The sequence below is a fragment of the Eublepharis macularius genome, chromosome 7, assembly GCF_028583425.1.
Source record: "Eublepharis macularius isolate TG4126 chromosome 7, MPM_Emac_v1.0, whole genome shotgun sequence".
NCBI classification, from domain to species: domain Eukaryota; kingdom Metazoa; phylum Chordata; class Lepidosauria; order Squamata; family Eublepharidae; genus Eublepharis; species Eublepharis macularius.
In genome coordinates, this window is record NC_072796.1 from 85,644,295 (window position 1) to 85,788,473 (window position 144,179).

The 144,179-nt window shown below is 41.8% G+C and overlaps 1 protein-coding gene and 1 long non-coding RNA gene across 3 annotated transcripts; one reads left to right on the forward strand and one right to left on the reverse strand.

Annotated features, from left to right (window-relative positions):
* The first annotated feature begins 10,730 nt into the window (after window positions 1–10,730).
* Window positions 10,731–24,161, forward strand: LOC129334051 (uncharacterized). Its single transcript, XR_008597466.1, has 4 exons — window positions 10,731–10,863; window positions 12,154–12,260; window positions 18,439–18,583; window positions 23,753–24,161. It is a non-coding gene; the product is annotated as an uncharacterized LOC129334051 (long non-coding RNA).
* ST18 (ST18 C2H2C-type zinc finger transcription factor) lies at window positions 14,967–115,925 on the reverse strand. 2 transcript variants are annotated; one of them, XM_054985980.1, is made up of 19 exons: window positions 115,748–115,925; window positions 114,087–114,102; window positions 110,377–111,170; window positions 106,702–106,836; window positions 104,753–104,843; window positions 103,984–104,088; window positions 99,662–99,867; window positions 97,426–97,637; window positions 68,128–68,373; window positions 50,264–50,379; window positions 37,371–37,433; window positions 32,581–32,649; window positions 26,238–26,300; window positions 26,063–26,143; window positions 23,660–23,881; window positions 22,806–22,894; window positions 21,739–21,842; window positions 16,909–17,052; window positions 14,967–15,340 (listed from the first exon to the last, which is right to left on the reverse strand). In XM_054985980.1, exons 1-19 carry the CDS (start codon window positions 115,908–115,910, stop codon window positions 15,200–15,202), a joined length of 3,060 nt encoding a protein of 1,019 aa, XP_054841955.1. In that variant the 5' UTR covers window positions 115,911–115,925; the 3' UTR covers window positions 14,967–15,199. The 2 variants fall into 2 exon arrangements, with proteins under 2 accessions (XP_054841955.1, XP_054841954.1); XM_054985979.1 differs by lacking the exon at window positions 114,087–114,102 and having other exon boundaries at window positions 110,377–111,168.
* Between the last annotated feature and the right edge of the window lie 28,254 nt (window positions 115,926–144,179).

Sequence of the window (144,179 nt, forward strand, 5' to 3'; positions counted from 1 at the left end):
AGGGGAAATGAGCATTGCCTCCTGATCTGCACCTGTCTACAACTGGGTGAAGGGCAGGCATTGCCGCCTGCTCTGAGCCTAATCCCAGCTGGGTGAAAGGGGTGGGCATTGCCACCTGCTCCACTTTTAATACCATAGATATAACAAGCAGGGAAATTACGGTTAAGTACTCAAGTTAAAAAAACACACTATGTTCCTGTAATAATACAATAGTCTCAGGTACAAATTTCCCAATATGTATTCACTGCTAGTAAACCATATAAAGTGCAAGTGCTATACAATCATAATAATACATATCATCCCCATGGGAGTTCCTATAAGAGAATAATACATATACACCAATAAATTCAATTCATAGGTTAAAAATAAATCCTTTCACAATATTCAGTAAATACAATGATGAGCAGCAGTTTTCATAAATAGTACAATAGTCCAAAAATATCACAGTCTGTATGGTAGCTTCTCAACCCAATGGTACAAAGGAAAGTAGAGTGTATAATAAGATGAATAATTATTCTTCTCCTGTATAACTGTATTAAATAGTCCCTGTGAAGGTAAGGTAAATATCTTTCAATCTTTCAATCTTTTCTCAGTGAGACACAACCCAAGTGGCCTTCCAATGTTCGTAAGATCTTCAACAAATAAAGTTGCCACAGGGGACCCAGATGGAGATAAGGATACATCAAACAATCCCAACAGGATGCTAGCTACTCTCCTGTTTCATCTTATAACAACTTGCTCATGGGAGATTTTCTTTGGTATTTCACCAAGTCTTTCCTCTGGTCCAATAGCTGGTGTATATGTATTATTCTCTTATAGGAAGTCCCATGGGGACGATATGTATCATTATGATTGTATAGCACTTGCACTTTATATGGTTTACTAGCAGTGAATACATATTGGGATATTTGTACCTGAGACTGCTGTATTATTAATTTTAATACCAGCTTGGTTAAGGCTGGGGGAGGGTATTGCCACCTGCTCCGCTCCTAATACCCGCTGGGTAAAGGCAGGGAGAGGGCATTGCCACCTGTTCCGCACCTGATCCCAGCTCGCTGAAAGGGGGCGCATTGCCACCTGCTTCTCTCCTGATACCAACTGGGTTAAGGTGGGGGGGGCGGGCATTGTCACCTGCTCCACTACTGATCCCACCTGGCTGAAGGGGGGAGGGCATTGCCCCCTGCTTCACTCCTGATACCAGCTGGGTTAAGGCGAGGGGTGGGCATTGCCACCTGCTCCGCTCCTAATATCAGCTGGGTTAAGATGGGGTGGGTGAGCATTGCCACCTGCTCCACTCCTAATACCAATTGGCTGTAGGGGAGGCAGGCATTGCCACCTGCTCCACTCCTGATCCAAGCTGGCTGAAGTGGGGGAGCAGGCATTGCCACCTTCTCCGCTCCTAATACCAGCTGGGTTAAGGTGGGTAGAGGGCATTGCCACCTTCTCTGTTCCTGATACTAGCTGGGTTAAGGCAGGGGGTGTGCATTGCCACCTGCTCTGCTCCTAATATCAGCTGTGTTAAGGAGGTGGGCATTGCCACCTGCTGCGCTTCTAATACCAGCTGGGATAAGGCAGGGAAGGTCATTGCCACTTGCTCTGCTCCTAATACTAGCTGGGTTAAGGCAGGGGGTGGGCATTGCCACCTGCTCCACTCCTAATACCAGCTGGGTTAAGGTGGGGAGAGGGCATTGCCACCTGTTCCACTTCTAATAACAGATGGGTTAAGGTGGGGGTGGGCATTGCCACCTTCTCTGCTGCTGATCCTAGTTGGCTGAAAGGGGGATGGGCATTGCCACCTGTTCTGTTCCTCATACCAGCTGGATTAAGGTGGGGAGAGGGCATTGCCATCTGCTCCACTCCTAATACCAGCTGGGTTAAGGTGAGGGCAGGCATTGCCATCTGCTTCACTCCTAATACCAGCTGGGTTAAGCCACGAGGGGGGGCATTGCCACCTGTTCTGCTCCTAATACCAGATGGGTCAAGGCAGGGGGGCATTGCCATCTTCTCTGCTCCTAATACCAGCTGGGTTAAGGCAGAGGGTGGGCATTGCCCCCTGCTCCACTCTTAATGCCCTAAATCCACAAAAATCTCTGGAGGTAAGAATCACTCAGACTCCAAACCTACAAGTCTTAACTACTAATATGACAATTTTTTAAAGATTGTTTATATATTATCAAAGTGCAAAGTGCTAATAATGTGCAATAATTGTGAATATATTGACAGAAGTAGTAAGTCACTCTAAAGCTAGTATAAATAGTACAATCAATAAATAGTTATAAATAATTTCTATAAAAGTCCAACAGGTGAGAAGTTCATGAATCAATAAATATTCCTTTGTTCATTAATAGGTGATGTTTTCAGTTATGCGAAATTCCTGAGAGTGACCACCACTCACGTTAAAAAGAACTGGAGCTGAACGTTTCTTCAAACGATCAGCTGACGGGTTTTTGCCAGCATATTTTCAATTCCTGTTTCATATTGTTACTTCCTCATAGGCATTATTTTTATAAATGGTCACCGATAATGCTATAGCTCATCACCAAGTCGGTTAGTGTAGACGGGACAATGCCATCTAATACTAGCTAATTCAGATTCAGATTTAATTCGGTATATAACCAGCACAAGTCTCTACAGTAAAACCAGAGTAACAATAAATAAAGACACTAAAATTCAAGCTATAAAAATTCATTAAAGCCTATCTACAAGATTTACTTTAAAATTCTCCACCTTCTCTATACAGATTAAAATCAAAGCAAAAAGATACTTATTCTCGTAAGTCCCCAACCTCCCAGCTACATTAGGCTTTGTCTTTACGAATCTTGTGGGCTACAGCTAAAAATTTGGCAGAATTCAATATGTATTGGGGATTAGGATCAAAAAGTAGCTTTTGGCATATTCTCTCATCTGTAAACCCATAAAGCCTCTTTAATAAGGGGTAGATAAAGCTTTACTCTGCTGTCCTCATAGAACCTACAGTGCAATAATACGTCATCAATCAATTCTATGTTCCCTGACCCACACGGGCAGAGCCGCTCTATCAATGGTACTTTTTTGTACTGGCCTTCTGTTACCGCTGATGGAAAGATGTTACATCTGGCCATTGAGTGGGCCCTGGAGTGTGTTGGGATCTCTACCAGTGATAAATACACCTCTGGGGCTACTACATATTTTACTTCCTGTGGGGCTCAGTAGCTAGGAACCCTTACAATATCATTCTGCCTTTCTATGTCATATTCTTTGTTTAACTATCACCATAGCTTTTCCAAGTGGCATTATCTGCAATGACTTGAAAGAGAAACCCAGTAGGGATATCTTGTGGTACACAGCCTTAAGCCAAGATGAGTGCTGGTTTTCTTTGAGAATTAGAGCAGTAATATCAGAGGGATTATTACATAGTCCCAGCCAAACATTTATGGCAGCTAGAGTTATCCTGGCCTCTAATCTAATCAGACCTGTTTCTAAGTGTAGGCTGGCATTGGAGGCACTGGTTGGAAAGCAGAATATTGCTCTTAGAAATTTTGATTGGATCTTTTCCGAAGGAACGAAGCTCCAGGAAGGGGAACCCAATGTGACACCATACATTAATTGTGGGATTATTTTAGATTAATATAATTTGAGGCTGGCAGGAATGAAGCCCCTCCCTTTAGTCATGATAAATTTGACTATACTAAGTGTGGATTTACGGACTTAATTAGCATTGTGTTCATGATGGTTCTTTTTCGCCCCTGAGCATTGGAATATAACTCCAAGATATTTATAATTCAGTCCTTGCTCTAGTCTATGGCCCTTAATGGACTAGGACCCTATTTTGAGCCTCTTGCCAAAGACCATAACCTTGGTTTTTTGGTAATTGATCTCCAGAGAATTCAAGTCAGAATACTGGCCCAGTTTGTTTAGTGCCCTTTTAAGTCCAACTGTTGTCCTGGACAGCAGGACCATGTCATCGGCATAGAGTAAAGCAACTATCGGGCAGTTAGCTAGAATGGGGGGATGTGTCTCAATCATCTTAATATTGCTAATCAAGTCATTTATATAAAGGGCAAAGAGGTAGGATGCCAGGATGCAGCCCTGCTTGACTCCTTTCTCTACTAAGATGGCGTTTGTTAGATGCCCTTGTTTATTGCATCTAATCCTGATGGTTGTATCTGTATATAGAGCTTTTATCAGGAATAGGAGCCTCTTATCGATTGTTGTACTGCTCAACTTATCCCAGAGTCTCGCCCTGGAGATGGAGTCAAAAGCAGATTTTAGGACTACGAAGGCTGCATATAAAGGAACTCTACTATTTGATACATATTTATATATTAAATGAGTAAGGATCATAACATGTCCTAAGGTGGAATGCCCTTCCCTAAATCCTGCCTGTTCATCAATTAGGAGCTTCTCACTGTCTAGCCAGTCTCTAAGCCTCTCAAGGAGGTGGCTTGCATATAACTTCCCTAGGATGCTCAATAGGCTGATGGGTCTGTAATTCATCCGGTTGTTTCTCCTCCCTGCTTTGAAAAAGGGGACAATCACTGAATTTCTCCATGTCTCTGGTGTATCTCCAGTTGAGTCGACATATGTGAAGAGTGTGGCCAAAAGAGGGGCCTACCAGTCCATATTCTCCTTCAATAATTCCGGTGGTATGAAGTTGGGGCCTGAAGCCTTGCGCTTCTTGAATTTTCCTATTAGTGACTTAATCTCCTGTACTGACACTGGTGGCCAGGATGGTAACTCATCTTGTTTTAGGATTAACGGTAGCGGATGTCTTGCAGAGAAATGTTTACTAAAGAATATCTCCCATCTCTCTGCTGTAATATGAGAGTCGATGGGGGAATCACCATTGTTTGAATGTATCAAGATTAGTCTCCAAAATTCCTTGGCAATCTTCTCTTTAGAAGAAGATATTATTTCTTTCTGCACTTTCTTCAGGTCTTCTTGCTTCTTCTTGGCTATAATATTTTTATACGACTTCTTGAGGGACAGCAAATGGTTTGCGGGGTCTGTAGGCTTTAGTCCCACTGACTTCTTATCCGTATGGTATGCCTCATTTAGTTCTTTTTTTGCTGTTATACAGTCTTTGTTGAAACACTCTTTATTAGAGTTCTTACATGTCTGCTTTTGAATACAGGTATCCGGAGTCAATATCGGTTTCAATAATTGTAATAGGTTATGAAGAAGTAGCAAGGGGTTTTGTTCCTCTGAGCAGGACATAATTGCAACCCTCCGCTGGCACCTCTTTTCATCCTCTAGACATTCCTTAACTTTAGCAGCTGGTTTTTCTGTCCATTTGGCATGGCATCCCTTGTGGTGTGCTGATTCCAGACATGGTCCTGGGTTGATATTATAATGTGATTGAGGAGCAAGAGGAGCCAAGTCAAGCTGGAGGGGGGGGATGATCACTCTCCAGTTCTGGAAGAACCCGAAGGTTCTGAACTTTAGATAATGGATTGGAGCTCACTATAAAATAATCAAGAGTGCTGCATCTGGAGCCTGCAAAGTATGTGAATTCACCGGGATGGTCCCCGGGAGTGGAACCATTTAAGATGAAGAATTCATGCCTTTTTACCATTTGGATCAGTTGGGGACCAGCAGCATTGACTTAGTTGTCCTTGGAGAGTCAAGGGATATGGGGAAAATCCCTGTTTTTATCATTTTCTAAGAGTGTGAACTTAGACCCATCTGAGGTAGCCCTATCATTTGCTCCTATCCTTGCATTGAAATCTCCTCCCAGTAGTACTGAGTCAGTCAGATTATCAGTCATGAAATCTTCTATGTATGATTCCAATTTGTTCCAGGATTTCCTGATATCTTGTTTTCTTTGTTGGGGGGGGGCAAGTACACGTTAATAACAAGGAGTCTTTCTTTGCCAAAGTATAAACAGACTGCCATGGCAAGTTCTTTTAGCAGATTTAATTGAATGCATTTTTTCCTCAAGGAGGTGGCAATTAGAATTCCCAAACCCCCTTTTAAACAGCCTGGGCCATTTCCAGAGGTTGATGCATTTGTGAAAGAGTGATATCCATCGATTAGGATTTCGCCTGCAGTCCAGGTCTCCTGCAAGAGTAGGATATCATATCTCTTTTGTAAGAGGGAGCACCCCAGACTTCTTATGCGAGTCCAACCAGCGATGTTCCAGGAAATAATTTCAAGCTGGTCTCCCCCTTTGGACTTGTGCTGGGCTGTCTGTCATGCATTAGTTTCTTCCACTGCCATCAGATCTTCTGTGATCTTGCAGAGGGCTGGGTCATCTGGCGGGACAACTACGTTACTGTACAGGGTTCCTTTCCGTATCATTATAATGGGTTCCAGTGGACAGAGGCCCAGGGATTTTGGTGCTGGCAGCTCAGCAAATTTTCCAGTGGGGCCTGCGGAGTTAGGAGGTCCCTTTGGAGGCCATCTTTGTTCTTTCAGGGTGCGAATTAAAACTTCTAAGTGACCCAGTATGGAATCCTGATCTTCAGTGGGCAGGGACATGAATGAGGCAAGAAGATTTGCCTCCACTTCTTCTTCCATCCACTCAGGCTCCTTACACCCAACCACTGGCTTGCCTCTAGTGTTTTGTGCTGGTGAATTCTTTGCATCAGGATGTGCAGTTAAAGCCTCTTTTTTTTGCACTTTCAAAGGAAAGGGTAGATTAGAAGTGATAGCTGTGTCCAGGAGTGGTTGAGGATTTAATATTTCTCTTGATGGTCTGGTTTTTGAAAACTTAGGGATAGTTCCAGCCCCAGGAGTTCTTCCACATCTGTCTTGCCCCCCCCTTGGCTCCCAATTCTCATATCTGTAAGTAGATCTTGTCTTATTATGTTTATATAATGTCTTTGAAGCTTAATACCCAGTGTCAGTAGTCTAGTAGTTTGGGCGAAAAGATAGGAGGGTATTCTCCCAGAGCAAAAATGCAAAAGATAACGATCAAACCTTATATAGTTCCCTAAACACTCTATCCTTGCAAAATCTATGATTTCTGTAAAGAATCCAGTGATCTCGACCAAGTGACCTATTGTTTTCCTTTTCTGGCTCCAATCTGTAGTTCTCCGCGCCCCCCCCCCCCCCCCCGGAAATACATTTAGGATTACTGAGTTTGGGTTGTATATTAGTGAAACTTCTTTCTTATTCACCTCTGGGTGGCCAGTGTCTGAGGCTGTCCTCTTTAACACCATAGGGGACTTGCAATTGTCTGCAGCACATTTGGAATTAATTGAAGTAATAATGTCAGCCTGTTCATTGAGTAGGGTTAGCATCCCCTCCTGTTGTGCAAATATTTTCCTGAGGGATTCTGCTATCAAGAATGTTTTCTGTGCTAGAATTTCAGTTATCTCCCAATTAATTGAGCTTTGCTTATGCCGAGGCGATTTTTCACAGCATGGAGCTTGGTCCTTTGCTCCAATTGTTGGCTCAGCAATTGCAGGTTGTTCCTCAATGATTTCCAGAGGCTCAAACCTGTTAAGTAGTGGAACTGTAGAATAAAAGTCTTCCATTTTAGTTTGTTTAGAGAGGGGAGGAGAGCCCTCCTTGTGAAAGGGAAATGGCCTGGTCTTCCCCATGATACCAGCAACTTGGATCAATCAGAAGCAGGTATGCGTAAACAGACTCTTTTGTCTCTCCTCCAGGGACCGTCTCAACTGGTAGGTAACCTTGTTGAAATATAATTTAATTTACCCAAAGAGCTTGTAAGGCTTAATTAGGCTTATGAAATCTTTGTAGGAGCTTCCCCCAGTTTGCAGAGCTCTTATCTCTTGCAGCTCTCAACAAGTTGTTTAATCTTTACAGGTCATCCTGTCCAAGTTGGATTAGTGCCTGGCTATTTACTATTTGGCCCGCCTTTTAGGTATCTTGTTAAAAAAATTAGAAACCCCAAAGATTAAAATAATCTGAGGAGCTGTACCTTAATGCTCTTGCTAGGCGTAACCGGAACCAGAACTCCCTAATACCAGCTGGCTGAAGGCGAGAGGCGGGCTTTGCCACCTACTCCCACCCTTCTCCCAGCTTGGGCTTCCTGCTACGGCATGTTTTCTGGAGGGACATGGTGCCTTGCCTAGGCTTCCCTCCGCAGCAGCTCCCTCTGATGGTGCACCAGGGTAGAAAGGGAGTTGTTTTGAATATGCTTACTCAATTATATAGTAAGATGTCTTTGAAATGGTAATGCCTTACATCTGTGTTGCTGCATGGCATGCTTAATGTAGGTTTTGTTTGCTACAAAATTTTCCTTTAAAATCCTTAGCAAATGTGTATAAACAGATAAGAGCAAAATTTCTAGTCTATGCATTTCTTATTTTAAGAAGTGATTTATTTATTTTAAGAAATGATAGCAAAGGAACAGAAAGATTATTTCAGGGGTTATTCCTGAATGTATCTTTAATTGTAACGACTTATGTAGAAAACAAATATTTTAGCACAGGTTTGACAAAGTATATCCTCCTGCAAGTAACTCACAATCTGTTAATAGGGGGGGGGGAATTAAGCTGTTTAATTCAGAAACTGCCCTGTCTTCTGCTCATTATTGTATACTCAAAAGAATTCACCAAAGGCAGTATAAATAGCCATGAAAACAGCTACAGAACTGCTAACATGCCTAGTGTAGCACTATGTGAAGTCATACCCAAGCATTTGAAGAACAACCTGAGCAGCTATTTTCCTTTTGCTCACAGCTCTTTGGATCCAACCCTCAACTTGGAGATATATTTGTACACATGCACACACCCTTCTCCATATCCCAAAGCAACTTGTTTTCCTTGCTTAGATGTAATTAAAAACACTTCGTCATTTTGTCAAGAATTCCATTCAACATATAATGGTCCTGGCACTAAATAGAGGAGAAAGCATATGCTGCTTGCATGCCTCTATGTTTCTGCCTCCTCTGAAACACATGCTGTGATTATCATTATGAAGAATTTTTTGAATCTATTCTAATCTTCACAGGTGGTTGTGAGTGAAACAAAATTGTTGCAGCAATGTTCAGATTCTCCTCTTTTTGAGTACATCTGTATCAATATGATGCAGCCAGTTGTAACTCACTACTGTGCAAATGTTTAATCTATGTCTGGCTTCATTCATTCTGATTCAGCAGGGACAATTTTCATGCAAAGACTAGCTTATGGCTGCCACTTTGGATACAATGCTATATGCACAAGTGTCTACATGGGAACAAGTGCTGGGAGCTCCTAAAGCTGCGTGCAAAAAATGGTTGAAACTGCTTGTTTCAGGAAGGGGAACAAATTTAAGACACCCACTTACTCTTATTTCCTGATTCATACATTGGCTGATTCTGCACATGTTGGATAATGCACTTCCAATCCTCTTTAGAGATCATTTGGAACTGAATTTTTCGTGCATGAAACAAAAAATCCACTTCTAAACAATTGCTAAAGTGCATTGAAAGTGCATTATCCAACGTGCACGGAATCAGCCATTGTTAGAGTTGTGTAGTTGCAGCTTTCCTGAAACTGGATCTCAACTGGTTCCATTAGGTGGAAAGCATCAAATGGGATAGACAACTTACTGATTTTCTTTTTTTTTCCAATATAATTTTTATTATTGAATGAACAGAAAAGCATATATTGCAACTTGTAGAAAAAGAATATAAATAGATAAAAGAAGAAAGATATACAGCTAAAAAAGGAAAAAGAAACAAAAGAAGGATATTATTTAACAATTCTAATTCCATAGCTTTCAAAATTCAACCAATATTTCAAATCTTCTAAATAAAAAATGTCAATAAATTAAAGTCTTATTATTGCTCCATTTACATTAAGTTATACAACTTCTGCTGTTCATTTTGCTGCAAATATCACTCTGACTGCCGTTATTATGCAATTAAAAACTTCTTTCAAATTTTTTAGGATTTTTTTTTGTCAGAATACCCAAGAACATAGTCTTTGGATCTAGAAAAAAAATTATTTGTAAGATACATTGCATTTATGTCATGAATTTCTTTCCAGGTTTTTAAAGTTATTTTACAGATCCAACACCTATGGTAAAAGGTACTGTCATGTTCTTTATATTTCCAACATTTCCCCTTATAATTCTTATTAATTTTTTCTATATCTTTCTGTTTAACATATCGTTGGAAAAACATTTCAGAGAAACTCACCGTTTTTCCATAGAATGTCAGTATATCTATTTAGTATTTGTTCTTTAGGTGATTGATAAATATTGATATTTTTATTTTTATTTACATGATTTATAGCCTGTCTTTTCCAATGGGACTCAAGGTGGATCACACCGTGCAAATAAAACAGAAGACAGAGGACAGGGCATCCAAGGAACAAAGCAATAAAGTTGGTACTGCAGAAATCTGAAAGCAGATAGATCCAGTAGGAGCAAAAGTGAATCATGGTCTTTGTTTATATTCAAAGAGAAGTCATCATCTAAAGCCACTAGGGTTGTATGTCCCGTAGCCCAGCCTAAACCAGACTAAAAAAGGTCCAGCTTTGTTAGCATGAAACATGAAGCTGCACTTAACACAAATCATCTCATTAATATACTGCTTTTTTGAAATTCAATCTTGAACTAGGAGCCTGGAAGCCTGGGAAAAAAACTAGCACAAATACAAAAATACCACACTTTCCTTCAGACAAAACTGCAACAAGAGATTGTTTACATTTGCTTCATATCCAGCTCCAAACTGAAGTATTGTTTAACAGTCTGGTTAATTTTTAATTGAAAATGACAGATGTATTTTGAACTTTAGACTAGAAACTATCAGTTGTATCCAAGAAGTTTTCCTCTAGTGGAGGCTTACTCTAAGATAAATGTGCAGAGGATTGCATCCTGAAAGGAGTAGGTAGAGCAATGGAGAGAAAAGCGGAGAAAAAGCGGAGAAAAAGGATCTATGCTGAGGTCAATGTAATTTAACTTATTCAGAGCAGTTTGGAATCATGGGTAAGCGAGTGAGATGATTAAGAGTGTGAATAACACCTATTTTCTCTGGACAGGGAAAACCCAAGCAGACAGTAAAGAGCTTCAAGAGGATCTCTCCAAATTGAGTAAATGCAAACAAAATGGCAAATGAGGATTGGTATAGGTTAAAATGGTGTACTTTGGAACACAACTCCTAATTTTGCATACATGTTGATGGGGTTTGAACTGGTAGTAAGTAAATGAGAAAGAAGTTTTGAAGTTGTAGTAAATAGCTCAATGAAAACATTGTCCTGTCATGTGAACACAGTATAAAAAGTAAATTCTCTATCAGGGACCTGAAAATAACATGACTATTAGGTAATGCCCTTATATAACTCAGTGGTCCAGCCATGTTTAGAAAACTGTATGTTGTGCTCTTATACTTGATGGTGAACATTACAGCCTCAACTATTTTTCTGGCTGTGTGTGTTATGTGCCGTCAAGTTGCCTCCAACCTATGGCGACCCTATGAATGAAGAACCTACAAAACGTCCTATCATTAACAGACCTGCTCAGCTCTTGCAAACTGGAGGATGTTGCTTCTTTTATTGAGTCAAGCCATCTCATTTTAAGTTTTCCTCTTTTCCTACTGCTTTCTACTTTTCCTAACGTTATTGACTTTTCCAGAGAAAAGCTTGGAAAAGTTTGACCAAAGTACGATAGTCTCAGTTTTGTCATTTTAGCTTCAAGGGAGAATTCAGGCTTGATTTGATCTAGTACCCACTTATTTGTTCTTTTGACTGTCCATGGTATCTGCAGAACTCTCCTCCAGCACTACATTTCAAATGAATCAATTTTCTTCCTGTCAGCTTTCTTCACTGCCCAATTTTCACATCCATACATCATAATAGGGAATACCATTGTTTGGATTACCTTGAACTTGGTTCCCAGAGAGATGTCTTTATCTTTAAGGATCTTATCTAGCTCCCTCACAGTTGCTTTTCCACGTCTCAATCTCCTTCTCATTTCCTCATTGCAGTCTCCCTGTTGGTTAGGCCAAGAAATAGAAAATCTTGGACAATTTCAATTTCCTCATTGTCAACTTTAAAATTGTGTAACTCCCTACAGCATTATATACCCAAGCAAAAGAAGAACTCCCCTCCCTCCTCCTCTCCCCCACACTCCACACTCCTTAAATTGTCCCTAAATATAGTAAAACAAGCAGTGTAAATTCTGGTAATTATGTAATAATTATATTGTTTCTGATTTATATTTTAATGTGATTCTGAACATTATTGCTTTTTAAATAAAAGAAAACCTTTATCTTTGCAGCATCTCACTGTTGTAATTCTCCTCAGAAAACTGCTCCAAAACGAAGAGTTCCTAACTGCTGGAAACTCTGGCTTTTCTATTTCAATATCATTAAGCAGCTGCTAATGGTCAGTGCAAATCCTTTCTTGTTCTGGTATAGACAGTCTACCTCTGCCAAGAAGTGAAAGCCTGATGCTTAAGCAATGGGAGCAGTAGTGGGGTTCTTGATTGCATTCCCTGTATAGCTTCTGAAGTAGTTCATGTTTCTTTCTTATCTGACAAAGTAATACATAATCAAAGGATTTGTTATAGAAGCCACTTTACATATGATGATTTAACTGGAATAACACTTTTCCTACACAAAACATGCAAATCAATTCACATAGTTATCATTTCTCAGGTATAGTAAAAATGTGTGTGTGTCATGTGTCAACTGAAGACACCAAAGAACTTACAGAACCGGTTTCAGTATCAATTTTATTTCCTACCATACACCAAATGTACAGCACAGAACACAATTTTTGTTGCTTTGATGTAAGAAATATTAATTGTATGAAGGAACAGTATACAAACTACTCCAAAATTAAAAAAAAATGCATACATCATTGCTCTTTACAAAAGGTCTAATTTACAGGACAGCTTGTCAATGCAAATTAATCTAAGTAAGGAAAGGAAAATAAAGGGGAAAGGGAGGGAATCACAGTACACATTACAAAACTTCAAATACAAAGGAGGCAAATAAATAAAAAGATACATCCTGAGCAAATAATCCAAACACAGATAAATTAACTTGAGGTCATAGGAAATTATAGTAATAAATAGGCCAGTAAGAGATTCTTTAATTTAAATTAAATAAAATATATAACAAATTTCTTAAAATATTTAGTAAATTAACTTTTAGTCTCTATCATGAGTGAACTCATTTTTGTTTGCATTAAACAAGTATAGCAAATGTATTTTTAGAACAAGTACAATAATTTAATAGCAAATTTGGTGTTGTACTTTATATCAGCACATACTGTAGCTTCTGTCAAAATGTTTCTTTTAAAAAATAAACACAGCTTCTAAGAACATACATCTCTCCTGTCTAAACTAAGGTCTGAGGGCCAAATCAATCCCTCCCCCCACATGGACAGCAAGCCCCACCTAATGCAGAACAGCAACCACAGCATAAGAAAGTTGAATGAGTTCCAAGACGTACCTTCAGATTGGGACACAATAATAGAATTGCATGAGTCAAGCCTGTTAATGCTGTCATGTCCAGTTGAGATATAAAGTAGACAAATAAAATAAGCACTTCCATTGTAGCACAGAAAAATTAAATGCACGCTAGATTCATGTATACATTTTACACTGAGGCACATATGCTCATGAGGCGTGTGTGCATACAAAAAAAGGCAGTTTAGCTGGTTGTCAATACTTGCTTTAAAAACAAACAAAATTAAAATTCTGGAAAAATGTTTACTAGTTATAATCCCTGAAATAGACATTGGGCTTCCGTTTGTAGCTTTGTACAGTTTTGTATACCTCTGTTTATGTACCAAAAAGACAATCTGGGACACGAGTGTATGCATTTCTGCCTAAGGGCTGTAGCAGTTGGAATCCTGCTCATAAGGAATGCCAGTCAACTGAAACTAAGGCAGCTCCAAATGCAAGCAACACCCTAGTCCAAAGCTCCACAGTACATCTCCAAGAGATGTATGCACATCTCTTCTGTAAGCCATGTCTCCCTTCCATGTCTGAGATAACTCTGTTCATATCATAGGGAACTACAAATGAGTTGCTACAGTGGTGCTAATTCTTGGATGTTAAGCCCTTTCAAATCTGAATAGACCTTGCTTCAAAATGTATGTGTTTGGATTCATAACGTCAGTGTGTAATGTAGATAAAACCTATAAATGCATTGCCACGGGTCATGGGGGCAACCATCACACATTGTTGCTCTGCAGTCTCGGTTCACTTTAGTGGAGCTTGACTCTGCCATGTCAGAACGCAAAAGCAACTGCAGGCTTCTCAGATTCTCTCATTCTACCAAAAATAATAAATGCCATTTCAGGGAAGGTCTTATTGGCTTAGTTACATGTACAAAATCATCAGTTTGGGATGCTTTTTTCCAATATGAAATTATATAGATATTGGTCAACTGACCAATGTTTTTATAAGATTCTGTACCAAAAGGCATCAGGTCATTTCAAAGCCTATCATATTTATGGGGATAAAAATGTATTTTTCATGAATAAACATGAAAAAGAAAAATGGATCCTTAAAATCAATCCTGGTCTTCACTGGAATGGTTTAAAATAATCATTCTATGTAAGCTAAAACACGCAGCCACATCCAATGCTTTGCTGATTGCTATATTTCATTATTGCTAACAAATTCTTGAACTCTCCCAGCATGCTGTGCTTGAAGAGCTTATGTTCCTCCAGCAGAGGGAGCCATTCTCCTTTGCATCCTAGGTTATTTACCTCTCATGCTACTGCAAACAACAAATCCATTTCTTATTTCATTAAAAAAAGCAATTATAAAAAGCAGGATGTGGTGAAAATAAAACTAGATCACAGTTCTGTTATTTGTTTCTTTCATAGCTTTTTTCTTTTTCCTGTACAAACCCAGCAAATTATTCAATTTACACTATAACTTTCAGTCTATTTAAAATCCTATTGCAAAATAAATTAACAAACACATTTGTAAAAATATGGCAGGCTGCAAGAAATGTTGTCAAAATATTAAAAAAAAATCCCAACTCTTTGATTGAAAATAAATTTAAAAATGTAAAAAAATAGGTACACACACTTTTTACATTCACTTTTCAAAATGAAAAGAGTGCAAAACAACGACAACAAAAAGGAATTGTATTGAAATAAATATATTCTATGATCAGAATCATTGCTGTTAATACAATAGTCTGTTATGTTTTCTGTCCTTTTATGTCAGCTGGAAAAAAATAGTGCAATGTTGTAGTTGTAAATGCAGCACAGCAACCGATGCTCCAGAGCAGTCTGGGGACTCTTGACAGGATCCTGTTGCTGCTAAGTAACTCCTGTTGCCCAGCAGCCTCCCCATTCTACACGTGAATACCCTTCACTGCCTGTTTGATACTTTCCAGCAGAGCCTTGCAGTCTGGGGAATAGTCCCGCTCCAGATTGCCGTACATGTCGGTGAGTGTATTTACATACGCTTCAAAATTCTGCTCGCTGATTGGGCCCTGAGTAAAGAGAAGACATATTACACCAAAACACAGGCTACTATGGAGACTAGATGCAAACTGTCACCTGGACAGAAGCAGCCACAGATATGGATCTGGTAGAAATGGGCTTTGCAAAACATTGTTTTGTCCACAGGACTTTAGGCTAGTGCCTAGATTATAGCCTTTTGCTAGAGTTGACTACTGATCTGAGGAAAAGTGCTTTGGTTATTTGTTGTCAGACCAGTTGTAAAAAAAAAAGAAAAAGGCAAGGGACAAGGGTGTGGACTCTCCCCCTCTTTTCCCCAGCTACAGACTTAAGTTAAATAAATTGTGTACCGGGTTTTACCCAAGACCCATCAAAATAATGGGGTTCTGCTGCTGGACCCATTTAAAACCCATTGGGTTCCACTTACAGACCTTGCTCTACAAATGCTGAGCTAGTACCAATTCTCTGCCAAGTGGATGGTTGATCCAGAAAGGGTGGGGAACCCACTCCTTCATACATATAGTTTTCTTTTAAATAAATTAGTAGATTGGTAAAGGGAGCTTAGAAAACATACCCTCAAATGCTCATAAGTTTCCTTGGGCAGTCAAAGATTACACTAAGCTTCATTCACTGTCCAGAAAGTAAAGAGCTAATTAAGGGTCTGAGTATCCCTAAAGTGTTTTTTGTTACCTTTTGCAAAACAGACCTCCATGCCACATCACAGACACTCTTTGCAATGGCCCTCAGCTTCCAAAAAGGGTTTGTCAGACACCATGCAAGAAATTCAAGTCCAAAGCTCTCTTGGCCATAAAAAGCTGACTCTGTGTATCCAGGCCACTCTAACACAATGGCTATGCAATTCTGGGCCTTGATGTGATCCTTACTCTTCCCTCTTCAAACTTAAAAAAAGTGAAATTTATTCATGCTGTGAAAAAGGCCACAATGCAAGAAGTGAGCAACTTTTAACAGATCTAAAGAGACTTTGGACTTGGGGTTTTTTGTGTGGCAGCTCAAATTGCTGCAGAACAAACAGCCTTTGAAGTTGAGAAAAAGTAGTGTATGATATGGCTTGAAGTTCTGCTGTTCAAAGAAAAAAGAAAAAAAACCCACTGGACACACCCACCCTTCAGGTATGCTTTAAGTTTGAATCACAGCTAGCATGTGTATAACCTAATATAGATTAAGTCCTAGATTCCTACTCCGCTGAGTTTTTCCTTTTACAAAAATATGGGGTTGTATCCTACAGGTGTGTGAGTAGAAGGAGCTTGCACATGAGGGCCACCTTATCACCCTGTTTCCTCTAGCATCCCCTCCCTTATGTACACCCAAAACACTCTGCTAAGGGTTTGGGGACCCTCATGAACAAAGTGCCACACCATGGGAGGCTGCAGTGAAGGGGCAAATCGGGCAAAATTGCTTCCCTTTACTGTTGAACAAGAACAGACCATTTGCTCTTTTAAAAAGCTGTATCTAGAATTTTTGACACGGACATTTCCATGGTAGATTGTGTGGAATGATTTTAACTGTTAAAGTCTCTCTCTGACAGGTCTGCAGTGTGGGTTCCCAGAGCAACCTGCCAGCATTGTAGTCACAGACATACCATTTGTGGAAGCTGAATGTCTGCAAGACTGGAGATGAGGGCTTGGCTTAGGCCAGCCAACTCCTTTAGCAGGCTCTCGTTGTTCTGCTCTATAAGTTTGTTCTCTTCTTCTATTGTTTTCAGATTGCTTTCCATAGATGTTATCTGAAACCACGAAGCAAAATGACAGTGTGGAAAGTGGGCTCTTGTCCTCAAACACAACTGCCCACAATTCCTTGCTCAGAAGAGTCAGGACAAGATGTATGTGCAGAACTGATCCTCAGATACTTTCAGTTGCATGTACATCAATGCCACAAGACACTCCTAATTAGGGCAAGTCCTATTATTTTCAAACCAGTGGCTTCAGCTGTTGTTTCACAAAAGAAACATGTTTAAATGAAGCTATAGACTGTGACCCTGTTGGATAAAAAGATCATTGTTTGTGGAGAGTGAGATCACAAATGGATGAAAGACAGAAAGACTCAAGCTGACAAAATGGGAGAAAGGTTAGTGGATGGTTATAAATGAAGAGCTCTGCCCTGAGGCATTGAGTAAAGAAGCAAGCAAGCTACAGTTTACATGGCTCCCTTTTTCTTACAGCATCTATGCTGTCTCATTATGATAGCAGAAACCCTGGTATTAGGTCTTGAGCTATTTTCCTGGGCGAAGTTATGTGATAGAATGAGCTCAGATTAGAACAGAACGGAGTGGAAATACTAAAATTAAAAGAAATAGGATAGAAAATGAAAGGGGTTGATAAAGTAGCTAATTCAGGGCCTGTTTCAGATCTGGCAGGCCAAGAGACTGCTTGAGAGATGAGAATACTGCTGGAATTCCCAAAACAGAATTAAAAGTCTGGTAATACTTGAAAGACTGAAGGTATACATTTTCTGGGTTGAAAGGACACTCCTGATTCAGGATCAGAGAAAGGATGTTTACAAGAAGGCATGGAAATCTCTGAAGCTAAAGGGATTTTGGATGAAGGGCCTGAAGGTTCGGGAAAAGAGACATTTTGCTTGTTGTCAGTGCTGTTCAAATAAGCCAGGAGAGGACTGTAGTAGAACACCCTTTTCTGAAACACTTGGTATAGGAAGATTAAGTCACCTGAAAAGGAAATTAAAATATCCATTTGGCTGAGCAGGATGGATAGCTGAGGGAAATCATAGGCAATCTTGATCTCTGTGTAGATATTCAATCCAGGTTCAAATAAACATGCAGAAATGGAATAGGGAGAGAAATGGGATCGAGTCTATTGGACCATCCCCAACCTTCCCATGTTCATCCAAATGTGTGCACATCCAATGTAGCCTCTGAATGTGTTACCTGTAGAGATGGGCACGGACAGGGGGAAAAAACTAACACGATGTTTGTTGTTCGTTGCCATCCATGAACAGGGATTCGCGAACATCGATGGACATGACATGTTCACGAACATACTTGTAGTTGGAAGTTCGTGGGAGCCAAAATGGCCCCCTTGGGACTTAGCTGAACTTGAAATGGGGAAAGGAGAGTCCACGGGTCTCCCCCTTTCATGTCATTTTCTCTTCACAGTGGCAAAACCTGGAATGTCTGCTGGAAGCTAATTGAGGAGTTACAAACTGACCTTCCCAATGTCCAATACCCATCAAATTTGCAGGGGGCATAGTCCTCACTGTCCTCTGAAGACCCTCCAAGTTTCAGAGAGATTGCACCCTGGGTAAGGCATGATCCATGGGTCTCCCCCATTCATGTTCTGTTTACAGTGGCAAAAACTGGACTGTCTACTGGAAGCTACTTTGAGGGGTTACAAACTGGCCTTCCCAATGTCCAACTCCCACCAAATTTGCAGGGAACATAGTCCTCACTGTCCTTTGAAGACCCCCCCCCCCAAATTTCAGAGAGTTTGGACCCTGGGAAAGCCATGATCCATGGGTCCCTCCCTTTCCTGTCATTTTCTTTTCACAGTGGAAAAAACTGGACTGTCTGCTGGAAGCTACTTTGAGGGGTTACAAGCCAAAAGGAAAGCCAGAAGGAGTTCAGACAGAGTTCAGACAGTACATGGCTATGTTGCCAGGGGAATTGATTGAAAGGCGCCAGACTGTCTGGCTTTACAAATGGCTGACAAATGCCATGAAGAGGGCTTGGAACGAACACACGTTTGCCAGGAACAGGGCCTCATGAACAGCTTGCTCACGAACAGCGGATTGGGCTGTTCGTGGCTTTTTTTTTGTTCGTATTGCTGTTCATGCCCATCTCTAGTTACCTGTAATCTCCAAAAATAGTGGATACAGATTACATGTTCAGATCCAGTACTTCTTGGAGTATACAAGCTCATAGGGTTTTACAGAGAAGTTTGGATGAATGCATACTCCAGCATGGTCATGCTGTGATTAGGCTGTTGGAATAGGACTTAAGAGATCTGTGTTCAAATCCCTAAACTGCCATGACACTTACCTTGGGCCAGTTTCTCTATCATAGCCTAACATGCCTCACAGAGTTGTTGTGAGGATAAAATGGAAGGGGAGGAGAACCATATATGATGTTGTGCTCCCTGGAGGAAGAGCATAGTAAAAATATGATATAGGTTGAGGGCAGGACCAGCAGGTGTGAACCCATTCCCCTCTACATTCATTCATATTCTTCCTGAACTATTGTTCAACCTACAGTATTACATGAACCAAGGCCCATTCTTGGGATCTGTAAACCTGGTAAGACCAAGTTTTCCTGGACAAAATGTACCTAGTTTATAGGAAGCACTTGCCATGTTATTGGGGACTGTTAAATTATGTGACTCCAACTCTGTGGTTATGTTAACTGTTCATATGAACTGATCATGTCTGTTTTAATGTAAGGCAAGAATAGATAACTATAAGCAAGTAACTATTATGTTCAGTATAATTACACATTTGCTCCAGAAAACACCCAGCCCATGAAGCACAATCTCCCCTCACTACTTCCTTGTTGCTTTCAGAACAACTATATAAAGTCTTCTTTAAAGATTACACAAACTGGAATTTGGTTTGGGGAAACCCCATCTCAAATTGTGTTTAACATGTGACTGGAAGTTGACCTTTAAAACTGTGTGTGTGGGGGGGAGTGCAAATCATCACCTGTGTGTGTGCAGAGAAAGGAAGTGCCTCTCCATCTCCTCCTTTCAACCCTGCACTCTTTAACTAGCAGTGGGGGGAGGGCTATTTGTCTTACAGTTCCGTACGTCTTCCAGGGATCTTCCCATATCATCTATTATGCCTAATCAGACACATGAAACCAGGAAGTAAGGCAAATAGCCTTCCACTATTGCCTTTATCTGCTTAAAGTGCACAAGGTGGAAAGGAGGGGATGGCACTACTCCTGCCTCTGCTTGCACACAGGAGATGGGCACAAACAGAAAAAAAACCCCGAACATGATGTCCGTTGTTCGTTGCATCCACGAATAGGGACTCACAAACAACCACGAACATAGCCCTGTTCATGAACATGTTCGTGGTTGGCTGTTCATGGGGGCCAGCAGGCTCTCCTCCAGCCATCATCCAAGTCAAGATCCCTACCGCACCACTCCCAGAAATCTGACCTGAGCAGGTACCAGGAAAAGTACCAATAATAAATAATAGCTTGGCCCAGAGCCTGGTGGAACTTGAAGGGGCAGATCCCTATCCCACCACAGACAAAGAAAATTCAAGCTCCAATGCACTCTATCAAAATGCCAACAACAACTCTCTCCCTCTCCACTGTCTGCAAACTAAGCCAGAGCTGGGAGCCCCCCTCCCCCCTGCTCTTTGCTCCCTTGTAACAAATTTGGAGCTCTACACATGAAATGAAGACCTGCCTATCAAGCCAAATTGGGCTGAGAGTGGGGTTTCCAGGGCAACAGCAGGAGTTCAGACAGAGTTCAGACAACCCCTGCCTAAACAGCCAAGGGAATTGATTGCAGGTGCCAGACTGTCTGGCTTGACGAACAGCAACAAACAGCAATGAATGAGGCTTGCAACGTCCACCTGTTCGTTTAGAATGGGGCCTCATGAACAGCTTGTTCTCGAACAGCAGATTGGGCTGTTCATGGCTTTTTTGTGTGTGTATTGCTGTTTGTGCCCATCTCTAATTTGCACCCTCTACCCCAGTTTTAAAGGTAAGTTTCCAGTCACACATTAAACATAAAATGGGTTGGGGTTTCCCCCAAAGCAAACTTGAGTTTCTATAATGTGTAAAGAGGCCCTAAAAGAGTTACCTCATTTTTTACATTGCTGCTTGTGCCAGGAGAAAGAACCAAGTGAGGTAAGAAGGACTATTTACCCTTGTGTCTGAAGAAGTGAGCTGTGGCTCATGAAAGCTCACACCCTACCACAAATTTTGTTAGTCTTATAGGTGCTACTGGACTCTTGCTCTTTTCTATATACACTTACGCATTTAATATCAACTAAAAACATGAATCACAAAATATAGAGAGAGCCCCCCAATGGTAGAGTTCACACTTTGTATGCAGAAGTTGTCATGTTCAAGTCCTATTTTCCTCAGGCCAAAGGAACTTAGAGCAGAAACATGAAAGACCTTTGCCTAAGAGTTTGTTGCCAGTCAGAGTAGATAGTTCTGGCCAATGGTCAGACTCAATAGAAGGCAGCTTCATACAATCATGTTAATTTTATTTCAGAGTGTATAGGGAGGCAGATGAAGCCAAACCCTTGATAAATCAGCCTGTTTTGTTTATTCTGCTCACCCACTCTACATCCTGCCACAATACCAGACTTGCAAGAGTAATTGTGGAGAAAATAAAGCAGATGTTCTGTGTGCCACATAGAGTAGAATTCACCATTCTTGGATCAGTCTAAGACAGGTAGACCTTATTGCTGGGTTTCAGTGAAATGCTTTCTTTCTTACCTGTGTCTGAAGTTTCATCATGTCAGCTTCAATTTTAAGGTTAGATTCATTCAGCTCTTTTATTTCTTCATCCAAATGTCTAATTTCTTCTTCATTTTCTAAACCTGCACAAAATTTAATGTAAAATAAAACCTGTCTGAAAGGGTGGACAAACACTAATTCCTCTGCTAATGGAACTGTATATATTGTACCTTGGCTGCTTAGTTTTCAACTAACCAGAATGGGAGCCAAAGGCTCCCATTACATTATTTTAGGGCCAGAGAAGGAGCCACGAAGCACAAAAAGTCTTTCAGCAATATAGAATTGGTGGAGGGGTACTCAGATAGTGAGAAAAGAGTGCCCCTATTTTCTTCAGAGCAATGCTGGAGGGCATATTATAATTATTCCTTACATTTGTGGAGCTCAATAGACCTTAACATAGCTCAGAATAATATCTTTGTGGCATGACTGGATAGCTGCATCAGAGTCAGCCAACTGCCTGTACCACATGCCACAAAACTTGCTGCTGTTACTCAGGATTCTCTCCTGTGCTACCCTCACTCCATTTCCAACCTGAAGCAATTGCCATGATGAAATAGTACTTTATACATTGATGTCAACTGTTCATATCTGAAAAGTAAAGGATTAAGCAGAGCTAAAGAAAGAATCTCAATCTTTTTCTGGAAGTGCCAAATCGGGATGAAGGGGACTTCTTCAAACTACTCTTAAGATATGTGAAAAGAATATCCACACATGGCGATAATAGAATTAGGTACCTTTTCATATTATTAACCATTCTTCAAAATATAACAAGATTAATGTAAAATAGAGGAGAACAAATGAAGGTGCTGGTAAGGTGGGGCAAATGTCTGTATACTAGAGAACACAATCCTTGTAATATCTATTCTTATTCTGTATTCATGAGAGAGAAGGATAAAAATCAGCCGGAGGTCACCCATATTCTATTCAAGGAACAATGTGATGATGCAGTACTTCAAAAACACTTCTAAGGTTCCATTTAATTGCCAAAGAAAGTAATTTTAAAAATATATATCTATATCATTTAACTCAGTTTTAAATTTTCTCACCGCCACTTGCTTTCAACTTGATGGTCATTAGTTCTTCAGATATTTTGCCCTTCTTTAAGGCTTGTGCATTTAGAGGACATCCTGACAAACTGAAAAGGGTAGAAAAGGAGACCTATTTGAAAGTTGAAAACCATTTTTGATTGGTACATCTCACTTTCCAAAGTCTTATCAGTATAAATCTTTTTTTTTCTTTACAGCTTTCTGTAATCTATAATCTAATTATAAGCATGCAACTATTATGTAATCTGGTACATAAGACTGCCATCAGCTTATCTAACTATGCAATTATTGAAACAACTAGGATGACAAGTTATCTCTACCCTTGTTTCTGCCATGCTCCTTTTCTCCACCCAGCTGCTGAGCTGTGTACTGGATTTGATAGTAGATAAGATATTAAATAATACTATTCCATAGCAATGCAGTCTCTTTTGATCCAGCTAGTGTTAGGAACAGTGACCTTGTCCTAATGAAGCCCTCAAACCCGAGCCCTTACTTATAAAGCATTACAGCAGCTCAAAGTGCCAACTAGAAAAAGGTCCACAAAAACATACCAGTATTTTAGTAGTGATATGAATATTTGGCCCCTTTAAATGGATATATCAGAAATATTGGTGGATTTCCCATTACTAATTTGGATTTGTGATTGGTTGGGCACTTAATAATACCAATGAAATTTTGAAAGGCCCTTCTTTTAAAACTATCATCCAGAAAGTAGGCTGGGATTAATTTAGAACTCATGCAAAATGCTCATCCCCCATTATTTCACAACCAGTTTAATAGCTTCATTTGTTAAACCATTGGATTGCAGATATGAGTTAAGAGGGAAAAAAAGAAGTAAAGACACAAAGTGATACCTTCTGTGGGTGACAAAAACGTTATTAACATGACCCAGCCCGTTGCAGCCTGGCAAAGGACAGTGTGGCAGCTCTTGCTTGTTCATTTTCCAGGGCAGTGAAGACCCATTGAGAGGACTTTCCTTCTGTCTCTTGGCAGCCAAAGGACAACCCGAAGCAGTGCGATGAGAAGTGTATTTACCTGATATGTGACCTTGGCCATCACAGCCTACCACCGGACATCTACAAAAGCACAGTAAAACTGATATTATTATTATTATTACTTTCACACAAATGGAACAAATAAGAATAAACATAAATAAAAGTATCTGTTTGATTAATACACTAATATAGTAATATTAAGGTAGAGATCTATTGCATTAACATAATCATAAGAACATAAGTAAAGCCTACTGGATCAGCCCAGTGGTCCTTCTGCTCCAGCATCCTGTTTCACACAGTGGCTAACCAATTGCCCTGGTGGGGCATAGAAGCCAAGGCCTTTCCCTGATGTCTCCTAGCACTGGTGCTCAAAGGTTTGCTGCCTCTGCATATGGAGGCGTCCTTCAGTCACCATGGCGATTAGTCATCCTATCCTCTATGAGAATATCGTACATTTATTTGAAGCAAGTAGGATAGTTGAGGATTATTTCAAAGAGATAAATAAAAAGTGTGTGTGTGTGTGTCTGTTGAGCTGTTTGTTGGTCTTCTGAATTCAACTGTACACAATGTCTTCTCTGTTCCCTCACATGTCTACACTGCAGCCAAAGGCCATTGGAAGCCATTCTAGACTCCACAAGAAGCAATCCGAAGAGTCAGTATGGGGAATCTGAGTATCTGATTTAAGGGCCAATTTACAAATTTTGTCTGCCACCAACCTTAAGTTATTCCATATGGTAGTTGTTACATGTGACTCTTCATGCATACTGGGTAATTTTGACCAGCACCAAATGACAACACATGAAATGACATCATGTTACATCCTAAGATGTAAATCCTAAGAGGATTTCCCAGTTATTTTATTTACTTTATTTATACCTCTTTTCTCCCCATAGGGGACCCAATGCAGCTTACATCATACTCCTGTCTTCCATTTTATTTTCACAACAATCCTGTGAGAAGGTGTAACTGGCCCAAGGTCACCCAGCAAGCTTCTATGGCAGAGTGAAGATTAGAACCTGGGTCTCCCAGATCCTGGTCCGACACTTTAACCACTACATCACATTGTAGTTAGGGCCTCAGGCACAGCAAACTGCATCTTGCACTAAAATGCGTGTGTGCGTGCGCTGAGCAAAATTTTGATTTTGATTTTTTTATGTCAGAAAGTGCATGTTGAGTTTAGGGGAATCTTTCACTGAACAGTTAAACATATCTCATGAAAATTAAAAGCTATGCAGTTAGGCCACATTCTAGATACCAGTCATGATTTAGCAAAAGTTCCCATAGAATCAGCAAATCCTTGAAGCATTTGGAACAAGGAAACAATCCAGTCCAGGTATCTGCCCCAAAATTGTGGTTTTAACATGTTTTAATGGTTTTATGATTGTGGAATTCTGTAGATTTTTTTTGTTATAATTGTTTTGAAAGATAGAAAAGTAGTTAACAACATAGTGAATAAAAATAATCTATCTGCATCTCTGAATGAGTTCTGAAAAGCTTCCTAACTTGAGTTAGATCTGAGCATCCCAGAGTATGATTTGAGGGAACATCATAGAGAAACCTTGCTAGAGCCAAGTAGATCTAGATCTAATCAGCGCCTGAATGCAAAACCTCCTTGGATTCTCTGGTGGAAGACAGGCAGGATGTAAAAGTAGTTGCAGCTGTACTGCCATGTGTGAGGCTGGTGTTGCGGGCAAATAACTCACTTCCACAAGAAGGCTTGTGTGAAAACCAGCCACAACTTTCTCGATTACAGTCACTGGAGCTTTGGAATGGCATAGGGCATGGATCCCTGGCATCAACTGACTCACCTGCCATTCAATGAAATGCCCGTCAGCCCATCTGCCTGGGCACTGAACGTGGGATGGTGGGAGATGGAACACCTGCCCCAGGCACCTCCCTGATGATAGCTTGTACCCTTCAATTTCCTCTTGAATCCTTTAAGGGGAATCCAAAGGGGATGAGTTGCCCAGCTGGTGTAAAGTCACCCTAATGTAACTGGCCCAGTGCCCCAGGGATAACTTACAGTGAGTTGATAAAGAGAGTGTTTAAGCTTTAGCACAGTTTGGTTGTGAAACTTTTCTAATACAGTTTGATTAGATGACTGTGGCGGATACAGTGTTTCTTTGCTCCAAGGCTAAGAAATTCGCAGCTCTGTAGGTGGCTTTATTTAGTTTCATTGTCAGGATAGACTAATATAACATGTAGTATATACCAAATTAAACTTTTTTCTTTGTTGTAACAAACCTTTCCCATCCAACTTACTTAAGTTCAGGGTCTTCTTTTTCTTCCTTAGTAGGAGTCACTTTGAGACCACCTTTTCTTGCCCGAGGACAACCAGACAAGCTTAAAGAAATGGGCACAAGAGAAGCAATTTATTTCCACTGGTCTCTGCTGTCCTTCCCCATTCTTTTGCTGCTGAATAAGAAAGGATTCTTACCTTCTATGTGATGCATAGTTTCCAGTCACATGACCAGAGCCATCACATCCAGGCGTAGGACACCTAAGATATTCAGAAAAAAGCTGAACCTTTAGTGCTAGTTACACATCGTAAAAGAAGTTTGCACAGCAGTATCTCATACTTTGACTCAATGCCTAAAGCCAAACATGAAGAGATACTGAGCAATCCATGACTGGATCTTTCTAGTACTTTTTCAAGATAAACTGCAAATTTGAACAGGTCTCTTGGAACTAGAAGAGAAAAGGATTATTACTTTATTACTATTATTACTATTACTACTACTACTACTATGGCAATGCTTCTATTACTGCTACTACTACTACTACTATTATTATTATTAGATAAAATTGCAGGCAAAGAGAGAATCCCTGATTACTGCCCCTCCCCATTTTTCAGATTATGGTGCAGTTTTGACTTACAAAACTACACAGGGGAAGAGTTAAAGCCCTTCTTTCACAGTCCCACACTCCCAATGGCTTAACATTTTCATATGCATTGGGGTGACCTGACTAAGGATCTTCTTGCATGTTGGCTAATTTGGCCCTTAGTGTGCAACTGGAAATACAGGTAGTGGGACCTGAAGAAGCAAATGTTCCATAGTGGTTTTATAAATAGGGATTCTGCCGCTGTCACAAACTTTATTATTTTCCTGGTCTGTTCTTTAAACTACTATAAATCTTTAAATCTTCACAGACTTTAAATCTTTAAAGATTTTCAGGGTATAATCTTTCCAGAGTCAAAGTTTTCTGAAGAAAGGAGCTTTGACTCTTGAAAACTTATACCCTGAAAAGGTTGGTCACTAACAAGCTAGTAGACACAAATCCAGCAGGACTAACACAGTTGCTGCAGCGATGATGGGTACCAAGTACATTGAATTTACATATTGAAAAAGAATATATCTGTTTGCCCTGAAAAACTACACTGAAATATTCCCTGAACAAAGAAATCTATTCCTTTCAGGCCCATTACCAAATAAGACGGGGCCACCAGGATTTTGCATTTTTTTTTAAAAAAGCAAAAATATTGCTCTAACACTATCATGTTGTAACTACAGGTGTAGCAGGTTCTCTGAATCCCAAGCTTTCACTTAAAAAGTAAGTCTCTAGCCCCTTCTATTGAAGAGAGATAAGGAAAAAGGTATATCTCTGTAATGGAAGGGACAAGAAACTTATTTTTCAAAATGAAATCTCAGAATTCAGAGAATCTGCTACACTTATTGTTACAACATGATAGTGCTATAGCTACAGACATTTCGAACAGTACTCCACAGTGAATGGGAAGGTAATGAAAACTTGAAAATAAGTAAAACAGTTTTCTTTTTTTAAAAAAAGGCTCAACACTGCATTGCGAACAGGACACAAGTGGCTTTGTCTGAAAGGGTTAAAATCCATTAGCAACTGACCGAAAGACCAGATGTGACTGAAATTGTACTTTGTTTTTATTTTCAGATATGGAGTAATGGAATGAGAACTTTGGAGTAGACATGGGCATGAATTGAAATACGAAGCAAATTTCATCACGAAATGGGTCGTTTCGTGTGTCGTGAAACCACATTTTGTGGGGCTGCAGTTATCACAAAATTCACGACTTTTAGGCCTGTTTCATTCACTTCATGAGTGATTCATAATTTCAGACAGGTTGGTGCTGATCCATTGATTCCCTAGGCAACAATGGGCACAGACCTTTTGTTGCCATTGGAAATCCCAGTCATAGCCCACTTACCCTTGATTGGCAGCTCTCCTAGCCATCTGGAGAGCCTCCATTCTGCCCTATACAGCCAGGAGCAGGGGGTTAATCCTCTAGGCAACCAAGGAGGTGAGCCTTCTGTAGCCATAGGCATACCAATCTCACCCTCCAAACCCTGTTAGGCAGGTCTGTCAGCCAACCCCAGACCTCCTGTTCTGCTCTATGTCAGCGTTTTTTTATAAAAGGCACTTCTCTCTGCCTCGTGTTTCAGTCCCAGTAGACCAAGGCCGAAGGAAGAACTTGTTGCTGGGGAGATTGCAACATATGCAATCTTGGCCAAACTGAAGGGTGGGTGGAGGAGAACCTGCTGAAGTCTCCCTGTAAGTTTGGCATCTCTCTGGGTGAAAGGGACCATTGAAATGCCCCTGGTTTTGACGAATCACAAAACTAATGAATCGTTTCATGAAACGGGTCAATTTTGTGAAAATTCGTGGTTCACGATTTGTGAAACATGATGAAACATGAATCTCTCATTGTGGTTTTTTCCATTTCATGCCCATGTCTACTTTGGAGTAGAGGTTTAGGCATTTGGATGGGACAGGAAGTAATAGCCTGTGCTGAGCCACACTGAATCTAGGATGGGCCTTGATGAACTACGTGAGGGGGGAGTTGGAGATTTGACACAAGAAACAGGAATCAGCAAAATTACCCGCTCCCTGTCTTGTGTGGGTAGAAATGATTAGTGGGATCTAATCCTTTCTTTACCACTTCTGAGCACATAAGCGTCACTGGTATAGAGCAGGAATGCAGCATTTGACTACCTTCACAAAGAAATAGAATAATCACATTTTGCATAATTAGCAAAATGGTGCAGTTTGGGGGGAGGTAGGCTTTAAAACTAGCAACTACACAAACAATATCCATGTACGGTTGCCAGCTTTCACAAGAGGGCTGGAGATCTCCCGTAATTAAAACTGATCTCCAGAATACATAGATCAGTTTCCCTGGAGAAAATTGCTGCCTTGGAGATTGGACTCTATAGAATTACACACTGCTGATGTCCCTCCCCTCCCCTCAGCAGGTTTTACCCCTGAATCTCCTGGAATTTCCCAAACTGAATAGAACAGCATAGTATTCAATACTGGAATTAATATACTATTGGAGAAAAAATTACATTTTCCCAATGACAACATGTGTAATTTGAATTCTGGGGGAAAGTGACTGGCTTTTTAAGAGAAGTACTGCCCTCAGGAATTCTGTCTCTATTTCTTACAATTAATTAGTAATGATTCTGTTCTGGTTGCACTTTTTAGGCTACATTACGTAAACCTAGAATTCTGTTAAACATATCTGGAAGCCTTGATCATATTTTATCCAAGCATCTTCATTAGCCAAAACGTTCCGAATGATAACTGGATGATTGCCTGCCAATCATCTTTATTTCATGGCCAGATGCACAGAGCACTGAGACTTCCTTAAACCCTAAATATCCACCCTTTTCCTTGTGACTTCTCTGTGCGATATATAGCTTCATCTGATTTAATGCTTGCTTTAGTTGCATTCAGATGGTGTGTATCCAGTGGTGAAGGATAAAAAGGGAAGATTTGTTGGCTGAGTTTTGGATGAACACTCATATTTGAAAGCTTAGCTCAAGTGCTTTGAACTTGAAATCAAACTGGGTATTTTGTGCGATCCTGCTTTCTTGCACAACTTGATATTTCCAGCTGGCTTAAACAAATCAGAATGGTTTCTTTCTCAAGATCTGCTTCAGGAGCTGGCTAACAATGTGACACAATCCTTGATGAGATAACATTGCTCCCAATCTTCCCCCTGCCCCCACAGTGGCAGAGCACAGTGTTCCACCATCATAAATATTTTATACAAAATCAACAGCAGGCAACACACAATCAATAGCAGGCACTTGCTAGAGTAACTCTTACATTTGTGAAAATCCAAGAGTGCTAGGGAGAAAAGTTGTATGGAGTCGGGCATAGGGTGGGAGGAGGGATGGAAATGAAAAACAAAAAAAAATTGGCTGTTTCAGTATGACAGTTTAACATTTTTTAAAGGAAATGAGTTGTTCGCTTGATGCCTGTAGTGACCCATTCACCAGTATAATGTAATACTTGCAAAGAGTCAGCATTAAAAAAATACCTGTTGGAGTGAACTACTTGTTGCCTATGAATTTGCCCATTCTTTGTGGCAGCTCAACAAGTTATCAGTGAGTAATGGTGATCCATAGATAACTTTCTCCAACTTCTCCCTCTCTGTACACTACCTTCTTAATTACTGTTTTCATAACCAAAGTCATAAACAGCGAGCCCTGACCTATAAAAGGGAAACCTTTTATAGAATTACTACCCACAGAGTTACTTCTTTAACCATGCTACCGATGCCACCCAACTCCATGGCTCCTTTCTATCAAGTTCTACAGAGACTTTGGAGGTTTTGGTCTAATGCCTCAGATCACTGATTAGTAGTCTAAGGACAAACAAACTAAATAAAGCCAGATGGAAATACCATTGGTTGTAAATATGGCTGATCCAGGGACAAATTTATAGTGGCACCCTCCCCTCCCCCTTAAAACTCAGTCGTATATGATGGGGTTGTTGTTGGAACCAGTGCTATATCTTAGAGATCAGGTGGCACTGTGACCAGAAGTGACCACTGTGATTCCCCACTCCTGCACTTGAAGCCAGCTGGGTGACCTTGGGTCAGTCACAGCGTCTTGGAGCTTGCTCAGCCCCACTCTCCTCACAGGGTGATTGTCATGAGGATAATAATAACACACTTTGTAAACCACTCTGAGTGGGTGTTAAGTTGTCCTGAATGGCAGTATATAAATCAAATGTTGTTGTTATTGTTATTGTTGTTATCATTATCACTATTAAGAACATTGAACCAGCTTAGGCTGGTTTATTAGCTTGGTTTGATTTTAATGATGTGTTTCTGTTTAGTTTTAATGGTTTTTAAGACATGTTTTTATTATATGTTTTTAATTTGTTAGCTGCCTTGGTGGTCTTGATAAGGGCAGAAAGGCAGAGCATAAATATTATAACTAAATAAATTATTTTCAATGTTTGTTTTCATTTGTATTGTGAGGGGTTTTTTGCTATCCATTTTAAAGATTTATAACTTAAACAATGGATATAAATATTTTAACAATCAAATAAATAAGATTCTGACTGAATCAGTGTCCAATCATTTCAAACTAGAAGTAAGACATCATCATTTCCTATTAAGGGAACACAAGTCATAAAAAGTACAGCTTGAGGGTCACAAATTTTAAATAGTAACAAGATTTATTCCAGCATAGTAACAAAATTTATTCTTTTTGCAAGTTAGAGTTTGCTTAATCAAATACTGAACTAAAATGTTATAGTTTTTAAAGTACTACTGGACTCCTGTTTTATATTTCTGCTACAGGTTAACATGGCTACCAACCCATGGGGAATTATTAATAAATGAGTGGTGACTGATTTGTCATTGAGTGCTATTGGCTGTTCACCACATCTATGCTTCTATGTTACAACATGAGCCATATCCCACCCTCTCAACTTCTAATAGACATGCACTGGTAAAGATGCAGGGTCCCCTCCTTCCCATTAATCTGCTTGAGAGGTGGGCGGTATATAAGCATAATAAACTGAACTGAATAAACTGAACTTATAGTGGTGATGAATGAGCGCTCATGTTAGTAATTCACTAATGGGGAATTTGTCAAAAGGGCACTTTGTTCAAAAACCAGTATCTAAGGAAAAAGACAAATATAGGAAGGACACATGGAAAGCACTGTTCTCAGAATCCTTCCAGGTCCACTGTTTCTGGGCTTCAGATAGAAACCAATTTGGTGCAGAGGTTAAGACCAGCAGGACTCTAATTTGGAGAACCAGTTTTGATTCCCCACTCCTCCACTTGAAGCCAATTGGGTGACCTTGGGTCAGTCACAGCTAGGATTGCCAGGTCTCTTGACTCCTCCAGCGACAAATTGGGAGCCTGACACCGTGCCATGTCCTTGGATTCTTTCTTCACATGTGCACAGTGTGCATGCACTCCCGACTTGCGTGATGACATCACTTCCAAGAAGTGACATCATCATGTGGGTCAAAGGGTGGCCCCGCAGGTCAAAGGGCACTCCCACACTCACCGACAGGCACAATTTGACCTGAAATGGGCCCATTGCGGGGCACTGTGAGGTACAATTTGGGCTGCTGTGGGCATAGGAACATGCCACGCCACCCAGGGGTGCACCATGCCACCTGGGGGGGTGCTCTCAGAAGCGCTCCCCTCCACCAGCCAAGTAAGTGGGCACAGGGGGAAGGTTGGGAACAGGGGATTCCCCACCCCAGGTGGGGGAATGGCACCCCTAGTCACAGCTCCCTCAGAGCTCTCTCAGCCCCACCCACTTCACAGGGTGATTGTCATGAGGATAATAATAACATACTTTGTAAACTGCTTGGAGTGTGGCATTAAGTTGTCCTGAAGAGTGATATATAAACCAAATGTTATTATCAAACACCCACCATGAACCACATTTCCACTGCTACACTGATAACAAACATACAAAGTTAGTTTTAAAACAAGCATATGTAAAAAGAAGTGCAATCCCATTTCCCTCTTTTGTGCTAATACTCACTTAAGCTCTTGAGAGTTGGCAGCCATCAAGGATTTTAGTGTCTTGTCAGCTAATGGGCAGCCAGAAACACTAAGAAAGAGAAATGGAAAATAAGCTTCCTTGAATATGCGAGAGCAGAAAAAGAGATTGTGTTCAAAAATATTTAACCTTTAAATAAAAACCAAGGCAAAGAGCAGTTCCTGTAATAAATTAGAACCAGATCATCCGTGGCTACCCTAAGAACAGGTTGCTTACCTGAGCCTGATGTTCTTCAGGGCTTTGTTTCTGCACCTTAGGTAAAGGTAAAGGTAGTCCCCTGTGCAAGCACTGAGTCATTACTGACCCATGGGGGGACGTTGCACCACGACGTTTTCTGGCAGACTTTTTACGGGGTGGTTTGCCATTGCCTTCCCCAGTCATCCTGCACCTTAGCCATAGGGTTACAGCTGTGACTAGACTGTGTTATGATTTTGCATGCAAACTGTTTCCTACTAGGATACAGCCCACTTAGAGCAGAGGCTACATCTACAGCCTTCAGCAAGGGCTTACATACAGAGCAACTACCTGGTTTCAGTCTTTGACATTTGTCACACATTATGCCTTCGAAGTGAAGGTCAGAGCAGATGAAGTATTTGGAACAGCAGTGCTTAACATTATCTTCTCATGATCTCATCTGCTTTCCAATTTTAGGTAAGGTTACTTGCTCATGTCTTGCCATAGTGTGCATATAGATAGGCCACAAAGAAGATGGCATATACACCATTCTTCAGAAATCATCTGTGTATTCACACAACCTGCCTTTTCTCACAGGTATGTTTGGCCAGCTGTGTCATTTGTGGGGGAAATTGAACTGACACTCTCTGCACCCAAAAAGTTAGCTCTGGAAAGTTAAAAAATCATTCTCTAGAAAGTTCAAAAATCATCCTCAGTGCAACCACAAAACCATAGTGTGACTTTGCAGAGGTCACAAAAAGGTACAATAGTTACTTAGAAGAACCTGCTTTTGCTGACTCACATACAAAATTTAGCTGAGAAAAACTGCTCTCTTCCACTATTGTGTGTGCTCACTGATCACTCTCTCCCAGATAAGATATAGCTACTTTCCAACCAACTCCACTTTGGGGGACAGACATTCCCAAACATGGCCATTTATTGGATGAAGAATGTATTTTATATTCTAGTCCTGAAGTTCAGGAACCATTGTAGCAAGAGACAGCAGTGCAGTGGGAAGGTAATGGATGAAAGGTGCATTACAATAGTCAAGGTCTGGATATTACTGTGGTGGTGATGGTGGAGAGGATCAGTAGGTCTGGGAAAGGGTTAAGCACTCTTCCTGCCTACTAACCCCGTCATGCAAATGCTCCATCTACACACTGGTGTACACAGAAGGTTCTGAACCCTGCCTTGCCTTATCTCAGGTGCTTCCATTCTAAGCTGTGAACTCAGTGAATAATTGTAGGCAAGTCAATATTTCTCAGTCTCAGCTCTACAACTGAAATACGAGGACAGCAATAACAGATTTCTGTAAATGGTGTATCATAAAGATTATTGAGATAACTTATGTGAACAGTCTTAAAAACTCCTGAAAAACACAGTATGTACTGAAACACAATCACAACATGCACACTACCTATTTAAGTTATGTTAAGTATCACTGTTACTTTTAATAGTCACTTTGATTCTCCAGCAAAGGTTGAAACCATCTCCAGCATTTCTATTCAGCATTCTAAGAAAGAGGGTTTCCCTTCTGAACATCTGTTTGGGTTTGGGTGAACCCTCTTGGACTTGAATCAGACAGAACTTGGCTTTTTATAAGTGACAGTGCAAACTTCAGGGGAAGCACACACACCCTGTTGTCATACTACTTGTAAACAGCTTGTTCATCCAAGGTTTTCCTCAGCCAGGTTGCTGAAATGCAGGCAGAGAGCTTCTTTTGCCCTCTTCCCTTTTACTTGGCACTTCAATACTGAAGCTCTACACCAAGATATATATAGGAAATGTAGTCCTTGGCAAATGACATCTTTATAACAAGTACACTGTGGGCCACATTTTCTAGGTGCGCCTTGGTGCCAGCTGCCTTTGTGCTACTTATCGGCCAGCTAGCTGCTGACCCAGCTAGTGCCACAGCTTCTAGTATGACCCAGCAGCACCATAAGTGAGGTTAGGAATGGAGCACCTTCTCTGGCTTAGATGCAGAATTAATTTTATGAAGAAACTGGGCTGTAGCTCTCATCTTGAGATTTGAAGTGAGAATTATAATATGCTGAAGTTTACGTTTCTGAGTGTAATTATGTTTGTTTTGTAACATCTCTTTTCCCATTGCCTTTATCTCTTGCTTTATTAACCATGTTTATCTCATGTACTTCAGCCTATAACCACTATGAGGCAATTAGCAGCACACATACCAAACAGTAGTACATCAGACCATTTAATTGGCATGCAGGGTTGATTCTCTGCCCTAGCAACTGAGGCGAGTCCCTGAAGTTTTGGCAGAATCATTGCTGCTGGAAACATAGGAGAAGAGACAGGCATGGTTTATGCCTGTCCTGGCCTCCTAGACCTATGTAGCCACCAGCCATGGACAAGGCATGCCCCTGGCTTCCATATTAATCACATCAGAAATATACACAACAGGTGTTCCAAGCTATGTGATGGTCATGATGGGTGTGATTCAGTGACACTCACATAGGTTCACAGGAGCTAGTAAGACTGTTAGTGAAAAGAGTTGTTGTTTTTTAAGCATCATTAAGGTACCTTAAAAGACCAACATTATTGTGGCAGAGGTTTTTGTGGACGACAGCCTGTTTCATTGGAATGAATTATTTATTAAATTTTGTAGTCATTCCCCAGTATCTAAGAACACCGAGAGAAATATAATCAGAGATAACTGAACTATTGAGGTAATTTAGCTAGAAACATTAAATATGGTGATGTTCTATTTGCTGTGACTTTCGTGTCTGGGCTTGTATTCAACACCTAGGGTTAAACAGGTGTGAGGTAATTATAATTACTATTTTAATTGGGTATTCTGTTTATTCTGTATTTTTCTTAAATAGTGATTATACATCTGAGCCCTTGGGGAAACTAAGTCTAGGAGATATAAACAACAGCAGGCTTGGTAAAGAATTCTAGAGGCAAGAGACACATTCCTAAAGTGTCATGCATCTTACTACTATTGACAATTCTTAATATTTTTCACTCCATTATTTAATGTCTTCATCACATTTCCAGCCACATTGCCTCTAGCCTTGAAGGGAAGAGTGACAGAGAAGAGGTGGGTGGAGAAAGGCAGAGGGAGTGACAGAAAAGGGGTGGGGGGAAAGAAAGAGGGGGCAAAGAATGACAAAGAAGGGATTGGGGAAGGAGAAGAAGAAAAGGCAAAGTGATGCACCCTCTCTGCAATTTTCTTGAGAGTCCCTTCTTGTCAATATATCCAGTTTTCAACTTGGCTTAATCTGTGCATATTTAAATCCAGAAACTAGAGCCATGAACAGACAAGACGGATCCTTCTACAAACCCAAAAGGTCCCTCAGGTTTGCAGAAAAATCTGAAATATTAAACAAAAGGGGGAGGGTTAAAACACCCCCCAAATAAGTAGCAGCACCAGTAGCTTGAAGAAATAAATGCCCTCAGTGGCCATTACTAAGCAACCACAACAATATTACAAGCCTTCAAGGCTTGGTTTCTGTCACTAAAGGCAGGGAGATGGGCAGGGGCCTTTCCAAGGCTGTTTTGGCTTTTGAGGGAGGATTCATTGGGGCCAGGCCTGGCAGCAATCACTAGGCAACTTGATATCATGCAACTTCCATGACTCCCCGGGACTGGTTGCTTGCTACTTTTCGACAGCAGCCCCCCCACCCCAGCCTGAAAGCCAGTATGGTGTAGTGGTTACAGTTTCATGTTATGAGTTGGGAGACTCAGATTTGAATCACCACTCTTCAGTGGAAACTCACTGGATGACCTTGGACCAGTTACACATTCTCAGACTACTCACAGGGTTGTTGTGAGGATAAAATGGAGGACAGGAGAATAATGTAAGTTGCTTTGAGTTCCCATTGTAGAGAAATACAGAGTATGAATGTAGTAAATAAATAATAAATATAGATGAAAATGTAGGGGTAGATAAAAGGTAGGTTGGTAGGTACATGGGAAGGAGAGAAGGAAACAGGGAAAGGTGAGGATAAGGGGGCTGCCAGAAGGGAAGAAACAGGAAATAGTGTGGGAAGTAAGATACTGGGGAAAGTAAGATGCCCCTCAAAAGTTCTTAAAGGTTCCCCACAGTGCAACAAGCTGGACGTCAACTGGCAGTACACTACTGGGCTTGACTTGTGGGCTGGCACAGCAGAAGGGGTCTTGTTTGGGGGCTGGTTCTGCACAATTGGGTCTGGCCGGATGGCTGGCACGGTAGAATTGGATGATAGTTTTCTTGGGTAAAGGCTGCAAGGGGGAAGGAAGGAGGGAAAACTGAAGACTGGCAGGCAGATAAAGGTAAGTTGGTTGTTGGATGAGAAGGAAGCAGGAAAGGGTTAGAGGTTATGGAGGCTTTTAGGGAAGGAAAAGAGGAAATAATGTGTGTGTAGCAGGGGGTGGGGGAAATGAGATATCCCCACAACTCCTTACAGGTCCCCTGCTTGGACTTCATATAACTCCAGAATTTGTGTGGAGTTTCTTGCTTTTCAGAAGTTACATTTGAACTGCACGAAGATTTGTATGATTTGTTAACTAAATTGTGTCTACCAGAGAAACATTACTACTATTATTTTAAAAAGTAAGATGTTTCTGAATTTTGTTATGAATTGCTCTTTTTTTACCTGCGATGTGAAGCATAATTTCCTGTCACATGACCACTGCCATCACATCCTGGTGTTGGACACCTAAGGAAATAAAATGAGGCCATAAAATGAAGGGAAACTGCTCATAAACCTCTCTTTCTTAGCTGTGCCAGTTCACATATGAGTCATTTTCTTTCCTTTGTACATGAATATATGTCTTCATATATGTATATATTTCATATATTACATCAGGTGAAGCTTTTGAAGCTTTTGCATACAAAGGTTCTTGCCCTGGTAAATTTATTTTATGTTATGTATTTGTTGGATGTCATGAACGACCATAGGAATGTTTAGTCTTAAATACTGGGAGGATCCATCCCAGAGGGGAAGCCACATTAGTCTGTAGGAGCTAAAACAGTGTTTTGGTCAACACCTTAAAGTATTTAAGGCACCTCAAGACTCATAGAATACATAAATGTTTCACTAATGTAGATAGTATTTTGATACCATTATGAGTTTGGAAGGTTCAGAAAGGGCAGTTTTATAAACAGATCTAAATGCACAGATAAATATACCAAAGCTGTTGAATTTCCTATATGTGGGGACAGAATACTTTACCTATTCAGTATTGAGACTCAAGTACACCCCAGTTGAATAACATTATTTTTTTAAAAAAATGCAAATATATGTTTTGCTAGGCATTTTTGTTTACAGAACAGAAGGTAGCTGGGTGTGGATCTGGATGTATATCTGTCTGTCACAAACTCATAATATATTTGATATAAAGACTTGCATAATCTCCTAACTAGATGGCCTGAATCTGGGCTAAAAGCTAGAACAAGATTATCAGAAAGGCTTACAGGATTATGAAAGTTGGATACTGCATAAATTAAGTAAAAATAAATGGTCAGTTCTCTCAATGGAGGGAAGTAAGCAGTAGGGTCCCACAAGGATGAGTACTGAGGTCAGTAGTATTGAATTTGTTTATAAATGGTTTCAAACTGGGGCGGTGGTGGTGGTTAGCAGTATAATGTCTAAGTTTGTGGATGGAATGAAACTATTTAGGATGTTGAAAACCAAGGCTGACAGTGAAGAGTTCCAAGACAATCTCCACAAATTGAGTGAGTGGGCGACAATATAGCAAATGAAATTTAATGTTGGTAAAGGTTAGGAGATGCATAGTGGAACAAAAAAGCCCAACTTTAACTACATCCTAATAAGTCCAGAGGAGTTAGCTGTGTTAGTCTGTAGTAGCAAAATCAAAAAGAGCACCTTTAAGACTAACCAATTTTATTGTAGCATAAGCTTTTGAGAATCACAGTTCTCTAAGGTCTGCATTTATTGAGACTGAGAGGGAAAGAGACCTTAATTCAATGAAAATATTAACCCAGAGTTCTGTAGCAGTGAAAAAAAGCAAGTTCTGTGATGAGTTTTATTAGGAAAAAGAATTGAAAATAAAACAACCCATAATTATAATACCCCTATATAGATCTATAGTGCAGCATAATTTGGAATACTGTGTGCAGTACTGGTTTACTGTTTATCAAAAAGGACATTGTACAGCTCGGGGAAAAGTATAGAATAGGGGAACCAATATGATTAATGAATTGGAGCACCTTTTCAATGAGGGAAGGCTGAAGAGACTGGGACTTTTCACTTTAGAAAAGAGATGAGTAAAGGGGTCATGCTAGAGGTTTATATGCATGAAGTAGAAAGGGAACTTTTTTTCCTCATGAAATACAAGAACGCAAGGGCAACCAATGAAGTTGATGGGCTGTAGATTCAGGATGGACAAAAGGATATATTTCTTTACTCAGTGAACAATGGGATTTGAGCCAGTGGCACCATAGAGACCAACAAATTTTTCGAGGGTATAAGATCTGAAGAAGGGTGCTTTTGACTCTGGAAAGCTTATACCCTGAAAACCTTGTTGGTGTCTACTGGACTCAAATTCCGTTGTTCTACTGCAGATCAACATGGCCACTTACCTGAAACTTGATTCAATAAGTGATTAAAATGCGCCATTTGATGCTGGAGGATACAGTGATGGTCACAGGCCACAGCTTTTAAAGGGAATTTGTGGAGGATAGATCTATCAGAGGCAGCTATGACAGACAGCTATTAGTGACTAAAGATGGTAAACTTTTGAATTCCAGTGCCAGGACCCAGCATTAAGCGAAAGCTTTGGCCTCAATACCCTGTTATTGGCACTCCAGAATGAGTAGTTAGTGCTGTGTGAGACAGGAGCAGCCTCCCCCAGAATCCTGATCCAGCAAGGCTCTTCTTATGTTCTTAAGTAAATATTCTCTATTACATTCCAAGTATGCTTTAAGTTGGAGATGCAATTTGCTTTTCATCATGACATGCTAGTCTTAAATCGCCACAAAGGCTCTTGGTTGAGTTTGCTAAAGAAAAAGGGAATGTGGCTCTGTGGAAGAACACCTGTTTTACATGCAGAAAGTCCAAGGTTCAGTCCCTCGCACCTCCAGGGCAGAGGCCCAAGAGTGACCCCAGGGCCTGACCTGTACCGCTACTTAGGTCATTGCCTTGTTGACAGTTAAGTTGTTGTTACTTAATAAAGCAGTCCTTTTAGTTCCCAACTCTTGTGTTTGCCTCTTAATTCTGACTGGGGGGGGGATGTGGCACTCTTGGCTGTGGCAATAGCTGTTTGGGATGAGATTTGCATCCCTGAAGGAGTGGGAGGCAGTGGAGGCCTTCCTGGGCATCCAGGAATGCTGGAGGAGTGGAGACAGAGGCCTTATAAGGCCGCTCCACCACCACCCCCTCCAGCAAGCCAGTTGCACTTTGTGATTGACCCACCCACTTCACCCTATTTCAGTACAGGTTTAACTGGTCACCATTTATTGGGGCCAGGTAGGAATTTTCTCCCTTCCCATGATTGGCCTTTTGGGAAGGAGTTTTTCGCCTACCTTGCCCTGTTGATATGGGGGGGGGCATAATTGACTTCAGGTGGGTTGTTTGGTTACTCCCTGGGTAGGTTAGAGGTTGGGGAAAAGCAGCGGGGGAAAGCAGAGGGCTAGTGAGCACCCTTGGCATATCCCCATTGGTGGGGAATTGGGGTCTGTCAGGAGCGCCTGGCTGCTTCACGGCCCTGTGGTGAGGAGAGATGCCCTGGTGAGAAACTCCTTGAAAGCCAATCATCCCCCAGCTTTGCAGCCAGGGGTGGAGCTTTAAGGGAGGAGCCACATCGCCTGGCCAGGCCGGGTCCCAGCCATACAATGGATGGCTCGCACCTAGTGCAGAGGGTGGCTCACAGGTTAGGGTGAAGGTCCAAGAGTGACTCCAGGGCCTGACTTGTACAGCTAGTTAGGCTTTTGCCGTATTGACAGTTATGGTGTTGTTATTTAATAATGAAGCCCTTTTAGTTCCCAGCTCTTGTGTCTGCCTCTTCATTCACCAGTTTGGTGTAGTGGTTAAGAGTGCGGAACTCTAATCTGGAGAGCCGGGTTTGATTCCCCACTCCTCTGCTTGAAGCCAGCTGGGTGACCTTGGGTTAGTCACAGTTCTCTGGGGCTCTCTCAGGCCCACCCACCTCACAGGGTGTTTTGTTGTGGAGATAATAATGGCATACTTTGTAAACCACTCTGAGTGGGCATTAAGTTGTCCTGAAGGGCAGTATATAAATCAAATGTTGTTGTTGTTGTTATTATTCTGACTGGGCAGGCAAAGAGAATGTGGCTCTGTGGTAGAACACCTGCTTTGCATGCAGAAAGTCCAAGGTTTAGTCCCTGGCACCTCCAGTTAAAAAGAATTATATAGTAGATGGTATGAAAGGCTTTTACCTGAAATCCTGAAAAGCAGCTGCCAGTCAGAATAAGCAGTGCTGACATTGATAGACCAATGGTATGACAGCTTCATGTGTTCAAGGAAGAACAGGTATGCCTAAGCCTTCTGGAATACTATTGTCCTACATGAATCATGAGATTACTGGTTGCAATATTTACTGGATAACTGTGAAGTGGCCAGTTTATTATAATGCAGTCAAAAGTTTCTACAGATAAGATTAATTAGAACATTGGTACATTTCACACTTGGTTTTTAGAGCGCGTTTGTACCTGTTCCACATCCCATGTTTGCAAGGTTTTCACACTTAAAAGCAGTCATGGGATGCAGTCCCGCTTTTTGTCCGCTGTATCCCCGATTTTTCCCCCTGCGGACATACCCTGATATTTTTTTAAGTTCGCTGCCGACTGGCAGCTGGCCCGCATTTTGCTAATGTGAACACTTTTGCCCCCTTTTTGCTTCTCTCCCCGCCTCTCCTTTTCCCTGGGAGCTGATTGGTTTGTGCAGAATTAACCACTCCCACCCTCCTCAGCTCTCTGAACTCCTTGTCCACCATTTTTTTTAGTAAAGCGAGCTGAGGGTCATAAGGCTGCTTCTTCATTGGTTTCCTTCCTCCCCGTATGCATGCTCTTTTATTTTTTTTCAAAAGCCAGGAATGATTCCTAAGCTTGCTGCTAATTCCCTGCTAGCTTTAAAAGCAAGGAAAGTGTTAAATAGCTGCTTTCTCCTTCCTCCCTTAGGGTATGCACACACATTCTTTTTTTTTTCTAAAGACAAGAATGGGTTGCAAAGTTGTAATGTTCCTGCACTTTCTTCCTGGCTTTAAAAGCCAGGAAAGGATTAAATGGCTGCTTTTCCCTCCCTCCCAGGCATGTATCAGACTTTGCCAAAGAGGGGGAAAAAACCCAAGCATTTTGCACAGTCCTTTGGAAACAAGCCTCTGCTTCCTGGGAGGAGATGAATCGGCAGCATTTTAACCCTTTCCTGGCTTGATTTAAAAAAATGAGAGTGGTACATATTTTCCCCCAGAACTCTGCCACCAATTGCCTCTCCAGTGGGCAGGGGACAGCCCAATCAGCAAAAAGGGGGGAAGGGTTCCAACATTGCAACGTTACTATGCATGCTCAATTTTTTTTTAAAAAGTGTGACGTGAATTGCAAGGCCCCAAAAGCCCAAAATTGCACCGAGGTTTTGAAATGAAGCACAGACACCAAATCGAAATTGCAGTGGACAGTGTGAAATGAACAGGTGCAATGCCGAAGCCACTGCGATCGGGGCGAATGCTCATAAATGGCGGTTTAAACCGTAAGTGCGAAAAGGGCCATTGTAGAAATGTTGCTTCCCAATATATACCATTTCCCCCCAGTTTAAAAATGATTTGGTCAACAAGAGATGTTCACATTTTTGCTCATCATGAGCATGCTAATAATTCGGCCCACTCAGCCAGCCGTGTAGCTGCTTAAGGCTGGGGACCACCTTTTACCTCCCCGCAGGAACAAGAGCTGACAGACAACTTCTCAGCCAATCGGGGATTAAGGAGGGGGCAGAGCCAAGAGCCTTATAAGGTGGCTCCGCCCCTGCTCCCCTGCAGTTGCCTTGAGCTCAGCCTGAGCAGAGAATGCTTCAAGCCTAGCTCCTCTGAGGCAAGGTGCTATAGGCTTGGAGTGGGGAACCATTTGCCTGGCCGATCGGGTCCCAACCATGCGTGTGGATGGCTTGCGCTCGGAGTAGCGGGGCTCGCCTAGACAGGTCAGGGCAGAGGTCCAGGGTGACCCCAGGGCCTGACCTGTACCGCTAGTTAGCCCCTTGCCGTGTTCAATGATATGTTGTTGCCAAATAAATATAGCCCATTAGTTCCCAACACTTGTGTCTGTCTCTTCTTTCTGTCTGGGGTGGCAAATGAAAAGTGTATACTAATCATTGTTCTTTGATTGTTTCCTGTAGATGTTCAGATATAAACTAGTGCAAATATTGATTCCATTTGTATTTTTCTCTGCAATAAAGCTAACCCCACTTTATCCGACCCCCCAAGATACAATGGCCCTGTTTATATGTTACAGTGAATGCATGTTCAACCTGTATGTACATGTAGAAAAGAGCAAGAGTCCAGTAGCACCTATAAGACTAACAAAATTTGTGGTAGGGTAGGAGCTTTCGTGAACCACAGCTCACTTCTTTAGCTTACTACTTCTTCAGAAGTGAACAGTGACTCCTGAAAGCCATATCCTACCACAAATTTCGTTAGTCTTATATGTGCTACTGGACTCTTGCTCTTTTCTACTGCTACGGACAGACTAACACGGCTACCTATCTTGATGTATGTACATGTGTTCACCTATTTGTAAGAAATAGACAATGTACATTCACTTTACGGATGAAATTGGGGACCAGTACCTGGATAAATGTGAGGTTTAAATCATATGTCCAGCAGTATGTGCATTCAGCATAACATGGGAAATACTTAATGTCCATATAAAGGGGAAAAATCATATTTACACTATATACAGATTGTACATGCATTCTCTGTAACTTGTGAACAGGGCTTCTATATGCATAGCTGTCTTTTTATAAGGAAATCAAAAAGAGTCCAGTAGCACCTTTAAGACTAACCAATTTTATTGTAGCATAAGCTTTCGAGAATCACAGTTCTCTTCCAAAAATTAGTTAACCTGAGGACCCTGGATCAAGAGAATGTGTGGTAGTGTGACACATGAGTCAATCTATTCCAATTTTCTATAATTTTTTTCCATGAACAAGTTGGGCTTTCACTAAGTCTCTTGAGAGACACAATGGGCCCAGACCTCCCCACTCCCATATCACACCTCTTTAGGTTCCCCTTCATTCAGAAAACATATACAATATGCTTGCTTAGTACAGATAACACTGTATTTTGCCTGGCTTCTCCATCATAACTTGGGACCCTAGAATTTGGTGTTCTGAGAGCCAAGCTACAAGTGACGAATGACACTTAAATGGCAAGTGAACAGACTCGTGTGTATTCCTCCCTGTTCATTTGCGCTCTACTTGATCATATAGTGGAGCGCAAGTGAACAGGGAGGAATACATGTGAGTCTGTTCACTTGCCATTCAAGTGTCATTTGTCACTTGTAGCTTGGCCCAGAACTGTCTCTCTCAGCAGCCTCATTTTCTCCTCTGTTTTCTGAAAACATTCAGGATGAATAAGATTGTTCTTCCCTATTAAACCTGTGTTTTTGGATGACACTGATAAAATTACATTTTCCCCGGCGGACACTCCGATCAGGGGACAAACAGCTGTTCGTGGTCCCTGGCCCCAAGGAGGCTTGCCTAGCCTCGACTAGAGCCAGAGCCTTTTCAGTCCTGGCTCCCACCTGGTGGAATGCTCTGTCTGCTGAAATCAGGCCCCAGCAGGACCTACTATCCTTCCGCTGGGCCTGCAAGACAGAATTGTTCCACCAGGCATATGGCTGAGGCTGGGCCTCCATCGGCCTGGGGAAACAAAAGGGGTGTATAAAATCTTAACCCTCCCTGTGAAGGCTGTCCACCATCCCATTTTAAATGTGTATGGATTTTTATTGTATTTTAATATGTTGTTATCCACCCTGAGCCCGCTCACGAGGAGGGCGGAATAGAAATTTTAAATAAATAAATAAATTTCCCCTCTGTTACATATTTAACCCCATTACTATTTCATTATGTCCTTTGAAGTAAAATTGTTCTCCTTGTTCATCCCCCTTCCCAAAAAATTCATTACTTGGGCCCCAAAACAATATTTAATAATAAGTACAGAATCCATAATATTCTTTTACATGGTAGTGTATAATGCGGACACCTTATTTCATTATGAGTCATACAGCTGCTTTGGTACAGTATAATCATTGCAGAGACTATTAATATTTCAAACTATGTAATCTATATTTATAATGAAGAAACTTCATTGTAATTGAGTCTTGGAGGTAAAATTTTTCTTTACAATTGTTAATGTCATTATAGGTACTTCCTCATGATGGAGCCATTTGTATTGTTCACTAACTACGTCTTCTGCCAGTGAATATTTAGTAAATGGTCTATGCCCTCAGTGTTACCTTTAGACTCTTTAAATAGCAATGCTTAAGTGTTTCTGAATTAAATTGTGTGGCCAAGCACATTTTGGATACACATTAGCATGCAATGCCCAAGTATTATGGATGTTTTTAAAATCCCATACAAAGTTTGTAGTGATTATAAAGCCCCGGAGAGAAGAAATTACTTCCAGTAAGATGAGAAATGGTCATCTGGATCGTGAGAATTAATATCATATATGTCTTCAAATGGTCTATGGAGAAATTATTGATTTCCCAATTAACTTTATCAACAAACATTTTTCAAAAAATACAACCTAAGTCATAAGCTATACAGCTCAAGATCTGCATGTGTGGACACAATATGCCCAGCAGCCTTTAGATCCAGAGATATGGGATGATATAGGATGAAAGAAAATTTGGCCCATGGGAACTGTAATATGGAGGTAGCTCAATTCAGTGTTATAAAATCCACAAGGCAAGTATCAGACTCAGGGTAGATATCAAACATGTCATGAAGCAATACATGATATCAATAGGAAACTGTAAAGAACACGCTGGTCCTATAAAACCTATGAGGCAAAATGAAACTGAATTAGGATGTGCCCAAAAAGCTTCACCAAGTGCTTCTTGGGGAACACTTTAAAAGAAAAATTCACAGATCATCCAAGGAACATGATGAAAAATATATCAAGAGAGCTGCATTCTGCTTGGAGCACTTCAGTTAAATGTTACAATTTAATCAGTTACCACATTAATGATCTTTTCTGTGTGAGTATTGTCAGGCTTCAGCTGTCGAGGGCCAGAGTCTGGGGTATGCACACCCTCCAGTGTTTCTTTGGCGGTATCCACACGTATCTGCATAGCACTAAACCATCAGAATGCCAGCGTCTTTCTGACACAATTTCTGACATCATTGCACCACGAGAGCGGCATCATGGCACAATGACGTCAGAAATCACGCTAGGAAGATGCTGGCATTCTGACAGTTTAGCACTATGCCGGTATGTGTGGATTCAGCCTTTTTCTTGACAGCCAGCAGGAGCAGAAATATGGGCATAGTGGTGGCTGCACCCTATTTTTACTCAATTGGCCCCTGGCATGACTCCGCTTTTCAGCATTGCACCAGGAATAACGTAATTCCTGGAACAAATTGGAAGTACTCCAGAATGAGGTAAGTCTCTGAATACCCTCCCCATCCCTGCTTTCATGGCCAGGGGACCTGGCAACCCTATTCCATCCTCAAAATATCTGGGGATTTCTTAATGAAATCTCAGAAACCAGAGAAGCTACTGAATAGCCTTGAAGAGAAGCAGAGATAACGAGGTTTCCTGAGACACCTCCCTGCCAAATGCCTTCCTACACCTTTCCTTGCTCACTTACCTAATCAGGCACATCTGATAGCCTTCTTGTCTGATACTGGCCAGGTAATCAAGCAGTATTTTTACCTATAGTCCACCCCAGTTAGTCACTTCAAACCTCTCGCAACTCCTTTGTCCACCTCTGGAGACAGCCATTAATCCATGGTTTTGGGGTAAAGATGTCAGTTGCACTATAGCTAGGCTGTCCAGTCACGTGTTCAGTGTGTGTGTGTGTTCTGGGACCCATTTGCACATCCCCAAACATGTTTGGGCTTCCTCTACTTCTTTTTCTCTGTGAAATGCTGGTCATTTTGCTGCACCTCTGAGGACCTCTTCTTCTCTCCAAGACCAGTAAGTATCACCCTACCCTAAATTGCTCTCCAACTTTCCTCTCTGTTTTCTCAGTTAGCCATTTGTGCATGCTGTGTGTGTTTTGTGCTTGCTTGCTTGTCTTTTATGTTTCTTTAATATAGAAGGCTTTCCTATTGAACATCCACCTGTTTATTTGAAAGCTCTCTAAGAGAATAATCCTGGTATACATAGATGGAGATTTCCCAGCTACACCTTCTTGCTGTGTCTCCTTTAATGCTAATTCCCTTAACTCACAAGGAGGACCCCCCCCCCCATTAGGGTAACATTCCAAATGAATAGTGCCCACCCACTTTTAACATTTGAAAATCTTAGCTCTATGACCAGAGAACTGGAGGAAAAACCGATGGCAGCAGCATCATTACTACTGGCTGGAGAACACTGGCCTCGGCCAATCTCAACTCTAGGCCTCATTTGAACTCAAGAAGGGCTGGGGCAACAGTATCCATAGCTCTAGAACAGTAAATAAATTTCAGAGTTGTCTATAGGCAGCCAGTAGGGGCAACTCATGAGATTACATTTGTGCTGAAAACAACCCTTTCCCCCAGATGCCTTTTTCGTGCTCATGTATGGAAATGGGCAGAGTTTATGTTTTTTGGAGTTACTGATATACAATTACATGAACTCTAGTCCATGTAAAGAGGAATTTTAGTAATTTACCAATGCAACAATTTATTCTAAATACTCAAAACCAAAACCCTGCAGTTAGACAATTAAAATTACATGCTGTGAAAAGGTAAATACTACAGCTTGTATAAATTACGAATGAGTCAGTGTTTTGCATCTTATTCTAGTTTTGATAGTCATGGCAACATGTGAGGAATTATGCCGGGCACTTCAGTTTTGCTTCAAGTCACTGGAAATATTATCCAGCATCTTGCCACTATGGTGCATGCCTAGGGTTGCCAGGTCCCCCTGTGCTCCTGGCGGGAAGTGAGGCCCCCGGCACCTACATGTTAGGTTTCCTGTCACACATGTGCAAAGCATGTGTGTGCTTCCAGTCTGCGTGATTATGTCACTTCCAGGAAGTGATGCCATCATGCAGGGCACAGCTGCCCACAGGAGCGCTCCTGTGCTCTGTGAGGGCCAAATCGGGCCTGAATCAGGCCGGATTTGAGTTGATTCAGCCCAAATCAGGCCATTGTGGAGCACAGGCATACTCCTATGTTCCTCAGTGAGCCAATTCGGGCCCAATCTGGGCCAATTTGGGCCACTGTGGAGTGCAGGAGTGCTCACTGCTCTGCAGCAGCCCCATCTGGGCTGATTTGGGCCTGGATTGGGCCTACAGGAGCACACCGTGCCACCCAGGTGCACACCATGCTGCCCAGGAGCATGCTGTGCCCCCCTGGAGTGCATTTCTGGGAGGCCCGTGCCTCCCCCGCTGGCCAGGTAAGCGGGAGCGGGGTGGTGGTGGAGGGTGGGAGCAGGGGATTCCCCCACTGCCAGCAGAGGACTGGCAAGCCTATGCATGCTTTAGTAGTAACTAGATTAGTTTACTACTATCTGCTGTATGTTCGGCTGCCTTTGAAGACTGTCATTAAGCTGCACTTGGTACAGGACTCTGTGGCCAGAGTGTTGACTGTAGTGGGTCATAGAGGCCTTTCATAATCCCAGGTCTGCCTCTCAATTCCCCTGCAACCCTACATTTTCCATGATCCTTAGTGCTAATTCCCTCAGTTCGCAAGGAGACCCCGCCCCCCACACTGGACTAAAGAGAAATGGAGGGAAAAGGAAGACCAATCATCACTAAGGATGCTGGGCCATGGGGAAAATAATATAAAGCCTTCTTGAAGGGGGAAGACATTCTTCTCTCAGGAGCTGTGAAGCAGAGAAGCAGCTACCAGCAGGAGAGGATCCATCACCCAAAAAGGGTGAGTTGGAACCAAGAAGGGCTATCTATTGTAGGGACTAGTCAGGTAGCTGCATTAGGAAGTTTTATTATTTTCTTGCCAGCTCCTTTATGTGTTAATTTTACCTGGGTTTTTGAAAAGTATCCCATTAAATATGTTGCTCACAAGTGTTCTGTCCCTCTGCCCCACCCACTTGTTTGACAATTGCCCATCTTGTTAAATCAAATAGTTTGTTTTATTCTACCTGGGTACTCACATCTCTAGCTCAACCGGTCATCTGGCAACACCGTCCCCAATAGAGGGGCACTGCTTGGAAGGGTTAAGGAAGAGGAGGTACTATGGGCCCTCCCTCGTTGAATTTCCAGATCAGAGTGGTGGCAGCTGGTCAGGCCCTTGCTCTAGGGCTGAAGGGGACATGAAGGAAAGGGGTGTGTTTGCATAGCTAGAGGGCTCCTGAGAGGGGATGCTTTCACTGGACAAGCCCACACAAGGCCCCTTGATTCTGTGACAGGATCATATCACTTCAGTCTTCTATCTTCTAGACCCAATTCAAGGTGCTGGTACTGACCTTTAAAGCCCTATATGGTTTGGGACCACCTGAATGGCTTGTCCTAAGGACCACTTTCTCCCATATTAACCTACCCATCTACTCTAATCATCCTCAGAGATTGCTTCTGCCCCTGCCATGGGTGGCATCCTGGGAAAGGGCCTTCTTTGTAATGATGCCAAAACTTTGGAAGTTGGAATTCCTTCCCCAGGGAGATTCGCCTGTCTCCTTCTGTCATTGTCTTTCTTCGGTGGGCAAATTCTATTCTGTCTAGTTCGGCATAGCCCCAGTAATTTCTGACTGGTCCTCCTCCCTGGTTGTGTGTTTGTTTGTATTTATATATATTCTTATTGTATTTATTTATACATTTTATGCTTTATCTTACTGTTTTAAATGTTTTACTGTCTAATGTTCACCACTTGAGGAACATACTTGGGTGGACAGGTGACAAACAAACAAACAAAAAACAAACAAAACAAACAAACAAACAAATCTTCTTAGTAATTTTGGCAGTCAGTGCTCACACATTTCCAGAATATCTTTGGCAAGCATAAAGTCTAGAAACTTGCTTTTTCACAAAATGAAAGCCAAGTTTCTCACAAAGCTGAATTCTGCAAGCAGTTCCACATTCTGTGCCTATAGACTGCTTTCATCTGCAGCGCAACAGGCAATTAATTCTACCATAGCTGAAGGATCATCCAGTCTTTGGCAACCATCTCCATGCCGTGCTTATCAAGCAATCCCATCCAATGTGCCTTGAAACATGGAATGGGCCAACAAGCAAGTGAGCATTTCTGCAAGTATGTCCAGGATTACAACAAAGACTAATAAACTTTCACGTTTTACAGCAACTTCTCTGTGGTATATAATGTGAGTTTTCAGAAACCTGCAAAAATTGTTGTGCATAGCATTCTCAAAACCAGAGGAAGAAGATGAAAATCATGCCCAGTTTGTAACTCACGTGATTAATTCTTTTTTGAGATCTCTTGAATGGAGCTTCAGTTTGGGGCTAGGGACAGGGACATCTCCTGAGTATTTTTTTTCCTCCAGACTTTCAGGACAATTCGCCAGATCTTTCTGAAATAATAGAGGAGGATGTTATTCCACGATATTGTTATCTTTTCTTTAGTGTTGATTTTATCTGGAAAATGTTCTGCCAGTTCAGAGAAAACAGGTACCACTGACATAAAGATTTCCTATCTAATGGATGTTTCAGACAAAACCTTCTTAAAGTACAGAGGAGAAAAAAATAATACTGTCATATCTTTGCTTATTAGATTTGCTTATTATTCCATATATAGTAGTAGGTAATAAACTTATATATTCTTGCCAAGGCTTCTTTCTATGACTATGATCATCAATTAGAAACAAGTTCATTTGTTTTTATAGACATTTATATATATAGCCAAGATTTCACTACCTTTCCATCTTGCATGTTGAAGAGTTATGTGTAAGCTTACATGCCCTATACTAAAAGAACGTAATCAAATTAAAGATATTTCCTTGGCTATTGGTGCTGGGAGTAATACGGATATCCAGCTGTTTCTGAATGGACCATCAATGGCTTGTACATATTAATTCCAATGGGATAGCAAAATACTGTAGCAAAATAAAAATGAATTCCAGTGGCACCATCTTTAAGGTACAGTTGGACTTCTGTTTTATTTTATTCTGTGCATTAAACAGACCACTGTGGCCAAAGCACTTGTAATGTTGAGAACAGGGCTCAGAAGAGCCTGGTTCAAATGCACCCTTAGCTATGAAGCTTGTTGGTAATCTTTAGTCAGCCACGGTCTCTCAGCCTAAGCTACCTCACAGAATTGCCATTAGGAGGAGGGGAAAACCATCTATGCCATCCTCGGCTCTTTGGAGGAAGGAAACAATGTGATAGATTGATAGATGATTCATATTACATAAAACACAACACTGTTCTAGGGAGTGCATTCAGTGTCAAATTAACCACCAGTTCCAACAACTTAAAGTCAGGCACAGCAGTGTCATTGGTTTGTAAGCAGGCTTTAAACATAATCAGAATTAATACAACTAGCCCTCACAATAGAAGCTTCTATGGTATCAGAGTGAGATGGAAATAGTGGCAGGAGCCCAAAGAGCTATTTTAACAGGAACGCAGTGCCTTCCTTATTTGAAGAGCTTGCCACATTTTGAGGTGGAACTTCAAAGAAATGAAAGACAAATCAGTGATTTCCTCATACCTAAAGAATACATCCATAACCTTGCGGCCAACCCACAGGTCTCTGTGAATTTTAATGCATATGGTTACACCTAGTGGTCATTTTCCACTAATGGAAGGGTAGTTCTGCTAGTTCAGAAGGCTGGGCACAGCCTCACATCAGCATTTGAAGACACCCAGTGGCTGCGGCTGGAGGGTGAGAGTTGAGGCAGGTAAGTTCTGTTCCATGAGCTCTGCTATGCAGGCATTTGGTTAGATTCAGCTATATGTATGGCTATGCTGCAATCCTAAACAGCAAGGAGCATGAACTCAGTGCATCAGAAATGCATAAACTGAATAAGGCAAATTATTTTTTACTTCAGAAGTATTTACCTTCATTTACTTATTCCCTAAATAAGTAATAAATTACCTAAGTTAGCCCTTAGTCCCTTTTTAGTGAATCATAAGCAGTTACTCCCCTACCCCAACTCTGAAGCATCCTGCTATGGCAGCTTAAAGGAGAATGTTGTCCTGTGGCCCTATAAGTAAGATCAGCTGATGATGATACTGGAAAAAAAATCTCTTAGTTAGGAGGAATTATGGGTGTGAGCACAGCTAACTGGTCAGGTGGATACAGTTGGAGCACTACCACTTGGGAGGCACAAACTGCTTCCAGCTTTTTTTAACCAAATTTTTCCTGTTCTTCCAAAAACAAACAAAAAACCCCTCTTATTCCTTAAGCAGAAGTTGTAATATTATAAATGACTTTTCTCCCAATTTTTTAAAGATGAGGCAGTGCACCCATTGCTCTATCCTGGCTACAGATATTTTTGGTTAAGCCAAGGACTTTCTCAGATCTAGCAGGATTTGTATTCTTTCAGCAAAAGGGCACCCTGGTGCTACATCACAAACTATTTTTGGAATTCTTTCAGATTATACAGTAATTTGCAGTATTACATGGGTAAGGAAGGGTGTTTGCTGTTTTGGAATCACAAGTCTAATCTTACTACCAAACCTCAGGCACACAGAGGTATTTGCACAGTTCTGACCAGTGTGTGTATTCCACTGCACCTACCCGACAGGTGTGTGTGTGGGGAATTCCATTAATGTAAAGTTTATTGATTTTGGCAGTGATCAGAACATAATGACATGAATAACAGATAACAGCATCTAGTCCTTTTAACTTTTTAAACCCTGAAATACTTGGGGAACATAATGTTGAACTCAAATGACAACTCGAGCTATTTCTCAGCACTTTGTTTTTGGAGAGAGCATGATCCTTTTCCAAATTCAGGATTTTCTTTTCTTTTGAAAAGGGGGCATCCGGACAGGTTTTTATAGAGGTTTATTTAGTAAAAAAAAACCCAACAACATAAAGATAACAGTTACACAAAAACTACCCAAACAAAAAAACAACTAACGAACAAAAATAACAAAACTTATGGACAGAACAACAACAAAAAAGAAAAAAACATAGAAAAAGAGGAAAAACTAATTAAACTTATAAGAAGGCTTATTTTGAAAAGGGGGCATCTGGACAGGTAATTGCACTGGAGACAATGTTTTCTAGAACTGACCTGCAAAACTGAAAACCTGTTCTGTCTATAAACCAACTAACAAGAAATTAGAAATAGAACAATAAGTCTTCTTGAGATTCTTTTGTATGGTTTTTGTTCCTAAAACTTTTTCCATAGCAAATACTATATAAAATAAATATGTCTTAGGCATGGATCAAGGACAAAATTATACCCCAGATTCCATCCTTGGCAATCCATGATTAGACAATAAAGAAGCAGGGACCTGCAAGGCTTGGGGGCGGAGGGGATATCATACTTTCCTTCCACATGCCCACTGAGTTAGCCACTCAGGGCCAAGCTATAAGTGACGAATGACACTTGAACAGCAAGTGGATTAAGTGGAGGGCAAGTGAACAGGGAGAAATACACTTGCCATTCAAGTGTCATTCATCACTTGTAGCTTGGCCCTCAGCCACCAGCCCGTCTTCCACTTCTGCTCTTACTCCCCACTCCCTGGCCTCCCACCTGGCTCCTGCTTCTCTGCCATCTGTCCCCCCTCCTGCAGAGGAGAGTTGGTGGTAGGGCTGGCATCAGCAGCCTCAGTTGCAGAGACATTGAACGGCAGTGACTTCTGCTCCTCCTCTCCTCCTCAGTCACATAGGGGAGGCAACAGGCAGCAGGGCTGGCATTGGCAGCCACAGCAGCAGAGGAAGTGGGATCAGTGGTAGCTCCTGTTTCCCCCACTCCTTCCAGTTACACTGCTGGGGGCTCAGCCACAGGTGGAAGAGGTTTCAGCCACTTGCCCTTGCCTAAAACTCTGAGCTGCTGATAGGGCACATTATTCTGAATGGTACATACACTGGAGGATACAGCCCAAACAGAGGGTATAGTGGACAAGCTGCAAATTGAAGACCCTTCTTTATTCCATGCTGCCTGCAGCATGGCACGATCCTGTTAAGCCAATCAGGGTGTCGCTAAGACAGGTGACCATGTCCCCCTGCAGCTGAAATGTGTTCCCAATCAGAGTAACTTACCCCCACTGGTATCCAAAGCGCCAATGGGATGGAACGCAAAGGAAGAGCCACTCTCTTGGTCCTTGACCTTGAAGGATTTGATTCCATGATCATTACAGATCTGTATGTCCTAGAATTGCCAGGTCCCTGAGGGTCCAAACCAGGGGATGGGAGGTGTCATGGAGAGGCACTTGTAGGTGTAACTTCCGGAGCCTTCATGGTTGTGCCAGGAATGACTTTATTCCTGGTGTGAAAATGAAGGCTCTGGAGCATGCAGGAGCACTCCCAGCCCAGGCCCATTCCCCACACCTTCCCCCTAACCCCATCCGCCAGGTAAGGGGGGGGCAGAGACTGGGAGTACAGGACCCCCCACCCCCACCATGGGAATGGGAACCTTAGTATGTACATAGTCCTGATGCTTATTCTGAGCAATGCCTGTAAATCCTTTTCCTTTCCAGCATCACATTGTGAAGTTTTATAGCCCTTTCCCCTCTATCATATTCTTCCCTGAGGCATGAGAAAAATTGAGAACTCCCCCCTTCCCCCACCTGCTCCACTTCCACCCGCTATGAGTTCATTTACCAGAGGACAATTCTGTTTGTGGGGTAGCAAAGATTCTCCACACAACTGAGGAAATGGGGCAGAAAATGAGTTGCAAACAGAGGGCTTTTCAGAAGGCAGATAGGGTTGCAAGATGAGGTCCAGACTAATACTAGACCCCAGGGAAAGTGGGGTGGGAACTTAACTTTTGCACATGCAGTGCGCACACACTTCTGGGTTGGTGTGATGACATAATTTCAGGATGTGATGTCATCATGCTGACCCCCCCCCCCACACACACACACACTTCTGAGCACCATTCTAGGGTGGCATCATACAGCCACAGGAGGCTGCCTCGGTGCTTAGGCTGGCAGACCACTTTCCTGGGCAGGTGGCAGCACTACACGACCTCAGGAGGTTGCACAGCTGGGGTGGGCAACCAAAGGGGAAGGAGCCAGGCCAGGTGTCTGGTATTTGGGGGTTGTTTTTCCCAGACAGTTCCCCAAAATACGAGACTGTCTCGGCAAAAACTGGACACCTGGCAAACCTAAAGGCAGATGCAAGGAGGAGGATGACAACAAGTGACTGGATGCTGCTCTGATCATCATATGAAGGAGAAGAATGAGATACATGAGGCACATGCTACCTTCTTGGTGTGCAGCCTAACTTGTGAGCCTGGCTGCCTACAAAGCCACAGGCTGGGGGCAGTGAGAGGAAGCTGGGCCCATCCCCAGCACCCATCTCTCATTCTGCGTGTGTGTAATCACTGTGCATCAGCATCAATTTGTCCCAAAAGGTTTGATCAGCTGCCTAGGGAGGTGGTGAGTTCCCCTTCACTGGCAGTTTTCAAGAAGAGGCTGGATGAATATTTGTCAGGGATGCTTTAGGCTCATCCTGCATTGGGCAGGGGGGAGGACTAGAAGGTCTGTATGGCCCCTTCCAACTCTGTGATTCTGTGATTCTGATTCTGAAAGGGCAGAGGCAAACAGAAGCAATCCAGGGAAGCTAAATTGTACTCTCGGACTTGCGCCTGGGAGGCCTGTTCCCCTGCCCCCGCCCCCCAGTGGCCAGGTGAGTGGTGGCAGGGGTGGAAGGTGGGAACAGGGAATCCCCTGCCCCTATAGGGAGACCTGGGATCCCTACCTGGCACAGTCTTGGTGGAGGGGAGGGATGTAAACTTTTCTTTTTGTCACTGATCTCCACACGCTGCCCTAAGTTTATCTTCCTTGTCTTCTGGCTGGTATGCTTCAGATTGCCTCCTACTGACTTCACCAGGGTCTTGCTGCCAAACATTTTCAAGCAGGCTGCTTAAAAGATTAAGCCAATGTGGTAGTTGCTTATCTAAGTGGGATTTCAGGAAGGCAAATTTGTCCCAAAAGGTTTGATCAAAATCATTAGGGTTAGAGTACAGTACACAGAATGGTTGCTGTATGGACGTAATTCCTCATTGCAGATGTCTTACTGAAACAAGCTATTTATATGCAGCAGTTCACCAAAGGGATGAGTAGATGTTTCTTCCATATTACCATAGGCCTTTCCCCAAGTAAACTTTACAATAGCATGAAGAGAATTCTGATCTGCATAGTGAGATACTACTGGCCACAAATCGACTGACATAAGGAGATGCCATCATGGGACTTCCTGTTTGGGATCCATGGAGGTCTAACGCAGCTCCACTTGCGGAGCTGACCGGACTGCCGTTTTAACCGGCCGGCGGGGTGAAAATAGCCCGCGGCCGACTGCTCTCAGGCGGGGAGCAGGCAAAGAACGCTCAAGACCCTAGGGTGAGCTAGATCTCGGACGAGGGGGGGCTCTACACAGCGAGTCTCCCCCCGATCCTTGAGGTCCCACCTTGCGACGGGTCGGCTATAATCTCTGCGGCAGTTTTGGGGCCAATTCGGCTGGCATAAGACCTACATACCCAAGCATCGATTGGGGGAAGAAGCTGAGAGGAGAACTTAAAATCGAAACAGCGATTACAACCCGAGAAAAGTGAAGAGAAGGTAAAGATCATTATCTTCTGAGACGGGACAGATTGATAAAAACAGAGAGGAAAAAAAGTAGATTTTTAAACTGCAACAGACTAGTGAAAAGGAGGGGAAGACTCGGCAGGAATCGAATTTAAAAAGAGACTAAGTTTAAAGAAGTTATTAAAGAAATGGGACTATTGTTTTGAATACCTGTGGCTTTGGAGCTGTGAGAAAAAGACACCATCGCGAGATCTGCTGTGGGAAGACGGGAGACAGGAAGTGCGTAATAACAATAGAGTGGCTGGAGAGAAGCGGCCCTTGCTGGAGGGCAGGAAGTAGGGAATCGCCATTTTTGAAAGGGGAAGGGTCGCGGCTTCAGCGGAAGAGGAAGTAGGCCATCTTGGATTACAAAATCATAGAGAAACCATAGAGAAAAGACGCCCGACATTTTGGACTCTTTAAAACTTAATTTCTATAAGAAGACCGGGACATTTAAAATAGAAAAACGTTAAATTTTACGCCACGGAGTTAAGGAAGAGAGCGGATTCGTGGGAGCGAGCTAAAGCAAGCCCCACGATGTCAAAAAAAGAGTGGCAATCGGCAATAGAAAACCTGGATAAAAACCTGGACAAAAAACTTTTAGATATGATTAAAGAACTTAAGGACACGAAATTGGAGCTGATAAAAGAGGTTAAAGAGGTTACACAGACAGTAAAATCGGAGCTGTCAGAAGTGAAAAAAGGTATGGAAACAATACGAAGTGAATTACAAGGAACGCAGCAGAGAGTTAAAACAGTAGAAGACGCGATGGAGAATTTAGCAGACACGCAACAAACAGAGATGAGATTGGTGAAGGGGAGAATGTCAGTTGCAGAAACTAAACATATGGAGAAGCAGCTACGTTTTCGTGGCTTGCCAGAAGTGGAAGGAAAGTCAGCGCAAGAACAGATGACTGAGGTGTTGGCTGAGTACCTGGGGAAGGAGGAGGAGGAAGTTGTGGCTATCCTAGATGTGGCATACCGTGTGAATTCGAGAATAGCAACCCAGAGGAAACTACCAAGAGATGTGATTGTGCAGTTTACAACACGAAATATGAAAGAGAGGATTGTGACAAAACAGTTTCAAGATCCATTGGAGATTGATGGCAAGACGATTATTATAATGAAGGAACTGCCCAGATCAGTGTTACTGGACCGGAAAAAATATAAAGTGCTAATTCAGATTTTGAAGGACATGAAAATCAGGTACAGATGGGAGTTACCGGAAGGAGTGTCCTTTGAGTTTGGAGGGGCCAAAAAACGCATCAGATCTGAGCGAGAGATGGAGCGATTTATTAAGGACAATGAAAAAGACTTACCAACAAGATCATGAGTATGGAGTGTAAAGTATTATCTTGGAATGTAAATGGACTAAACTCACCGAATAAGAGGAAAAATACTTTTCACTGGCTACTAAAACAAAAATGTGACATTGTTTGTTTGCAAGAGACCCATATCAGAAAGCAGGATGTAAAATATTTAAAATCTGGAAAATTGGGCAAAGAATATGTAGCGGCCTCCAACAAGAAAAAAAGAGGAGTGGTGTTGTACATAAAAGAGGAGCTACAGCCAAAATTTGTTATGAGAGATGTGGAAGCTAGATTTGTAGCAGTGGAATGTATTTGGAATTTAAAGAGAGTGTTGGTAGTCGGACTTTATGCACCTAACGGTGCAAAAGAAAGCTTCTTTGAGGATTTAAGGAAGCATTTAGACGATCTTGCATACGACCAGATAATTCTTGCTGGAGACTTCAATGGAGTGACAGACTTGGAACTAGACAAAAAGACTACAACGGCACAAAAGAAAAGAGGACTATTACCAAAGCTTTTTTTTGAGTTGATTCAACAAGAGACTCTTGAAGATGTATGGAGGAGAGAATATCCTAAAAGCAGACAGTTTACTTTTTATTCTGCAAGGCATTCTACATTATCAAGAATTGATATGATCTGGGCCTCAAAAGACTTAGCATTATGGACTAAGGAGGTAGAAATAATGCCTATGGTAGGCTCAGATCACAACCCAATTATGTGGAAATTTGGAAAAAAGAGAAAAAGGAAAGCATGGAGAATAAATGAGGACTTGTTACAGGAAAGAGAGAATATGGAAATACTGAGAAGAGAGACAAAGTTTTTTATACAATACAACGTGAATAAAGAAGTACCAACCAATAAAGTTTGGGATGCTTACAAGGCGGTTGTAAGGGGCATACTAATGGACTTAAATGGTAGAGCAAGAAAGAAGAAAGAGGAGAAAAGACAAGAGATTGAGGAGAAAATAAAAGCCAAAGAAACACAGCTAAAAAAGAGACCAGGGAAAAAGAAGGTATACCAGGAAATTAAAATACTTCAAGAACAGCTAACAGCAATGAGCAATAAAGAATTGGAGTGGAATCTCAAAAGACTGAATCAAAAAGCGTTTGAGGGTGCTAATAAACCTGGGAAGTACCTGGCATGGCAATTGAAGAAGAAAAGGGAAAAGAAGATAATAAATAAAATTTGCGAAGATAACAAAACGTATTTGGAGCAGGCTACCATTAGTAGAGCCTTTTATAAATTTTACGCTAAGCTGTATAATAAAAAAGAAGTAAACAAAGAATCAATAGCGTCATATTTGGAGAAAACCAAACTTCCAGAAATCTCGGAAGCTTGGAGAAATAAGTTGAATAGTGAAGTAACTGACGAGGAAATAAGTAAGGCAATACAATCTGCAAATCTAGGAAAGGCGCCAGGGCCAGATGGACTTACGGCTAAATTCTATAAGACAATGGCTAATGAACTGGCACCATTCCTAAAAGAGGTGATGAATGGGGTTTTAAGGGATCAAAGGATTCCAGAAACTTGGAGTGAAGCGAATATATCATTGATCCCAAAAGAGGGCCAAGACCTGACTAATGTGAAAAATTATAGACCTATATCGCTACTCAACAATGACTACAAAATTTTTGCGAAGATATTGGCGGAGAGATTGAAGGGGTGGCTCTCGGAAGTCATAGAGGAGGAACAAGCAGGCTTTTTGCCAGACAGACAAATAAGAGACAACTTAAGGACAGTGATCAATGCTATTGAATATTATGACAAGCGTTGTGACAAAGAGGTTGGTTTCTTCTTTGTTGACGCTGAAAAAGCGTTTGACAATTTAAACTGGGACTTTATGTTTGCCACTATGGAAAAGCTACAATTGGGAGAAAGATTCATCAGAGCAATTAAGGAAATTTATAGAGACCAGACTGCAGCAATTGTGGTGAATGATGAATTGACCAAGAAATTGACGATAAGTAAAGGAACAAGACAAGGTTGCCCGTTATCTCCATTGTTGTTCATTTTAGTATTGGAGATTCTGATGATACAAATACGTCAAGATGATGAAATTCGTGGAATAAAAATAAAGGACTATTCATACAAGGTCAGAGCATTTGCGGATGACATAATGTTAATTGTAGAGGACCCATTGGAGAACATGCCAAGAGTGATAGATAAGATCAAGGAGTTTGGAGACTTGGCAGGTTTCTTCATTAACAAAAAGAAGTCAAAGATATTATGCAAAAATATGACTAAGCAGAAACAACAATTGTTAATGGAAACAACGGATTGTGAAGTAACAAGTAAAGTGAAATATTTGGGAGTCGAATTAACTGCAAAGAACATAGATCTATTCAAAAACAATTATGAAAAACTATGGACTCAGATAGAGAGAGACTTGATTAAATGGAATAGATTGAATTTGTCATGGTTGGGTAGGATTGCAGCAGTTAAGATGAATGTGTTACCAAGAGTAATGTTTTTGCTACAGACAATACCAATCATCAGAGACTCCAAACAATTTGAAAAATGGCAGAGGAAAATATCAGATTTTGTTTGGGCAGGCAAGAAGCCTCGAGTGAAAGTGAAAGTTTTACAAGATGCAAAGGAAAGAGGCGGAATGCAACTGCCCAATCTGAGACTTTATCATGATGCAATCTGCCTAGTTTGGTTGAAAGAATGGATGACATTAAAGAACAAGAAATTATTAGCCCTAGAGGGATATAAAAAAATATTTGGATGGCACGCATATTTATGGCATGACAAAGTAAAGGTCAACTCGATGTTCCTGCATCACTTTGTTCGGAGAAGTCTATACATAATCTGGAAGAAGTACAGAATTTATCTACAAGAAGGAACCCCTTTGTGGGTGGTTCCATATGAGGTGATAGACCCGAGAGCTGTTGATAATGAACAACAATGTTTAACGTATAAAGAAATAACTAAAACTGAAGCATCCAAACTTAGAATAAAGACACAAGAGGAACTATCACCTAACTACGATTGGTTCCAGTATAGACAGATCAGAGACTTATATAATTCGGACTCTGTAAAGGGAGGTATACGAATAGAGAATTCGGAACTAGAGCAGACCCTTCTTAAAGAAGATAAGAAAAGAATATCCAAGGTATACCAAGTACTGTTGAAGTGGTATACCGAGGATGAGATAGTTAAAACACAAATGGTGAAATGGGCTATAAACTTTAATAAAGAAATAACAATGGAGGCATGGGAATACTTGTGGAAAACTACAATGAAGACAACGACATGTATTAATATCAAAGAGAACATTTATAAAATGATCTATCGTTGGTACATGACACCAAAGAAGATTGCGCTAGGGAATTTGAATACTTCTAATAAATGCTGGAAATGTAAGAAGCATGAGGGCTCCCTCTATCATATGTGGTGGTCGTGTGAGGTAGCCAGGCAGTACTGGGGGGAAATAATAAGAGAAATGAGTGAAATTTTACAATTTCAAATTAATAAGAACCCAGAACTCCTGCTACTGAACTTGGGACGTTGATATTTTATATGACAGCAGCAGCTAGACTTTTGTATGCGCAAAAATGGAAAGTACAGGAAGTGCCAACTATTGAAGATTGGACTTACAAATTGCTGTATATGGCTGAAATGGACAAGATGACAAGAAAATTGAGAGATCTGGACTCAGGGCAGTTCAACACAGATTGGGAGAAGCTGAAACAATACCTGGAGAAGAAATGGGAGGTGGGAGGAAAACTGTGGCAGTTTGAGAACTACTGAAGTATTGAAGTAGAGGGGGGAGACTTTACCGGGGGGAGAAGAGATAAATGTGAATTAATAAGCAGTCAGATTAATAGATTGACATATATATAGATATATATAGGTTAACAAACAGAACATAGAGAAAATAATTAATTATAAGGACTAAATATAAGGAGCGATTAACTAACAATATTTTCTTTTTTTTCTGACAAGTTTTGTACCAAACTGAATGTCTGAAGATATAGATGGGTCAAATTGATTGACTACGTGAGGAGAGATATATAGAACTATTATAAAAAGATAGAATGAGTAATATATATAGAGAATAAGTCAAATTGTTTGATATAAACGAATGTATGATCTATATGGTTTATGATATATAGAAATACCTGAAATTGAAAAATTGGGATAAATTGTTTATCTAAGATAGAAACAAAGGCTTACAGTTTGGGCATATAATGTTAAAAATAGTTAAGGATGTACTGCTTAGAATAATGGAGAATATATATTTGTTTTAGATAGAGGAAGCTAATAAAAGTAAGGGAAAGGGGACAAAGGGTTGGAAAGCTGTTGGAAGTCAACAAAAAGGGGGGGGAAAGGGAGGGGGTTAGAGATGAAAAAATTGGGGAAAATTGAATGTAAATGTGGAAATAATGGATTCTAACCCAATAAAAATTTTTCAAAAAAAAAAAAAAAAGGAGATGCCATCATGGGAAGCAATTTAATATGGCTTCCATACAGCAGCCATTTTGTGTGTACCATTCCTAAGGTATAGAAAAAGACACATCTGAACACATCCTGTTAATTTTTTTAAAGTGCCACTCAATTGGCATTATATGGCTCCAATGCTGATTTTTTCGCCATAACAGCAAGTCCAAATAAACCTCCCTTTTGCCTAGTCCCGGCATCAATGTTCATACAGAAAACATGGCCAAAAAGATAGAGGGAGAAAAAGAAAAACAAACAAACAAAAGACAACTGCCAATGCTCAATAAATGAAAAGGGTATAACAAAAATCAAGGAAATCACCAGGTTTAAAATGCTAATTTAGTACAGTATCTCTTACACATGCTGAATTACTTTATGTAAATATTTGTTTTATTTACGAGGGGTGTGTATGGGCCCACAGCTGCATTTTTGTTTTCTAGTCAATCTCCATTGTAGGCCAAATTGATGTGCCATGTTGACATGCATATTGATGTTCTCTTCTAGTATCTTTGTGAGGAACAGAAAGCAGGGAATGGAATGTGACTTTTAAAAAATTATTTCTTTGATTACTTTGGTGGGTGAACCTGATGATTGCTTTAGCACCAAACAACATAACACTGGCATATGATGGCTGTTTCCATATGGTTATTTGCCTTGAGTTTGATGCTGTTAGAAAGAGGTTCTTTCCCTGCTTCCCCATAGCAGTGTGGTACATTCATCCTACCTCCCAGGGTTTCCCTAGCCTTCTCTAATATTTCTTAAAGTTTGCTGCAAAGTTTTGGGAAAGGCCATAGTATAATCTGCATGTTTAGTGTTGGGGAGGGGCTGGTTTTTCCCAGTCTCATCCACACAGCATTCGTTTACCCTGCCCCTGTACCTACAACAGGTATTCCTTCCCTCTGACACCAGGGTGATTTTTAAAAAATTGCTGAATATTGTTATATCCTTATAACAATTTGTGTATCAGGTTCTCTGAATTGCCAGCTCTAATTAAAAAACAACTAACAGTGAAATCCTAAGAAGAATTACTCTAGTCTAAGCTCACTGAAATCAGTGGGCTTAGACTGCAGTATCTCTGCTTAGGATTTCACTGTGTCTACCCTCTTTAGTTGTAAAGACATGAGGGGAAAGGTATTTGCCTTGACATCCACCCAACACCTCCCACAAATGAAGACAAGAGATGACTGCATGAGGTCAACAAGTTTATGTATTTAAATGACTGATGTACTTCAGTGCTTATTAGCACATGTTAATCTGTTCAAGGGTCAGCTGTTGGTAGGCTACCAGTGGCTACCTTTCATGGGCAGGTCCACCCTGGCTCCAAATTTGGCCAGTGCTCCCACCTGCCTTGTTTATGCTTGCCTGCACATGCACTATGTGCAAAGATGCTGCCATCTCCTCTTCCGATGTGCCATAAGGCCCCTACCAGGTTTGAAAAGGTGCAGCTCAGCACTAAGAGTGCTCCTTCCCAGTGAACCCCACTATAAGGCACGTGATAGCCTATTCCAGCCACACCATCCACCATGCTGATGCCTCTGGGTGTTTGCCAATTATCCCTACCCATCTTGAGCAACCCACCCTATTTGTGCCAACTAGTGTGGCCCAACCAGTGAAAGACTAGGCCTGTTTAAATCAACCTCCTTCTGGGACCTTGTGAAGCAGGCAAAGAAAGGTTTTGCCTAAAGCTAGTCTGGTGAACCCTCCAGCATTTCTGTTTGCTCCTATAAAAGTGACTAGCTAATCCTCTCAGGGCCGGATCTAGGGTTGCCGGCGCCCAGGGCAACCCTAGTCCGACTTCGCATATGCACAGCGCACGCGTGCACTCCCGTCATGGCGTGATGATGTCATTTTGGTGACATCATCAAGCAGGATGGTGGAAGCAGCATGCAGGGCTGGGAAGCCACCTGTGCCATTTGCCTCCCCACAGGCGAATGGCGTGGGTGGCCTCACAGCCCCCCGCGCTGCCTTTCACCTGCCCTGCAGGACAGGGGGTGGCCAGCTTGCCGCACACCCCCTGTTCTGCAGGGCAGGTAAAAGGCAGCGCGGGGGGCTGCAAGGCCACCCGCTCCATGCGCCTGCCCCGCAGGACAGGGGGAGGCCAGCTGCACCCTCTCCTGCAGGGAAGGCGAATGGCATGGGCGGCCATGCTGCCCTTTGCCTGCCCTGCAGGACAGGGGGTGCGCGGCAAGCTGGCCGCCCCCTGTCCCACGGGGCAGGCGAAAGGCAGCGCGGGGGGCTGCAAGGCCGCCTGCTCCATGCGCCTGCCCCACAGGACAGGGGGAGGCCGGCTGCACCCTCTCCTGCGGGGCAGGCGAATGGCGTGGGCGGCCGTGCAGCCCTTTGCCTGCCCTGCAGGACAGGGGGTGCACGGCAAGCTGGCCGCCCCATCCCGTAGGGCAGGTGAAAGGCAGCGCGGGGGGCTGCGAGGCTGCCCACACTGCTGCCCATGTGCTCTGGCAGCTGCTCCCAGCACCCCCTCACTGGTGGTGCCAGGGGCAGACTACCCCTGCCAGGGCTTGTCGCTGCCGCTGCTGGGCAGGGCCCCAGCTGGGCCAGCCCTGACATCAGAGGGGCACCAGGGATACTGCAGGACCCTGCTCTGTGGAAGGAGGGGCGGTATACATCACCCAGACTCCCTCTCAGTCCACTCACTGGCATGCTCAACCTGGCCTGCTTATCCTCTGCGTTCTCCATCATCTCCTTCTCCCAGAACTCTTCTCCAAGCCTCCACTCTCACACTGCTCTGCTCTCACTCCACACCATCACTCCTTACTCACACCCACCACCTCAGAGCTCTTCCTAGCCACCTTATATAGGGTTTCCTTTCCCTGCCCCGCCCTCCTTCTAGGCTTGTTCCCTCTCCTGACTGGGCCCAGCTGTGCCTTCCCTCAGGTGTTTCCCTCCTACCACTAATCCCTTCTTGGCTTCCTTGCCTTGCTGGCAGGGTGGGGTTGAATGAGAGCCATCCCCAGCTGAGGTCTCCTTGGCCTTGCTCGCGAGGAGCTGCCCCAGCCGGCTTCTGTGCTGCTGAGCATGCCTAGCCTTGCTTGCGAGGAGCTGCCCTGGCCAGCTTCTGGGCTGCCTGCTCATTGATGCCGGGCGGGGCTACCCATCTCCTCCCCCAGAATGCCTGTGGCAGCTCCACCTGGAGGGGCTTGGCTCCTAGCACCTCCTGAGCCAGGCTGCTGTCCTCTAGCCAGGGTGTGGCTCTGGGCTGTAGTGGCTGCTTCTCGTCCTTGGCAGGTAAGGGCTCTGTTTGGGCTGTTGCTGGGTCCCTGTTCCCCCTGCCTTGGCCCTTTGCCTCTGTCCTGCCCAGCCCCCTCTCTTCTCCCTGGTCTCCCCCTGTTCCCCCCAGCCCTCTGAGGCTTGAGCCTTTCGCCTCTTCCCCCTGGAGTGGGCAGGTTCTGGACCTGGTTGCTGGCTGGGATGGTAGGGCCACTGCCTCCCGGTTGCCTCCCACTGCTCCCTCCTGGCAAGTCTGGGGGCTGGGACCCAGACCCCGAACAACCCCCACACCCACCCCCTCGATCCGGCCCTGAATCCTCTGATGCCCCGTGGGAGAGGGAGTAGATCAGGAACAGTCAACACAAAGTCTGTCTGGGAGAGAGTATAGCTCCTGTATAGGTCTACTAGCTGTCTCCTCCCCATTGGCTGAAGCCTCTCCCATTCTGACCAATTCTGCCTGATGCCTCCTTTGAAAGAAGGAGCCAGGGCACACAAATCTCCAGGACCAGTGTTGCAGGATCTGAGAGCAGAACCACAAGTGACAAAAGGCACAGATTGGACACTTGTCTGCTTCCCTCAAGTTTTGATGGGAAATGTAGGCAGCTTGGTGGAATGTTGGACAAGTGACAGTTGAAAAGTCCATTGGACAGCAGTCAGAGAGCAAAGCTGCGAGACCAGGATGCCTACATTTCCCATCAAAACTTGAGGGAAGCAGACAAGTGTCCAATCTGTGCCTTTTGTCACTTGTGGTTCTGCTCTGAGTCCAGTGGCACCTTAGAGACCAACAGAGTATAAGCTTTTGACAGTTAAAGCTCCCTTCTTTAGATACAGGGTGGAGTGGAGAGATCCCTGAGCCTTTATTTCCCAGTCAAGCGGTGGGAAGGGTGAAGCAAAGAAGGTCAGGAAGGATGTAAAGCTACATCTTAATTAGAGCAAAAATTTGCATCTTACTGCTGTAGACCAACACAGCTATCTTCTGGAAGGCATCAGCGCTGTGAACAAAAGGGGCTAGAGGCTTTTTTAAAAAATAGCCTAGGATTTTTAGGAACTACAGAGCTGAGTTATGGAACTACAGAGCTGAGTTATGCAGCTATTAATTTGATCAAGGACAGCAATAATATTTATATGTGGATTACATTTTCCCTGTGGATCAGATACAGGAGAGAATCAACAAATGTTATTGGTCATACTGCATCCCAATATATTAAACATAAAATTTCATTTTGAATTTACAAAACAAAGGAAGTCTTTCAAAGAACCACAGAGTTTTACCAAATCTAAGTTATGATGTATGCAGAATATGAATACAAGTGAAATCTTCAGAAACAAAATGAGAAAAGTTCTCTAATTTTCAGTTTTCTGGTGATTCCAAGCATGAAATCTAGACTATCTTCAGTTCCAGAATAGATGTTTACTCTGGAATTCCCTTAACTGAGTCACAGTTTTTCCAGACAATTCAGATTACATAGTAGTTAACTTGTTGAACTGTATATCCAGTGTTGATTTCCAGATCTGGTTTGTGATGATTTATTAAACTTAGTAGTTTAGTAGTTATAATGCCAGACTCTCCCATGTGAACTGTCAAAGTAGTACTGAGGCTTCCCAGGGAAACTTTGCATTTAAAATTTCATCTCTTTTTTCTCTTTCCAGCTTAATATTTTTATGTTCCCGACAGTTCTCTGGAGTATTAAAGAATCAACTTGTTCCTCTGAGGTGGGGTTAAGGATTTGCACTTTACCAGCCAGCCATTGTTCTATTAAAATGTCTTTCTGGTAGTTATGTTGTAATTATATGTTTACAGTATTTTATAACATTTCTAAAATAATTATTAAAATATGTACACTGACTTTAGCTAACTATAAAATAAAAAGCAGCATTCTACCACCCCTCTCATAATTAACCCCTTATTCATGAGGGCTGCAGTCAGGAGAGAACAGTAAATAAATAAGGCAGAAAACAAAGAGAAAAATGGATCTTTGCTGAAGAGAACACATTTCAAGCAAACATGAAGCAAGAACTTACCTGAGGGAAATTAATTTTTATGGGGAATATATTGTATGGAATCCCCATCTCAATTCTACTTTCAGCTGAATGTGGAAAAAGGATCCTTCAGTAGTACAAAAAGGTCTTCATAAGGAACCACCCTATACATTACAGCAGATAATATTTTCAAGACTGGAAAAATCCCAGTCATTGAATTCCTAAACATTAGATTTTTGAATCTCATATTGTAAATGCATTTCCAGTTCTCTCTATAGAACCTAGTTCCAAAAATCTCCATGCTAGTTTATCAGTATGTTGAGTTGACCACACTCCAAGGAATAATGATTTGGGTTTTTTTCATGAAGTTCCAAGCAACACCTTCTAAAATCCCTCTTTAGGGACAGAATAAGGCATCACTAGCCACTTAAAAAAAAAAACCTCTCCTAGTTATGCCGCAGTCCTCAATATATTACATCAAGTTCAGTACCACTTATAGGGTTTATGTCTATATATTTATAGGAGAGCATAATCTGATCGAACTAGGCACTTAGAAATAGTCATCTAAGATTAGAGGTATCACCTTGTTCCCATGTACTATCAAAGAGAAAAAAAATACCTCTTTTTCCTCCTCTTTTCTCCCTTGGGTCTTGCTATAGTTGATGGGAATATCCCAGCCTTCCTTCTCACACAAAGTCTGGTAGAAGGTGGTATTTACCAGAATGTTGCCTGTTTTGAAGGGAGAAGAGGAAGGAGTGGGGACTGTTGCACTGGAAGGATTTAGATGAGTAACCTGTTCTTGGTTTCGGTTCTTTTTCATGCTCAAATCCAGGGTGCCATTTTCATCCACTTCGATATCAGTCCCCTGATATGCAAGAGGAAAGAGACGAATGTTTAGAAAGTGAACAGTTTGTATTGGCAGCATAAGACATGTGAGGCTTTTAAGGGATAAGTGTAAAAGCAAGCTTTTATTTAAATTTATCTAAATCTAAAACCAGCTTTTCGGTTTACAGTTAATGTTTAATTCTTTGGAAGACTTACGTGTAACCTCAGTAATGCTCTTTCCGTGCTTCTGTGCTTAAACACATTAGGCAGAATTTGAATAAGATGCTTCTTAAATGTAAACTATCTATACTAAATCTGAGTTTATTTTTTTTTTAATTTAGCTTTAAATCTCCAGCTTGATCATTTCCCTGTTAAAGAGAACTATGATCCTCATGCAAATAAAAGCATTAATTCAATGCTTAGTTCATCAACAGTATTATTATTACATCCCAATCCTTCCCCCACACTCTAGAAATATTACAACATCTGCATCAGAGAGGGAAGGAGAGAAATACACAAATATATGCCTTTTTAAAAATGTGTTTCATACATGAGCAACAATCTCTATCTGAAATGGACTTTGAATGAGAAAGATTTTTTTTAAAGGTTTACTGTAAGGGACAGATTGTGTCTCTGAACTATAAAGCTCAGTTGGGAACAGTGCAGAGCAGTTGGGAATGCTCTAGGGGATACGACTATATTTCTTAACGTTGAACAGTATTTTATGCTCACTGCTACTTATCCTAGGATTGCTCCCAAATAGTAACAGAGCCTGCTTCTGAGCCTGCTTCTGAGTTGCACTTGAATATTGTGTGCAAGTAATATTTTTTACTCTGTTGCATCATCATATACAAACATTTGCAGAGAGCAGGTTAAATGTAAAGGAGCAGCCATGAAAGTTAGGGTTCTCTCCCCACCATCCAGAAAAAAATGTATCAGCAGTGTATCAGTATTAGCATCCGTGGTGAGGAGGAAGAACTGCACTCTTCTCTATATCCTCTGACCATATTTGTTCAGCAAACGACACAAGAGGCTTCAGGAGAAGCAACGATTTACTGTCCTTGTTGTTTCCATAAATTCTTGCTTGCTCACTTGCATCAAGTTTGAAAAAACACTCTGCACACCCAGAATAGCATCTTCTAAGGGGAAGCGTGCATCAGATTCAGAACATTGGATTGAGGACATTCTTTTGTTTTTTTCAGCTTTAAATAAACTTTATCAAAACAGGAAAAAATGTACAATAACAGCTTTAAAAGAACATACATCAGAAGTTAGAAATCATCTCCCCCAGCCCAAGTCCTTTATTGATGTTCTTAAAAATTTCATAATACAGAGATCGAAATAGATAATTCAAATTAAAAGAATATCAATGCAATATAATAACTGAACATAACAATGTGCTAGAAGAAACTAACGTTGGAGATAAAATACATTACAAAAAGAACAGGAGAATTTAGCTTACCAGTCATATGTAAGATCCCAACATATTTTAGAAGGAGGTGAGAGCCTGAGGGACATAGGAAGGTGGTAAGATGTCATGTTTGCTGAGGTAAGTCAGCAGTGGAAACCAATTTTGCATGAATTTGGCATAGGAGTCCTCTGTATCTTTCAGACCTTGTGAGATTTTCTCATATGTAAAAAACTCCCATAGGTTTTTGTGCCATGTTTGAATAGTGGGAGAACAATCATCTTTCCATTTAGCTGCAATGACCATTTTTGCTACTCCTATTAGATTAGTTATGAGTCTCTCTGTGATGACTAATCAGGCCTGTTCTCCCAGACATTTAGTAGCAATGATTCTGGTGTATTTGACAAGGAACACCCAGTTATTTCATGAATTTTTAAAATAATTTCCTCCCAGAACTTTTTCACTTTTGGGCAAGCCCACCAACTAGGGTTGCCAGGTTTGCTTAACCTCCCGGCAGGGGATAGGGGCCTGGCACTTACCTTGGGGGAGACAGGAGTGCATGCACACGTGCCCCCCTAAGCGTGATGATGTCACTTTGGGAGTGACATCATTGTGCGGCCCCTGGCAGCGTGTCCAGGCTCTGCAGGGGCTCAAAACGGGCCTGATCTGTGCTGGAGCGGGCCCGTGTTGAGGTGCTGCAGAACACAGGAGCACTCCTGTGCTTTGCAGTGCCCGAAAATGGGCCCATTTTGCCATGGATTGGGCCTGTTTTGAGGCGCTGTGGTGCACAGGAGTGCTCCTGTGCTCCACAGTGCCCCCAAACGGGCCCTTTTTGCTGAGTATCGGGCCCATTTTGAGGCACTGCAGAGCACAGGAGCACTCCACAGCACCTGAAAATGGGTCCATTTTGCCGCAGATTGTGCCCATTTTGAGGCACTGTGGAGTAGACATGGGCACGATCCAAAAAATAATCCTGATTTAGCTGATCGTGATTCCACGGCACCGCCGAACCCTGGTTCTCGAACCTCACTGATCAAGTTCCGTTTCTGATGCAGAATTGGGAATCGGGAATCGGGAAGGCCGACGTGGGAGGGCGCCCCATGGTTTCCAGTGCTAAAGGAATGGTGGGTGATGGCGGCTGCTGGGCCCAGCAGGCCTGGGGAGGCGGCGGCAGTGGTCTGGCCGCTCGCTGGCGGCACCCCCATGTGCCCGGCACCCGGGCCGAAGGGGAGCAGGGTGTATTCCCTGCCAAGGAAGGGAGGTGGGTGATGACGGAGGCTGCCGGGCTCGGCAGTCCAGGGGAGGTGGCGCCAAGCTGCCCACCCTCAGGGGGCTTTGGGGTCTGGCCCCACGGAAGTGGGCCGGTACTGTCACTGGGGGGGAGTTGACATTTTCCCGGTGGGCAGCCAAAGGGAGTGAGCCGGTATTCCCCGCTAGCGAGGGAAAAAGATGTGTGCTGTCAGCGTACGCTGGGCCCAGCAGCGACGAGCCATCTCCCCTCAGGGGGCAGGGGGTCTTGCCCTGCGGGAGCAGGCCGGTACTGTTGCCGGGGGGAGTTGACATTTCCCCCGCTCTCAAGTGACAGCAACATTACCTCCAGCTTACTTTGCATGAACTCAGCGGCAGCTGACCTCACTCACCTTCCTGCCTCGCCAGAAAGGGGCAGGTCATGTCACCATGTCATTGGGAGGATACGAGGGACTGGATGTGTCATTGGGAGGAGGGTACTGGGGACAGGCCTTGTTGTCATGAGGGTTGGGGGGGAGGTTTCCCCCATTCCCGACAGGCTAAATTAGAACGTGCTGGTATTCTTGCGGGGGGGGGGGCACATTACCTCGTGGGCGGCCTGCTCCCCCAGCTACGGGGTGACCGTACCTGAAGTTCCAGCTTAGCGTGCTTACAGCAGCAGCTGACCTCACCCACCTTTCTGCCTCGCCAGAAAGGAACAGGGCGTGTCATCATTGGGAGGACACAAGGGACTGGACGTGTCGTCAGGAGGAGGGGGAGGATGGTAGCAGTCCCACAGCTGCTTAGTGTCCTCAACCGAGGGTACCACCACCGAGGAACATTTCGGCAGCGGCTGCCGACCCCACCCACCTTCCTGCCTCGCCAGAAAGGATGGCATGGACAACAATCGTGCCTTAGACTGTTTTTTCAACATACAAATTATAATGGAAGTAGTTGACTTTATAAAGAATAAGAGGAGGTACTTTGAAGGTTCGAGGGATGGGGCTTGTCGTCAGGAGGAGCATGCCAGGGACGGGACATGTCAGCATGAGGAGGATACGAGGGACACTACATGTCATCATGAGGAGGGGGAGGAGGGGGAAGTCCCACATCTTCTGAGTGTCCACGGCTAAGGAAGCCTCTTTAGGCGACACACGACGGCAGCTGACCTCACCCACCTTCCTGCCTTGCCAGAAAAGGATGGAAGGGACGGGGCATATCATGAGGAGGATACGAGGGACACTATGTGTCATCATGAGAAGGGGGAGGAGGGGGAAGTCCCACAGCTACTGAGTGTCCTCCTTTCCTTAGGCGGGGGTCCCACCGTGGAACAGTGTGGCGGTGGCAGCCAGCAGCTCACACCTTCCTGCCTCACGCAAAAGTAGGGACATGACATGTCATCATGAGGGGGGGCAGGGGGGGAAGGTCCCCCAGCAACTGCGTGTCCTGGTCTGAGGCTCCCACTGAGAACCATCGTGATGGCCAACAGCACCTACCTTCCTTCCTTGCCAGAAATGAGGGGGAGGGGGAAGGTCCCCCAGCAACTGTGTGTCCTTGGCTGAGGCTCCCACCGAGAACCAGTCTGTGACGTTCGCCGCCAGCACCCACCTTCCTGCCTCACCAGAAAAGGATTGTTGGGACACGACGTGTCATCGGGGGGGGGGGGCAGGAGCGGGAAGGTCCCCCACAACCGACGGGCCAAAGTCCAGCACGAAGTTAAGCCCTGTTTGGGGGGGGAGGCGACATTGGCCCCACGGCAGCCCAATCCCCCAGCTACCGGGTGTCCTCAGGTTCCAGCTTCGGAGCTGGTCGACGGCTGCCGACAGCACACACCTTCCTGCCTCGGCAGAAAGGACCAGAGTTGCAGGACACATCTCTACCCAACTGAAAGAGGTCCCATTGGGGAGCCTTCAAATGGTCAACCAAATGTATCCTCACACAATGCAGTCGGCCGCTGTAAAACCAAGAGAGAGCAGCACAATATCCAAAAGCAGCCGACTGCACCCACGCACCTTCCTGCCTCACCGGAAAGGTCCGTTCACAGTTGCAACACAACACATTCCCACCCAGCTGAAAGAGGTCCCGTCAGCCCCGTTGACAGGGGAGCCGCTACGTCGACAACCAACTCCACCCCTATATGGTACAATCGGCTGCTTGATCACACAACCAAGCTGTGTATGTGACCAAGGAGGGAGCAGTCACAGGAGAGTCCCTCGTGAAGCAGGGGGCAGACCGGATCCACCGTCCTGCCTGTGCAGAATGTGGGTGATGGGCAGGACAGGAGACATCGGCTGGATGGATCAGCATGTTTCCTGAGAGGGGGTGGGGCAAAACATGACAGCAGCATCAGCAACAGAACTCAACTCCCTTCCTGCCTTCGCGGGGCGGACATGATGAGTCAGGGGACCCATTCCCCCCTGTCCAGAGGGGACAGCAGATGCCCATGCAAAGGGGGAGACAACGCGCGGTCCCACTCTCACAGCGGCAACCTCTCCGGAGATGTCACTCTTGCCTCAAAGCAGAAGCGGCAGACCTCAATGACCTTCCTTCCCTCGTGGACACCAGGTGCCCATGGAAAGGGGGGTTTCCTTGCCACACAACCATACACACAACAGCTCCTGAGCTGCCCCCCTCATTGCCAAAACCACCACTATCAGACGTCAACCATCTTCCTGCCTCGCCAGAATGGGACAGGACATGTCACCATTGGGAGCATGTGAGGGATGGGGCGTGTCATCCTGAGGAGGGGGAAGAGGGATGCAGTTATGCCAGGCGTGGGGAGGCCGCCAGGCCTGCTCCATGGATCCTTCCCACCGAGGAATTCTGCGGCGGCAGCCACCAGCAAACACCTTCCTGCCTTCGCGGACAGGACATCACGTGACTTTTTGCTGCGTCCCATGCCCCCCTGCCCAGAGGGGGCAGCAGGGGACCATGCAAAGGGGGGGGGTTCCCTGCCATACACACACCAGCAGCAGCTGCACGGCTGCTCCTCATGGCCAGCAGCCACATCAGCAGGCAGCATGGCACCAACCATCATTGGCAGAAAGGACTGGTAGGGAAGGACATGAGAGGTTGCGGCTTGGGGGAATACGTTGGAGCCATCTGTGCAGATCCAGAGAGAGAGAGGAGGGAACGGGAACTAGTCTGGGAGAGGAGGACAAAACAACATCCATGGAAGCCGCCATGAGAACCGAGGCAGGCTCGAGCCCGCTGTGGACGAGGTGGGCTGGCCACTACTGGAACTCATTGACCAGAAATCAGCCAGTGATGAATGCAGAAGGAATACTGAGCAGAAGGCTTCTGCAAATGTATTTCTAGGAAATAATACCCGGAAACAGGTCACTTTGACAATTGGCAAAGGAAATACTGCATGAGATATTCTTATATCAGATTTTAAATTGCTGTTTTTTCCAGTCACATTGCTGCTTCGCTGACGATGACCCCAAAACAGGAAGAAGAAAGAGAAACCTGAAGACTACTGAGGTATCATAGTTGCTGTCCTAAAACAGCAGCAGTGTCTCATACCACCACAAGCCTAGGGTGGCTCAGAGCCAGAGGCAAGCCCGGGAAGGTCCAGGTCGACAGTAGGGTGGCCCAGTTGGTTGAGGGTGAGAGAGGGAATAGACTAGAGCCTTGGCCCACCCACCACCACCACCACCACTCCCCCAGACCAGAGTGACCAGGCACCAGAGTGTGTAATATTGTGTGAGCCCTCAGCCAAGGAGGTGCCCACTGAGCTTGGCCCCAGAGCTAGACGGCAGCCCTGGAAGCAGAGAGAGAAAGATAGAGGGAATAGAGCCTAAGCCCACCACTACCAACACTCCCCCAGACCAGAGTGACCAGGCACTAAAGTGTGTAATAATGTGAGCCCTCAGCCAAGGAGGTGCCCACTGAGCTTGGCCCCAGAGCTAGACGGCAGCCCTGGAAGCAGAGAGAGAGAGAGAATAGGAATAGAGCCCAACCCCAGCTGCAACACTCCCCCCCAGACCTGAGCCCTCAGCCGAGGTGCCCACTAAGCTTGGCCCTAGAGCTAGGCGGCAGCCCTGGAACCAGAGGAGATAGCTCCCTATTCCCTATCCGCTGAAGCCCAAAGCTAAAGCTCTCCCCCTCTCTCTCTTGCGCTTTCTCTCTCCAAAAGTGGCAAGCGAGAGCTCGCCTCTGTCCCACTCCACCCGCGAGCGGAAAGTGAAACTTTGTTGCACAGCACATGGCTATTTATAAAGCCTGGGTCTGCTACACAGGAGGCCTGTGTTTGGCCGTAAGAGCTGCCTCTCAGGCTTTGCAGGGATGAGATTCGAGTGCCCATGGCTACAGAAGAACACCCCCTTCCCCCGCCCTCCCCTCTCTTCTCCCAAATGGACGAGACAGAAGCGCACTTTTCTGGCTGCTCCGTGGTTGGAAGGAAGCCCTGCTGATCAAGGAAAGCTTGGCTTCCATTCGCGTTTCCAGGGCGACAGAAAGAGGGCAAACAGCTCCGGCATTCCCCAGGCTCCGTTTCCACTGGGCTCCGTTCCCTCGGGAACAGATGGCTGGCACCAGACTGTCTGCAGACTGCAATCCCGAACGTAAACCGATCGATCCGATCGAGACCCGATAGAGCGCCCCACCCGACCGCTGAACCGGGAGCCATGGATGGAACCGATCAGCCCGGTCTTGATGGCGCAAACGCCAAAATCGGGGCAATTTTCAGACTGTAATTCCGATCATGCCCATGTCTACTGTGGAGCGCAGGAGCACTCCTGTTCTCCACAGCACCTGAAAATGGGCCCATTTTGCCATGGATCAGGCCTATTTTGAGGCGCTGCGCAGGAGCACTCCCGCACTCTGCAGCAGCCCTGATCTGGGCCAAAATGGGCTCAATCCCAGTGACTACTACGCAAGGGAGCATGCAGCGCCACAGGGGAGTGCTCATGGAAGGTGCACACCCCTCCCACTGGTTAGGTAAGTGGGGGGTGGGGGGTGGGGGTGGGGGATCCCCCACCCCCACCGGGGGTCTGGCTTCCCTACTACCAACAGTGAGCATATGTACCAGGGTTTCTACAATTCTTGCAGCATAAGTGAGATCTGGATTTATCTGTATAGTGTAATTTTTGGGGAGTGAGGTGCCAGTTTGTCAAAATTTTGAAAGCTTGCAATTGGATAGGGAAGGCCTTCCTTGAAAATGATTTCCAGATGTGATTCCAATGTTCTTCTGTTAAATCTATGGAACACATATTCTGCCAGGTCTTTTGTTATTTAAGAACCTTATGTCATATATGCCTGCTTACATATCTGCCATGAGTATTGCCTGTATTTTGTGCTCTGTACTGTACTCTCTCCTTTGAGAGTATGTGAAATTGCATATCGGTGGCCTATTTGGCCGGGCGTTGCTTATTTTACAGGTGCCTACTGTGGTGTCTACTTTCGTTTTTGCAGCCGTTCAAGAATGTGTCCTTGAGTACCAGCTTGAGCCTTGGAACTGAAAATGACTTCATTTTTGCTTCTCTCCTCCAGTTCTTCTCTCCTCCTGTCTCAAACCCCCTCCCCCCATTCCTGGCTCCTTCACACCAGAATCCTAACCGTCCATATCCTAAAGGTGGGAACTTTCCCTATAACTAACCCCTCCAAACTTCTACACATCACTTCTGCCAATACTCTTGTCTGTGTATGCTGATACTGATGGATCTCTAATAAAGTAACTTTAACTCATACCCTTTTCTGTGTGTGCAGTAGAGTGCTATGGGGACCAAACTGTCAGAACCTTACACCTTAACTGCATATTCTTTAAGCAGGATTTTGTAGATAATGGAGAGCAAACCTTTCATGGCACATTAGTTTACATTAAGTGTGTTTTCAAAGTCTGTTTTGGGTCTCTTTATTGCTTTTTGAACATTTGGGTCTCTTATTAAATGCTGTAACTGAAGATAGCAGTACCAAGGTATCTTCACATCTAAAGATCATTCTAGATCAGCTTTTCCCCTAAGAGTACCTTTGTGAGTGGTATCAGTTAGCGTTAACATGCCTTCTTGTTTCCAGTGAGGTTGGAATTCCATTCCTGGCGGAAACCATGGTTGATTAGTAAACACCTGCATTGGAGAGAAATCTGAAGCCAACTTCTTTCTCCACCTGTCCCCAGTCTTTAGGGATGTATGCAGAAATTCATTTTGCTGAACCTGAATGGGATGGATGGAAGGGCGATTCCAAAATACTTTGATTAGGGTTTTAGGGCTAATATAACTTTCTTCTATGCTTATCCAACCCTCTGTCACAGTCTTGTTTAGCATTTGAACTACATTAACCAGTTCAGCTGCATGATGGTATAATTTCAGATCTGGAATGCTTAAACCTCCCTTCTGGGAGGGATTATATATTATTTTGAAATTGACTCTATGTCTTTTATAAGACCAGAGGAAATTATTTAACATTGTTTGCCATTTGTTTAGTTGTGAATCACACACCTCTACTGGAAGGAAACAAAAAAGAAATAAGAATCTCGGAAACACAAAATTCTTGGAAACACAAAATGAAGATAGTTTGTTTATGCCATTTTGTCAGCTGGTTTGCAATGTCAGTAGTTAATTTAGCATAATTAAATTTGAAAAGATGTTTTAGTTCCAGAGGGATTTGTATGCCAAGATGCCTCCAGCTAGAGGTCACCCAACTGAATGGGAAGTTAGTTTTTATGATTTCTTTTTACTCCTCAGAAAGTTTTATAGGGAAGAGTTCAGATTTTTCTTGGTTCACCCTAAGACCAGAAACTCTACTGAAATCTGCTGTTTTGCGCACCCCTGGTAAAGATTGTGTTGGACGTGACATGTGAAGTACTGGATCATTGGCAAACAAGCTTATTTTATGTTCATGGCCTCCCACCTGCATCCCTTTAATTTCATTATTAGTTCATATTGCTTCAGTTAGAGGCTCTATAGCCCCAGCGCAAATAACAAAGGGGACAGGGGGCAGCCTTGTCTTGTTCCTTGAGTTATGGGGAAAGAATTTGACAGTAAGCCATTTGTTCGTACTTTTACTATTGGAGCTTCATAAATACTTGATATTAACCTAAGGAATCGTTCCTCGAATCCCATTAGAAATCAACTTTGGAGGACTTGCTCTAAAGCAAAAAAAATTATGGTCACAAATTCATATGATAATAAAAAATGTTGAAGATCAATATACTATTTAAACCAGAAGCATTTTTGTTGGGACTAATGGATAAACACTTGGAAAATAAATATGGTGTCTTATTTCTATATATGACCATGGTGGCTAGGCTTTTATATGCACAAAAATGGAAAAGTACAGTATTGCCTTCAATCGAGGACTGGATTGTGAAAATGATGGAGTTAGTGGAAGTGGCCTGATCAGAGATAAAACATTGTATGTCTTTATGGTTAACTGGAAAACCCTTATTGACTTTCTGCATGAGATGAGGAAAAATAAACTGATGATTTGTGGTTTTGATCTAAGAAGATACATTTGGGAAAAATAAATAGAAGGGAGGCAGTACTGAAAAGGTAAATTTTGGAGATATTAAAACTAAAAGTACATTTGTTAAAATATGATAGGTGTTGTAGAGAAAAATGAAAAATGAAATGTATTATTTTTCTTTGTTATTTTCAATCTTTGCTCTTTTTCTCTCTTTGTATTCTTTTTTGTTTACTTTTTCCTTCTATTTCTCTACCCTTTTTATTGAGCTTTTAATCTTATTCATAAAATAAAAAATATCCCCCCCCAAAGAAGTTAGAAATCAAAACATTGAAAGATGTTAAATATTAAAGTATACACAAGAATGACTAAGTAATTAAAGAACAATGGATCAACTAAGTTTACAATCATGGATAGAACTACAGCTAATGCTATATCTACATCATAAAAGTAGGAACTGTTTGGGGCGGATGAAGTGGAATGTTGCCTCATTTCTTGCTATACGGTCAATTACAGGTTGCCAGGTTTCAGCAAAATCAGAGATATATTAGTCTGACTTTATCTGCTTTTGTTGATCTAGAATTTTCTCTATTACAAATATGCCCCATGTCTTCTTGTACCAATCAGATAACAAAGGGAGTTTACTGCTCTTCCAAGCTACCGCAATGACTAAGAGCGGAACTACAAGTGGCAAAAGGCACAGGTTGGACACTTGTCAGCTTCCCTCAAGTTTTGATGGGAAATGTAGGCATCCTAGTCTTGCAGCTTGGGTCTCTGACTGCTGTCCAATGGACTTTTCAACTGTCACTTGTCCAACATTCTGCCAAGCTGCCTACATTTCCCATCAAAACTTGAGGGAAGCTGACAAGTGTCCAGCCTGTGCCTTTTGTCACTTGTAGTTCTGCTCCTAGTGAGCTGCAGCACATAAAAATACTATTAGGTTAAGTCTTAACCAGGGTATACTTGTATTTTGAAAGAAATTCAACAACATTACATTGGCTTAAAAGGAATTAGACATGTTGTAATTGTAAATATTTGAGTTCGAATTAAAGGCTATCAAGTATGAAAATAGGAACCTGGATCTCCACATTTTTTGCAGCAGGTTGATTGCTGGTTGCAGTTCATATGATGAATTTTAACTGGTGTAAAGATACCATCTCATTAATAATTTAAACATCTGAGTTTTAATATTGATTGATCTGGAAGTAGCCAATTTAGATTGCCAGATCTGTTGCCATTGAACTTTAGAGAGTTTAAAACCAAGGTCTCTGTGCCAAGCCTGAACATATGATGGTGGTTTATTATTGGAGGCCATTAATAAAACTGTGTAGATCCTTGAGATATTTCCTTTGTCACTTGCTGGAGGTACTTTTAACAATTTTTTAAAGTCAGTCAAAGGTTTTGACAAACATTCTTTAAACATGTTAACTAAGTTTCTTATTTGAAAGTATTGATACCTATGGATCTGGGAATCTAATCTGGCCTCTAAAACAGATTTATCTAAAACCTTAGTGTTCTTGGTTAAATCTATTAACCTTGTACAGTGAGTTTTCCTCCAAAACCTGTAAGCTTGCATCTGTAACCCTGGTTCATACCATGACTGACCTAGGAAAATAGAAAATGGTGATATTGGGGGTGCACGCTTGGTACACCAACTATCCCATTTTTGAAGTGAATTTAAAAGGAAAGTGTTATCAACAACAGAGTTTGGTCTTTCTTTTGGATTATTCCAAAATATTACAGACAAGGTTTTTGAATAAACAAAACTCTTTTCTATGCATATCCAATCTAAAGCCGGAATTGGATTTAATGTTTTTAATAGACTTGCTAAGAGTGATGCATCCCAATCTAATTTTAGATCTGGGTAACCTAGTCCTCCCTGATTCTTAGCCTTACTCAGTGTGTTAAAATTAATTCTAGGTTTTTTTGTTGTTCCATGCAAAGTCATTAAAAGATTGTTGAATTTTCTTAAGAAAAGAGTTTAAGAGAGGAATTGGTAAAGTTCTAAAGAAAAAAATAAATGTAGATAGAATAAATGATTTAACCAAATTTGTTTTCTCTAGCCAGGAAAATTGTAGATTGTTCTAATGCTTAAAGAGGGACAATGTTGAATGGTACAAGTCCAGGAAATTACTGGAAGAAATTCTTTCTGCTGGCTGTCTACATTCCCATGATGATTAAGCTTCCTTCACCTTGATTTGGAATGGGCATACCACCATAGCCTCAATTTTAATGGAGCAGGATGCAGGACAAAGGAAAATCAGCAGACTATCACCTCTCCTCCGTTACATGAGCTCTTCCAGAAATGGAGCAAGAGCTTGTGCAGGAGTGGGAGAGGACACTTCAGCCAGTTATCATTTCCTTCTGCAGCCCCTTGTGTCATATTTCATTTTGTTCCCGAGGGTTTCCCTACGTCAAGTTAAGACATTGTTAGTTCAGAAGATGTTTGGGACCATGGAGATTCTGTCTTATGCCCTGTGGCATTATTGTGTCTTTTAAACTATATTTTTATTGATGACAGTTGATGTGTGGATAATAATGTGTGGAAAATAAAGGTGAAATAAATAAATTGCTATCTTAGTGGTTGCCCCCAATCTTGATTATAAGCACCAGGATGATTTGACTGGCAATAGCAATAGCACTTATATACCACTCTTCTAGACAGATTAGTGCCTCACCAAGAGTGATGAACAAGTTAGTGCTGTTATCCCCACAATATAGCTTGGGAGCTGGGGCTGAGAGGAGTGGCCTACCCAAGGCCACCTACAGAGCTCATGGCAGTAGTGGGATTCGAACCAGGAGAGTGCTGATTCGCAGCTGAACCACTTAACCACTGTGCTACAGCACATAGAAAAGATAATCCTATTCGCTGCATGCAAAATAAATCTTTTTAACAGGATAAATCATGGCAAAATTACACCAATTAACAAGGCTAGTCTATGGAACAAGTGGCGCAAGAGGCTGCTTGATGTGCCATGATGACAATGGTGGCAATTTCAATCCAGTGGCCTCTGGTTTTCTCAGCCATCCTATCTTTTCCCTTCCCCACAACACATCCTGCCATTCTGCTGTAATTGGAGGGAATATCCTTGAGAAATGCCACTTCATCCTGATTCCGAAGCATGTGCCAGTGTTTCCTGAAAATATCTGAGTAGAGGAAGAGGGCAGAGGACAGGAGTGGATGCCAGGAGCAGATTAGAGAAAAAGGATTTTTTAAAATGCAAAACCTTTTTCTCAAAGCTCAAACCTTGTTAGGGTGGCAGCCCATCTGGGACAATTGAATGGCTTGAATCAACCCTGCCAATGAACTAATTTCTATTTAAATATCCATTCAACCCCAGGCATTTATACCATGTAAATCTGCCTTGACTCTCAGTGAGAAAGATAGGCTATAAATAAAGTAAGAAAATAAATAAGTAGTGTAGGTGGCTCCCCTATGGACTTTATTAAAACATGATTTGGCCAATATAATGACTATGTGATGAACACATACATAAACACACCTGAAGCTGCTTATACTGAATCACACCATTGGTCCATCAAAGTCAGTTTTGTCTGCTCTGCCTGACAGTGGCTCTCCAGGTGTTATGAAGATTCTTTGCAACATCTACAACTTGATCTTTTTAACTAGATATGCTGGAAAGTGAGCCAACTTCTGCATGCCATGCAGATGTTCTACCATTGAGCTACAGCCCCTTCCACAACTCATCTGTATATCTGCATAACAGCATGAACCTAGGAACATCATTTTCTTAGTTTCTTTTGAAAAGTTGGTAATGATCAGGCCAATTGTTTCTGTGTATGTTAGAAACACATTTGCTCCTCTTACATGAAAGAGTTCACATTTTCAATCCCAAGGCTTAAAAAGAGAGATGCTTTATTGTATTTATGGGAAGTAAATACACTTCTAATATGTTCGTACTAAGATGCTTTGGTTGTATCTTCCTGCCCCTTTTTAGTGAATAGTTTAATCTGCTGTGATAGTTTTAAGCCCTGAATTTGACAGTATGGCTTATCCTGGATAATAACTTAGTAACAAACATCTTATGCCATCTGTATAATATCAAATACATTTTATACCAGCATTAGTAAACCTTATTTTTTTTTAAAAAAAAAAATCCAAGATATTAACTGAATCAGTGCCAGCTGAACCTTCCAGGACCTGACTGCATTGCTATGATTACCCTTGTGTGTTTTTGGCTTCATTGTTGATGTATAAGTACAGCCATGAAACAGAGCTACACGTAATCAAGTTTAATGGACACTGTAAAGTAAAATGCTAAATATTGTAGTTGCTGACATTTTTCATAATATAAAAAAAAACTTGGGTTAAGTCTGCCTGACCAACATTCACATAAAATGCCAGACCTCTGTGACAGATGGCTTAGGAAAAGATGCCATGTGATAGGGCTGCGGTAGTTTTATAGCGCAAAGCCCATAAATAGTGCAGATTCTCTGTCACTGACAGAATACCAGATACTCAGAAGGCAGAGATGATAGCAACAAATTCTATGAAAACAGTCAAAGTCTTCTCAAATTAAATCACAGATCCAAACACGTCAGGAAATGCATCCGACAGCTGGGATCCCAGCCTTATTTAGTTGTACCAAACATGCTTAGTTGGAAGACAATATATGTTTGCTAGCATGAGTATGAAGATATTGGCTTAGAGTATCTTCTGATCTGTTCAGAAATTTGGTTGGTGAGCATACACTTAATTCTCACCAGAAAATACCCAGGTTGTGAATTTGTAATAGTGTACAGATGGGATTTAAGTGTGCTCACAGATGCACACAAAAATCAAATGTAATCATGGAGAAAAAGCTCGTGCTCACAGGAGAATGGATCCCATGTTTACAGCATGGCTTTTTATTCAGGTCAGTATAAAATTGCTGTAACTTTTGCTGCCATTGCAGCAAATGCCAAAAGGAAACCTATTTCAGAATTCTATTTTTTCCTATTCTATTTTCCATCTCTCTCCCTCAATAATTCTTTCCTTCTCATTATTCTAATGTTTTCAGTACCTAAGGTCTCAAGACAGGATGGTCCATCTGCTGCAAGACCAGTAAAGTATATGCTGCTATACTTACCATGGTCAGTGTAAAACAAGAGCAACAAAGCACTCTATAGGAGGAGTTCAAAAGAGCCTACCGAGGCCAGGGCCCAGTTCGCAACATTGCCAGCCCATCAGCAGTACATGATGTTGCCCTCCCTCCTTGTTTGCCCCTCCTCCCTTGGAAATAGCAGCTCATTACCATAGCTAACAGTAATTGATAAATCTATCCTCTGCATTTGGTCTCATTTCCCTTTAAAGTTTTGTAAATGAATGATCATCACTCATCTTGTGGCAGTGAATTTCATACATTAATTGTGTGTTATATGAATATTTTATTTTTTTTCTGTCCTGTCAAAAGTTTTCCACAAGATAATATTCCATAAGACCCACACTGTGGATATGCATAAATACAATTGAATGTATCCATTCATGGTTCTAGCCTTGTACCAAACACAAACAAATGTGTAGTGGTCTAAAGTATGGTCCACATGTTAAGACAGCAGTATGGATGCTGGTAAATAAACTTCCACATGGTCGGGGAGGCTCCACATGGCTGCCATAACAGATATATCAGGATCTCCATGTAGCTCAGCGTTATTTATAACATGGAACATTTCTATTCCAGCACTCCTACAACTGATGTAGAGATTACCAGCCAGTAATGGTGAAACTCAATTATGCAAAAAGTTTCACAAAACATTCATTACAGGAAGTGTTTTTTGTTAGCAGCCACATCACTGCTGAAATATATGAAATGAATGTTAGTCAATATTATCTAAGGCTAAAGTTGCATTAACATATCGTTGGATAACATTTTTCCCCATAGCAACCCTTTGCAACTGGCTTGCCTACACAAGATAATCAACTTGTGAATTATTGCTATAGTGCAACAATACTGCAATATCCTATAATACTCCCTATCATACTGCCCAATAATCTCCCTCCCTGAGCTGAGCTACCAGAGGCAATCTCAGATTTGGTGCTGAGGGCCCTGAGGATTGTTGTCCCTGAGGACTTCAATGTTCATGGCAAGACTGCCCTAAGAGGAGCAGCTCAAAACTTCATGGCCTTCATGACAACTATAGGACTGCCCCAGATCATTCTAGTACGTACATATACTAAGAAACTTTGCAAAGGTGAGGGATAATTAGGATGACCCACCCCCACAGGAGGCTGATGGATCTAGAGAGGCTCTTGATGTGTTTTGGGGATTTTCTAGTTAGCAAGGTTGGCACTCATATTGCAGCCCTGTTTGACCTCTGGGATATGGAGATGACCTGGGCTGTGGATATGATTACTTCTGAGAGCCTTCTCTCCTTCCGTGTTGTCCAGCATGCCCTTGCATTTTTGAGGAGCTTTGGATAATGATGAAACATTTGGGCAGACTTCCTGGTTGTGAAGGAGCTTTTGTTTCAAGCCCCAGAGGATGTTGACTCAGAAAACAGACAAGCCTGCTGTGATTCCGTTGCAATGCATTTTGCAGGGGGTGTGAAAATGCTCTCATCCGCCACAACTTAAGATGCCACAGTTGGCCTAGTTCAATCTCAGGATGTTACTGGAGTACTGGTCTTAGTTGTATGGATTACTGTCAGTTGATGTGGCCTCATGGAGTGTTCAAGTTGCTCTAGAGGGTGCCCCACCATGTCCAGTCTTGATGCCCTTCATGGCTAATAATAAAGCTGGGCTGAGTTGGTTGACTGGGTCCATGAGGTAATGCTTGCCTCTCTGTGGGGCAGTGTAGTTCTGACCATTTTGAAAAGGGCAGTTGAGAGACTCCACATGAAGAAGGCATCACTGGACCCAAATGACCTAAACAACTACCATCCAATGGCTAGTATTCCATTATTGGGAAAAGTGCTTGAGCAGGTAGTGGCTACACAGCTTCAGGTGATGTTCGAGGAGACACATTATCTAGACTCAATTCAATTTGAGGTTGGGATGCTTTTGATACCACTAACTATGATATCCTTCTGGAGAGGCTGGCTGGGCTGGGAGGAGTACAGGACACTGTGCTTGGGTGACTCTGTTCTTTTTTTTTTTTAGAAAAGTTTTTATTGGGTTAGGATCAATTATTTATACATTACAATCAATTTTCCCATTTTCCATTTCTAACCCCCTCCCTTTCCCCCCCTTTTTTGTTGACTTCCAACAGTTTTCCAACCCTTTGTCCCTTTTCCCTTACTCCTTTTAAATTCCTCTATCTAACAAATATATGATCTCCCAATTATTCTAAGCAATACATTCTTAACTATTTTTAATACTCTATACCCAAACTATGAGTCATTATTTCCATATTGGATAAACAATTTATCCCAATTTCCATAATTCCAATTTCAAATACTTCTATAAATCATAAACCATATAGATCATACATTCGTTTAAATCAAACAATTTGACTTATGCTCTATATGTTACTCATTCTTTTAGTTATATATAATTACTTTAATATTTCTGTTTCCCTTCAATAATAATTCTATATAACTATCATCACATAATCAATCAATTTGACTCATATATATCTTCAAATAAACGTATTCAGTTTGGCACATTATACCAGTCTTACCAAAAAGAAAATATTATTAGTTAATCAGTCCTTATATTCAGCCCTTATGGTTAGTTATTTTCTATCGATATTCTGTTTATTAGTCTGTATATATCTGTATATATATCAATCTATTAATCTAACTGCTTAGAAGTTCACGTTTGTCTCTTCTCCCCCCCGGTAAAGTCACCCCCCTCTACATTTTATTGTACTTCAGTAGTTCTCAAACTGCCACAGTTCTCCTCCCACCTCCCATTTCTTCTCCAAATATTGTTTCAGCTTCTCCCAGTCTGTGTTAAACTGCCCTGAGTCCAGATTTCTCAGTTTTCTTGTCATCTTGTCCATTTCTGCCATGTACAGCAATTTGTAGATCCAATCTTCAATAGTTGGCACTTCTTGTACTTTCCATTTTTGCGCATACAAAAGTCTAGCTGCTGCTGTCATATAAAATATCAGCGTCCTATGATGAGCTGGAATTCCCTCCATACCCAGGTTTAGTAGCAGGAGTTCTGGGTTCTTATTAATTTGAAATTGTAAAATTTCACTCATTTCTCTTATTATTTCCCCCCAGTACTGCCTAGCTACCTCACACGACCACCACATATGATAGAGGGAACCCTCATGCTTCCTACATTTCCAGCATTTATTAGAAGTGTTCAAATTCCCTAGCGCAATCTTCTTTGGTGTCATGTACCAACGATAAATCATTTTGTAAATGTTTTCTTTAATGCTAGTACATGTCGTTGTCTTCATTGTAGTCTTCCACAAGTATTCCCATGCCTCCATTGTTATTTCTTTATTAAAATTTATAGCCCATTTCACCATTTGTGTTTTTACTATCTCATCCTCAGTATACCATTTCAACAGTACTTGGTATACCTTAGATATTCTTTTCTTGTCCTCTTTAAAAAGGGTCTGCTCTAGTTCCGAATTCTCTATTCGTATACCTCCCTTTACAGAGTCCGAATTATATAAGTCTCTGATCTGTCTGTACTGGAACCAGTCATAGTAAGGTGATAGTTCCTCCTGCGTCTTCATTCTGAGTTTGGATGCTTCAGTTCTAGTTATTTCTTTATAGGTTAAACATTGTTGCTCATTATCGACAACTCTCGGATCTATCACCTCATATGGAACTACCCACAAAGGAGTTCCTTCTTGTAGGTAAATTCTGTACTTCTTCCAGATTGTATATAAACTTCTCTGTATATAATGGTGCAGGAACATCGAGTTCACCTTTACTTTATCATGCCATAGGTATGCATGCCATCCAAATATTTTTTTATATCCCTCTAGGGCTAGTAATTTCTTGTTCTTTAGCATCATCCACTCTTTCAGCCACACTAGGCAGATTGCATCATGGTATAGTCTCAAGTTGGGCAGTTGCATTCCGCCTCTTTCTTTTGCGTCTTGTAAAACTTTCATTTTCACTCGAGGCTTCTTGCCTGCCCACACAAAATCTGATATTTTCCTCTGCCATTTTTCAAATTGTTTAGAGTCTCTGATGATTGGTATTGTCTGTAGCAAAAACATTACTCTTGGTAACACATTCATCTTGACTGCTGCAATCCTACCCAACCATGACAGATTCAGCCTGTTCCATTTAATCAAGTCTCTCTCTATCTGAGTCCATAGTTTCTCATAATTGTTTTTAAATAGATCTATATTCTTTGCAGTCAGTTCAATTCCCAGATATTTCACCTTACTTGTTACTTCACAGTCCGTTGTTTCCATTAATAATTGTTGTTTCTGCTTAGTCATATTTTTGCATAGTATCTTTGACTTCTTTTTATTAATATAGAAACCTGCCAAGTCTCCAAACTCCTTAATCTTATCTATCACTTTTGGCATGTTCTCCAATGGGTCCTCTACAATTAACATTATATCATCCGCAAATGCTCTGACCTTGTATGAATAGTCCTTTATTTTTATTCCTCGAATTTCTTCATCTTGTCGTATTTGTATCATCAGGATCTCCAGTACTAAAATGAACAACAGTGGAGTCAACGGGCAACCTTGTCTTGTTCCTTTACTTATAGTCAATTTCTTGGTCGCTTCATCATTCACCACAATTGCTGCAGTCTGGTCTCTGTAAATTTCCTTAATTGCTCTGATGTATCTTTCTCCCAATTGTAGCTTTTCCATAGTGGCAAACATAAAGTCCCAGTTTAAATTGTCAAACGCCTTTTCAGCGTCAACAAAGAAGAAACCAACCTCTTTGTCACAACGCTTATCATAATATTCAATAGCATTAATCACTGTCCTTAAATTGTCTCTTATTTGTCTGTCTGGCAAAAAACCTGCTTGTTCCTCCTCTATAACCTCCGAGAGCCACCCCTTCAGTCTCTCCGCCAATATCTTCGCAAAAATTTTATAGTCATTATTAAGTAACGATATAGGTCTGTAATTTTTCACGTTAGTCAAGTCTTGGCCCTCTTTTGGGATCAATGATATGTTCGCTTCACTCCAGGTGCCTGGAATTCTTTGATCCCTTAAAACTCCATTAATCACCTCTTTTAGGAATGGTGCCAGTTCATTGGCCATTGTCTTATAAAATTTAGCCGTAAGTCCATCTGGCCCTGGCGCCTTTCCTAGATTTGCAGATTGTATTGCCTTACTTATTTCCTCGTCCGTTACTTCACTGTTCAATTTATTTCTCCAAACTTCCGAGATTTCTGGAAGTTTCGTTTTCTCCAAATATGATGCTATTGATTCTTTATTTACTTCTTTCTTATTGTACAACTTAGCGTAGAATTTATAAAAGGCTCTACTAATGGCAGTCTGTTCCAAATACATTTTATTGTCTTCACAAATTTTATTTATTATTTAAATGCTTCCTCAAATCCTCAAAGAAGCTTTCTTTTGCACCGTTAGGTGCATAAACTCCGACTACCAACACTCTCTTTAAATTCCAAGTACATTCCACTGCTACAAATCTGGCTTCCACATCTTTCATTACAAATTTTGGCTGTAGCTCCTCTTTTACATACAACACCACTCCTCTTTTTTTCTTGGTTGAGGCTGCTACAAAATCCTTGCCCAATTTTCCCAATTTTAAATATTTTACATCCTGCTTTCGAATATGAGTCTCTTGCAAACAAACAATGTCACATTTTTGTTTTAATAGCCAGTGGAAAATATTTTTCCTCTTATTCGGTGAGTTTAGTCCATTTACATTCCAAGATAATACTTTACACTCCATACTCATAATCTTGTTGGTAAGTCCTTTTCATTGTCCCTTATAAATCGCTCCATTTCCCGCTCAGATCTAATGCGCTTTTTGGCACCTCCAAATTCAAAGGACAGACCTTCTGGAAGCTCCCATCTGTACCTGATTTTCATGTCCTTCAGCATCTGGATTAGCGCTTTATATTTTTTCCGATCTAGTAACACTGATCTGGGTAATTCCTTCATTATGATAATTGTCTTGCCATCGATCTCCAATGGATCTTGAAACTGTTTAGTCACAATCTTCTCTTTCATGTTTCGTGTTGTAAATTGCACAATCACATCTCTTGGTACTTTCCTCTGGGTTGCAATTCTCGAATTCACGCGATATGCCACATCAAGGATAGCCACAACTTCCTCCTCCTCCTTCCCCAGGTATTCAGCTAACACCTCAGTCATCTGTTCTTGCGCTGTCTTTCCTTCTATCTCCGGCAAACCGCGAAATCTGAGCTGCTTCTCCATGTGTCTACTTTCCGCAACCGCCATCCTTCCCCTCATCAGTCTCATCTCTGTTTGTTGCGTGTCTGCTAAGTTCTCCATCGCTCCTTCTACTGTTTTAACTCTCTGCTGCGTACCTTGTAATTCATTTTGTATTGTTTCCATACCTTTCTTCACTTCTGACAGCTCCGATTTTACTTCTGACAGCTCCGATTTTACTGTCTGTTTAACCTCTTTAATCAGCTCCAATTTCATGTCTTTAAATTCTTTAATCACCTCTAAAAGTTTTTTGTCCAGGTTTTCTATTGCCGATTGCCACTCTTTTTTCGACATCGTGGGGCTTGCTTTAGCTCGCTCCCACGAGTCCGCTCTCTTCCTTAACTCCGTGGCGTTAAATTTAGTACCTTTTTTGTTTCAAATGTCCCGGTCTTCTTGCATAAATTCGTTTTTAAAGAGTCCAAAATGTCGGGCGTCTTTTCTCTATGGTCTCTCTATGATTTTATAATCCAAGATGGCCTACTTCCTTTTCCGCTGAAGCCGCGACCCTTCCCCTTTCAAAAATGGCGATTCCCTTCTTCCTGCCCTCCAGCAAGGGCCGCTTCTCTCCAGCCACTCTATTGTTGTTACGCACTTCCTGTCTCCCGTCTTCCCACAGCAGATCTCGCGATGGTGTCTTTTTCTCACAGCTCCATAACCACAGGTATTCAAAACAATAGTCCAATTTCTTTAATAACTTCTTTAAACTTAGCCTCTTTTCAAATGCAACTCTTGCCGAGTCTTCCCCTCCTTTTCATTAATCTGTTGCAGTTTAAAAATCTACTTTTTTTCCTCTCTGTTTTTATCAATCTGTCCCGTATCGGAAGATAGTGATCTTTACCTTCTCATTCACTTTTCTCGGGTTGTAATCACTGTTTCGATTTTAACTTCTCCTCTCCACTTCTTCCCCCAATCGAAGCTTGGGTATGTAGGTCTTATGCCAGCCGAATTGGCCCCAAAACTGCCGCAGAGGTTGTAGCCGACCCGTCGCAGGGTGGGACCTCAAGGATCGGGAGGGGACCCGTTGCGCAGAGCCCCCCCTCGTTCGAGATCTAACTCACCCTAGGGTCTTGAGCGTTCTTTGCCTGCTCTCCGCCTGAGAGCAGTCGGCCGCGGGCTATTTTCACCCCGCCGGCCGCTTAAAACGGCAGTCCGGTCAGCTCCGCAAATGGAGCTGCTTCAGACCTCCATGAATCCCAAACCGGAAGTCCGGGTGACTCTGTTCTTAATTAACTAACTGTTTCCAGATGTTAGTGCTGGGAGGCTGCTGCTTGGGCCCATTGCATCTTATCCCCCATGCTGTTTAACATCTACAGATAACAACAACAACAACAACAACAACATTCAATTTATATACCGCCCTTCAGGATTACTTAATGCCCACTCAGAGTGGTTTACAAAGTATGCCATTATTATCCCCACAACAAAACACCCTGTGAGGTGGGTGGGGCTGAGAGAGCTCCAGAGAACTGTGACTAGCCCAAAGTCACCCAGCTGGCTTCAAGTGGAGGAGTGGGGAATCAAACCCAGCTCTCCAGATTAGAGTCCCGCGCTCTTAACCACTACACCAAACTGGCTCTCTGGAATTTCTAGGAGAGGTCATCAGGGAATGTGGAGTGAGGTGCCACCAGGCTCTACTTCTCCTTTACAGCTAAGCCAGGTGGGCCTGTGTAAGCCTGAATAGGTGCCTGGAGAATGTAATGAAATGGATTAGAACCAATAAACTGAAACTCAATCCAGAAAAGACTGAGGGGCTGTTGTCAATAGAGAAGCAGCTCAGGGACTGCAGCGCCAGCCTGTCCTGAAGGGGGCTGCACTCCTCCTGAAGGAGTAGGTTTGGGATGAAAGATCTGCACTGGCTATCCATCTATTTCTGTGCCCAATTCAAAGTGCTGGTTCTGACCTTATCTTAGTCTTAAAAGGCTTGGGGCCAGGATACCTGAAGGACCATTCCCTCCCATACTATCCAGACCACAAGATTAGCCTCTTAAGCCTTGCTTTCTGTGTTCAAAGTTTGATGCTATTAGGAAGCAAAGGTGAGGCAGGTGGCATCTAGTGACAGGGCAATTTTCTTGGTGGTACCTCACCTCTGCAATGCCCTCCCCCTGAAGGCTTACCTAGCTCCTACTTTTCTTTCTTTTAGGTGCCAGACTAGAATATATCTTTTTAATTCAGACTTTTAAATAGGGTTTTATTTTTAAGATAAAATTTTAATGGTCTGCTTCTGTTTTATGGACAGTTTTTATGCTACTTATGACAAATGAATTTTTAAATGACTTTTTAAAAAAATGACTTGTTTTATGACTTGTTTTTTAATTAATTAATTGTAAGCCACCTTGAGCAGGACTCCAAAGAGGAAGCATAGAAATATTCTAAGCAAGCAAGGAAACACTCACTTGAAAACACTTGAAAGATGTTGATTCAGCGTGGGTAACAATAAGTCTCAGCATGTATTACTTTATCTTGTTTTACAACCTCTAATAATTCTATCAAACATTAAAATGAATAAGGAAATATGCAGAAGTGTTGTAAACATGATAGTTCTTAATTACTTGTTATAAATACAGATTTATTAATCAACTTCACCATTACTTATACTCATATCTAGTGAGTTGTCAGAGACGTTTTTTGCCTACTTTCCCCCAACAACAGAAGCAGCATATTTGAACTTGATGTATTTCAAACAAGCGACTTTTATTTTTCTGTTTTGTTTTCTTTCAAGGCACAGTATGCATATGCCATTTTGTCTAAACATGTGGGGGGAAAACCCACCCAAACATTCAACAGAATTGTTGGCAAGAAGCAATGAAGAGGATAAAGATAGACTGCACTGTCTGTATCTACTTCTTTGAGTGGCAGCAGCAACATAAGCCACAGAAAAAGGAAATCTGTGATATGATGACACAATACGCAGCAAGAACTAGAATTAGGATTGATTCTTCTAGTCTAATCAGCTCCTGCAATATTTTGTTAATACCGACTGCAAAAGGTGTTGAATTAGGCAACACATCAAGAGTAGGTTATGGAGTTTCTCTTGAAGTTCCAGTGCTTTTTTCTGAATAATCTGTAGGTGCTATCCTAAGGACACTTTTCTGGGAGTAAGTCATATTGAGTTGAATTGAGCAGGATTCTGGGAAGATCTGCTTCCAATCACTCTATGTATCTTTTAGAATATTTCTGGACTTCAGTGGTCCAGAATGACCATGTTCCAGGAAGTTTCATGAGAAATATCTTCAAGAGCTACCTTTAGTCATCCAAACACATCAGAATTGACAACACTGTAAATCTTAGACAGGGGAAAGCAATGTTTTGAATGCTGCTGGGTGTCAATGTAGAATAATTGTCATCTGTGTTAATTTGGATCCAATAATCCCAATAAATTTCAAGAGATGTTAATATATTTCTGATAGTTTTGTACTATACTGCTTTAGAGTAGGTAAAAAGGTAAAGGTACTCCCCTGTGCAAGCACCAAGTCATTACTGACCCATGGGGGGACGTCGCATCATGACTAGACATGGGCACGGAACAAAACAAAATCAACCACAAACCACGGAACTGGACCAGTTACGAAACAGTTCATGGTTCATGGTTCGTGGGGTTTAAATGCCCCTTTCTGGCCTTAACAGTGGCAGGGGAAGGGACATTTAATAGTTTAAAGGGCCCTTTCCTGCCTTGCAAGCGGCAGGTCCCTTTAAACTATCAGCTGGCAGGCGGCAGGGGGGATCCCCCCCTGCTGCCTGCCAGCCGATAGTTTAAAGGGACCTGCCACTGGCAGGTCCCTTTAAACTGCCCAAATCCCAGCCCCCCTACACCCCCAGCCCCAGCCTCAGCTTCAGCCCTATACTTAGCTTATCCTGCAGCGCAGTCCTTCCTCTCCTCCCAGGAGGGGCAGGACGGCCATTTTTGGCCTCTTCTGCCGCCCTGGGGGCCTGCAGGGTGAAGGAAGAGGCTGAAAACGGCCTTCCTGCCCTTGAAATGGCTGCCACGATGGCCATTTGACGGGCAGGGAAGCCAAAAACAGCCTCCCTGCCCCTCAAATGGCTGCCACGACAGTCATTTGAGGGGCAAGAAGGCCATTTTTGGCTTCCCTGCCCCACAAATGGCCGCCACGGTGGCCATTTGAAGGGCAGAAAGGCCATTTTCAGCCTCTTCCATCACCCTGCAGGCCCCCAGGGCGGCGGAAGAGGCCAAAAATGACCTTCCCGCCCCTCCTGGGAGGAGAGGAAGGACACTGTACTGCAGGATAAGGTAAGTGTGGGGCTGGGGCTGGGAGGGTGGGGGGTAGGGGGCTGGGGTTTGGGCAGTTTAAAGGGCCCTGCGGATCCCCCCTGCTGCCTGCCAGCTGATAGTTTAAAGGGACCTGCTACCACAGGGCCCTTAAAGGGGCAGTTTAAATGGTCATTTCCCTGGGGGAATAGCCATTTAAACTGCCCCTGTAAATACGACCCAATGAACCAGCATGGAAAGGAGCTTCCATGAACCCTGGTTCACGAACCCCGAACCAGCCTGATTCATGGATTTTTTGGGGTCATATTTAGGTTCGTGCCCATCCCTAATCACAACCTTTTCTTGGCAGACTTTTTGTTATGGGGTGGTTTGCCATTGCCTTCCCCAGTCATCTACATTTAACCCCCAGGAAACTGGGTACTTATTTTACCAACTTCGGAAGGATGGAAGGCTGAGTCAACCTTGAGCCAGCTACCTGGACCTGGCTTCCGCCACAATCAAACTCAGGTCGTGAGCAGAGCTTGGGCTGCAGTACTGTAGCTTACCACTTTGCACCGCGGGGCTCCTACTACTTTAAAGTATATTGTCTTAAACCATTTCATTTAATGGATTTATTATTTATGGTTGTTCTTATGTCTTGTTCACTGCCATAGAGAGGTGTACAACCAACCAACCAATCAATAGTTTATGCAGGCCTCTCTCCTTTTCAGTCTGAACCTTTTGAATGCAAGAAGCTTTTACACTTCATTTGAAAAAAACATGCCTATAAAACGTGCATTTAATTTTCAGTCAAAGTTGGGGTATCCTTAATTCCAGAGTTAGAATTTTGATATTTTAACACAAAGGAACCAATGCTCTCTTCCAAAGTGCATGAAAACAATCAGGAAATACAACAGATAGATTAAAAAATATAAAGGCAACAGCAGATTGTGTCCTCATACCCAATGCTGAATTTTGAGAGCTGGTGAGGATAATTGTAATTATCTCTTTATCCATCCCATCCTCCACACCCAGAAAATATTTTAATATGTGATGGTTAACAGAATGGATAACATCAATTGAGGGGAAATTCTATTGGCATGCTAAAGGGAGGCCTATTAAGCAATGCCAATTATTTTGTTTGCTTGTTTTAAATAGAGTTGGGGTCGGCTGCAGAAGGTACAGCCTAGGTTTTGTTCATTGTGTTTTTACTTCACCAAGTGGTTAAAAACCAGAGTCCAATCCATCAAGAACTTTTAAAGTATAAAGATTATTGAAATGTGTGGAACTGAACAAGAACACTTCCGAGGAATGCACGGAAGATGCTCCCAATAGTTTTTAAATATTCTGTTGTAGTAGTAGTAGTAGTAGTAGTAGTAGTTCAGCAATAATTCAGTAGTAGTAGTAATAGTATTTATTATTATTATTATTATTATTATTATTATTATTAATAATAATAATAATAATAATAATAATAATAATAATAATAATAATAATAATAATAATAATAATAATAATAATAATAGGAAAGGGGGGAACTTATCTCAGATAAATGTTATATAATACCATATAAGCCAAAACAAATCAAAACAAAAAATAGACTAACTTGAAGCCAATCTTTGCCACTAAAAATATTTTGTATAGTGAACTAATAAGGGAATCATAAAGGAATAATCACTTCAAAATAAAATCAAACATATTTATAATATTTGATTCAGTCTGCATTTTCAAATTATGATAATTTGTTTTATTTTAGGTACATGCATTCAGAGAATATAGCCTTATATATTTTCCTATTTTACATTCTCATTTCCTAAAAGAGATCGCTATTTAATCCAAATAAAAAGAATATGTGGGATTTTGGCTATTCCATCTTTCTGAGCCTTGCTTGCCTTGGCTCTGGACAGACACTAATTCTAATTCTTCTGTCAGATATTCTGTACCACTGGGTTGTCATCATGCCCTGCTGGAAGTTTGGCAAAAGTAAAGGCTGGCATAGATGAGGCATGAAGACTATTGGTGGTGGGGGGGTGGAATTCAGGATATAACCCACTCCTACCTCCCACTATATGCCCCAAATGCCACCTTGAGCTGTTACAATTGCCTTCCATTATTTGGCAAACACAAAACAGGTGTACAGCTGAAAAATCCTATGCATGGTCCCTTTATTACCTTTCTTTGGCAAGAAAGGTCTGTTTCTAAGGTCAGCCAAAGGTAGGGGAAGCAATTTAATACAGCCTCTGGCATCAGCCTCCTTTTCTGTGCTAGGGGGGAAAACCCTCTGCCATAGCCCAGCACTGGAAAATTTCTCTGGCGATGTCATGAATAAAGCTGTGGACCCACAGAAAACCGGCAACAAACCCATGATCCTTAAAATGTAGTTGTCTGGATTGTTGGGCTATGAATTCCAGGCTGTTGCCATCATCGGCTCCAAGAACCTGGCTGCTTCTACAGTGATTACAAAAGGCAAAGGAGAAGATTCTGCTTTGCTGAATACACACTTGGAATATCCAATTTGATTTTTCTCAGGTGATAAAAAGTAGTGGATTTCTATCATGAATAGCAGACAGATATATGAACAAGAGTCCCACTGACGGAATCTCTCTTCAACCAGGATGACCGTGAATCAGATAATGTAGTTGTAGGAGTGCTGCTGCAGGAATGCTGCTGTGAGAAGCTTGACCGGCAAGCAAATCTCTGTCTCAGAGTACAGGCTCAAGTAGAGTGCTCTGCGTATGTTATTTTAGAACAGTTTTCTTCAATACATTCCTTCTGCAATCCCTCCATTTATTTCCATGGTGCCCACAATGGCTTTGTATGAATCTTGAACACTACCATATTCTCATTTCTGTGGGAGTTACTGGAATGAGTGCAAACAATATCCAACAGTAACCAAACTGGTCATAATTTCCCCGTTTGCAAGGCAGTATGGTCAAAGGCATTTTACATCCTATAAAGTCAGATGTTATAACACAGATACCTTTTGCATTTCTTAATCAACAATGAAACAGGTTTGCTGTCAAATTGAGAGTAGTCAACTAGATAAGGTGCCAGATATGCAAATAACCTCTCTCCCCTCTCAGGTTTTAAACATCAGCTCCATGATAATCAATGGAATTGTCAACAATAGAAATCTCAGTACTCTGTGATTCAAATCTCTGTGAACTATCATATTCATACACTGTACCAGTTCCATAAATGATAACTTACATTAGCCATCACACTATACTAAAAAAGGCCTTTTTGTACAGGTTCTGCTCCACTGTAGATGTTCAACACTATTACTGGATATGGTATTTCCCCCTTTTCTCTCTCCCTTTTCTCTTATCCTTTGATATCAATTATAGGGACTGTTCACAACACTTTGCATTTCTCTTCTGTTTCTTTTCCTCCAAACCAATTCCAGCCTCTTCAAAAGAACATGCAGAAAAGAGGTGTTGTTTTGAGATGGGGGAGGAAGGGAAAGAACTGAATGCAATCGCTAACATGAAAGACAGTTTATTCTCACAGTTCAGTAGCTAGCACACCCTCCAGGTTCTTGGACTAACCTACCTTGGCAGACAGACTCTGTGGTTTGTTGGAGAGGATCTCTGCTGCTTCCCTGCAGTGGGTGGAAAGGTTCAGGATTGCAGCAGCTGCTGCTATGTGGGTGTCTTCACTACATTGACCGTAGCCATAAGAGTTGGCATGGCAAGGGCTCTGTGTGTGGGCGCTAGCACTAGGCAGCCGATTAGAAAATTTTCCTGGATTTGAAAAATGCTTTGCTGTTGAAGAGAGATTTGATTAGAAATAGCTTGTATGCAACCATCCCTCTATTAAATATATTGGATTTACAGATTCAACGTTCCATACGATAAAATGTGTAGAATAAATTAGAGTTAGCTTATTCTTGACTAGAAACTTACTATTTAAAAGCTTGATACTGAACCAAAATAGAACATTTTGCCATTGATACTGCTGGAATCTGACAATTGTTATACAAGACAGTCAGATACTAACTCCCATTTCCAGTGGTACATTTTTCATCTAAAGAAAAAAACTATAGATGTTTTCATTTCTATGCCCTTATTCCTTACACAGGAACCTTTTAATGCTTATTTTAAGTTCAATGATAGATGAATGAAGAATTAAGAAGATCTGGCCCAAGAATGATTCATTCACAAATTGGTTTGTGAACTTTTATCACCATATACATAAAGAGTTACAGTGAACTCTGATTTATATGGAAATATATGAAAAATGCAACAAAACTGGGCAGCTTTAGTTATAAGGGTGTATTATAGCCAAATACTGTTTGCCTCACAATTACAGCAATGCCTGACTCTTTGCAGTTAATTTTCTTTTTAAGTCCATTATAGACAAGTACAAAAAATCATATTCACAAGGAAAATTAATCTAAATCATTTCTTAAGGGTTATTTTAGACTGAGAACAAAGAGTCAAAGTTAGCAGCTCAATGAGTTACAGGTAATTGTTATTTAATGTAGAAATGTTATTTCAGGCAGGGCTCAAAAACAGCAACTCATGAAGTTAAACACTGCTAGTCTCAAATGATTGTTTTTCTGTATTTCTGTTAACCTTGGCTACAGGTGCTTTTTTGCTTTTATTGATTTCACTATGATAATTAATATTAGTAACTTCTTCCTTTGTGTTTGTTTTTATTTTAGCTAACAGAAATTGTTTTCAATTTTGCTGAATTCCAAACAAGCACTCTTTTTTCCCCTCCCTGGTCCCCCCTGGATAGTATCTTCCTCTTCCTAAATTTGTCTTTAAATTCCCATTAAAAATAATTGTTTGGTTATTAAGACAATTAAAAAGACAATTTAAAGAGAGAAGCTGAGTAAAAATACTTCATGAACAGGGGCCGACCAGTCCTATTAAAGGCTTGCATACCTACCTGCCAAAGTGCCTAGTTCTTCTAACCTCATACAAGTCTAAAGAAAAAGCTTACTTTCATATCCCTCTGGATATGAACAAGTGTGCGTAATCTCTCTGAATAACAGTCATGATTTAGGATTGCCATGTGACGCTGCTTTACATTCCTTGGGTTCAAAATTATGTGGACAGAAGTTTCCAATGGAGTTCCTGCAGCCATGCAGTAGTGATATAGGGCAGTAAGGACATGGGCCTCTAGCACAAGCATAGCAACATTTCTGCTCTTGCACTGTCGTGCTTAGCCCACATTATAAAATGTTCCCAGATGTCAAGTGTAACACTGAGCAATACCTTCCAAGCCAATGAGCCCCTTCAGAACGTTTCATCAGCCTAACAGAGTAATACCATTTGACACAGCATCCTGATTTTTGCAGGGTTATTATTCATACAAAAGCCACACATTTTTCACAAGTAGAATATGACAAATCCTGTGTTCCCTCTTTTGATCACTTGTACTGGGTACACTTTTTCTAGCTGTGAGTGTGTTTGTGTGTGATCATGGGGAATCTTAAACCCAGTCCCCCAAACTTTCACAAGACACTGATTATCTGCTGGCCACAGCAACACATGCACTGTTGCCTCAAATGGTTGCCCAGACCAGAACCACAGGTTATTTGGGGAGGAGGGGATTGCTACAGTACACTACTAGCAGTGCAATCCTATGGAGAGTTACTCCAGTCTAAGCTCATTGACTTCAATGGGCTTGGACTGGAGTAACTCACCATAGGATTGCACTGTAAATCCTATGGTCAATCAGTATTGTTTAGTTGTGTTAATCACTTTTTTTTTTTTTACATTTAAGAGATATAAAACAAGGGGAAAATGAGACTACATTGCATCTGTCTTTCACTTACACTCAAGGAATTGTGTGGGTTTTTGTCCTTGAACAGTTGGCACCATTGTGCGTTTGCCAAAAACTTGGGCATCAAAGCTGGCATAGTCAAATGGTACTTTCCCGCACTTCTCTTTCTCTCTTGTAAGAGTGGCTCTGGGGGAAGGAACTGGTTGGGCAGATCTGCAGCTGTACTGAGATAACTCAAGCTGCTTCATTAAGTTTGTCCTGCAGAGACAAAGAAGAAGACAAAATAATGAGACCACTGGCTTCACTCTTCTGAGGTGAAGTACCTGATGTAAAAGTTTGAAGGTGCGACACTGGAATGGATCCCCAGAACATTGTTGATTGCTGAATAGCAGCTGTGCTGGGTCCTGATCAAAATGGGACCTGCAGACTCTCTCTTTCTGTGTGTGTGTGTGTGTTTGTTTGTTTCTTTGTGGGGCTAACTTTCCCATCCTGTATCATTTCCCAACTTCTTCTCAAAGCTACATTTTTCCCTTTTGAGGAAAATACACACAAAAGATCATGCTATCCCCACCTGGGCAAACAGCAGCATTTGTGGTTGGGAAAACAGTAAGGGGGGGGAGAATTAAACTCCCCCTACCTCTATGCCATTGCATGGTCCAATTCTGGGGGAAGGGGAGCTGTGATTTAGCAATAAATACTCACTGGAGATTAGTTAATGGATCTTGTCCATCTCTAGTCTGATTCTAAGCCCAACATAGAGACTAGAACTCAGAAAAGACTAAGCAACTGCAAAGACAGTTTTTAAGGCTGACCTGATGATCTAACAAAGCTAAAATATAATGTTCTTTTATTTCTTCCATGAGGAACAAACTCTTTATGAGGCTGCCAATTATGAGCTGCATCAAAGACTTAAGAACATTAGTTTTGATCAAAAGTTCTAAATTGGTTACCTTTTTGTTTTGTTTTTCATGTGTATTCTTGTAGTGCCCCTTGGGAACTGAGATAAAGGAAAGCAGCAGCAGCTCTAGCAGCATTTTACAATTACATATACCAACAGCTCAAGTCTGTTTCAGCAGCCAAATCAAGGCCAACTAAGGAGCTGAAGCAATCAACTTTCGAGCCAACCCAAACAGTGACAACCAGCGTTGGCTGCCTTGACTGAAGCATGCCAAGCATGCAGATCCATAAGTGGCCCATACACTTGAAATCTGTCTCCTGTTCAAGGATAGTAGTGTATCATGATGGACTGCTGGTTGCTACTGTGGAGCAATGGTAGGGGAAGGGGAATTCCTGCCCCTACTTGTCAGCTCTGGGAGATTGTTGTAAAAGTGAAGGAGAGCCTCACAGTCAGAGCACTCTGCAAGCATCTATTTGCCTTGCTGACCTGTTGGCCACTGCACACTTGCATGGTATTGACTACAATGCCCCTAGCTCTGCCACTGCCTTCTTGCACTTATAGGTAAGGGTGGGAATTTCTCTTTCCTTCCATCATTCTGCAGTTGATGGTTTGATGGTTTCAACTGGTGAAATGCTCCATAGGCTACTGTTGAAAGTGTTGCCAGACCCCATTTTTCTCACCCACCTCCCGCACTCCCTGCCTGAATGCATGTACTGCATGTGGAACACTGGTAGCAAGCTTCACAGAGAGGCAGGCACAGAACATAGGGAGCAATCGCTGTGTTTTATGTCTCAAGATGGATCTGGCAGCAGTGATACTGCCACCAGCAGCAATAACCATGCAGCAGTGACAACTTGTGAACAAAAAGGCATTTTTAAATAGGAGACATTGGGAAGGCAAGTAGTGCAAAACAGGACTGATGTAATTAAGCTGCACCAAGCTGGAAGACAAAGACTCTTCTCCCTGTATTATCTTGTACATGGTATGCAATCACTGATCATTAATGTAATCTGGATGTTGTGTTCTGAGCCGTCTAAGGATCCCCAATTCAAATTTTCCCATTGTTCACAAACATTACTGCCACAGGAATGACTCAGTGTCGTACGTTCAGTTTTGTAATGCTCTCTCTGTACCAATCCCTGCTGTTCTGAAAGGACTCTCTGCTATAAACTCTGGCTAGTTACTTGCTCCCTCAACCAGACCTTTTGCTTAAGATTTTTTTCTGTGTATGATTTTCTGTAATGTTTGTTTTTACCCCTTCCTGTATCTTTCTCTCTTTCTTCTCTCTGCTGTCTCTAATACCATCTCTCCCTCACCCCAGTAAGCACCTGCAAACCAGGTTTCTGTACTCAGAAATTATCCTTTTTGGCTAACATGCCATGGAAATAAGGGTCAAGCTAGATGTGCAGGTTTTTAAAGAGTTGGGTCTGGTTCCCCAGACCCAACTTGAGTTTCCTGCAGCCAAACATCAGCTTTGGGGAATGGCGGTTAAAAATAAAGGAGACCCCAAATGGCATCAGAATGCTTCCACAGGGGGAGGAGGGGCTCCTCTCTCCTCCCTCAAGTCATTTCCCCATGTCACAATTGTGCAGGAAGAGTCTCCCTCCCCCCCATTTTTACTGCTCCACATGCACAGAATACTTCACATGAAGCAGAAAAAATGGGAAAACTTCCCTCCTGTACAAGTTGGGTTTGAGGAACCCTTTAAAAATCTGCATGTCTAGCCTGATTCTAAGCAATCCTTATCAGACTGAATGCAGTAGCTTCTGACCCCAACAAGTGTATGTTTGTTCAGATGTAACCCTGGGAGCAGCCCTGAGACTGGAGCCTTGTTTTTGGTCACCTACATGACTTCTTAGGCTCAATGCCATCTGAGATTACAGGAGAGAGGGAGGCCATGTTTGATATCAAACTGAAACATTAAGATCAGGGTACAAGAACAGAAAATCTAACTCATTGACAGGAACACAATCAGGCTCCCCTGAGGGCCTGGGCTCTGCCTTGATGATAGTTCTATTCTTTGACCTCCTAAGGGTCATCAAAATTCAGGCCATGTTAAAGATTAGAGTTTTCTGGTCAATAATTGACCTTTTAGGACCATCAAGGAATTTGCCATGCAATGCAGAATTCCCTGAAAACTTAAACATAAGGAGGCCAGGACATCAGCCATCTTCTAATCCTTTGTTCATCAAGATTGCCACTCCACTCAGATGCATCCATCAAGCTACTACCCTGCCTTTGTCCAACAGGCCTGCCTGGTCTTCTGTCAGGTAAATTCATCATCCCAGGCTAACTTTTCCATACTTTCTCCATACTTGTAAATCATGCTCATATTTGGAGTTCTTCCATTCCCCTAAAATCCAAATCTTTCAATCAGATTAAAAGTTTCTAGCCTAGACCCAATCTCATTACAACAGAGACACTGTCCCCTTCTCAATGCCACTAAAGGTGCACAAAACCCACCTCTCATCCCCCAAACTTTTGTAGCTGCCCCAACCCCACAGTTGGTCTACTGCTGAAATCACTGCGCTGAGCTTCTCTCGGACTGAAACAGGTTCCCAACATGCTGGATCTCTCCCTTTTCCTTCTGCCTGCTATGCAGAATAGGAAAGGTATAGTTTTTTCCTCCTCATTTTATCTATCTCCCCTTATTTCCCAATTCACACTGCACCAGAGAGCAGGCATTTTGTTTCCCTCTGCTAGTTAGGACCTCATAGCTGAAAAGACAAAACAATCACTTCTCTTCTGTCCAGTTCCCCCTTCCCCCTACATTTATACCTTAATAGAGGTAACTCCAGCTCCAAACTGGAATCACTCTGGTTGATATTTTCTGGATGTTGTTAGGGCATACGTTATTTGGTTGTGTTTCATATTAATATCTGCTAGTATTTATTCAGGATAAGTTCCCCTCCTTCCTAATATCATACTCAATCCCCCAATAAACTCCATATTCCTCTTTAAGACCGTTTCTGTTATCCTTTTCCTACTGAATCATGCTCCTCACATTTACTCACAGCTTCCCCATTAGGTCAAAGGTCCCCGTTCCACTCCCTGCACAAACAAGCAAGCTAATCCCCAGTCAGTCTGAACATGCACATTCACACATGCGCAGGGATGTAGTAACAAAAGTGGCAGTGAACAGAATACCAGAAATGTGAAGAGAAGTCCCCTTTTTTGCCTGGAACTCCCACAGAGTCGTGACAATGATCATATCAGTCCAATAATTTATAGACGAATGGTGCCAAAGAGATCTCAGGGAAATAGGCTGCATGTGAAATTGTGTGTGTATGAAATGCACGGTGACTTTCATCGGTAGTTTGCAGAGAGGCCTGGCCCATCCTCAGCTCACCTTGATCCTGCCTTTTAAGGGAAGTGCTGGGGTGGGCCAGCCCTGGGCTCTCCCAATGTGCTAGGGGCAAGGGGCAGATTCTCCAAGTATGTGTGTGTGTGTGTGTGTAAAAATCAATGTTTCTTACCTGTGAACTTGATCCTGGCACTGCCCCATTTTAGGAGAATCAAGCTGATTTTTTTCCTGAGACATTGCCATTTTTTCAGCTGCAGCAATTGGACAACCAGAAAGACTGTTTAAAAAGAATCACCACACATGGTTAATTGATAATGTAAGCATAAATTTCTTGTGAGGTAGGTAAGGCTGACAGGGTGTTATTGGCCCAAGGACATCCAAAGAAGAAGAAAAAAAGAACACCCAGAAAGCTTTCACGGCAGAGTGGGGATTTAAATCCAGCTCTCCCAGATCCTATTCTGACACTCTAACCATTATACTATAATAGCTCTTACACCCTTGAGCATCCATTCATGCTTCAGTCCTAGGGATTCTAGACTTTTCCGCTGGCCTTTTTCACTGTCTCTGACTTGGTGATCCTCTGCCCATTGCATACCTATGGCTTAACATACAATGAAAATGAAGCAAAATAAAAACTAAAATGATATATAAATGATATATAAATGTTCAATGTAAGCATTGATTTCATTAGGAAATTTAATCATATGTTCAACATATGCTGAAGTCAGTCTGAGCAAAACATGCTTCATATTAACTGAATTATGTCTTAAATGAATGAATCCTTGTTAAAAAAGTATACCATTTCTTTGAGTGCAAGGAAGGTTTCTTTGTGTTAGTTAAGTGTTACATGCTGCCTTTGTTTTACTTCTATTACTGCATGCCTGATGAAACGGAAATTCTTCACATGGTACATAAATTAGACCACAGTAGCATAGGATTACCTTCTGTGAGTGTTGCGGTTGCTATTGACATGCCCTCTTCCTGTACATCCAGGAGTGGGACACTTCAAAACATTTTCATGCATGGCAAGGACTAAACAAAAGAGGGAAAGAATGATGCAAATACATACACAAAAATCAACAGTTCAATTACTGGTTTCAAATGTGTTAGTAAACATGTTTGTTCACACAATCAAGACTAAGAGGTGTTTATCTTGTGGTTGTAAGCTTAAGGTGTTCTTTGGGAAGGACAGAACTTTTGAACTTGTCACTGTTGCTGGTTCTCTGTCAACCCACTTTAACCTCTGGTTAACTTTTCCAACATGTAAACAAATTAGAATCAAACAAGAATCCAAGAGGTTCACCCCCACTTTAGATAACAGATTGTGTGTATTTTTGCACAACCCTCCCAACAGAAAAAGTTTACTCCAGCAGTAACTTCAGGAGTCCAGTGGCACCTGGCGTGGGCTTTCGGGGATCACAGTTCTCTTTGTCAGATGCATCTGGCGGGAAGAGCTGTGGTTCTCGAAGGCTTGTGCTGCAGTGGAATTGGTTGGTCTTGGAGGTGCTGCTGGACTCTTTTTGATTTTGCTACTACAGACTAACACGACTAAGTCCTCTGAACCTTTACAGAAGCAAACTGATCTCCACATCAGAAGGAGCTGTTTGCATCTGCATATCAGAAGGAGCTGTTTGCATCTACCCCGCCCCTCTCCTCCTCTATATCTGACCAGTTCCTCTTTTTGCCCTCCATGCATCTGATGAAGAGAACTCTGATTCTCGAAAGCTTATGCTACAATAAAATTGGTTAGTCTTAAAGGTGCTACTGGACTCTTTTTGATTTTGCTACTACAGACTAACATGGCTAACTCCTCTGGATCCATGAATTCTATTTGTCCTGAAAATGTAGTGGCAATTAAATGACTGTTGTTCACTTCAGTATGTCTATTCACATTAAAAGGAAGGATTCATGCTGGAATAAACTAACAAGAATGTAGATGGAAATCTATAAATAACTAGGCCTTATAGCTGTGATATACAATCTAGCTAACTGAAATATCTGGATCTTAGCCAGCTTAGAGCCTGATACAAAACACAGTTTCTTGGTAGTAAGTTTCATTGACCTGAAGGAACCTTACCTCTCAATAAATTAAACATACAACCTAATTGTTGGCAATAGCAACACTGAAATTGATTCAGATGAAATATTTGTGTTTTGAAGAGTACGGTTTGATGCTAGTCAGAGAACATACGCTACTAAGAAACAGTGGGGCTCTAGAGTAAATAAATTGCACTCAAGACACCATGTAAGAGGTTATTTGTTGAGCTCAACCATACGGCATTAATTCATACAGCAGTGGAGCCATGCTATAGAAAGGCCAAAGGAAAGAAATGGAGTGCAGCAGTAGAGTGCCAACCATCTTAGTAAAACCACACTTAAGATCGAATACACTATTCCATGGATGAAAGGATCTTGGATCTTTCCCACATTCCCCTTTCACCAACAGCAATTTCCAACTCAAGGAAAGTTTATTCCCAGAACTGCAGGGCCTGTGTGGATTAAGAAACACATGTGAGGAGGCTGTAGTGGGGAGTGGGAAGTGGATAAAATTATCCTTTCCTCCATCTGTGGTGCTGTGCTGATGTAAGAAGTAAAAAGGAGAAAAGGCTCAACAAGATAGATGTGACTCCATGGACAACCTGCTGAGGAACAAAAGCACGAACAACAATTGCTTGTCTTTTTGATCCCCAGTACCACTGTAGCCTCCTGAGCCATATGCCTGTTAGACCACTTGGGTCCTGCAACCCTGGGAATAAAATTTCCAGGAGTTAGAAAGGACTGGGGGGAGGGGGGAAACTGTGGGAAAGATCCACAACCACCAGGGCCTTCTGCTGACAAACCACTTTCATTGCCACAATGTACATTTCTGTATGTAAGACATGATACTTACTTTCAAGTGGCACTCTCACTTTATGTGGACAGCCAGAAAGACTACGATGGTGTGGATACAATCCAGTTACATGTCCTGTGCCATCACATCCTGGGATGGGACATTTAGTCTCCCTCTTTTCAGGCCTAGGCAAGTCTGCAGTAAAATGAAATGAAGACATTGCCTGACCATTGCATTATACCAGGCCAGCTAGTTTTAAGACACAGGATGAAGGCATAATGGATGCAACTTCTGGTCAGTGTTAGAGTAAGCTGAAATGCTAGGAACCTTCTACAATCCTGGTTTATACAATTATTGTCGCCTTTTGTGTGAAAATATGTGGTTGCAATAATATTTGCTTCACTAGCCAACAAACTAGAAACATTCTTGAACGGAAAAAAATCTAAGGAATATTAAACGTCAAAGTGGAAATTTTAGTGTAATATGGACTACATGCAGAAGTAAAGGAATGTGCAAACAACTGATCAAAACAGATTTGCTAGGGGAGGTGAAATTGACGGAGTCGTGGGAGGCAAAGAGGAAATTAACAAACCCTCTGAGGAGTGATGTTTGCTGGCTCTGTAGAGAGGTGAAATTGACAGAGCCTTTCTCTCTGTTTTTTAAATCTCTGTTTCCTGGCTAGCATTGTGTCTCCCTGCGTTTGAGCATTCTTGTGTAAGATGTCTTGTGTAGAGACACTCTCAGACAATAAATAAATAAATAAATAAATAAATAAATAAATAAATAAATAAATAAATAAATAAATAAATAAATTCACACCCAACCTCTCATTAAGACCCTTTGGCTTCATTTGTCATCTTTGCATTTGGAAGTACTGAGTTAAGGCTCCACCTATGCATTACAAAGTCCCTTTGTATGTTGAGGAACAACATGAGGATCACATGTGCAATGGGAGTTTTGTGCCTCCCAGATGCCCACTGGCTTTTTCTTTGCAACCAAAGCAGGCAGGGAGAAGCAGCTTCAGTAAACAACCTCCTGGAGCTGCTAGTGGTTCTGTTGTTATTTTTACAATGGATCCAACAGCAGCTCCATGAATTGGTTTGCAGATGTGAAAACAGCAGGGTGAGAGGTTAAAGCTGCTTTTTCCTGCTGCTTTGGTTGCAAACAAAAAAGAACCAGTATACATCTGGGAGATACAAAACTCCCATTGCATGTATGATGCAAAGTCCTTGTTTTGTTCCCCAACAAACACAATAACTTTGTAATGCATAGACGGAGCCTTAATGAAATGCTCACTACTGCCATGCGAGGATATTCTGGCCACTCGCTCTTCTGAGCTGGCCTAATGGCTTGTGTAGGTGATAGGATTTCCCCATACTATAGGCTATGACTAAACCAGAGGAGCCTCTAGTCAACTCAGGGCTAGGATACTCTGTGGGTGCACCATCTATCCCGATTACACTGTTATTTTAGCTCAACATAACAAGGAAACAGGTGGTTAATAAACCATCAGTGACCAAAAACCAGAAAAGTTCAGGGGCAGCAGTTATAGCATGGCAATGATCATCAGAAACTATGTGATCCTGTTGTAATCCACCTTGGACATCAGTGAGAAAGGTGGGCTATAAATAAGTAAATAAATAAATAAATTCCATAGGCAGCCTATAGAGGAACAGAAGCATGGGTGACAATTGTTTGTCCTTAATCAGCCTTGCATAAATTCTGACTCTAAATATGAATTAGACAATAGAGAAACAAAGTACAACAAAAAAAATTATCTGTGTTTTCTAAATATCTTCAATCTATGTGACCTGTCAATATATAATGCACAAACAAAAACTTTACTGGGGATATTTCTGTCAGTGATAAATGAAAAAGGGTTATTAAAAGGCTGCCATTACAACCAATAAAAATTATGGGGGGTGGGGGGTGCTGCTTTATTTTTTCTGCCTATGTTGGGTCCCACTTATGTTTCAAATAAATAAAAATAGGAACCTGTAACATAAAAATAATACTTTCTTGGATATAATATGGTTTTGCAATATTAATTCCAGTGATGGTCTTTCGTTTTTGGGGGGGCGGGGGGGGAGGTTGAAATAAAAAATTGATATTTTCAAGTGAAGGCAAGTGCCCACAAACCAGTGGTTGGATCATGGGACCTGTATGGGCAAAAACAATTGGGGCTGAAATGATGAGAGTTTGAGTGAAAACTGGCTGAATCCATCCCCTTTTCAGAACACCACACCTTTTTATATCTCTGGAATTTATGGCAATGTGAAATTATTTGCACAATCCCAATAGAAGCCATTAGAATACTGTCCTTGCTTCCACTGATATCAGGGAAGTGAAAAATATTCTTTCCTTCCACTGACTTCTTAATTTTAACTATAGCTGAAGACCTCTTGTAAGAAAATGTTAATAAATCTGTGAGGGCCCAATCCACTGGTGACATGCTTCTCATGACAAAGTCAATAGGTTTGAAACACCCTGTTCAGGGAAGTGTGACTGATATAGGTCTGAAGGAGATTTTCATGCTGTCATAGAATTCAATAGGAAGTGAATCGCTTACTAGGGATATGTAATCCAGGATTTGTGAACTGGCAAAATATCTAGTTTTATGATGAGCTGGCATAATCTGGCTACACCAGATCACTTTGAAGACTTCTGAATCATATACAGGGAGCTGAACCATAATGGGCTGGATTAGTCAGCTGCATAACCCTTGTGGAGAAAAAGCAGGTAGCCAGTAAGCAAGCAAGAAGTGGCTGATGTGAAGTGAAAACAACCTTTGTGCCATGGTGCACATCTGGCTGGGTATGGTGCAGGAGCTACCAAGCAAGTGAGAAGTAGCATGAAGTGGAGGTAAGCTTTGCACTGTGGTGTGATGTTGGAGGGACAGGAGGCAGCAGGCAGAGTGGATGGATTCCCATCCCACTCCTCCATCCCTGCCTGAGCTCCAAAATAATTTTCAAACCACCGGTGGCCAACTTTCAAACTTTGTGGCTCCAGCAAGCATCACACACATGTATACACATGTACACACACACATGTACACACACACTTACTTTAGTTCGGGAGGAGTCTTTGGTTCGACATTGGGATTCTCTGGTTTGATATAGGTTTCCTTGCTGTAGTTTGGTTCTGTTGGGCTTTGCTGGTTCAGCTTGCATTAGGAGTGGGACTTGCATTGGGACTGGCTTGTGGCCAGAGGTTGCCTTTGCTTAAGATATCCCTTTGCCTGGAAAATGTTGGAAATGCTTTTCCCATAGGAACAATAGAGAGTAGGTGGAAAAGTTTGTTCAGGTGCCCATAGAATTGGACTTGGGGTCCAATTTTCCTGAAAGTTGGAGTTCTCAGTGGACTGGAAGGAGTAAGTTCCCTGCAAATTTGTTGGAGTTTGCTTGAAAAATCCCCTCAGCACACAAACTCCTGATAGTTTTCCTCTTAAGGAACAATGGCTGGGTAAATTCAGGAGTCTGTAACTGGATTAGACAATCCGACCCAGATTTCAGAGGTACTGGATTTTTTTTGGCATCCCTGAAACCTGGATTGGATCAGCCACATTTTTTTAGAAGCCTAAAATTAACCAGAGCTGAAGGATACACTAAAGTACTCAAATTGCTAAAACAACCAGTTAAAATGTAAAACACTGTCACTGTGAAATTTAAGAGTAAGATATTTACCAGATGTGTAAACAAATGTACAATCTACTATAAGCAAAGAAAGTGAACTTACGTTTGTTGTTATAAATTGGTCTACCACCAAGGTCAATTAATTTGGCTTGTCTTCTTTCACCAGCAACATGCTCCAATAGGAACCTGTCCAGCTCCTTGTAAGTGCTATGAAAGATGTGACCTTGCTCTGCCTGCAGAGCTATTGCTTGTTCTAACAAACTCAGGTTTTGTTTTGTTTTGTCTAGATCAAATGACAGTTCTGTGTTTTCTGACAGGCACTCATCTTCCTCGCTGTCTGGAAATGGATTCTGAATTCTGCTGTTGAACGTCTCATCGTGGGACTCTTGTGATTCTTGCAGCCCTATTTCTGAGTCACAAACCATTTCAGAGTTCTCAAAATCTGTTCCTTCACTTTTGATTCCTGGTGCTTTTAGGGTATCTTGCTGTGTACATCCTACAATATATTCTTTATTTAAAGGAAGTTTTATACTTGTATCTTCAGAGAAGTTTGAGGAACTATCCCAGTCATTGTCCAGAATTTCAGAACTGCTTTCATTATCCCCAGAGGAACAGTACTGTGAATCAGAAGCACCAATTCTATCGTTTCCTGCTGATGAGTTAATCATGAGACATTCATCAACATTGTTGTTCTTGATTTTTAAGGACTGGCTGCCATTGTCCTTTAGTTTATCACACTCTTGGTGATTTGGTGCATCTTTTGCTATTTTTTCAAAGCTAATTAAAGATCTGGACATGAGGTCCTGGTAGCTAGTGTAATTGTCCTTCTTTTGATGCACATTTTCATGTACATCCAAATTAGGACTAGCATTGGTTGGTGTTGTAATTCTTTCTTCTGTATAGGAGGTGGGGGAGAGAAAGCACAGAATTAAAATAAATTTTTTCAAACAAATATTAAGCACAATCCACTTATTTACAGATTAGTTCTATTTATATCAGTGAGGTTACTCTAGTGTAAATTATCTGAAACCAAATTTACTCTTTGTCAAGATCTCTTCCATGAACATAATACATCTAGAATCATATTTACAGAGCATTATTACATCATATTTTGTAACTTTTTTTTACCAAAGGTCAATTAAACAAACTGTTGTTACAAATGCACACAAAAACGCTCCGTGTAATGTGTTCATTTCACAAGTGGATCAGTAAGTGTGATTCAGATGTGAGTATGGTACATAAACAATCACGTATCTGCTTCACCACGCAGGTTTGTTCTTAATGGTATATTAATTTAAGCATTACTAGGGGAAAAAGTACTTTGCCCATGCACGTTTTGCGGTATAATAGCCTCATCCACATAGTTGGATATTGTGCTATTATTTTCTTGCGTAGATGAGTCAATTTAGGACACGAATGATTGCCATAGCACAATGATAGTGAAACTTCATATAACAAAATGGTACAGTATGGTCAGTTTCTCCATGAAGTTAGGAACAGCCAACATCCTTATAATTACTCATTTTAGAAGTGATCTCTCGGTTCTACCATGGCACCAAAACGTATGAAAAAAATCATTGTGCTCTTTATAATCAGCAAATTGTTTAAGGCTCTGGTGGGAAGTCTTCTAATAAGGTGTCAGATGGTAAGGACAGAATAAGGCTGCATAGCCCCTGAGTACTAGTAGAACTTTATCCTGAAGTTGAGTTTTTATGCTGAGTACCAAATACACAGTCCCCATTTGCCTGAGCTCCATGCTGTTGCTGTCCATTATCCTCTCCCTCCTCCAGCTCAGCATGGCAGTACAGAGGGAGGGAGGGAGGGTACATGGGCTGCAGTGCAAAGATGACTGTGCTGTGAAGTAAGAAAAGTACCTGCTGTTCATTGAGGACATACCAATTTGTTTCTTTAGAATCATTGTTCATTTTATTCAAAACATGTGCACTCTGCTTTTTCCTCTTTGCAAAGTTCTCAAAGTGAATTATAAACATAAACCGAATATCACACCTACATAATATTAATTATTTACTTCATTTATACTGAACCTTTCTCCCTAGTGGGTACCCGAGGCAGCTCATATTGTTCTCCTTTTCTCCATTTTATTCTCATAACAACCCTGTGAGGTAGGTTAAGGCAGGCTGAGATGGAGCTACTGGCCCAAGGTCACCCAGAAACTTTCATAGCAGAGAGGGGATTAAAAACCTTCCAGATCTTATTCCAGCACTTTAACCACTACACCATAGCACTCTTACCACTACATCACATTGGCAGAAAAGATTTTTTAAAAACACAATACAAATTCATCAGCAGTACAAGAAACAAAATAATATCAGATAGGATGGACAGCCAAAGGCACAAAGGCACAAGGCAAACCTCCTTTATGTGGGATTTCAAAAGCCAGAGTATGACCAAAGACGGGTCTTTTATCCAAAAGTCACTCGTCTAACCTCTAAAAGCATGGGGGCCCAGAGAAAGACCTCAGGAAATTACCTCAAGTAATATAATTGTGTATATTTTCGGCTTGTGTGTTTTTCATTATGCACACTTCTACTTACGACTCCATTCCTTCACAGTGACAACGGGAAGCAATGAAGATGACATGGTCACTACAGCCAGCTTCGGTCTACAGCCCAGCCACTGGATTTTGAACCAACCAAACTTTCTAAATCCTTTTCAAGTACAAATGTACATATAACACACTGCAGTAATCAAGCCATTAGCAAAGCATGGATAACTGTAGCTAGATAATATCTTCTCACAAAGGGGCACAGCTGGTTCATCAACCATTCAAGTTTTTATAAATAACACATGAATAAAAAATGGTAACCTGAGACCTTTGTCTTTTCCCTTTGTTGTAGCCAAGAGAATGAGCTGTGATGTGCTGCAAATTTCTGGGCCAAACCACAATCACTCAGACACAGCATACCCTCACATTTCAATGTGGGGGTGATAATAATAGTGGTCTACCTTATAAGGCTGTTGAAATTAGTATTGTGAGGTTTGTGAAGTGCTTTGAAAACTGATAGTGCTTTATCAATAACAAGTATTAGTATTCCATAGAAATTTTACAAAACAGATGCTTTGGGTCACTTTTGGTTTAATGAAAGACCTTAATTATGAAAACTATATAGTTAGCAAGTTCCAAATAGCCATAGCAGTTACAACACTAAAGAATACATTAGATCACAAGGGGGAAAAACAGATTTTTCCAGTGATGAATAGATTCCCTAAAGGACAGGGAAAGACATGTGTATCCTGTGTTTAAGAAACATTCTTTTCGTTGAAATCACAGCAGGAAACAGTAGATAGTAAAGGATACAGGAAAGAGTGTTAAATGCGGAAAGACAATAAAGCCTTTTGTGTCTCATTTAATTTTTTCTAAGCATTTTCTTTTCTGACAAGGACACTCAAAAATACATCTCCATCATCTTCCTTTCTGGTAATTATCTCCCTAAAATCAACACTGGTCTGCCAGGATCAAGTAAATATTACCATAGTAACTAAAAGCATTTTTGGATGAAGGGAAGAATTTAGCCACAACACTGGCCCCTTCAATAATGCTGATTATAGGGTGCATTCTTTTGTTGGGATGTATTCAACATAAACTGGAACGTTCCACATTTTACTTTCTAGACAAAAAAAATAAGATAAACAAGCTTATAATAAAGGAGAAGATGGCCTGATCCTTTGCAAAATCTATGTCAGACCAACTCCAGGTTTAAATAATAAATTAAATATCATCTAAAAATGCAAATGAAGTTTTCTCTCAACCACAGTGAGCTATTAAGAGAAAGTGTAAAGGGTTATGATAATTTCAAAGTATTATCAACTACCGAAAACAAATAAAAAGCATTTTCAGCGAATATGTCCAATTCATTGAACTATTCTCTCAATCCACTTAACTACCCACATGTGTACAATAATGATTTATAGACATTATACCTAATTATGCATATTTGGGCTATGGTGGAGTGCCTAACAAAAGCTCTAGAAAGCAACAATTACCTCTGTTGCTTAGTTACATAGTTTAAAATATTCCTATTAAGTGCAGATTATTGTGGAAGGGAGGAGGAGGACACAAATGCACATGTGCCACCACAATGCATTTCACTTTACGTCTGCCAAACTGTTAGCATTTTGGGTCATTTCCAGTTTACATAATTGTCTGGTTCAACTGTTTGTTATACATTAAAAGAAAATATTTATTAATTCTTATGTTCTTCCTTCAAGAAACTGGACCCACACCAAAAGAAATGGCCTTTTGAACTATTTATGGTGAAGTGTTTTTTTGTTGCATGGCTTGAAACCTCCAGTGCAACTTTATTTTTAGAATTTGCAGCATCATGGATTGCTTTTTGAGTAGAACAAGAGCAAAAACTTGCTATGTTTTCCATTTGATAGAGGTATGCCTTTCAATTAAACGGAAGGAAGTAGCTTTATTCATAATTTTAGAGTAATATATTCTGCTCAGAGATGCAACCCAGGGTTGCCAGAACAGGGATTCTCTTTTCTATTGCTCTTATCTCGGCAGAAGGCAAACATGCCACACATTCTGTAGAGGAATAAATGTTTCTCCCATACAAAACCAGATTTAAGATGCTCAGAAAGCCCTGAAATAAAACAACCCCGCCACAAGCAATGGCCTGGAATCTGATTACTTTGTCCCTTCTCCTCTCCCCACATCAAACCATAAGGGAGCATGACATCATGGTAGCACTGGTGGTTGAGGACCTGAGAACATGGATCAGTGCTAACATATCCACATTTATATGAATCACCGTCCAACACAATATTCGGATGTCCTGCTGGGAGTAGAGCTGATCCCAATCTCACAAGGTCTTCCCAATTAAGCCCTCAGAGAGACTGCTTGTCATAAAGATAAACATTCTGGCTCTTTCAGTTACTTGAGACAAAAGGACTTCTGTATATGAAGGCTGTTTTACTCATTGACCTGTACACTGGATAGCCAATGTGGTGTAGTAGCTAAGAGTGTGGGATTAAGATGGGGGAGAGCTGAATCTAAATCCCCACTCAGCGCTGGTTCAGCCAGTGCAGCCATCATTTCACAGGCTAACCAACCTCACCAAGTTGTTGTGAGGATAAAATGGAGAAGGAGACAACAATCATGTATACTGTCCTTAATCTCTTAGAGGAAGGGTAAGATAGAAATGCAAGAACTGGAAAGAAAGAGTTCAGAAGGATCCATGGCTGGCAGTTTAACTTGGTTTGTTGAAAACACTAAGCCTTTCTCAATAAGCAATGGTTGACTTACATGGCACTCCTTCTTGACACATGCTACATTTGCTGAATCAGAAAGAGATGATATATGAGATACTTGCATTTACATGGTCATATTTATTTCTCCATTTCAACATACATAACAAAGCCAAATCACTCTAACTTCTTTTGGACAGCACACATGAAGATGATGGGGGAGGTATACATCCATGTGAAGTCAATGGTCCTTGATATACCTGCTTTGATGATACTCTTGTCATCTTGCTGTTCTATACTGTCTTCATTTTCACTTTTGCCTTCCACACAGGGACTGTAGTGACGAGGTTTCATTAACAGAGACTTTCGTTTGTTGACTGGAACTCCCAAAATCTGTTCCTCAGCTTTTCTCTTTTTTGCCATGGAACTTTTGTAGGCACTGCATTTATGCAGGTGTATCAGTAATGGAAAAAAGGAAAATGAAGTAAGTTACACAGACTTAATATCTTAATTTCAAGAAGAGATAAAAATGTGGTTAATATGATCAGATAAGTGGATCTTTTGTGTGTGAGCACGGATCTAAAGAGCAAGACAAACTCTGTTACAACATTACTCTTTCATTGTTATGAAACATCAGAATTAAAAAAAAAGCTTGAAACCATCCTTAATCCTGAGTAAACATATGTTAATGTAAACCCTGTTCTTGAGTAGACTATATCAACCTAGGAAGGAATAAGAAAAGATTTATGGTGGCTTGCTAACCCATAAGAAGAGCTAAAGTGAAAATTATAATAGCAGTTAATGTCAAGTTTGTTGGTTGTGCTCAGATGGATATGGTTTGAGAATATCAGTTTGATAGCTCTATTTTCCATCTCTGTGAATAAATAGCTTAGATGGATGAAAGTGAACTTTCAGTTCAAAGCTACTTTTCTGTACCTTTTTATACCTTTTGTATTGTTGATCTATGAAATGGGAACACAGCTGTGACAGACCCCGCCCCCTTCACTCTCCCGACTGTGAGGCAGATTTCCCCCCAAAATACGCTTCAAGGACCATGCTAATATTTGTGGTTTTGAAAGTGTGTATGTCCCACCCTGACATGCAGATATCATTAGCTCGGCCCAGGAACTTGATGGGGGAAAGCAGCAGCCCTCTTCCTTTTTGTTGGAAATGGCACTAGAAACTGAATAGCATTAAAAAATAAATAACATCTTTATTTTACAGGTAGGGATTGAGTAAATGTAGTCAGGGGACGGAAATGCAGCAGTAAAATTTTGTTGATATTACAGAATACTCTTTGTGCAACATACTAACTGGAATCCCTGAAGCTTATTGTCAGGTTCTGCCAAGGGCACCACCCGGTGAGATGCCAGCCTGCCTGACCTTCGCATTAAAGGACCTTCAGGGAATATGTGGGATCCCGCTCTGTGGAAGGAGGGGGGTATACCTCACCCTCACACCCTCTCAGTCTACTCGTAGGTCCCCGCAACCTGACCTTGTTCCGGCTGCCTTCCATGACAGCTGCTCCCATCCAGCTGTCGGTGGTGGTGGTGGTGGTGGTGGTGGTGGTCCTCCTCCTCCTCCTCCTCCTCCTCTCCACTGCTCACTCATTCTCTCTCTCTTTCTTCCACTCCACCACACATCTACACAACAACCCACCATGCCCTGTGGGTGGATTTCCCTTATATCCCTTCCCCCCTTCCTGGCTCCGCCTCCCAGCCATGGCCCCAGCACCCTAGCCACAGCCTTGGCTGTTGTAGGCAGTCACACCTGGTTCTGGCTGATTCCTTCTAGCCTGCCTGCAGGCTGGGGTCTGGCCCTGTGCTGCCCTTCCTCTACTGCAGGTAAGGCTGCTGACTGTCTTGCTGCTGGCTGGCTGTCCCTGCTTCCTGGGCTTTCTCCCTTTGGTCTGATCCCCTCCCGGTTGTCCTCACTCTCCCTGCCTGGGCTTCCAGCCTCCCAGCAGAGGATGGGGCTAGCTGGCTTCCACCTGCCCTTCTAGCCCTCTGAGGCTTGGGTGCTTCTTTACCTCCCTCTGTTGCTAGCAATTTTGGGACCTGGTCTGTTGGGGTGGCAGAGTAGCTGCCTCCTGGCTGTGCCCTGCCTGTTCCTCTTGGCAAGTCCGGGGGCTGAGCTTCAGACCCTGGACACACACACCCCTTTGCTTTGTCATGGCTGAGTCTGGGTCAGGTTCAAACAGCCAGGACATGAAGTCAGCATCCACATGCTGGGTCCCAGCTTGGTACCGGATTGAGAACCTGTAGGGAAGGAGGGAGAGGTACCAGCACAAGACACAGGGCTTCTGGTCCTTCACATGGTGGATCCACTGCAAAGGGGCATGGTAAGTTAACAGTATGAACAGGTTGCCCGCCAGGTAGTGCTGCAGGGCTCCGATGGCCCACTTGATTGCCAAAGCTTCTCTTTCGATGGTGGCATAGCGCTGCTCTGGGGGTTGGAGCTTGTGGCTCAGAAGAGGATGGGGGCGGGAGCCCCATCGTGCTCCTGTGTGAGAACAGCTCCCAGCCCCGTCTCTGAGGCATCGGTGGCCAGCGTGAAGGGCTTGCTGAAGACTGAGTTCCACAGGGTGGTGCTGCGGGACAGGGCGGTCTTCAGGTCCTGAAAGGCGCTGTCCCTGGCAAGGGTCCATTCTATTTGGTTCCTCATGCCCTTCTTTAGGCAGTCCATCAGGGGAGTGGCTCGAGATGCAAAGTGGGGTATGAATCACCCATAATAGCCTAGAAGGCCCAGGAAACGCTGCAGCTGCCTCTTGGTGTTGGGGTGGGGGATATTGGCTATGGACGCAACCTTATCCGGGGGAGGTCGTAGCCTACCCCCTCCCACGATGAAGCCCAGATACAGGAGTTCCTGGAACCCAAGCTGGCTCTTCTTCAGGTTAGCCCGGAGACCGGCTCTCCACAAGGCAGTGAGAACTAACTCCAGGTGTTATAGGTGCATCTCCCAGCTGGGGCTGAAAATGATAACCCAACTGAACCAAAAAGTGGGTCGCAAAGCCTCTGAAAGTGGGTCAGCCATTCCTAATGGCAGCTCCTGCCCTTAGCACCCTTCTTCTTTTCCAGTTTTTCACACTCTTGCCTTGCCCTTCTCCTTTGCAATATTAATGGCGGGGGAGTTGTCTGGCCACTACTAACTTCACAGTAGTAACTGGGAGAAGGTGGGGAGGAAGGCTAGAATGTAGATGGGAGCTGTTCAGTACATGGAAATGGTAGAGAAGGTGAGAGAAATGTGTGCAAGTGCAGTCTGTCTTGGCACTGCTTCTTCAGTGACCCAATTTCTTGCCACACCCCTACAACGCTTCACAGCCCTTCAGTGGGAGATGTACTGCACTGAGTTACTTGCCATCTACCTTTTTGCCAACATCTGCCATCTTCCTATATTTCCTCAACTCATCCCCCACCCCACCCAGAGCTTTTTCAATCTCTTGGACCAGCCCTGTGGGTCACAATATTGGAAACCACTGTGCTAGCAAACTTACTGTATAAACAAAGGAAAATCTGCTAGAGGGCTGAGCAGAGGTTGGATAGGGTCATTCATCCATTTCCCACAGGCTCACTGCGTTAGCAGTCAGACCTGCCCTCACATTATTAAGAAGGCTTATGAATATGGAATATTGCAAGTTCCTCTCCTTATGTGCTTTAAGTCAAAGCAGGCTGCCTGGCTAAGATGGAAAACTACTGAAATGTGAGCATGAGGTCAGACTAGCTTCAGCCCCCACCCTGGAGGTGTGCAGAACTGAGTAACAAGAGTCTCCAGTAGCTCTTGAGTTAATCTCGTCACCCACCCTGCCAATCTTCCCTGAGCCAATTTCCCCACCCGAATCACTCAGGGACTGATAAGCCTCACCCATCCAGCCAGCAGGAGTCATCAATCCTCTTTGTACACCTTTAGTTCCTCTCAGGAAGGCACACTCAACTCTTCTCAGTTCTATTGTCCCACCTCGGGGAAACAACCATCAAGTTATTGTCTTTGGGAGCAAGATGTCAATTTTGCCTCAGGATATGCTTTGCTCTATAATTAGGCTGTCCTGCCATGTGCTCATTGTGTCCTGGGACCCATGTATCCTCAGACTGCATGTCTGAGTCCCCTCTCTCCCCTTTCATGAGCCACTGGTTGTCCATGATGCTCCTCCATGGAACCATCTTTGCTCTCAAACTTCTCCTGGAACTGGTAAATACAACCCAACCCTTGAACTTCTCTTCCCACTTCCCTCACGGTTTCTCTAGTTAGCTCTGTGTGAGTGCTGTGTGTGTATTTATTGTGTGTATTTTGTGCCATTGATCTTTGTTATTTTATAAATTAAAACAACTCTTTTGGTTGAACATCTGCCTATTTTATTGAAAGAGTTCTCTAGAGGAAGGGATCTGTGTATACATAGGCTCAAAAGATCCCTAAGTTACCCCTTCTCTCGCAGGCTTCTCCTTGTTGCTAATTCCCCCCAATTTACAAGGAGACCTCATTGGGTAACAACTAAACTGAGTCAGCTTTGGTTACTTACCTGATTGATTAACAGAAAGGAGCTGTAGTGGGGCCAGCATGGATGCTACTGTCATTGTAACCAAAGATATTGTGTCAATGGAGAGATGTCCTGCACCACATTATGCAAAACTTATGCACCATACTCAAATGGGAGTTAATACCATCTCAAATGCAAGTTTTATAAATATATTTGCAGTGGAGTAGCAGAATTCAGGTAGAAATGTCTGATAAGCTGTGTGCTCCTAAGAGGTCATCACTTGCTATAAAATCCCACACTTTCTAACTTTTGGTATAAACATTATTCATTATCTGTGGTTCTCTTCCAGTTATGCCATATGAATAATATCATTTATATCTGTCACAGACGAAAAACTGCATTTATGGATCAGTGTAATCCATTCATTGGTTACTGGACCCATGGTCCCCCAGGGAGCATCACAAATCTGCACAATGCCCCTGGTTGCCGGATTTTGCATTTGGCTCGTTGATTTAGCGGAAAGATTTGCAAAAATCCCTGTCTCCAGACAGCTCCCTGTGGGTTACACATATTATAAGGCTCAACAGCATAAATTAATCCTTCCAAGGTAACTTATGTGCACTAAATTGGATCCAGTTCTGATTGTTTTGGATGGTAGCATATGACTAACTTGAGCTTTTTGCTTTTTTAAAAAAATCCATTTTGGCAAGGCATCTTCTTGGCAAACCACCATTACAAATACAAAGGACACAGAAACAAATGTGAAGATCTGCATTGCTGCAAAAGTTACATTATAACCAATATGCATCTTAAATGGAAACCTATGTTGTTTTGTAGCAATAAAGCACAAAACCAGAGAGCATTATAATGGATACTTTTCAACAGTTTTACATAAATTCACTGCCGTTTGTACAGAATTTATTGTTTACAGCAAAATAAATATGACCATCAAGTCTTAGTAAATGAAGTTTGTGTGTATATGTTAGGGTACGTAACTTGCACATAAAAAACTATATAAGCCAATACCAAAGTAATTAAAATTATTTTTCATGTAAACTTTCTGATCATTTTTCAACCTCTTAGCTCTGCCAGTTATTTTCAAAATAAGACACTGGGTTCAGATACTATATACAAAGTTTACTTGCTATAGATTTAAAGGAACACAATTTTTCCAGCTTTTTGAAGTTAAAACCAATTTTAAAAATTCATATGATTTGTAAATGGAACAGCAGTAGGTAACCATTTTTTCATGCTATTGCCACAATTCAAAACTCTGTTGGGTTCCATTGTATACATACAAATGGAAAAGTTTAATGGAAAGCCCCAACTTTTGTGAGGTTCCAACAGTTATTGGCATTTCTCCATGCACAGCAGAAGTTCTGGATTAGGGTTGGCACATTCTTATTTATATACCCTTGTAATAGTAGCTGTGCTTATATACCACTCTTCTAGACAGACTAGTGTCTACTCAGAGCAATGAACACAGCCAGTGTTATTATCAGCCCACAATATAGCTGTGTAGCAGGACCTGAGAGGAACAGCTTACTCAAGGCTACCTACTAAGCTCATGGAAATAGTGGCATTTTAAATAGCAGAGTGTTGATTTGCAACCCAACCACTGTGCTATACCATCATGTCCAAATTCATGATAAATATATTGAAGGGCCAAAATCTAGATACTATCCCTTGTATGGGATAGTGGCACAGCAGGCATGGAGAAAGAAGGGCATACAGATCACAATAGTATTGGGTACAAAATTTTTGGTACAAAAACAGATGGGAGATGAGGGGTGGTTGCCACTGTTTGAGCTAGTATAGGGTAGTGCTGTTCTATGACTGAGGAGTCTGAGGTCCACAGCCCAATCTGCCATGAAACTCACTGGGAAACCTTGGGCCTGAAACTTTATCTCTTGGCCTAGCATAGCTCACAGGATTACTGTGAGGATAAAATACAAAGGCTGTCCTAAGACCTTAAAAGGACAGGTGGGATAAACACGAGGCAGACAGAGGGAGTGCATTCAGCTTCTCCATCTTAGTGGTATCCAAGGTCTGAAAGACTGAGGACATGGCAATATTTTGCCAGGAACAGCCAATTTGTATAGTTTACCTCACCTTACATTTAAATGAAATGTAAAGTGAGGTAAACTGAAATTGCCAAGTGACTGAAAGCTTCCTTCTGTGGAGTCAAATCACTGGCCCATCTAGTTGAGTCTTAACCAGATCTGATTGGCAGTGGTTCTCCAGGGTTTCAAGCATAGAATGAATTTCCTGTACTTTATACCTTTTAGCTGGAAATGCCAAGGATTAAAATGGGACCTTCCACGTGCAATTTTAGTTCTGCTTGGTATATTTAATTTTTGCTGCTGCTTTAAATCTTAATTTATGCTTGTAGGGTCTTACACTATTGGGGGGGGGGCTTGTAACTGTTTGCTATTGATTTTTAGTCTTTCTTATGCTGTTATTTATAAGACATTTAAATTTGTTTTAAATTATTATACTTTTGTGTAAACTAAATAAAATATGCCACTCAGCTATAGTTCCTCCCCTATTGTATACCTCACAGAACTGAATCTAAGGTGGGTTATATCTAGAATCCAGTATTTGGATGTTCCATATGGCTACTACTGCCTGTGCTGAAGCATGCTTCTAGTCTCCTGATTCTGCCATTTCCTGACTTTGCCAAGGGCATTATTGTCTGACTTTGTATGGACTGAAGATTTCTACTATGGGTGTGCATAATGAAAAAAACGAGCCAAAATACACACAGAATTCGCTGGTTCCAGAATGCTGAACCAAATCCAGGAAATGAGGCTATAACACCCCCACATACACACACGCCAAAAAGTGTGCGTGTTTCATTTTAGTAGGCAGGCCAGGCTGAGGGATGGGCCATCCCACAGCATCTCATTTCCCTTAACAGCTAGTCTATCTACATTCATCATGAAATCTATTGGCTCCAAAGGGGAGAGACCAATACAAGATGTCTGATATATGAAGAACACATGTCAGGAAATGCAATGGTAGCTGGGAAGGGTGGTTTAAAAAGACAGAGCCAGAAGCAGGGCAAAGGTTGTGTGAAGGGGCTGTGAAATGCCAGAAGGGAAACTTCAGCCCATTATAACCTCTCCAGGTCTAACCCCTGCTCTGGAAGGTAGCTCCAGCCCATTTCCTTTCCTCCCTGACCTCTGGTTGCGATCCCACACAGTTTTAGACTGGAAAGGCAAAATTGACAGAGCTTCAGGGAGGCAAAGATGAAATTAACAAACCCTCTGAGGAGTGATCTCTGCCAGCTGTGACTTTTTAAACTACGCTTCCCAGCTAACATTGTGTTTCCCTACATTTGATGAATATGTGCCGAGGCATCTTGTGTAGAAACACTCTGAGCCTTTAGTGTTAACTCTGTTGGTGGGAAGGGGTGTGCATGAGTGCATTTTTTCTTCAGCACTTCCTGGGTAATGGCATATTGAGTGGCCCTTAGAGCCAAAACACACATTAAGAAATACCTAGGTTCAGCACGTGTTCTCTTACCTCAAGGTTTGCCGGGATCTGTAGGTGTCCTGGAAGCTTAAAGTTTAGCATTTACAGAGCAGCAGGGAGGGAAATACAGGTGCCTGTATTTCCCTTCCCCTTCCTGCTGCTCTGTAAATGCTAAACTTTAAGCTTCCAGGACGCCTACAGATCCCGGCAAACCTTGAGGTAAGAGAACAAGTTTAGCATTTACAGAGCAGCAGAAAGGGGAAGGGAAATACAGGCACCTGTATTTCCCTCCCTGCTGCTCTGTAAATGCTAAACTTTAAGCTTCCAGGATGCCTACAGATCCCGGCAAACCTTGAGGTAAGATAACACGTTCTGAACCTAGGTATTTCTTAACGTGTGTTTTGGCTGTTAGGAATTAAACATTTGCTTTGCAGCAGGGAGGGGAGCAACAGACAGCATGGTGCCATCAGCACCAGCGAACCAACTGGCATCCTTTTCTGTCTATTTTTATACACAATGAAAAGAAAAGCCAGCCAGGTGTGCACATGTGGGTTTGAGGAGGGAGGGGTGTCCTTCAACCTCTGAGCCCCCAGCTGCCACAAAGGCTCATGTTATGCTGATTAGGGTGAAAATTGGAAAGGAAAAAAAATATTAAAGGAGATCCACACTGAAGAAGTCCCAGGCAAAGTTGGTTCATGCCGATTCAGTGACCTTCTGCTGCTGTTGTTCTTTGCTTAGGTGCCATGGTGCCAAGGCCATCACTGTGACTAAAGAAGTCCTCCAAAGACAGCATGTTGAGGAGCACTAGGAGGAATTCTCTGATTAAAACTGTTAACCCAGTGTTAAATGATGGGAAGGCAGCAGGTATGAGCATTGCACACTTGCACATGTTCGCACACCCAAGTGTTTCCAGATTAGTATTTTGCGTGAAAGGATGGATCTGGTGAGATTTTTTAATTTTCTAGCACAGCAACAGGATGCTCTTGTTCAGCAGTGACTGCCAATGTTTTTTCTTTGTTTTCATTTAACTCTGCATTGATGGTTAGTTTGAAAGAGAGACTGGCAGCCAGCAACCTATCTAGTCTCCCACTTTTACTAGTAAAAAATAGATGGGAAAGTGTGCCATCCTCCCTCTACTTCCCTGTCCCGTGAAGGAAAAATTAACATCTAGCGTCCCTTTCTGTGTGTTTTTACATACAGTGCAAGGACAAGCCAGCGGCCGGTGGGATTAGACAAGCAGTCCAAGCTGCTGCAAAGGCAGGATTTGCCTGCCCTTCATCATGGAAACAAAACTACAAGGCACAGGGAAACCTGACATAACAGGACTTAAAGGTAAGACTTTATTGGCTTTGTCATTAAGAAGCATTTTATTTTGCTGTACTGTGTTGGTTGGCATTGGAGCGCTTGCCATTGGTGTTCTGAGCCAGCACCGCTTTGCCAGTAAGTTTCCCACCATTGTGTGTGCCCCCCAACACTTGCTTGTTCGTGAGTTTTCATGTGTTTGAGGAGAAACTCATTGGATCAATGGGTTTTGGGTTAAGCGAGAATAGAGCCTTGTTTCCCCAGCTCTCCCCCTTGAAAAGAACAGTGTGTGTGTGCATGCACAGCTGCCCAACTTGCCTAGATGTGTGCCTTCCCCAAGCATTCTTTAGGATCCATCAACATGGAATCCCATTGTTGTATGCGCTCTCACACTTGGTGTGACGATGTTTTAGAGAGAGGACTGTGTTCTGTGCAATTTTAGTGTCATTGAATACAAAAAAAGCTGCCCCAGGGCCTCATTTCCCCAATCCCCTTGAAAAGAACAGCGTGCATTTGCTCATGCATGGCTAACACCTGCCTAATTCATGAAAATAACCCCCAATTTTTTTTTTTGAAAAACCAAGCGGATCAGATCTGAGCCGGCATTACCAAAGCCGGAACAAACAGTAATAGAATGGAATTATTTCAGAACTCCCGGGAACCAAAAGTAAAACTGAAATTTTCTCAGTGCACACCCCTTCTGGTACCAATCAGCTGAATTGATTGAACTGTTTTTAAGTCAATTGTAAACTTGCTATACAAACTTGGTCTTATTTATTGCTTTGCCCTGAGCTTTATGGAACTGCCCTGGGTATAAATGTTTTCATTAATACATAAGTGAACAAATAAAATGCCTTTACCCCAACTACAATAGTTAAGTTTCTGTCTTCCTTTTTAAGTCTCTTAATGTGATACTATGAGATATCTAACCAGACTATGGCAAACTTCTATTAATCCTGCTTCCATAAAGTTGTTGATGCAGTTCCTGCCATCCTGTCTTGACCCTAGCATGGTAATTTGGTGCTGACAAGACAAAGAGCACTAGAAGATATGAGGACCATTTTGCAACTCCTTATGGACCTGAGAAGTCTGTCTCAGATGTTTGTACTCTGTAATCTGCGACTTGTATTTGCACTGCTGTAACAACAACTGTGCAGGATTAATACTGCTCTTCTAGAGAGATTAGTGCCTCACCCAGAGTGGTTAACAAGTTAGTGTTGTTATTATCCCCACAATACAGCTGGGGAGCTGGGGCTGAGGGGAGTGGCTTATTGAAGGCCACCTACTGAGCTCATGGCAGAACTGTGAGATGCAAAAACATATTGATACTCAGTGCTAAATTATTACAATTTAGCAGCGTTGTGCATATAGCAAGAATTTTTGATTAATACTGCAATATTTTAATATTGCATTTTCCATGTAGTTTAACTCACTGCCTTACCAATTTACTATACCAACAGCACAATCATCATTAGAGTTACATCCTTCCAGGGCTTTTTTTCTCGGAAAAGAAGTGATGGAACTCAGTGGGTTGCCCTCGGAGAAAATGGTCACATGGCTGGTGGTCCCGCCCTGTTCTCCAGACAGAGGGGAGTTTAGGGAGAGCAATCTAGACTCCCCTCTGTCTGCAGATCAGGGGGTGGGGCCACCAGCCATGTGACCATTTTCAAGAGGTTCTGGAACTCCGTTCCACTGCATTCCTGCTGAAAAAAAGCCCTGCATCCTTCTAAGGCCATTGAAAACAAAGGTCTTAGAAAGGATAACTCTGCTTACAATAGCACTTCACATTACTTTCTATATCAAGTTTGGCAATAAGGTGTTTGTCCTATACAATCATACATAAAGGAAATGTTCAGAGAAACCAGTTTGGTGTAGTAGTTAAGAGCAGCAGGACTCTAATCTGGAGAACCTGGTTTGATTTCCCACTCATCCACTCGAAGCCAGCTGGGTGACCTTGGGTCAATCACAGCTCTTCCAGAGCTCTCTCAGCCCCACCCACCTCACAAGGTGATTGTCATGATGATAATAATAACACACTTTGTAAACCACTCTGAGTGGGCGTTAAGCTGTCCTGAAGGGCAGTATATAAATTGAATGTTGTTGTTGTTATGTTATGAATTCAAGAGTTTCAGTGTGCCCATTAGAGCTTCTCTACCTCCATGTAATTTCTCATTAATTTCATTTAAGGACCTGATGCATATATGCCTTCCTGTGTTTCTCCAATAAAATTTGCACTACAGAGTTATGTACACAGCTAAGTGCACGCAGAATTCAAGATAAGCATGACTGTTTTATCTTTTGTTTAAAATCAGGTATTCATTAGGGCTGAAATAAAACAGAAGCTCTTTAGATGGACATATTCAACCCTTGCAGAAAACATCACCCTTCCCATGATTTTTCCACGGTGGTAGGACAAGAGCAAAGTTTTCATAGTTTGATAACCATGCTTTCTTCTCTGTCATTATGACAGAGTAACATGATGATAATGATGACACATTAACATGAAGTCCAGTGCCTACACCGATCTGATGACTCACTGCCCTTGACTTTTACTGGCTGGGTTTTATGGTCGGATTGTATGTTTTTATGGAGTTATCTTGGGGTTTTTTTGTGAGCCGCCTCTGAAGAGGTAGCACTTAAACAAACAACAAACACATTTCTGGGTCAACTCTATAACTGGTTCTGGTTAATGTAGAGCAACATATAGCACATATAGTAACAAATAGTTAATATGGAGCATTTTCTGAAAATGTCCATAATCCACATACCTGCTTTCCAAGGATCTCTGTCACTAAACTGCTGTAGCACAGTGGCTAAGTGAGTGGGCTGTGAATCAGCACTCTTCTGGTTCAAATCCCATTATTGCCATGAGCTCAGCAAGTGGCCTTGGGTAAGCAGCACTCCTCTCAGCCTCAGCTGTATTGTGGGGATAATAACAACACTGACTGTGTTCACTGCTCTCAGTGGGGCACTAATCTGTTTAGAAGAGCAGTATATAAGCAAAGCTATTATTATTATTATTATTATGCAGCTATGTAGATTATATAGCTACCTACTGTAATGACTGTCTATTTAACACCATTCCACAGTCCATCATACGTGGAAAGTAGCAGTTTTAACTCAGTTTCTTGGAAGAAGAGAAAACTTGTGCACAAATGACAGTGGATGGGCTAGCCAATCAGGTCTCATGCAATCTCATTAATCATAGTCTGGTGCAACTACACTTATGTATGGGCCTTTTCCATGACCCATTTTAAATTAGCACATCTGTACAACATTGACAGGTCAGGGTTGCCAAACTGGGCTGAGAGAACTTTTTTTGCTCCAATTCCTCATTGGCCTCAGAATAGGAGCTTTTACTTTGTTGAGACCACAAGGTATCGTCATGGTGGAAAGAAGCTTATCCACACCAATTTTTCAGGGTTTACCAGCTTGAAGGAAGTGATTTGAGCTAGGTATAATTGAAGAATGGGGTGTATTTTTGCTCGAGTTTGCCATCAAACTTCCCATTCTTACTGCTTTGAGGACTTGGTTAAAAAGTCAGATGTCAGTCAGTCAGTCAATCAATCAAATAAATAAATAAGGGATCACAATGTTTGGAAAGTTTTTTTCCTCTCTGAAATGCATGCACACACATTTGCAGAGATATGTCAAGCTGTAGTTTGTCAAACAGTAAGCCTATAATTTAGCCCCTCTATTACCCATCTCATAAATTCAACTGCTAATAGTTTTGTTGCTATTTATCAATGGTCTGCTTGTTGTCATGGAACACCGGTTCAACTGTCAAGGTTATTGGGTAATCTGAGAGTCATAAAAAGGGAGAAGATTTTTTTTATGAATCAGGAGACAATATAACTCATTCTTTCAATATTACATATGAGCAGTTTTTTGATGGAAAAGTAGTCAAAATATAATGTTTGGCTACTTAAGATTTTGTTTTGTTCTTGATGCTGAAATGAACCCCAAGGAGACAAAACAAAAGGTTTGAAGAAGCTAAGATTTGCTGTGCCAACAAACTAACACTTGGGATGGAATGGTCCACTTCTTTTTCCAGTGCAACTTCATACAGCATGATTTTGTGGAAGCAGTGAGAGAAAATTGTGACATTGATCAGGGCAAATGCACCAACTTGATTGTTTAGAACATGGATATTAGGCTGCAACCCTTTTAAAGCCACATAAATGCACATAATGAAAAGTATAGCTGTGGCATGAAATATACAAGAAGCTGCTATATGCTGTTAGCCAATGGTCCATTTAGCCCTGGCTGCTAGACTCTGTCTAGGGTTTCTACTAGAAGTCCTAGCAATGTCACTTCTAATCCTTTAGCTTGAAGATGCCAAGTTAGAGCTCCTTCACATTCCTAGATGGTAGCTCAATGGGCAAATTTGATTCTAAAATTTCCCAGCTATAACCTAGAAAGACCTGTGTTGCTTGACAAAATAAACCTTCACAGAACATGGACATAGTAGATACATATTCAATGGGTAGAGTTGCCAAGCCAAGCCCAACAACCAGCAGGAGAGCTGGCATAGGGATGTAGGGGCATGTGATGTTATAGATGTTTCCAGTGATTCCTAGAACTACCCATTATCACTGCTGAGTTGTACCCGGAAATAATATGCCAGTGACTAGCCTGGAGTATTTCCCACCTTTATTTTTCTGGTGGTGGTGGGCGGCAATGGAACAAATCCCTGGAAGATGGTCCACCATAAGCATTACACAGTAAACCTACCAATGGGTCAACGTTTTAGGAAACCTACAAATTGTGTGTGTATTGTGGGGGGCGGGGGATGAGTTAATTACATTGCTTAGTTCAGAGTTCAATTAATAACCTTTAGTTTAATCTATACTTTGTGTTTCATGTCTTGATTCAGGGCAAACTGGATGCTTGTTTAGCAAAAATTGTGATCAGGTATACCTTTTTGCAATGCAGTGTTGAAAGTAGTAACAATTGATTAGACAACAAGTGGATTTATCTCCTGCTCAGAATATGGTCTACCACACAAGATGAGGATCCCACAGAATGGGTGACACATCCTTGCTCCTTTTCCCCAAAGGACAGATAAGGAGAAAAGATGAATAAGGTACTGTGTTAAGGAACAATCTCCTGGTAGGGAAGGTTGGCCACATTTTATCAACCACTAAAGGAGACAAATATCTGTCTGTGTGGTTATTAGAAGCATTTAGAGGAATGAGTAGTGATGGGTAAGTCCCACATAAAATTCAGAATAGGCTCATATCTGCTGAAGCAATTTAGACATTTTTAGAATTGGGCTCAAATTAACTCATGTGAAATTAGCTCAATTTTAAACTGAAGCTCAGGTGCACTCCTGATGCTATTAGTGAGAACACAAAGGTGTCTGGAAATCTCCTCATGTCTGATTCAACTCTCGTCTCATTCACCCTTTTTTCTTTACCCTACTAGGGTCAGTAGAATCCAAAGGCTTAAGACCAAAATGCTCCTTCACTAGTCATCATTTGGAACAACATAAACGATGTGGTAAAATCCCAGTGGTAAAGGACGCTTCTGGAGCAGCTACTACTGCCAGCTACCAATCTGTTTCTAGGCACAATTCAAAGTGCTAGTTCTTACTTTTAAGCCCAAAGGGTACTGCCATGGTACTCTTGTACTGGCCAGCCAGCAAGTAAAAATCCTCTTCTCAAGCCCTTGTCTGCAGAGAGAAGATGGGTGGTGTCCAGAGGAAGTGTTTATTCACTGGTGACACTTTGCCTTTGGAATGCCCTCCCACTTGAGGCTTGCCTGATGTTGCCTACTAGTACTTTATTCTCCTTTAAGTTGCAGGCCAAAACATTTAATCTAACACAAGCTTTTCATTAAAGGGGCCTATATATTTCATTTATTCCTATGGTCTGCTTCTAGCCTGAAGACTGTTTTAGAAATATCATTTTAGGCTGCTGAGTTATGTTTTATGTTGTTTTTATGTTCAGGATTGTTTTATTGTTGATAATTCTCAGGGGGTGGTGGTGGTGTTTTTATGTTTTTACATTGTGAGCTGTCTAGAAAGATGGCATATAAAATTTCCAAATAGATTTTAAAAAACAGGAAACAAAGATTCCAGAGCTTCTTAGTTCAAGAGATTTGGCCAGAAAGCACTTGGAAGTGTATATTCCAAATTCATTTATCCTGAGCCAGAGAAGAATCTGAGGAGTGTTTGGTTGCCTTGCATATTGAGTAAGAATAACAATCCAGCAAAATTCATTTATGAATCAGGTAAAACTTTAGCAACATATTAGGAATGACTCCTATAAAACAAGCAACTTCCCTTGGGTACCGTACAACAGAAAAGGCAATCCACTCCATGTTTCCTCTTCCCCTTAGATCAGACTCACCCTTCTATCAGACCCTAGTAAGGAGCTCTTAAAACAACCAGTTTGCATATATAAGACTGGTTTCACCTATAGCTATTTTTTCATGCATTGTTACTTCCAGCAATGCATAATTAATGAATACTGCATTGATCCAAAAGGAAAATTAGGGTTTTTCTCCCTACAGGTGTGCTGTCAAGAAAAAGTTGTCTTATATTTGCATACAAGTTACAAATATGTACAGTAATAATTTTTATATAATTTTTAAAGGGAGTTGTCTTACATTCAGCATCATCTGCCTTTTAAGTAAATATGGTACATATAAAATAGATTTTTGGTCAAGGCTCACACTTTTGGTTCAGGTGGGTCTATACAATGGGATGGGTCTACCTGTGGTCAGTCCCTGAATTAAGATCACACAATAGAATGCTATGATATGATTTGGAAGAGGAGTAAAAAGAATAGAGAAAAAACCTGCCACTCAACAAGATCAATGCTTATTCCATACCAAGAGTGAACAATTATAGTTCTGAGAAGGAGTTTAGTTAAATCTATGTTTAATGACATCAGGGCAAGCACACTGACCAAACAGAGATGAAAGGTGTACACACAAAGGTTTGGATGGCAATGAAGATAAAAGAGGGAGAAAGATTCATGAACACTAAAATTAGGGCAAAATAGTCAAAGAAGAAAGTAAGATCGTGCTGGGAGGGCAGCTGTACATAGTAATTTAGGAGAAGACACATTATGATGTAACTAAAATCGGACTAAAATTTCAATATCAAAGGATAGTTTCTTTTTAAAAATAATACTAGTAGAAAGAGAGGTGGTGTAGCCTTGTTGGGGAAAGAGAATTTATTAGTTCCCCTAAGAGGAGGATGGGGAGGAATAGATAATGCTATTGAGTCATTATGCTTTGAGGCTGGAGATGTTTCAGACAATAAACTAATGTTATAGGCCACCTGACCAAAAGGAACGATTGGACTGTGAAATGGCTGAGGAAATAAAAAGAAGCATGTAAAAAGGCCAGAATGATAGGAAGTTGGTAATAACCCAGGAGAAGGCATGCAGCTATAATGAAATCTATGCGTGCCTTGATTTCATTGTGAAACATGAGGGGGGAAATCAAAATATCTTTGGACAAACAAACCAAGCATACGGTTTGTTAAGATATACACAGTATGATAAGGATTATACTACTTCTGTTTATATTTTAACACACCAAATTCTATTTTTTAATATAATTCAATGTATGTGTGGACATAAAGAGAGCAAGACCTGTAAGGGAGAAGAACAACTGCTATTCTTTACTACTACTACTACTACTACTACTACTACTACTACTACTACTACTACTACTACTACTACTACTACTACTGTTTTTTAGCAAATGAGTGGCAAGAACATTTTTGGCACCTTATTTACTTCCTGCTCAGAATTTTGCTGAGAGTTGCAGAGCCCCACCAGCACTCCCCACCCCACCCCAGCAACAGTGCTATACAGCTGTCCAGCACCAGAGGAGTGCCCTCCCCGTGCCCCTTTGGCTGTACAGCTCATTAGAGGAACACTGAAGCAAACTCTGATTATCAACAGATGCCTCAAGGAGTTTGCCAGGTTTTCCTGCCCGTTTAATTAAAAAAAAAATCTATTTCTTTATGTTAAGATGTTTTTAAAGTAATCAGGTAAAGACGTGTTTGTTTGTTTGTTTGTTTGTTTGTTTGTTTGTTTGTTTGTTTGTTTGTTTGTTTAAAATAAATGCCAACTCTGGGGTAAGTTGCTGCAAGCAACTGGCCTACCAAAACTTGGGGAGAGTTTTCCCTGCTTCGAACTTGACGAGAGCTACTGCTGGCTTCATTCCTAGCCTCTTAGTTAGGATTTTATCTGTATACTCTAACAAATTCTACATTCTGATTGCTAGGGTGGATTCAACCATCCTCCAAGTAGCATCTTCCAGCCTAAGGAGGAGCCTTCCTCTGACTTAAGTGGCTCTTCCTCCAGGGCATTGTCAGCTTTCACAATAAAACATTCTTATCAATACCTGTTCCACTGGTGAAGCCAGAGGGTGGCCTGTAGTTACTGTTGGAATTATGATGGGTCCATGGGACACGGGGTGGATCCAGTGCTCCACTCATTTTTTTCCTGGTTGGTTGGCAAACAAAGCTTATACAGATGGTACACCACTGCTGCAGTGTGTTGAGATGAGCATATAAAGTGTGATGACACCCACAGAACACTCCATGCAGAAAGTTTTAGCATTCTTCTTCACATTTTCCATGTGTAGCACATACTCAATGTGTTCAGAGTTCTGTGCGTGGCACTGCTCTTTACACAACAACGTGTAATTAAGTGGTTACCAAGTTTGGGAGAGTAATATACCACCTATCTCTATAGCAAAGAATCATGCAGAAGTGCTCTTCTGTTGTCTGGAAGAACCTTTAAATGGAATCTTTACATCGGCAATTGATGAGGATGAGGTTGTTAGAATGACTAGAATTTATCCAGGCTGTAGCCATCGCTTTCAGATACAGCTAATTAATGAGGGATCTGAAAGATGGAGAAAGAAACATGGGAGGTTCCTAAAAGACTACAGACCTATAAAGTTTATTGCAGTAATGATTTACATTTATAACTTGCTTAATTAATAGTACTGCAAATGGTTGACATGCAGGATGCAGTAATAAGGGTAAGTGAATTTCAGCATAAATCCTTTATAGGTGCTGTGAATTGTTCAGTATAGGAGAGCCTCATTAGTCTTATAAATATGTATGCTCCATGCTGAAAATTTTGTTTAAACTATTTATAAAAGCAACTTAATATATATCTAAAGGGGAAAACAGAGACACTCTCGAGTTACTCTTTTAAAATGTCCCATGTGACAGCTCTATTTACATTTGGAATAGCTCAGGATTTGGAGTTTGGCTGATCAGGAGACCATGTGTACATAAACACATCAAATATGCAACTCCTACCTGCATTTGTAAGTTCCATTGTTCAGAATAATCTATATAATTGATTTGGATGAATGTAGAAAATACCTCTGCCATATACACAGCTGAGTCCTATGATACTGATAAGTTATAATACAAATTAATGAAGAATAATAGGCCACTTGTGCTATGGTCTCAGGGCTCAGTTTGTCACAGGTAAAATATTCCTCAAGGATGTGATCTGCCTCCTAAGCCCTACAGAGTATGGCCAGATGTCCATCCTAGTGCTGCAAGACTACTGACATCCTCCATCATGACTGAGGATGTTGAACTGATGCCTTTGGTTGATTATAAATGGGGTGATGGCTGCTACTCCTCACTTCGGGATCAGCCTTGTGATGATCATAGGATTCAACCTTAGCATTTTTCACTTGTCATAATATTGATGAAACCCATGAAACACGATTACATTAAATATAAATGCTAATATCACTGATAAAATAGCATTTATTAAGTCTAACAGAATTTTGCATTTATCTAAGGGTAAGACATCCTTTCCAGTTTTGATAAGTTGAAGATGGACATCCAGCTTCTTCTACCTTGGTACGATCTACCTATTACCCACAGGAAATGGCAGATGCCTCATCTATCAATTCAGATCATTTATTTCAACTCACTACTAACAACTTTTAGCCAGCATTTACTCCTGAGAGGGTTCCTTATCTCTTTAGTCTGCTTGTGGCAGGACAAAGAGGCATTAATAATGGTGATTAATGAGCATCAGAAGCTCAAGTAGCATCATATACAATAGATGGACTCAATTCAACACAAAGCCATGGTTTAGTTTGCCTATAGTTAGCTTGTGAAACGAGGATCCAGTTTCCAGATGATCATTCAATACTGGTTTGCCTCAGCAAATGCTTGGATGATTACATTCACTATAAGCAAATTAACTATGATTTCATATTATGTCTGAACTGAGCCAAAATGTTTGAACAACTAATGTGTTGTGTACTCCCAACAGAAAAATTAAAGCCTTATGAACTTAAGTATTTTTTCCTTTAAAAAATATTTTATTGTTTTTATTATCCTTTGCAATATGTATGTTTTTAATCAATATAAATAAAAAAGAGGACTTGAAAGGCTTTGGCAACTCAGGAGCAAGTTGATAAATAGACTGTCAGCTCAAGCCAAAGCAAAGCTACATCCTTCTAAGAGTACAGAAGTCAATGGGAAAGTCCACTCTGCTTATGATTGCACTGTGCAAATCTTTTCAAATGGAAGGTAAGAGTTTGAAACTTGGTCAAATTACATGAGATTCACAAAAGTACACAGGATAGTCCTGACAAGACATGGGCATGAACAGAAAAAAAACGAACATGGTGACAAACAACCAACAATGAACACTGATGAACATGATCCTGTCACAAACATGTTCGTTGTTTGTTGTTCATGGGGGCCAGCAAGCTCTCCTCCAGCCATCAAGATCCCTACTGCACCACTCCCAGAAACCCTTCCTGAGCAGGCAGCAGGAAAGGTACCGATAATAAATAATAGCTTGGCCCCAGAGCCTGGCAGTAGTCCTGGAACCTGAAGGGGTAGATCCCTATCCCACCACACACAAAGAAAATTCAAGCTCCAATGCACTCACCCTGTCTCTCTAACAGCAGCTGTCTCTCCCTGAAAGCCAGAGCTGGGAGCCCCCCTCCTCCCTGGCCTTTTCCTCTTGTAACAAATTTGGAGCTCCAGTCTACACTTGGAAGGTAGACCTGCCTATCAAGCTAAATTGGGCTTAGATTGGGGTTTCCAGGGCAACAGCAGGAGTTCAGACAGAGTTCAGACAATCCCTGCCTGAGTTGCCATGGGAATTGATTGCAGGTGTTAGACTGTCTGGCTTGACGAACAGCAAAGAATGAGGCTTGCAATGACCACCTGTTTGTTTAGAATGAGGCCTCACAAACAGCTTGTTCGCGAACAGCAGATTGGGCTGTTCATGGGTTTTTTTAGTTCGTATTGCTGTTTGTGCCCATCTCTAGTCCTGACACTCTTAAAAAAGGGGGGGGAAGGAGCTTTAAAAGCTCAGGAGGCAGGCATTTAGCTCAGGAAAGAAGTACTTCACCCTTTCTCCACTTGCACCTTCTCTACTCCCAATTTCCACCTGTGGATTTCAAAAGGTGCACTTCCAAATGCAAGTTTTAAGGGAGCTGAGTGGGGAGTAATTTGGCATTATAAAATGTTAAATGCTTTCACTGTCTGGTTTTTCGGATCAGGTTTTTTTGTAATGAGAAGAGAATCATGTAACAGGTTTGAGGTCCCATTGGGGAGAAATGTAGGCTATAAATGAAATGAATAATTAAAGATACCAAGACACATCTTTACATATGAGTGTGTTTAGTACAGTTAGTTGGAATATGTTAAGTGTCAGGCATAAGATAGTCTCATTTTATAGTATTTGGTGATTGATAAACCCAAGTCTTTACCATGTCTATATTTGATAAAAGATGTATTTTCTTCCATGACCATTCATCTGAAAGCTACATTTTACTGAGATTCTGACATGTCCTTGGAATTTCCTTGGTATAGCACTTTAGAAGTAGGATGTGAAAAATTGAGAAAGATTTTTTTCTTGTGAAGGATTGTTGGCATCTTTTAATCTACATAATGTGCTATGTACTATTTTATCTAATGGTTTCAGTGACCCAATAAACACAAGGGCAAATAAAAATTATGCAGCAAGTTTCATAGCTGGGTTTGTGGTTTGTCACATAGAATTCAGATGTACATGTATGTGGTGAGGGTTTACAGGATACTCTAATTCCCATACATAAAATCATATTCTCTTCAGTAGTAGATAACTTTCACCAGGAGGCTGTTTCTGGCCTTGGAGATTCCTGGCAACTGTACTGGACTTCTGATGGTCAATACATAATATAAAGGGAGAGAGAGTCCACATCAAGATTTCCTACATTAGAAAAGAAGGCTCTTGGATGTGATTTCTACAAAGTTAAGTGAAAGTATTTTCAGAGCTACTGAATATAAAAAACGACAAAGGCAAACAGTTTAGCAGCCAACACTCACTCTTCCCCAGGTAAGTACATAAAAAGGAAACAGAGGAGCCAGGGGCCGTGTGGGTTCATGGTGCACTTGAAGAAGCTTCATACAAGAAACTTCATGCAAAAGTCTCAGAGAACCCTAAGACACTTGGCTGATTTAACCTAATGGCTGAGAGTGCTGCCATTCCCTGTTGTCCTGTCCATTTTCCCCCATGCCTGATGCTGTCAATGGAAGTTGCTACTGTTTCTTCTAGACCAGAATACCCAGTCATAATAGTTTCTGAATGTTTTTGTACATGTTGTGCACAATCAGTAAAATACATGCAGAGGTGGTGAGAAGAACTTCAGGGGCTATGTAAAGCAGAGGACGCACCCCTGCCACTGCCATCATCTTGCTGCATGGTACTGTCAGTGGCCACCCTCACGTGGCTATTTGTATGGCTGTCTCTTTTAAGTGCCTAGGCCACCCATCAAATAACAGGGAGAGGGGGGAAAGGAATTCATTTTCAAATTTAGTTCTGTGAAAAAACTGTTTGGAATAACAGAGGGGAAATCGGCTACTTCATGTCCCGCTCAAGACACGCACCAAACAGCATATTGCAGAGACATGGATTTCTTTCAGTAACCACTGAATGGAAGTTTCCCTCATACTTTAAGAACCATTGGATTACAAATCAGCTGTATGATTTGGTGAACCTTAAAAGTCACTTCTCCTCCTTCCTGCACATTAAAAAAACTTATATCAGTATGAACCCAAGCTTCATTCTGTTTCTCCAATAAATGCACAGACTAATGGCATTTTCCTGTAACTAAGTCAAGAGATAAACTTTTCAAAACTTACCTGAGCTCCTGTGCTATTGAATCCACGTGTGCTGTTAATAACAGAAGGGAAGAATGAATCAGTTTACATGTAGAATTCTACGCACCTGCTTATTTTCAGTGACAGAGCAGAGATAGAGACAGCACAGATGACTCTTTATTTCCCCCTAACCACAAGATTATTGCTGTTAATGGCAACTGCTGAATTCTGCACAGGATATAGATGATGTTGTTCCACAGAGAAAAACAGCTGGTGTACCTTTCTATTTTTTAAAAAAAAAATAGGAGTACAATGAGAAAGCTTTATTTTTCTAAGTGATAATTTGATTTGGGAATGGAGAAAAGCTCGTGTTTACAAATACCTGCCCACACAAGGCTATGCAGCATATTGAAAGACTAACAGGTGGTTCTAAAGATTGCTTACGTTGCACAGGCAGCATCCACTATCCCACTTCTGGGAAAATGCTGTGGCTGTATTAAGCCTATCTGTACAAGAGAGAAGCATTTTAAGCCCTAAATATGTTTAACTAGCTTGCTAAATGAGAGGAATCACTTTTTAAATTTTTGAAGAAAGTACAGCAGTGTGTTAACTCTGATTAGAAACTGCTAAATGGAACTCGGGCAGTTAGTCTGTATCTCCCTGCGGACTCAAGTGGATGGAGGCTCACTACAATGTTCAAATATGCAGCAATAACTTCATTACACCATTGCAATTACTCACCTCCTTGGGGGATTGATTCAGATCTTACAGAACTCTATGGAGATGCTGCCTTTTATTTCAGCAGGGCAGTCAGTACTTAAAATAGCCTTTTATTCCTGGTTTTATTTGTACCAGTTATATATATTACATACACAAGAACAGAATGTCTTTGCCCTAGGCTCTGTTTTTACTAGACATGAACGGAAATTGTTCCCACTGTTTGGATTCAGTTTCTATTTGGTTGAAAAGGCTATCAAATTTGTGATGGCTTTTTACAAAATTTCAGAATTTTTTTTTAAAAGCACACTGCAGCTTAAACAGACCTGACAAAAGAGTAAAGGAACTTCACTGCCTGATTTCAGCTCCCCCACTCCTTCACAGGGGCTTCAACAAAGAAAGAGTTCTCTGATACAGTAAGGATACTTCTGGGGAAGCAAGACTCCTCCCCTCTCAGGGGGACACTGGATTTAGCCCAAAGTTCTTTATAGATCAGTGGCTGAGTGAGAGGTGACAAAACTGTTTTAATAATTTATTTACAGCAGCCACCTGAAAAGCAGATTCCATACGTTTTTTTAAAATGATGAATAGCCAACTATAGGAGGATAGCTGGGCATTATGACAAACATTTCTCTTCCTTTGCGATGTCACAGCATTTGGGTAGGCTCTATCATATTAAAATATAGTTGTAATGCTTCACAATTCAGACATTCACGAGCCCTGATGATTACTGTGATGAGTAAAGACTTTCACTGTAAACAAGTTATATCTAGGATTTTTTGTAAATAATAATGCTAAACTCATATTCTTATCTGGTGATAGCCACAGAAACATACCCAATCAGGAGGGTCTTACCTAGCTATCAGGAAGGGGCTTGACATAGCCATCTCCAATGTAATTAGAGTGACATTTAAATGACCAGCAACAAAATTCAAGTCCTGAACAAGCAACTTGCAGCTAAGAAGGGTCTGTCTGCCTGCCAACCCCCAACTCCCCAAGTCATGTGCCTGGTCTGTTTAAATGCATATGTCAACATACGAAGCTGCCTTATGGATTAGATGATTGCCTAATCTAGTTCAGTATAATCTGCTCTCCAGAGTCTCAACAGGCAGATTCAAAGGAATTCCAGAAATATATGCAATCCACGTGTCAACAGTTTCAGACTCATTTGGTCCACTTGCTCATCTTCACAGGTAATGTATATGAAATGAGAGTAGGCAGTGCCATTTGCCTATCTAAGTTTGTGCTATAAATGTGGAGATGTGTCTGGGGAAAAAGAATCTGCTTTCTAGTTGCATGCCATAAAGAAGCAAGAATAAGTCCCTTTTACCCAAAAAAATGGTCATAATATACATTTAATTTTAAAATGGCTCATTTCCACTTACTGTCACGCATTAGAGACATTCGCACATGGAGTAAATAAATAGGTACTCCAGTGTCTTTGTGGAGGGTCACATATGAAAACACCCTTGGAGTCAACACGATCATGTTAACTGATACTGGTAAATTAAACTTTTTAACATCTAGTGGCTTAAGTTCTGCCACAAACTCTGTAACCAGAACCTGTTTCAACTGAAGGCAAAATGTCCCCATTTATTTTATTTTACATATGCCCATTTCCTACTCACAATCAAGGGTCACAAAAAGCATTATCAATTATAATAAAACTTATTTTCCTTAAGGGGTTGTATTGCTAGTCAATCATGTTTTCCAGATGTTTAGCTCATTAAGGGGCCTTTTAATCTCAATATTACATTGCCATCTGTTCCTTAACTGATGAGGGAAAAACAGAAAGTTTAACTTTTTAGCATACATTTGAAAAGATATATTTAAAAACATTAGAAACCTCGCAGCTCCTTCAGAAAGAACCAGAGCCAACTTTAATTTAAAAATAGTTTTTCTTATCTGTAGCAAAATTGATCCTGCAGAAAATAGAAATGAAGTAAACTGCATATCCATGGGTTATCAAATTTAGCATATTTTTGAAAGGTATGATTCTCATTTTGCAGGATATTTTTTTAATCGAATCATTGTTTGCATGGTCAAAGTCATTCTATCTCAAAATATCCAAAAATATCAGTTGGCTTTTTACAATTTAAACCTGTGTGAAAAGATCACGCATTAACCATTTCACCCCCCCTCCCTCACTATCACACACATCCAACAACATTTCACCTCCTAATGTCTGCAGTGTATTCCTTCTATTGATTACAATGAGCCCTAAGGAAGGTGTAAACTCACTGACCACTCTTTTGGGACCATGTGCAGAAATCATCACATTTCGTGGTGCGGTGATGAGCACAGGGTTATAGAAGGGGTCCTCGAACTTACCCTTGGCTCCTCTAGAGCGTGTGCGCAGCTTTTTATCTTCACTGTCTGCATCCATCTGTAACAGAAAGTCTTTAGTTAATCCTACTTACCATTGAAGGCAGTAGTGGGAGAACTGTTAATGTGTCTTACAAAGTTTCCACAGGCCAAGAACTTATTAATCTTGTCACTCATATAAAATGCCATCTGTGGATACTATTTAAGTACAGTTCAGAAGATATTCATAATGGAAAAATATTTAATTAAGCAATTGCTAATTATTCTTTCTGGACAAGTGCCAACATCTACAAGTGACTGTTGAAGATTTGCTTTCTGATCCAAGTGAGGTTAAATAAGTACTGAGGAAGGGATGCATTTGGCTCATAAAAGAGTGTGCTGCTATGTCACACGGGCAACTATAATGGATGTGGAACATTATTCAGGTGCAGTGAGCTTGCCTGGAACAACTATGCTGGGAATAAACATCATAATCAGGCATAGCATAATGGTGACTCTGTTGTTTATGCGCAAGGTTCTAACAAAGTGAGACATTGATATAGATATGAGATAGAGTAACCAAGCATGGACTGAAATATATGCAACTTCAGAAAATTATTTCAGCCATTATAGATCTGCCTAATGCAAACAGTTCAGCAAACTTAAGGCTGTGTGCTTAATATCTGGTAGTCAATTGCTTGGATGGGACTGTAGCTGTAGCATAGAAGGGTCAATAAGGGTGATTATAAAAATAAAAATTATAAAAATGATTTATAAAAATGCATTTAGGCTGCTGGATTCAGTTTCGTTTTCTCGGCCATGTCAGACGCTCCTCTCCGCAGGTCCGGGAGGAAGCGCCTGAGCAGCCTGACCGGGCGGCTGACCTGCGAAGGTTAGCCCTCAGGACTCCCAGTGAGGGAGGCAGGGTCCAGAGCGCTGCGGGAAGAATGCCCTGAAGTCGATGCAGGGGGTAAATTGCCCGTTTGCTCCTACGGAGGCTGGCAGACGTGCGCGGCACCTTGAGTGCTGCCGGGCCATGGAAAACGGCAAAGAGCAGAACTAGGCGAAAGCCTGTAAGTAAGCGAATCCCTTCTGTTATTACAAGCGTACGTGAAGGATTGGTGGGATCTGAAGCTAAGAAGGCTCGGGTTTCTTCCCCCTCACTGAGTTTCAGAACTTAGACAGTGGTCTCCCCCCCCTAAAATGGCGACGAAAAAGCAGAGTCCCGCTTTGGGCAAGTCAATTTTGGCTGCCCTGCAGGGAAAAGGAGAGTCTCTCGAGGACTTAGTGAAGAGGTTGGTTATCGAAGCCATAAAGCCCTTTGTTGACAAGCTAAACGAAACGGATCAAAGGGTGGGCTTAATTGAGAGCGAAGTGAAAACCATTAAGGAAGCAGCGGGGGGGGCAGAGAAGTCTGCTCGGGAAAATGCGTCACTCGTGAGGGCAACAAACAAAGAATTAAAGCTGGTGGAGAACCAGCTGATCGGGCTACAAGTGGAACGAACACAGACAATTTTGCGTCTCCAGAACGTGAAAGAGGAGCAAAATGAGGATTTAAAGGATCTTGCCTCGGAACTATTGGCGACACCCGCGAGGGCAACTAAAGAAAAAGTAAAAAGTGCCATTTTGGAAGTCCGTCGGGCTTCTTCAAAATATGCAACGAAGCGTCAGCTGCCTCGCGAGATCATCATTGATCTTTCATCTAAGAGGATCCGGGACACTATCCTATATAATTCATACAATGCGGATCTGGACTTTTTGGGTAACAAGGTTAAGATATTGAAGGACGTTCCATTCTTAGCTCGGAAAAGAAGATTTAAGTATAAAAGGTTTGCAGCTCTTCTGAGGGAACGTGGAATAAAGTATAAATGGTTATTTCCGGAAGGTATCTGGTTTAGTTACAAAGATCAAGCTTATAAGATAACATCAGAAGATCAGCTAAGGGACTTTGAGGGCAAAAACCAAGAGTTCCAGCAAGAGGCTAAGCAAGAAGAAAAGGATTCGAAGTCTGAAGGGGGAGGGGAGGAGGGAACGAGCACGGCGACTGCAGCTGTTCAGAGAGAACTGTGTCTGAGGCCGGGGGGGGGGGGAGGAAGACTTAATTTGGATTGTAATCTGTATTTTGTAAGGTCAACCATTCCATCAGTATTTTACAAAGTTTTAATTTTAAACAATGGCAGTATGAAGGGAAAGCATTATTTGTAGTGTAGTTGTTATATGTTGTTGTTTTTTCTCTCCCTTCCTCTGCCCCCCTTCCTTCCTTCTGTATTGTTAGTTATTGTAAGCAATTATTTAAAAAAATAATTTTTTTTAAAAAAATGCATTTAGGCTGCTGTCTTAACAAAGTCAAAACACTCTGCTCTCATACACTATTGTCCACTTTGAAAAAAACAACTTGTAGGGAATCCAGCCAGCTTTTTCATTCAACCTTACAATTCCCTTCCCTACTACAGCCCTCATCTCACATGGTTTTTGTCCATGGAGGTCTTGTGATGTTTAGCACAACTTTTGGGGGGCTCAAAATGTTTTGATCAGTTGAAAATATGGTTCCAGGATGGCTCAAGAGGCTAAAACAGTCCTGGAAGAAGCTATGTTCCTCTGACGGAGGAAGGAGGGAAGGAGGAAGAAGGCCTTATTAGTGAAGGGAAAGAAGGCATAGGTTTGCCATGGCTGCTACCTGGCTTGTACCTACCTATGTAGAAACTGCTGGCTCACAGCTGTGGTGGCTCCCACCCACTTTGCTGCCATCTGCCTTATGCAGAATGGGGTTGCCGGCTTGCAGTTGCAGAAACTCCCATCTCCCTTGCGGGAGCTGACCGTTTGCTCTTTTGTTTTATGTAGGATGAGGGATGCTGGTTCATGCAAGGCAAAAGCAACAGCATCTCCCACCCTGCCCCTGTGGGGGGTGCTGCCTCACAGTGACAATGTCCAGCCCACTTTGCATGAGGTTGCCATCTGGTCTGGACATTCTCAGTTGGGGGTGGCCCCAGGCCATCAGCCCAACAGGATTTTCCCAAGTGGTCTTAATGGCCAGTCTACCCCTGGTTGGTTTAATCCACCCCAAAATCTTAACAAGCCAAAGGTCTTAACACAATTTATCAGATAATGATATATTAAACTGTTGTTGGATACAAGTTTATACATGTACATTTATCTCAAAATAGGATGTCTCCTACCGTCTGCCTGCATGTGGACAATTACACAACTGTAGTACCATCCACATCTTGTCTATTTTTGTTATTGGGTACTATAAGACAAAGATGTGATTCATATTACTTCAAGCTGGGGTTGGAGTTCAAGTTCATGTTACATT

What these genes read in the sequence shown, in the direction of transcription:
- ST18 (XM_054985980.1), bottom strand. Translation starts at nt 115,910, where the DNA reads ATGGCAAAAAAGAGAAAAGCTGAGGAACAGATTTTGGGAGTTCCAGTC. An exon ending in AGTGAGAGTGCCACTTGAAA is followed by an intron (nt 104,844 to 106,701) that starts GTAAGTATCATG and finishes TCTTTTGTTTAG; the next exon opens with TCCTTGCCATGCATGAAAAT. An exon ending in TGATGAAACTTCAGACACAG is followed by an intron (nt 17,053 to 21,738) that starts GTAAGAAAGAAA and finishes TCGTGGTTTCAG; the next exon opens with ATAACATCTATGGAAAGCAA.